Here is a 121,896-nt window from a genome sequence, read left to right on the forward strand (position 1 = left end):
GCAAATGTTCTATGAAGCTTTGATCGATGAGGATTCAGAATTATATTTTAGAAATGTTCAAAAAAGGAATACTAATGACACAATACATTTATATAATGATATCAATGACAAATGACTCATTTAGAAATGTTTTAATCTCAACCAATACTTTTTAATCTCATGACTCTTATTCATTCTCATTATTCTCATATAAAAATACTATTCTCATAGTATATGTTCTCTCTCTCTCTCTCTCTCTATATATATATATATATATATATATATATATATATATATATATATATATATAACAAATTAGAGGTAAACAATAATTTTTTACTTTAATTTCCTTTAATAATAGGGTATGATTACATTCTACAAATATTTTCAGTTTTCATTTTCTGAAAACCGTTTTCATTTTAAATTGATAATAAAAGATAAAAGACTCGGTGAAAAATTGCATAAATATTGAACACTAGTTAGGAAAAATGCATTAAAAAAAAAACAATATTTTGACATTTTTAAAAGTTTATGAAAATAGTAAACCTACTTTCAAAAACATAGAAAACATTTTTATATCCTATTATATTTTATTAGTTGAAATAAAAGTCAACATAGAAAACATGCTTGGTAGGTAAATATACCCTTTCCCTAAAAAAAAGGTAAATATACCCTTAACTTTTTCAACTAACAATTGAATATCGACCATAGGATCCTTAAAAGGAATTTGAATATTGACGGGAGAGAATATAGTGGATGGAGAAATTGTACAAAGTCTCTAAGACCATCTCCTTTAATGAGAGAGTCTTAAACATTTAAGACTTGATATTTATTAGGTATCTTTAATGGGGGAAAAACTTTTTTCGGGTCTTATAAGATCCGGGGTCTTACTTAAGACCCTCAACTTTAAACGGGATCCACACTTTTTTAATATTAAAAAATTGAAATGTAATAATATAAAGTTATTGATAGTTGATTAGTGGATCCCATTTAAGAAATTTGTGTGAGATCTGAGTTAGAGGGATTGAGTGCTTATTAGATGCTACCATTAAAAAATTATAAATAAGTGATGTGTACACGCGTGACCCATTTAAATACCCCAAAATGGGTGTCTCTTTTGTGGATGCTCTAATCACAAAATTAATGTTGTCAAAACCGGGCCGGTTAGTTTAATCGAGAAACAAATAGTCTATCAGTTGGTCCAGTCATAATCCAATTTTAGTCGGTTAAAACTGAATTGAATCGTGGTTAAACGACATTTGGTTCAACCGGGTTTGATTTTTTGTTTACCTTTTCAATTTTGTAAATACTTATTTTATTTATATATTTATTAATCATCGGTTCAACTATAGCTTAATGGAAAAACAATTGAACCAATGATTTGGAGGTTTCATCGTTGTAACGAGTAATCACAATAATTTTTGAATGTATCGAAATTTTAAAATAGTTATTGATTGTGTATTTGGTTAGTCAAAATAGTTTCTCGTTTTAAAAAGTTTTGTCAATTAATATAGTCATACCATTCTCTAAACATACTTACTTACTATCATATTAATCAATATGTGTACTTACTTATTATCATATCAGTTTCTATAGTAAAATAGTTATTGTCAATATTAAAAAACTGTTTTAACTTCAAAAACTATTTTAACTAATGAAACACACAATCAAAAATTATTTTAAAATTTCAATACATTTAAGATCTATTATAACTACTCGTTACACGTTCGGAAACCAAAACGATTATTACACTTTTAAAATGTTGTTCACAACTTACAACATATGTCGACATATATAGTTTACAATAAAAAATTATTTTAAAATTTCAATACATTTAAGATCTATTATAATTACTCGTTACACGTTCGGAAACCAAAACGATTATTACACCTTTTTAAAACGTTGTTCACAACTTACAACATATGTCGACATATATAGTTATAATTAGTTGTTCGTATAGAAATTGAATTCTGGTAAAATTTGTAAGAAGAAAGTAAGAAAATTGATAAAGCTAGACTAGACATATTTCATTTTGTCCTTTGAAGATATGCTTCCATGTGTGTGCTCTGAATAAACATCACTGCCATCACGTGAACAACCTGACCAAAACTTTCCTCCCCACCATTTAGTACTCTTATTCTTTTCTATTTTTCCTAAACTCTTTCCTTACATTTGGGGTGACAAAAATAACTACACTCAAATTAAAATTTGGACCAACAAATTGCAAAAGAGAAAAGGTAACATTATAGTATAGTTTGTTACCTTCAGTACATAAAATTTATTACAATGTTTGACCATTAGAGCTTGTGCTTAATAGTGCAGACAAAAGTGGCATTTATTAGGACTTTGTTTGGTATATCTCCATCTGCATCTCCATGTGCTTGCAAAAGCATTTTGAATATTGTAGCAAACATATCAACCATAGGTCATACCATACCATTTTCATTTTAGCTTATTAAAAAAGTAGCATTTGTTTTAACCTTCGATTCCTAAAGGAATGAGCCTTAATAATTCGAATTTGGCTGGGAGATAAGTAAAATTTGATCAAGAATTGTTTCATTTAGGAATTAAACTAAAGTTTCTATAAACAATTCATATTTTTAGTACTTGGGTTCAATTGTTAGGACTTGGGTTCAATTGTTTGGTTAAAATAACATTTTCATTTTTAATACACCGTGGTCTCTATATGTTTAGTTCCATTTTGGAGGAGGCAAAATTAATTCCAAAAGTATAGAAATGTTGATTTTGACATGTTTTGACGCATTTTATTAAACTTAAATTTATTTTTGAAATTAATTCTAATTTGAAGCTATATTTTGGAGCTTTTGTCTTTGAAATTATTGTGCAACACATTTTTATATGAAAATATCTAAACATAAATCACGGGGTTTCATCCATGAATGTGTAACGAGTAGTCGTAATAATCTCTGAATGTATGAAAATTTTAAAATAATCATGGATTGTACACTACGTTTGTTAAAATAGTCACTGATGTTAAAATGATCTGTTAATACTCTCGTATCAGTCTCTTAATATACTTATTTTTTTGTCATGTCAGCCTATATAAGTATTTACCTACTGTCATATCAATCCTTATAAGAAAAAAAGTTATTGTCGATATTGAGGAACTACTTTAATGTCAAAGACTATTTTAACTAACAAAGTGGACACTTATGAACTCTTTTGAAATTTTGATACATCGAAGGATTATTGTGACCGCTAGTTACACATTCAATGATGAAAGTCTCTATTTACTGCACAAATCACCTTAAATTTAATTAATTTTTAATCAAAAAAATGTGTGCATGTGCAACAAACCAAGACATCACAACTATAGTGACACCCTTTAGTCCTCACATATCAACCGTAAACTTTACATTTAAATCGCTATCTAGAATCAATTTTACATAATCATTTAATTTAAAAATAATTTTTGTCACCCCAAAACCAAACACATACACACGCATGAAGTAATCCATCAATTTTGCTGATAATGAATCTTCATCAAAGAACCTAACCGACTACGGCTCTGTTTGGTAAAAATAGCTTTTAGCTGATAAGCTAGCTGATAGCTTTTAGCTGATAAGCTAGCTGATAGCTTCTAGCTGATAAGCTAGCTGATAGCTTTTAGCTGATAAGCTAGTTGAAGTGTTTGGTAAAATTAGCGGTTCAACTAGCTTATAAACGTAAAATGACATAAAAGGACATTCTTAATAAAATTTATATCAATTAATACTTCAAATACTTTCTTTTTAAGAAATTTTAAGATACTTAAAAATTAGTAATTTAAATAATTAATTTAAAATATTATTTTATATATTATTATTAATAAATTAATTTTTTCCTGCAGAGATTATTATTTATATTTATGTTTATTTTAATTTTATACTTTATAAAAAAAGTTAATAATAATGTTTCTATCTATTCATTTAAATTATAAAACTAATAATAATAAAATTATATATTATACTAACAACGAAAATTATAAGCTCTTTCAAAGCAAAACAAAAAAATTATAAAGGTGTTGTTTACGTAAGAAAGAAAGTATAAGCTATAAAGTGATAAGGGCAAAAATGGAAAAAAAATGAGAAGCTATAAGTTATAAGCTCAAAAGCTACTTGAAGTAGCTTCTGAAAAATAGTTTATAAGCTTCTGAAATAAGCTATAAGCTCGTTGTAAAAAAATGTTACCAAACAGAGCTGTTTTTGTCAAATGAGCTTATAAGCTAGAAGCTAAAAGCTAAAAGCTCTTTTTGGTGGTTTACCAAACAGAGCCTACATGTATTTTGGTTTCACTTTTTTTGTACTACATGTGTGTTTGATTTCACTTCTAGATGATCTAAAAATGATTATAAATATGTATAATTGATTTTAACATGTTTGGTTGTTTTTCAAGATAATTGATTTTGTACCCATGTTTAAAACTAGAAGTTTGAGCTTTTGATTCAAGAATTAATTTTAACATTCAATTTTTTATTCAATTCACTTTTACACAGATATATATAAATATAAATCACTTTATTTTTAACTTATTTTTAAACATAATCACTTCATTCAAAATAAATTTATATCGATACAAATCTAAACATACACTCAATAGAATTTTCTTCTTAACCACATTTTCATCCATAAGATTTGAATCTTAAACCTAATTTAAATGACCCGAGAGTTCTATTTCACTTAAGACCAACACAATGTTGGTAGGCCATACCATAACATATGGGGTATTAGGAGGTAGGTTGTAATGAAAAAACAACAAAAGAACAAATCAATTTCCAGTCTCAAAATATTCAATACATTTTCCTATGTTCTCTCCCCATGCCTACGTGTGGATGACAAAGATTATCAAGAGAGATATAATGAATAAGACCAGAAATCACGAGGTAGGGTTGCATAGACCACAAAACCACATGGATTTGCTTATAGGGTATAAGATCTTCAACTGTGAAGATATAAGGGTTAGGTATGGTAGTTAGAAAGTCCAATATCACTCAATGGGACCATATCATAAAAACAATATGCTATTGCTATTACTAGGGCTTTATTTCTTTTACTTTTTTTATTTTTTTATAGGTCCGGGATAAAAGGGAATAATTAGCAAAAGCAACACTACTTTTGCAACTTCTTCTCAAAACACACTTTTCATTTTCTAGTTCCTTTGATTTAATTACCTCACTCTCCTTATTTTGGAAATTTTTTATTTTAAGCAAAAATATTAGGATAAGCCGTGGGACACTATATGCCAAATATTTCTTTTGTTTGGTAAAATTTTCACGTTACACAAATCACATGGGGATCTTAGAAATTTAGAATCCTCTAAAAGACAATTAGCATGTGGCTCTTATCGAGTTTAACAAATGTCCTAATGTTGTCAACAACAAAAGGCTATCCTAATCAAGGTTTTGTTGGATGGAATATTTTATTGGAAGCTACTTAATGTGGTCAAAAGGAAGTGATATATACAAAGGTACAAATACCATAAAAAAAAAAATACGAGATTCATACATTTGGTGTGAAAATTGAAATACATAAATTTCATGATTTATTTACGAAATTATTACCGAACAATAAAACGAACTAATTTTAAAATCTGCCCATGTGCTATAATCTTTTTCTAACAAACATAGTCAAAAAGTGAAAAGGATATCCAATTTTTTTCCCCCTTATCTCGGATATCCTCGAGTCTTAATTTTGTCATCTATAGGCCTTTCCTCTCAAAATTATTTCTTATGTCGACTAGATATCAATTACTAATTACTATCGAGAAACGATACTTATACAACTATTTTGTGACAATTTTTTAACAATTTTTTCTATCATATTCATATGATGTTCTTATTGTCTCTTTTTATTTTTCTTTCTCTATTATTTTTGATCAATAAGAAGATAGAAAAAATGAGATTTTCATCAAATAGTTGTACAAATATCGTTACTCTTGATGTCTCTTCTCGACTTAAATATAAGCAACCAAAAATTATGTTTGGTGCTCTAAAATATAAGAAAATATCGACTACTTCTATCATATTTAATGTTGTTGTTGTTAAATTTACGCTTCAATTAATTTATATTTCATTTTTTATAACATAATTATCCTTTTTTTTTGTTAGCATTTGTATCCTCATGTAACAGGTTTGTATGAGGTACGATTTAGGAAATACATTTACTTTTTTTTACTACGTTAAGGGTGTTTAAGACTGAATCAATTCAAGCCGAAAACCTCATTTGGTTCAAATGTATTCAAATTATTTTTTGACTCAACCATATGATTCGGTTCAGTTTAAAATTTTTATTTTAGCAATCAAACTAAACCGTAAGATAAGAGAGACAGTAATTAAACTGTCACCCAACCTAATACTAATGGAAATTGAATTAGAAATTTTAAAGAATGACATGTCTTTTCTTTCACTTTGTTTTTTTTTACTAAGACATGTTTTTGCTTTTGTTAAGTTTCTTCTATGTTTTTTATTTTAAAAATATATTTACGTGTTTTGATTTAATTCTATTTGCATTTTTGCATATGTGTTTATGTTAGATATATCTTGAATCATAAAAACTCAATGAAATTTTATAAAGAATGATAAAATCTTAGTCATTTGCATTTCTTACCGAAGAGAATTGCTTTGTGGTCCACATTTTTAATTTGATCTATATTGATGGAAACATTAAAAAAGGGCAACCCGGTGCACTGAAGCTCCCACATACGCAGGGTCCGGGAAGGGGTCCCACCATTTGGTGTATTGTACGCAGCCTTACCCTGTTTTTACACAAGAGGCTGTTTCCAGGACTTGAACCTGTGACCTTACAGTCACATGACAACAACTTTACCAGTTGCGCCAAGGTTACCCCTCATATTGATGGAAACATTGATGGATGAAAATAAAATTTTAATGTTAGATCAAATTTGAGAAGTTGAAAATAAGTTGTCTTTTAACTTGATTTTAATGTTGAAAACAAAAAATTGTTTGGTCTCACAAAAAACTGCAACATTTGAACCAACCCAAACCACATTGATTTGGTTTCGTTTTCATTTTAAAAGTCAACCGAATCAAACTAAACTGCATGCATTTTTATCTTTCAGCTTAAATAACTTTTAAAATCAAAACCAAACCAAACCACAAATAAAATTTATGAATTTCTTAAAGGCTGTAAAATATTTTTGTTTAGAGGGAGTAATAAATATATTGTATTATAATTGAGTTGCTTATATTGTGTTAGTCTTTTTATACTGCATACCCCAATGACCAATGTGTATAAAATATATTTGTACATTCTTTCGTTTAAAGTAACATCTTATAATAAAACTTAATAATCATGCACAAATAGTATACTTAAATTTAAAACTTAATAATTATGCACAAATAGTATACTTAAATTGTACACATAATCATAGTTTATCATATTATCGCGCCATGTATATTGTATATTATCACCTTCACCATGTATATTATCATGGTACGTACTAAATAATCTTCATAATATACCATTATGCTTTTGAATGATTTATATGAATTATTATTCAAATATCACTCTCCATCTTCTTACATAAAAAGATTGACTAACATCAAAGTGAGAAAGTAGTAAAAAGGAATGATGGTGAGATTTGTTTGGAGTGGGTCGTTGTAGGGTTTGGATTTGGTTGCCGGCAGGGTAACGTGCTAGAAAATAAATGAAGAAGGAAAGAAAAAAGAGTAATGATATTTTGACATCCATTTGATGACAACTTTGTTTTTCTCACTTCTTATTGGTCAAAAACAATGGAGAGAGAAAAAGGAAAATAGAGGATAACAACATCATGTGAGTATGAGAGAGAAAGTTGTCCAAAAGTTGTCAAAAAGTGGTTGTCAAAATATCTTTTCTCAAAAGAAAAAAACACGTCAAAGCATGCCATTCATTTTTGAAAATTTCTCAGTAAACACGTGGCACTACGTTGGAATGAAAACTACATCTAATATGCTGTGTTGTATCTGACTAGGCAAACCACCCATCATATCAATATATTTCTTATTCTTTCTTCAAATATATGGGGCTATTCTTCAACTACAATGTACTTTTATTATATTAATTCTATATCTATATATCTGTATAATACTCCCTCCGGTCCTATTTACAAGAAAAAATTGATTTTTTAGATACATTGAATAATGTATGTATCTAGTCAAGAACCTAAACCAAATACATAAATTATTTAATGTATCTAAAAAGTAAATTGTTTCTTGTAAATAGGACCGGAGGGAGTACATCATATCTATAGTCAGTTATTTCACCTAAAACTTTGCCTTTGGATTTGGTCTCATTTCTTTTGATTCTTTGTGCATGCGTATGCAGGTGTTTATTGGTCAAATTTTAGATATAATATAAAAAAGAAATACTTCTCAAAAGGAAGCACTAATATAGGTACTTTATGCGTACGAATTTAAATTACGATATCTAGTATAAGTTTGAAATTAATTAAAGAACATTTTATGGTTGGAACAAAGTGGATAAATCGGAATTAAATTAGTTTTAGTGCAAAATACGTCATAATGTAATTAGAAAAGGTAAGGAAAACTGAAAAGGAATATTTGGTGACCATATTTCTTAGTTACATGTCACAAAAAAGCATCAACTAATAGTTATATAAATCACTATCAAATCGTTTGTTTTCAAAAGTGAGTCTCATGATCACATTGTTGTTGAGGATAACAAATGGATAATTATATTTGACTTCATGTCTTCTTGTGTCAAAATTTTACAGCAATGTCAAACTAATAATTATAAAAAAACAAAAAAGAAAATACTTGGACTATTTTACGAGCAAGGCAGATTATAAAAAGTAAGAATAATTATATTTACACAATTTCTAAGAGAAAAGTTATATGTTTAGTTTTTAAATTTGTGTTTTAAGGATATATGTTAACATTTTTCAATATTATATCATAATTTTTTTAAAACATATGCGAAAAAAGTAACCTTAATATCATTTGTAAGTTTAAGAATAATAACCATTTTTTGTGTACTCCCTTCGTCCTAAAATGTATGCAAAAATGGGTTAACGTAAGTTGATATATGTGGTACAAATTTTGAACCACATACATTAATTTTCGTTAACCAATTTTTACCTACATTTTAGAACGGAGGGAGTAGACCAGAACAATAATTATATAGTATCTCAACTAATACCAAACCAATTTGATTAATGATTTAATTTAATGTCTTGACCGAATTGATCATGGATCCAGATTTTAAAACATTGATACGATGTAAGTGTAGGATGATATATGGGTGGCTTAAAAAAAATAGTATGTAAAAATAGTAAAGAAAGAGAACTGTGGAAGGTCAAAATAAGGAAAAAGGGACCCACATAGGAAAAGAATGGCACATGGATAGCAAACTAACATAACCGACAATAACCGTGACCTTGTCTTTCACTTTCCTTGTATGTTGTTGAGTTCCGTGTTGCTTCCGAGCTCATCACCCTACTCACTCTTTTTTCAATTCAAACAAGCCTATCATGGTTTTTATGGAAATAAAAGGAGATGTTCATTAAGAAAGAGATAAACATTAAATATAAATAATGATTTTTTTTTGGTTAAGTAGTTTAGTGATTAGAATTCATTTATTTTAAGGTGAATAAGTGGGGTGTCCAAGGCTTGTTCAAAAAAGTGGGGTGTTCAAGGTTCGAACCTCGACCCCTGTATATAACAATGCATGTCCCTGTCAACTGAGTTATGCTCACGGGGACTAAGTAAAATAAGTTTTATCATCATTAATTATTTTTAAATTTTATTTGAAAGTTTAAGAGGAACACATTTCAAAATTTTAAAGAAACACAATCAAACCAATCAAATGAGTTCTAATATAGGAACTTGAAAGTCCGGCTTCTTGATGAAGGTGTGATTTGAAGTTTGTTAGCCTACATGCTTCACAAAGAAAGAATGGCTTTTAATTTGGCCTTTTTTGTGTAAATTACATTTTCTATGGTTATTTTTCTATTTCACTAGTACTTTTGATCCTTTCAGCTTTTTTTCCTTTTATTTTAGCTATTTATTTAAATTATAAAAGATAGATATTTTGGCCCCTTAAGTTTTTTTTAATTTCTTTTTGATCTCTTAAGTTATAAAAATTTAACACTTGATCCTTTAACTTATCGAATTAAATAGTTTATTTAGTTCTTTAATTTACAAACGTTAATCACTTCGAAGTCTTAAGTTAAAACATGGGACATTGACAAAATGGATTATAGTGGCTCACATTTATAAGTTAAGCTACCAAAATATCTAATGTTTATATAACTTAAAAGATCAAAAGATATGTAACGGATTAAAATGTCTAATATTTATAACTTAAGAAACTAAGTGCAACAAAAAAACTTACTTAAGGAACACAAATAAAACCAAAAAATGATTTAGAGACTAAAAATATAATTTAGCGTAATTTATACTACACTATATTTTAGCCTAATCTTTACTATATATTACACAACAAGAGTGAAGATGAAATCTTAGAGCGCAAGCAATCACACAACAAGGGTGAAGATAGTAACTTGGAGCGCAAGCAAGAGTTCCATGCAAAGTAGTTAGGGTTTTATTAGATGCTATTATCATAAGTTTACTATGGTGTACCTTAATACATCTATAAATATGCCTGTAAACATCTTATTCAATAATGAGAATTTCAGTTTTATTCATATTTGTTTTACTTCATAATATGGTATCAGTTTCTCTCTTCCAGAGTGAGAGAGTTAGTTACGATCCAGTTCTAACCGTTTTCCGCCATTGAAGCTTGAAGCTCAAGCTTCATCGTTACTCTGTTTTCTTCATCTTTCTTCGCGATTCGTTCTTGATTCGCTTTCTTCTTCTCATTTCTGTTCTCAATTTCTTATTGAGATTCTTCTTTTCTTCTTTTCTCCCGTGATTCGTTCTTCTTGTTTTCTTCACATTTCGTCTTTGTTGCGTTTTCTTGATTAATCATGGTTCGCAATCAACGTGAAGATACTGAATCACCGTTTTACGTTCATCCGAGTGAAGGTCCTCACTCTGTGATAATTTCCCCCAAATTCAATGGTTCCAACTATCTTGCATGGAGTAGATCTATGCAGCGTGCTCTTGGCGCGAAGAACAAGTTACCTTTCATCAATGGTTCTCTCCCTGTTCCAGATGATGATGATCTTAACAGAAATGCTTGGGAAAGATGCAATCACCTTGTGCAATCTTGGTTAATCTCTTCAGTTTCTGACTCCATTGCACAAACCATTGTATTTCATGACACAGCCTTTGATGTTTGGCAAGATCTCAAGGAACGTTTCTCCAAAGTTGATCGTATTAGAATTGCAAATCTACGTTCTTCCATCAATAATCTCAAACAAGGATCCAAATCTGTTTTGGAATACTTCACTGAATTGAAAGCACTTTGGGAAGAACTTCATTCACATCGTCCTCTTCCTACTTGCACTTGTCCAGTTCAATGTAGATGTGTTGCAATGCGTGCTAACAAAGAGTATCGTGTTGAAGACCAGATCATTCAGTTTCTAACTGGTCTCAATGATCAATTTTCAGTTGTGAAAACTCAAGTACTCCTACTTGATCCTTTACCTTCATTGAACAAGGTATTTTCCTTGGTTGTTCAGGAAGAAAGCAACAATGTCTTGGTTCCTTCTCTTCCTTCTCTAGAAGAAGGCTCTGTTCTTGTGAATGCTTCAGAGGCAAGAAGACCTCAAGGGCGTGGTAGAGGCTCTTATAACAAACCTTCTCCTAGATATTGTTCCTTTTGCAACAGATACAATCACACTATTGAGTACTGTTACCTGAAGCATGGTTTCCCCAACAAAAATCATGCTCCACCACAGACTGCTGGTAATTCACAAGCCAATGTTTCTTCAGTTGAACATTCTGATGCTAGCAATGCTTCTAGTGGTGCTATTAATAATTCTGGTGGTATTGGCAACGTTTCTGGTAATATTGGTTTGGCTCAGGATCAACTAGATCAGCTTGTATTCTTGCTTCAACAAGCAAATTTGGTTTCCTCAGTTCCTTCTTCCTCTTCTGGACCTACTACTAACCAAATCACTGTGTCCCCTTTCATTTCTCCTGGCCAATCTGCTACATCTTCTTCTGCAGGTATATATAGTGTTAACTCCTGCTCTTTACCTTCAAATTCACATTGGATTCTTGATTCAGGTGCTAATGAGCACATTTGTAGTCATTTACCATATTTTTCATCTCTTTACTCTATTACACCTGTCACTGTTAATTTACCCAATAACACCACCGTTGTTATTCAACAAGCTGGCAATATCATTTTTACTCCTCAATTTTATCTTACCAATGTTCTCTATTGTCCATATTTCAAGCTAAACCTTATGTCTGTTGCTAAAGTTTGTCAGTCTCTTTCCTGCATATTTCACTTTTCTGACAAACAATGTCTTATACAGGACACCAAGTCATTGAAGATGATTGGTTTGGCTAGTCAACAAGATGGCCTCTATAAATTTTCTAGTTCAAATTTAGTTTCTATCAATTCTGTTTCAAATTCAATAAATGTACCTTGTACTTCTGTTTCTACAGTTGCTTGTAATTCAAGTCATTTCATTCCTGTTAAAGCCTTATGGCATTTCAGATTAGGACATTTATCTCATCAAAGAATGGATAAAATGTCATCTTTGTACTCTTCTATAATCAATGATAATAAAGCTACTTGTGACATCTGCCAATTTGCCAAACAAAAGCATATTCCTTTTACTTCCAGTATTTCTCATGCATCTTCTAAATTTGCATTGCTTCATCTTGACATTTGGGGTCCCTTGTCCATTCCCTCTGTCCATGGTCACAAATATTTTTTAACTATTGTTGATGATCATACTAGATTCTTATGGGTTATCTTACTCAAAACTAAAGCTGAGGTTCCCCATCATGTCAAATCCTTTATCACCATGATCCAAAACCAGTTTCATATCACCCCTCAAACTATTAGGTCTGACAATGGACCTGAATTTATGCTACCTGATTTTTATGCTTCTCTTGGCATTTTACATCAAAAGTCTTGTGTTGAAACTCCTCAACAAAATGCCAGAGTTGAAAGGAAACACCAACACATCCTCAATGTTGGTAGAGCTCTACTTTTTCAATCCAAACTCCCATCTTCTTACTGGTCTTATGCCATTCTCCATGCAGTGTTTCTCATCAATAGAATCACTACCCCCATCCTTAACAATCATTCCCCATTCCAAATTTTATATGACAAACTACCTGACATCTCTTCCTTTAAAGTTTTTGGCTGTTTGTGTTATGCTTCATCATTACAGGCCAATAGAACCAAACTTCATCCCAAAGCTCGAAAGTCCATATTTCTTGGTTATAAATCTGGCTATAAGGGTTTCATTCTTTTAGATATTCAGTCTAGAGCCATCTTCATTTCTAGACATGTCATTTTTCATGAACATATTCTTCCATATCCCCAAAGTTCTGACTCCATCACTTCACAATGGGAATACTTTCCTTCTCATCCCAATACATCTCCTTCCAATCCTCCTGATGTCATTTCTATCCCTCCACCTATTATTGATGACCCTCCTTTCACCAATTCTCCTGATGACATTACTCCTCCTCCTCCTTTACCTGTTTCCACTAGACAGTCCACTAGAGTATCTAATACACCTGCTTATTTGCAAGATTATATCTGTAATAGTGCTCATGTTTCTCTTTATCCCATTACAAATTATGTTTCCCATAATAAACTGTCTAACCAGCATGTTTCTTTTGTTCTCTCTTTACATTCCAACCCTGAACCTAAATCTTTCACTGAGGCAAACAAATTTGATTGCTGGAAGCAAGCAATGCAAGCTGAACTGACTGCTCTTGAGTCAACTGGTACCTGGAAACTTGTTGATCTGCCAGAACACATCAAGCCTATTGGTTGTAAATGGATATACAGGGTCAAGTATCATGCAGATGGCTCTGTTGAGAGATACAAAGCCAGGCTCGTGGCTAAAGGTTACAACCAGATTGAGGGACTTGACTTCTTTGACACCTTTTCACCTGTAGCCAAAATGACCACAGTTAGATTGGTTCTTGCTTTGGCTTCTATCAATCATTGGCATTTACATCAACTTGATGTAAACAATGCTTTCTTACATGGTGATTTACAAGAGGATGTATACATGACTCTCCCACCAGGTGTCTCTTCATCTAAACCTAATCAGGTTTGCAAGTTAATGAAGTCCCTATATGGCTTAAAACAAGCAAGCAGAAAATGGTTTGAGAAATTGACTTCAGTATTATTACAACATCAATACATCCAAGCACCATCTGATCATTCCTTATTCATTAAGGAAAATGATTCCTCCTTCACTATTTTACTGGTGTATGTAGATGATATAATACTAGCTGGCAACTCTTTGACAGAATTTGATCACATTAAATCCATTCTTCACAATTCTTTCAAGATCAAAAACCTTGGCCAGCTCAAATACTTCCTTGGTCTGGAAGTTGCCCATTCTTCACAGGGCATATCTTTATGCCAGAGAAAATATTGTTTGGATCTATTGGCTGATTCAGGCTCTATCAACTCTAAGCCTGTCTCCACACCCTCTGATCCATCCATTAAGCTGCACAATGATTCTTCCATACCTTATGAAGACATTCCTTCTTATAGAAGGTTGATTGGCAGATTATTATATTTGAATACTACCAGACCAGACATCACATTTATCACACAACAACTTAGTCAATTTCTTTCTAAACCTACTCATACTCATCACAATGCTGCTTTGAGAGTCCTCAGATACTTAAAAGGATGTCCTGGTAAAGGACTCTTCTTTCCCAGAAGTTCTTCTCTGCATCTGCAAGGCTTTTCTGATGCTGATTGGGCAGGGTGTATTGAAACTAGGAGATCAATAAGTGGCCAGTGCTTCTTTCTTGGTAATAGCTTAATCTCCTGGAGAACTAAGAAACAAATGACTGTTTCAAGATCCTCTTCTGAAGCAGAGTACAGAGCCTTGGCCTCAGCTGCTTGTGAAATGCAATGGCTTCTCTATTTGCTCAGGGATCTGCATGTTAAGTGTTCAAAACCACCTGTTTTATTTTGTGACAATCAAAGTGCCCTTCATATAGCTGCCAATCCTGTTTTTCATGAAAGGACCAAACATCTAGATATTGATTGTCACATTGTTAGAGAGAAGCTTCTTGCTGGGATTTTCAAACTCTTGCCTGTATCTTCACAAGACCAGTTAGCAGATTTTTTCACAAAACCATTGCTGCCTCAACCTTTTGGTATTCTTTTATCCAAGCTGGGTTTGCTAGACCTCTATCAACCTCCACCTTGTGGGGGGCTATTACACAACAAGAGTGAAGATGAAATCTTAGAGCGCAAGCAATCACACAACAAGGGTGAAGATAGTAACTTGGAGCGCAAGCAAGAGTTCCATGCAAAGTAGTTAGGGTTTTATTAGATGCTATTATCATAAGTTTACTATGGTGTACCTTAATACATAAGTTAATAAACATCCTTTAATATGCCCTGTGAAGAATGGCTTGACACCCGAAAATCTTGGTCTACAAAAATGACACCCGAAAATCTTCATAATACTATATAATTTAGCCAAAATAAAATAAATTTTAACTCTTAATTTTTTTTATACTACAGCCTTTCGTAGAAAGTTGGTATGAAAGCATAACGAACTGTGTGTGTATATAAGTTAATAAACATCCTTTTAAAAAAATTAATAAACATTATTTTCGGGAGAGAGGCTCAATTTCATTTTGTAAATAATTTTGCTGAGTACTTTAATTACTGTTTTTTATATGCTTTTTGCTTAGTACTTTCCCTATCTCTTGTTATAAGGTCAACTTACAAAACTTAGAAGTAATTAAAAAGTTAAGTTATTGCAGTAATCGTTTTGTTAAAAATGTTTGTTATTTTTTTATAATTATAACTGCAATTATTGATATCTTAAAAGAGAAAATAAATTTACATTCTTCAAGTGAAAAGTACTTTTGTAAAACAAAAAATATTAATGTAAAATTTTGAAATGAGTCATATATTAAAGAATAAATGTATCTTTTTTGGAAGGGAAATAATTGAGTCATGACTAGAGTTTGAGTAATCATCATATTGTGTTAAAAGCAATCATATAAGAAGAATTTGACATCACGTATTAATCTAAAATCTTAGGTGTATGGACAATCTAATTTATATGTTGTTCAACATTCATTTTTTATATAATGTGTGACTTAACTTACACTTAATACACATCAATCTCTCCATCGAGTGTGAGTCTGCCCTTCATTCGAGTATTCTCCCCTTCTAACTTACACTTGACACATACCAATCTTTTCCATCAACATACACTTGTGTCATGGTTGTCACACACCATATCAACATGACATGCCGCCTGGCTTGTTGGAACAAAATGTGTTTAACAATGAACCTTTAGAGTTTTGATGAAAACAAGGTATTAAAAAATTGATAATTGGAATTGCTAATATTTGTTCAAGTGTACATGATCATAGACAAAAATTTAAATTATACAAAGGTTCTGAATGAGCTAATAAAGAGCAAAGGAATCAACAAGAAATTTGAAGCTTAGAAGCTCCTGAAGGCAAAGCGCTCCTGAAGACCAGAGTGCTCCTGAAGGCAAAGCGCTCCTGAAGACCAGAGTGCTCTTGAAGGCAAAGTGCTCCTGAAGACGAGTGCTCCTGAAGACTAGAGATCCTGAAGTGCCACGTCATCAGAAGCTGCCTCGTTAGAAGCTGCCTTATCAGAAGCTGTTTCACCAGAAGCTGAAGATCAATTGGATTTGCAATTTTCATGGATTCAAGAGTTGTTTCATGGATCGAAATTCATCTAAAGACAGCAGAAGACTAATGGAACTTTGCAACGGTCATTTCAAAAGTGTTTGAAGGCATTTGCTTGCAAAAGGAACAAAAGCGTTGACATTGTACTTTGTACAAACTGTACAACCACCTTCTCCACTACTCTGTTTTGTGTCTCTGCTACAAGACAAAATAACAGCTTTGAATGTACAACCAAGCTTGCAGAATTGTTCCCTCTCAACTAGAATGGATTTGAAATCGGTTCTTCATAGGACGACAACCAAATCAGGCAAAAGATCATCGGCGAAAGATCAAGCTTCAACAACGACTCTTTTGATGTGCTGGCAATTTCACAACGTCTCTTTCACACCTCTATATAAAGGAGTGAAGACTTAGAGATTTGGTAATGCTGAACAAAAGACTCTCAATATTTTTACAAGTGCCAAACCTCTGCTGAAATTGTTCTGCATTCACTTAGAATTTCTGTTTCTCAAGTCTCATCTTAGAAATTCTTAAGTCTTAGAGTCTGTATCTGATTTGTATTGTGAGTGTAACGCCCGTCTTAATTATTTAATTATTTTAATGAGTTTTAGCATATATTTATATGATTTATATGTGTGATTTATATGATTTATGAATTTAAGTGATTTACATGATTTATAGATGAATTATGTGATTTTAAGATTTATGTGAAGTATATGATTTTTGTGAAGTTATAATGATGGTGTGACTTATTTTATTATTAAATAAAATAAGATATGAAAATAAAATAAAATATTAAGTTGTGGGGTTGTTTTATAAATTTAGAGAGTTTAAAGGTAGAAGGGGGATATAAATAGAAGAGGTTAGGTTTAGAAAAGTTTTACACAGAACGTACGTTTTTGGAGAAAAAGGGAGAAAAGTCAGAAAAGATGAGAACAAGAGAGAGAGCTGCGATTTTCATCAAACAAGGTAAGGGTGAGACTAACTTTCAACATTATTAAGTGTATGATTCTGAAAAATGGATTTAGCATGAATTAGGATGAGTTTTGTGAGAATTAAGGATTAGGGTTTATGACCGATTTTGATGATTGAACCATAAAAACTTGTTAGATTGATGTGGAACTTGTGTACAGGCCTTAGATATTCCATAGGGTGATAATTAGATGCTGTTTGGATGATAAAACCATGAGATTTGATGAAAATTGAGATTCTGAGAAAAAGTGATTTTAAATGTTTTTAAGAAATAAGTGATTCTGGGATAAGCTGTTTTGGAGATTTGAAAATATAATTTTTTTTTCTTCAGTAAAATATAATAGGATTTGTCGAATAGAACGCGTAGGCGAAAACGAAATCGGATTCAGAGTAACGGTTAGGTTTTTACGGACGAAACGGTGAAACCGAAAAAAATGGGACTGCACAGAGCTGCGTCACAGGTGGGCTGCTTCCTTCATACGCCTGGGCGCAGTTTTCCACGCCTGAGCGCAGCGAGGCAGCCCCTCATGGGTGACTGATTGTTGTGCTTTCGTTGCGTGCTGTCAGAACTTCGATTGTTGCGTTCTTGTGTCTTTTTCACCTGTTTTCGTGTTGAATTAGCTCTTGGTGTAAACATGAAAGTTGTAGATAATTGAGTTAGCTTTCTAATGGCTTTGGAGTGGCTAGAAAAATATTTGTAGATTTTGAGTTATGATGAAAATAGTCCAAGTGAGTCTTCAGAAAACTTTAAGAAAACTTAGCATAACTAATTCCAAGTAAGTCCAAAAACTTATGGTTGGTTTCCCAACTTCAACTTAAGTATTAGGGATTTAGTTGAGGTTAGGCATGGCAATGGGGCGGGGTGGGGACGGGTTTTACCTTCCCCATCCCCATACCCTATTCTCATATATTTACCCGTTACCCTACCCATACCCAACGGGGATGAGAAATCGAACCCCATCCCCGTCCCCAACGGGTTCGGGGATCCCATCCCCATCCCCGTACCCGCAGTGAAATATTTTTTAATAAAAAAGATTTTTTTTCCAACCCCAATGGCAATTTTGTAAAGCATTATGTTCCCTTTAACATTTCCTTAACATAATGATTTGGTTGCTCCTTTAAAAATCAAGGGCAATTTTTATAACATGGAAATTATTAAACCAAATAACATAACATGATCTAGGATTGTGTTTCTATTTATATAAAAAGGGGTAAAAAAAATAATTTTTTACATTTGGGACGGGTATGGGTATGGGTTCGGGGTGGGTACATAAAACCCCGTTACCCGTCCCATACCCGTGTTTTGAGATCGGGGAAAACCCAAACCCATACCCAAACCCAGTCAAAGCGGGGAAAACCCGTCAAATCGGGGTGGGTTTGGGCGGGTACCCATGGGGACGGGTATTGTTGCCATGTCTAGTTGAGGTGTTTTATGAGTATTTGGCTTATGTCTCATTGATCAAACTTGAGTTGCTTTTGAAGAATGTTTTGGACTTTGATATGAATGTAATTGATTAATATATATGTGGTTATTGTTGTTGATATGTTGGAATACAGTATGTGAGTATTGTATGATACATAATATTATGATGTTTTATGATGTTAAGTTGATATGATTCATTCCTTCAATGATGATATGTTATTAAAGCACTGTTATATGCTGCATTTGTCGTTGTTTGCTGCTGTTGACCATTTAATGTCACAAAGTCGTATGAGTCGGTCCAAGTTGTAAATATATAAGAAGTGGTCCATGTTAATGGAATTATAAGAGATGTTCATGATGTTGTCTAAGTTGTAGGAAGATTGAGTCCATTGCATACTCATTAAAGATGGGGGCTTGAGGCCCGGCAGCTTAATGCTCAAACTACGTTGGGGGCTTGAGGCCCGACAACTTTTGCTCACTTTGTTGAAGAGCCTATTTACGCTCATATATGTTGGGGGCTTGATGCCCTGAATGGTACCACATGCATTTGCATATCAAGAAGTTTTTACGAAGGTTTAAGATGTTAAGAGTTGCATTGTCAAGTTGAGTCTCATCGTCGAGTCAAGTGTTGAGTTGAATAAGATGTCTGATGATTTTAAGATGATATTTGCTTATGTTTTAAAGATGATATTTGCTTATGAATTAAAGATGATATTTGATTATGATTTGATATGATGCTAAGTGATAAATGTTTGATATGTTAATGATGTTTTGTGTTGTTAAATGCATTTTGATGAATTATATGTTTAATTTGTTGACTGTGACATCTCACCCCTTCTGCTTGAAAATGTTGTCCTTCGTATGGGTAACTTGCAAGTAACCAAGATTAGAGACGTCGTGAGTGGACTCCTCACATGTGTGTCTAGGTGCTCTGATACGTAACGGGATGGGACTTGACTTTACTTCTATTCCTTACGTATTGTTTATGAACTTTTATGAATAAATGACGAAACAAGACTTTATGAGATTTCATGATGAGGCCTGCGTGCCAAGACTTTTTATGTTGAATGAACTAATTCCGCTGCAAAGTTTTGAATCACTTATGTTAAATTATTTTGAAGAATAAATTGTTATTTATTCAGTTTATGAATTTTTAAGAAGTGTAGCATTCCGTTTAAAGTTGAATTACTCTGATTTTTATTAAGAAATTTTTACGTTGGGAAAACGGGGTGTTACAGTGAGCACCTCTGATTGTATATCAAGTGTTCAACCTCAGACAATTTTCTGTGTAATTTTGTTTGTTTAGAAGTCTCTTGCAGTTGCGCTTGAGCATAAAAGTCTCTTGATTGTGTTCTTGAGCATAGGAAGACTCTTGCAAAGTGTGCTTGAGCAAATGAAGTCTCTTGCTGTGTGCTTGAGCAATTGTAATCAGATATTACATTTTAGTGAAATCTCCTTGGAAGTGCAAGGGGGACTGGACTACTTCCGGATTGTGGAAGGAACCAGTATAATTGCTTTGTGTCTTTCTTCTTCTCTCTCTCTGTTTTTTATCCGCTGCGTTCAGACTCTGATTATCACTTCAGAAGTTGTTTCACTTAGCTTCTGACCAGTGTGTTCAGTTTAGGAGAAACGAAGAATTTTTCAAAACACAATTCAACCCCCCTTCTTGTGTTTTTCTCACCTTCATGGCCATCATTGCCATGATACTTCAAGAACAATGTTATGTATGTTAAAGGAGTCTCATAATTAAGTCACACTTAACATTTCAGTACTCGAGCTATTTATTCTAGGTACTTTATTATTCTTATAACAAATATAATAAAGAAATGTCTTATATGTTTATATACATTAACACATGTATATCTAGATCATGATAAAAAAAGAAACAAATTCTTTCTATATATATATATATATTGATTGTTAGAGCTTACTCCAATAATTGTCACGCTAAATAGGGGATAAGTCGGACAAAAGAACCAGATGGTGGTATAGATGAGAGCAGAAGCAAGTTCAGGCTATGTTAGAAGAATGTGTAGTTTTATTATTGTCACAAACTTGGGCACATAAGAGGAATCGTTTTCTGTGGAAAAAGGATTACAAAGGCAAGAACGCTAGGTGAAATCAAAGGGATGAGGATGTTATTGCTCTTACTAGTAATGATCTTGTTATTCTCTCTGACCATGAGTCAAATATAATCTTGTATACGATGAGAACAAATGGATAGTTTATAGTGCTACTACACTGCATGTTACAATGAGAAAGAGTTCTTCATATCTTATACTTATGGTGACTTTAATTTGGTAATTAACGATGGGAAATTATAGTGTGTCTAAGGTAATTGATGTTGGTTATGTTTGCTTGCAATTGTTGCTTAAAGAAGACAAGCATGCTTCAGATACCCATATTAATTTAATCTCTGCACACATGCTTGATGATTATTGTTATGATAATCATTTTGGTTCTAGAGGAGAGAAACTTTCTAAATCGTATTGGACAAAATATTTGGTTGCTAAAGATCGTGTAAATGTGGTTGATATGGAAGCACATTTTTGGCACTAAGGCTTAACCACATCAATGAAATATTGTTAAATATTTTAGTAAAAAATGATGTGCATTTAGGATTGAAGAAAACAATTTTGGAGAAATGTTCTAAAGTCTGCATGATCATTACATTGGGGTAAGATCAACCAATAAGGAGAATTTGACACCATGTTAACTCAAAGAATTTCGCTCTCCACCCAGCACCTTTTGCTCGCACCCTGCAGCGATGCCAAAATTGCCCTTGCGCATGTTAAGTAACGCAGCGTGACTTAACATGCGCACGTTGTAACCTATGCGTGAGTTAAGTCACGCACCAAAGAGCTATGCGCAAGTTAACTTGTGCAACTTGTGTAAAAACTGATTTTTACTTTTTTTATACTTTTGTTGGTTTTTACTTTTTGATACCCTCTTCGGTATATGCCAATAGCTCATGGGGAAAATAGTGATCAGTCCTGTTGGGGAAAACGACATCAAGATGCCCTTTTCCCTACGTCCCCCATAGAAACTAATAAGAAACAAAGAAGAAGAACAAGAAGAAGAGAAAGAGGGGGGGAGAGTGGGATGAGAAAATGTGAGGAAAAGAGGAAGAATGTGAGGGTTTTTATAGGGAGTATTAGGTATATAGCACTTAATGAGTCAAAAAAACGTGGTCAAAACAAGTGGAAAACGTGTAAAAAAACAGTCAAGACCATTGACTACTGTCCAAGAAACGTTTGTGCTTCAGTTTTTAGAACCGGCCAACTTGCGCAAGTTAACTTGCGCAGAGCTTATAACGTGCGTGACTTAAGTCACACACAGCTTATAAGGTGCGTTAGTTAAGTCACGCAACGTGACTTAATTAACGCAATATATTTTTTATAATAAAGTAAAAAAAATAAAATAAAGTCAATAAAATAAATTTGAATAAAATTCGAATAAATATTGCGAGAGCGTGAATTCGAATAAATATTGTGATAACGTGAATTCGAATAAATAATGCGTATCGAATAAGTAAATTATAATAAGTACACAATATTAATTCAAATAAAAATGGCGTATTGAATAAATAAATTCGATAAGTACACAACATTAATTCTTAGACAATTTTATTTAGATATAATTTCATCTACGTTACATTACATTGTGGTATCATTACATTACATTACGTAAAAGATATGTACATCAACTATCATTACATTACATTCGGAAATGTACCTTCCAACTACAACAATTATCTTACCTCTGAATGGGGTCAATTCAAACTAGCTAAAAAGCAGGACTCCGACATTCGTCCAGAAGTGTTATTGTTCCATTCCAAATGTTAAATTCTTGTTGGTCTTGGTCTTAAATGATAGTATCTAAGTGCCAACGGAATGAGGTCCAGACCTTGACACTTCGATACCATCATTTAAACGAAGCCAACAAGAAATTAACATTTAGAATGGAACAAAAACACTCCCGGGCGAATGCCGGTGTCCTGCCATTTAACTAGTTTGAATTACCCCATCCAGAGGAAGACAATTGTTGTAGTTGGAATGTGCATTCCAACTACAACAATTGTCTTACCTCTGAAATGGGACAAATTCAAACTTGCCAAACAACAGGACTCAAGCATTTCGCTCAACGTTCAAGCTTTCCTTTGAAAAGAATAAATTTTTGTTAGGCTTGATTTAGATGAATGTATTCCAGTGCCACCGAAATGAGGTCCATTCCTTGACACTTAATACCTTCATCTAAACCAGCCAAACAAAAATTTAATATTTTCAAAGGAAAAACATGAATGTTGAGCGAAATGCTTGAGTCCTCGCCGTTTGGCAAGTTTGAATGCACCTTACCCTAACTAATGGCGATGTTTTGGTGTGCTCCCAAAACATGGTCGTCACGTTTTCGTCCTTCTTTAACTCCACCCAAGTGAATGATACCCTCCCCTCGTCGAGCGTTGGACGTTTATACCGGACGTGTTCCACCCTCCTTGTGTCTCTGGGGTTGACTCCTTGGTTGAATTCATTCAGTTGATCCTTGAGATCTCTTAACGTTACATCAAGGCACCAAACCTTCAACCTCTGAGGTTCTCCGCCGTTGAATGTTGCATGAACGTCGATCCACCCGACCATTGTTTCAAATCTACACACATAGAAATTAAAAATAATCAATGAAAAACTCATTCAAACATTTCATCAAACACTTGGTGTGCATATTATACATAAACCCTAAAAATGATAACTACAACATAAACATGCAAACATCTAAATAATTAAGCAATATTACTCATTTGCATGTAACATTGTAGCATATCTTGCAAAAATAATCAAAATTTAAACAAACCCTAATTCTAAAAAAATCTCAAAACTACAACATAAACATGCAAACATCTAAACATTTAAGCAACACAAGTCATTTACATCCTAACATTGTATGATTTCTTGCCAAAAACACCAAAATTTAAACAAACTCTACATCTAAAAAAATTCTAATCTAAGAGAAAAAAATCTAACATGTAAAAATAAAAGGTTAATGGTGTTTGATCATGAAAACTTACTTGTTATTAGAGTGTTGTTTGATTTGAACTTGAAGGAATTTTGGATTTGGGTGATTTGAGAGAGATTTTTGAGATTTTTTTGGATTTTAGATGAGAAATGAGGAAATGAGGTGGTCTGCATGCTTAAGACAGCACGCCACGTGTGTTAACTAACGCTGCGCATTTTAACTCACGTAGCGTTAGTAAAGTAGCGCATGATTAACACTTGCGCAAATTAACTTGCGCAAGGGCATTTTTGGTAGGCTTGTAGGGCGCGAGCAAAATGTGCTGGGTGGAGAGCAAAATTCTAACTCAAAACCCTAAAGTTCTCAAAACCTTAAAGTTTTGGATATATGTTTCCCAACATTCACTTTTTTATTCAATCTGAGACTTTTAACTCACACTTGACACACATCAACGACTTACATCGTAAGTATGTATTTATAATTTATACACTCTTTCAGTTTGTTGTTATAATAAGACTCCCCGTAAAATTTACAAAAATCAAGAAAATTAGTTGCAGCAATAAACTTGTAACAAGAATATGGATTATTTTTTACATAATTATCTCAACAATTATAAGTTTAATAATTAATGTTCCCTAGAAAAAGTTTAATAGCCAATGCGTATAAAAATTTGAAATTGACCTTATGCTAAGAACTAGCAAAATAGAACGTAAATCTTATCTTATAATGAAAATAGAGGGAGTCCGAGTACCCGTATATATTTATCTAAAATAATTGAGCCATTTTATTTTTCAATGCAATATTAATGACTTTTTTTTCAATTATAAATCTAATTAATAATACTTTCATCACTCCTGATTTAATATATTATTTTTTGTATTTATGATAATGAAAAATGCACCAATATTTTACAAAACACTTAAAACCACTTTTTTCTCCCTTTTACTTATACATTTTTTCTTAATAAATGTGAAATGAGTAAAAGACTTGGGCTCTGTTTGGTAAAATTAGCTGATAGCTGATAAGCTAGCTGATAGCTTTTAGCTGATAAGCTAGCTGATAGCTTTTAGCTGATAAACTAGTTGAAGTGTTTGGTAAAATTAGCTGATAGCTTTTGCTTTGAATAATAAGGGTAAATATGGAAGAAAAAATGAGAAGCTAAAAGCTATAAGCTCAAAAGCTACTTGAAGTAGCTTCTGAAAAATAGCTTATAAGCTCCTGAAATAAGCTATAAGCTCGTTGTACCAAACAGAGCTAAAGTGTTACCAAACAGAGCTTTTTTTTGTCAAATGAGCTTATAAGCTAAAAGCTAAGAGCTAAAAGCTCTTTTTTTGGGTTTACCAAACAGAGCCTTGGTTATTATTGGATAGAGGGATTAGTTGAGAAAACATAAGTTTATGAATTTACATCAAAGGTTCCTTACAATAATCCTACAGTTTTTGTATGAGACATAGTGGCCCTATAAATAGGGTAGTTGTCCCTGTATGTTGGCTAGTCGTCCCAATGGTTTTTCTAAAAGCTTCTGAAAGACAATATAACAATACATATAACTCATATACACCACAAAAGAACAATCTAAATTCAAAAGGCCAGGGAGCACTTTGCGTGAGTTGATTTCTCGATTGTAACAGGTTTATCCGAAAATACTTTGACGTGACCACGATTATATCACAATCATGAAGTTTTTTTTTTATTCTTTTGGTGCAAATTAAATTATGAGGTTTAATTAATTATTTTAATTTCAAAGAACTTAGGGGTAAAACTCATTAAAACTAACTATATAAAGAAGTGAAGAATTACGAGTTTGAATATATATATATATATATATATATATATATATATATATATATATATATATATATCCGAGCAAATCAATGTATTTAGAGCTTTTAATCTTTTAAGTTGTACATACATCATAATTATATAAAAAAATTGTGATGGTCAGGGTTTAAACTTCAGACCATATGAACCTCAGACCTTGCATATATGCATTGTCCCTACCAAATTATGCATTGTCCCTACCAACCGAACTAAACTTACAAGGATAATTATAAAATTTATTTGTTAGAAGACAATATGGTTGATCATAATTCCATAAAGTCGACCACAATTAATAATGTTTTCACTTATTTTTATGTTAGTATATTTCAGCCTGTATTGATCTTTTTCTTTTTATCACGACATGTTTTGATATCTTGATTTTTAATGAAATATTATATTATGATTTTTATGTAAAAAACTAGTCATGAGTCATGACAATTGGCTTCTTTAGTTTGTAACGAGATGGTAAAAGAGTCAATAACAACAAAAAAAAACAGTTACAAAAGAGTCAAAAGGCATAGCTAAAAAGAGGATAAAAAAATCATATAGTATGATAAAAGTGGTAGATGCTTTGACCTTCTAATTATTTGATGAACAATGATATATCTCTAGAAAAATAACATCAAGAATTCTTCAAGAATAAAGAGCAACCAATCACAATGTACTATTTGCCACAATTTAAGGAGGTGTGGTTGAAAAATAGGAAGTGAACAAATAAATTATGCAATTAAAACTTGCCAATTGTGTCTTGAAAAATTTTTGATGCTATTTTTCTAGATAAATAGCATTTTCCTTATTTGATTAGAGATTTGATTTTTAAATGTTACATATGGAAAAGTATATCTCTAAAATGTTAGCTCTTTAAATCTCTTTAAATAGATCTCAATCATATCTAAAGACTAAATAGATTTTTTTTTCTTAGATGGAGTGGTAATCCATTGAAATTAAACTCACACACAATTGTGAGGCCCCAGGTTCGAACCCGGGTCACGACGTCCAGCCTTTCAATTTCGGCATTGTCATTTGAGCTAGGACTTCTAGACGACTAAATAGATCTTAATCATATCTAAAGACTAATCTTCATATTTGCGCGATGATATCTTAATGAGCATTGCTGTTTATCTAGAGAGTTTTTATCACGAAAACTGAAAAATCATTAACAGAAAAAGGAAAGAAAAAAAACAAGAAGTAAATTAATCCAATAAATTGTTATATGATTATTTATAAAAAAAGTGCTTGTGTAACAAAATAGTTTATGCAAGTATATTAATTTATTTATGAAAACGACTTTTTTTTAGGGATTATTTTTTTCAAAGATTTTTTTAGGGATTATGAAAACGACTTGATAATTTTTAAATTTTTATGATATTAATAGTATAAAAGAGTAACACGAGAAGGACGCGGATAATCTTTAAAATGATTTTTTTGAGAGGTCTTTGAAATGATTTTTATATTTAATTTTTTGTGTGAATGAAATGATTTTTATATGAAACATTTAAAAAATAGAAAAACATGATGTTTCTATACATATTTTATGTTGTAGGCAGTTGGTTGGTCGTTAGGTGGTTTGCTTTCGGTTGAAGGATTCTTTGTTTCGTCGGTTGCTTGACTTAACGATATCTAATCCTAAAGTCCTTTTCTTTTCAAATGTTTTGACCAAACTTTGCACCATTCATTATGCCCAATAGTTTTATTTATTTCACCCTTTTCTTTATTTAAAAATATTTCTATGACTTTTCGAAAAAGAAGCCAAATGAATCACACCTCTTTTTTGTGAATCCATTTGCTTGAACATAGAATATCATTTTCCTCCACACCAGATTTGGCACATAAGAGAGATTCACTTCCTTTTGCCACAATTCTACATTATTTTGTCTCTGTATTTTTGTTTTTTTTTCCATTGTGTGTTTTGTTCAAACCTCTAGACCTAAAGTCATTTTTTTTTTTTTTTTGTTCATTAGCATGCGCTTCTTGATAAAATAAGTATAAAATTAATACTCACTCAGTGTCATATATTGAGTGTGAGATATTAACAAAATAAATAATACAATATTTTTAAACAAGTGTTGTTTTTGACCCAAAAATAAAATAATATAAAATAAGGGTGAATGGTTGTTTCATGTTTGTGTTTAAATTGCACTCATGAAAAAATTAAAATAGAATAAAATTAATTGATGTTGTTTGATGTGATTAAATTATTTTTGTATTAATTTTTTTTATAAAAAAATGTTAATAAGTATCTTTATGGCATGTTTAAGCATTCAAAAATAACATCCTTTTTTTATTTGATGTAAGTGTGCTAAAATATTTTTGAGTCAGAGTTGTGAATATAGAAGTCAACTTGCTCGCAAACTTATCATATAAAACTTTTGACGAATTTACGAGACCTCGTTCTTTTTTGGGTTGTTTATTATTTCATTAGATAATGTTCTTTTTTTTTTTTGTATTCGTGAACATATCTCAGTTGGTATGGACGATGCATAAAATATACTCCCTCCGTCCCAGAATATCTGGTCCAATTTGGTTTTTCACACAGATTAAGAAAAATGTATAAATAAAGGGGAAAGTGAAATATATTGTATTGGAAATGATGAAAGTAGTATTAATTAGAGTTATATTGTATTGGGAATGATGAAAGTTGTATTGAAAATTGAAATGTGTCAGTTATTTTGGAACACTTTTTTTTAGTAAATGGGTCAGATATTCCGGGACGGAGGGAGTACAAGGTTTGGTTTGGGGTTCGAACCCCGGCCACCACCAAAAAAGATAATGTTCTTTTATTTTAGGCAAGATAATGTTTTTTTTCTTCTTTCTATCGAAATATAGATAATGTTCTTTGTTGAATAGTTAAATGTATGTTAGATCGGTCGATGAGAACAAGTTTACATCAAGCTAACTGACATCACCTTAAATATTTTAGAAAATAAGGAAATGATTCCAACCTAGACTAGAGTATCAAAGCACTCTAATCTCACGGGCCTCTAGTTGTCTTACTCTTGATTTCTTTGGTTAGTGCCACTTTTTTTTTTTTTTTTTTGTATAATTACTCTCAACAAGAGTTAGTTATAAACCAATGAGAGCTAGTTATCCAAACTAACGAACTTCTTCTCCTAAAACTACTTTGTAAATCTACATGTCATTAATTTAAAAAAATAAAGCACACCCCTTTGATTTAATTTGTCGCCAATGTATAGATAAAAAAAATAAAAATAAAGCAACAATATAATGATGTTTGAGGATCTTCAACGTGAGTTGCTTACAAAAAATGTTTAAATTTTGAGAAGGGTGTATAACACACTTTTTCGACACTTTTTTTATTTGTTAAAATTCATATAAGTCTCATTAAATCGCGTATGATTCATATAAAATTGTGGGACTCGTGAGATTTGATGAATAAAAAAAAAATTATCTGTCTCAAATTAGGTTTACTTTTTGACTTGCTCAAAAAAAAAGGTTTACTTTTTGACAAGTAATGTTCATTTTAATAATAAAATATGTTTTTGCTCAAAAAAAAAAATATGTTTCATTTACTAAATCATGTTTATTAATTATAGTTATTGGAGTAGTTAGAAAATTGGAATACAATAAATAAAGATGTGTTAGTGGAAAAAATACGTGTATTGATATTATTAAAGAGACAAATCATTCAAGACAAAGAAATACTAGAATAAAGAGCTTGTAAAAAAAATACAATGAGTAATGTGTTGAAAAATGTGTTGTTGACCTTCTTAAGTTTTAAAACTTGTTCTTAAAGGGAATGACTAATAGTTAAAGTCTAATTGGAAAACACATGTAAATTTAAAAACTTCTTCTTTCTATTACGTACAAATGCTCCTTAAAATATCATTTTTCACTTGTTTGATTTGAATCAACATTTACTATTTAAAATTTGATTTGAATCATTCTTCTTCCAAATATCTCTGTTATGCATGATTCGAATAATTTTTTTTGTTAAAAGGAAGATGGATCGAATCAATCCAAATTTTCTCTGGAGTTGATGATTCAAATCAAAATAATGGTTATTTGAATCAATATTTATGTGGGGATCAATGATTCAAATTAGAGTTCATGAGTATCAAATTAATCTTCATCACAACCTAAAACTCAGTTTTGCACTGCATATTCGAATCATTAAAATCATGATTCAAATCAAATGCACATTTTCAGTTTTATTTTAGGCATAACTTGTTCCTATTCCTCTCAATTGTATATACTTGCTTCTACTCACTTTCTCACTACAAAATCATTTTAAAAACACTCTCTCAAAGCTATTCTCTCTCTCTCTCTCTCTCTCTCTCTCTCTCTCTCTCCTCCCTCCCTCCCTCTCTCTCTACAAAACTCTTGATCAAACACTTTTTCAAGGAACACTTGTAGGATTTGACATATAGGTTAATAGGGTGCTATATGATTTTGTAGAGTTGGTTTTTCTCAAGGATCTAAAGCAAAAGTAGGTACTTTTAACCTCCAAAGGTAATTGTAGACGTTGTTTCTCAAGACATCAAGGTTGAAGGAAATTGAATCAAGGTTCATAGCATAGAAGATTTCTTGGACAAGAAGATCAAAGGATTGCATGAAAGCTTGAGATCCTAAGACCTTGAAAGATCCAATTTTAAGAAGCTTCGAAGATATGAGGTTTTGGAGTGATTACTGAGCATATAAGATTTAGGATAGGTTGGATTCGTAAATTGAAGGAATCTTTGTAATTGAATACGTAATTTCAACGACATAATAGGGCAAGACCATATAACTTTTTTTACGACGAGTGAAGATACCCCATAGCGAGGACGATTGGGGAAACCACTAAAAATGCTGGTGTTTTCTTCTCATTTTCTCTTTAATTTTTGCAATTTACAGATTGATATATGATATTTATTGATTAGGTTAATTAGTATACATTTTTTTTTATAAACAGAAGGTGCATCATTTCATTAGATAAAAAAAAGTACAAGAAAGAAAAGGGGGACTATACCAATACCTTTTCAAAAGGTGCTAAATCGAAAGTTGGGCATTCCCAACCTATTCCTAATGTACTCTCCTCTAATGAAATCAGGAATATAATCTGACCAGAACACCTCATAAGAAGACATAGAGAGATCAAGATTTGCTAGGCTGACAGCACAAACATTTCCTTCTCTATACATGTAAGACACCACAAACCTCATACTTCTCAATCTAGCCATGCATTTCTGCCATCTGTTTCTTAATTCCCAAGGAACCACTGTGTTTGATTTGAAAGCCACGACAACTAGTTGGGAGTCTGATTCGAGCCAGAGATTCAGAAAACCTTTGTTGTATGCAATTTCAATTGCAGTCATAGTAGCTACCAGTTCAGCATAGAGAGCATTTTTGGGACCTAAAAGCTGAAAGAAGCATCCTATACAAATACTCTCAGAATTTCGAAAAATGCCTCCTGCAGAAGCTTTGCAAGGGTTCTTTGTTGATGCACCATCCGTGTTTGCTTTGATCCAAGATGTCAAAGGTGGTGACCATATTACTTCCTTTATGGTGGGAGCTCTAGGCAGCCTGATTTTAATTTTACAAGCTTTCAAGAAACTAAACTCATGCATATCCCCTCTGTATGTTGTTTTAGAGTTGTTTCCAACAATAGAAGTTTGTGCAATAATGAGACTAATGGCTGATTTCCAATGAACCTGTTTATCTGGAAATCTTCTATTATTTCTATTCATCCAAATAGTATTGATGATATTTATCATGCAAGCTTTAAGAACCAGATTACATTGTGGTGACCAATTTCTATTCAATAGTAACCAAAAGTCACCTATTGTGCTGAATTGCATTGTTATGTTGATGATTGAGAAAAGCCAATTCCAAAAGCTTCATGGCATATGAGCATTCAAAAAATAAATGAAAAGAAGATTCACCTTTAGAGTTGCAAGCAGAACACATAGTTGGGATCTGAACTCCCCTAGACATGAGATTTTCATCTGTTGGGACTTTGTTGTGCATTAGTCTCCAAACAAGTAGCGACATGGAGGGTGGAATGTCTGGGATCCAAAGAATCTTTACCCAATTAATGTTTTGACCTGTACCATATTTAAACAAAAAAGCTTCTTTGTAAGATAGGTTCCCATTGTTACTCTTCACCCATAGGAGCTTGTCTTCTGATTCATCAATAGGAATGGTGATTTGTTCAGCAATCTGCTTTACATCAAGGAAATATAAAAGCACAGAGAAAGGGAAACTCCATTGACCATTGACAATGAAATCACTAACTGTAGCAGTGAGGTTAGGATGCAAGTGTGAGGGAATATTGAGCTGAGAAGCAATAGGATCTCCACACCATTTATCAAGCCAGAAGTTGATGTTATTACCAGTACCAATTTGCCAGCCACTATTAAATATAATGTTATCAAATTCAGACTTTATGCTGCTCCAAATTGAGGAATATATATGATGAGAAATCACTCTTCTACCTCTAAGCACTTTACTTCTTATCAGAATAGCCCAATCTTCTTGAGAGTTTAAAAGGTCCCAACAAAGCTTCAAATTGGTGGACTCATTGAGAAGGGTTAGAGATCTAATGCCAAGACCTCCTTCAGATAAAGGTTTACAAGTTTTCTTCCAAGAAACAGTTACCAACTTCCTTTTAGATATATCTCCACTCCATATAAAGTTCCTTATCCAAGCTTCTATCTCCTTGATAAGCTTCTTTGGCCAAGAATAAATTGAGATTGAGTGGACCAACATGCCTTGAATTACACTTTTCACCAGAGTAACTCTACCAGCAATGCTAAGTAAAGAAGCTTTCCAGGCTGAGAGTTTTGATTTGATTTTGTCTGCAATAGGCTGGAGATGAGATCTTTTAGGGTTCCCTTTGAAAATAGGGACACCTAAATATGTAAAAGGAAGTGAACCTATCTTGAAACCTATTAGCTCAGTGATGTAATCAATTCTGGCATTTGAAATTAAACCATAGAACACTGTAGATTTAGCCGGATTAATTATTTGACCAGATGCCAAGGCATAAGTTGTGAAGAGTTGCATGAGAGCCTGGATAGAAGATAGCTTACATTTGCAGAATATCATGATGTCATCCGCATAAAGGGAATGTGAGGGAATACTTGTGGACTTGGAGCCTTTGATGAGATCAAGTTTATCTTGCTGAACGAGTTTGGTGATATTTCTACTGAGAACATCCTCGGCTATACAAAAGAGGAGAGGTGAAAGAGGATCACCTTGTCTCACTCCTCTCTTACAATGAAAGTAACCGTTTTGCTTACCATTGACAGAAATAGAGAGAGTTGCAGATTTGAGGATTGTATGAATCCAAGAACAAAACTGAGAATTGAAACCAAACTTAATTAAAATAGATAGCAATAACTTCCATTCAAGAGTATCAAAAGCTTACTTAATTAGTATACATGTTAAGTGATTAAATGTTTTAAACCCGATTTTCTAGGAGTATTTTGTGAACGAATTTGATAATTTAATCACTTCTCATTTGAAACGAAGTTGTCTATAATTTCATCTTAGGTAAGATATTGTGTTTTCTCTGTTAGCATATTATTTGTTTAAGTATGGGTTTGATCTGAGGCTGACTTTGGTTTTGTAATCGTTTTGTGTATTAAGTTTGATTGATCTATGATAATTCAATTGTGAATTTCTCGTTCAACAATAAGTTAGTATATTTTCATAATGTTTACTTAATTTATCCTTATTACAATTGTATCATTTTAAATAGTCAATCGAATACGCTTAAAAGTTTTTCAAACTACGTTTCCGCACAAAGTTTTTTTAGAGGGAATGTATTCACCTCTCCTAGATTTGCATCATTATCGTCATATCGATTAACATTTTTTGCAACCCATATCTTACATTATTTTTAGCATGTTTTTCAGTTTATTATAGTAGGAAATAGAAGCAAAAAGGAGGAGTATTAGAATGATTGCCTATGATTTCGGGACTTTTGTAATGTGTTCTATATTTGAGTCTGTAATTCTAGTTTTCCTAAATATAGCAATTTTAGGGGGGTTTTGAAGTAATTCACGAAGAAATCATGCAAATCTGAAGATCAAGAACAACCGAAGAATTGTGAAGATTCAAGAGACAAGAATAAAGATTCAAGAGGCCTCAGAAGACTTACAAGTGGGAGGAATTCTGTTCCCAAAGTACCGAGGCAAGTTATTTGAAGACGAAGACCTAAAAACGACATAAAATCGGAGATTGAGCCCGAAAGAGAGACAAAATGCGCCTAGGGCATGCAAAAAAATTGCACAATGCGCCCCGTGCATATGCAAGGCGCCGCGTGCATGCAAAAAGTCGGGGCGCAACTGTCTTTTCCTGCTTCCGAAATGGGTAAAGCCCGCACTTTTAGCCCAAACCCATGTAGAAACTCTCACTATAAATACCAGCCTTCCTCATTCAGAATTTCTCGTTCATAACTGGAACAGTTCAAGAGGAAGGCAACTTTGGAGCTTCGGGAGAGTTTCTATCTTCTCCTTGATTTTCTAGGGTATGTTTTTATCTTTAGTAATTTGTTTTAGTTACCATGTGTAACTAAATTTTTTTAGGTTAAAGTTATAAGATGAACCTCTGTATATTTTTGTTGGATATTTATTTAATTTAATTTGTCGTTTATTTATTTTATTTATGCTTTTGACCACTATAGAGTTTTATTAGATTATAGTCTTTATTTCTGTGAGAGGTGCAACCCTAGATTAGGTACTTAGGTTGTGACATTACCTAACATTGCTATCACTAACTAGATGCTTATATCTTGATATTTATATCCATTTACTGATAACTATCTGTTTAGGAAGTAAGTGATTATTAATTAGCCAAAGATACCATAGGAATTGTTGACCCTAGACGTAGGTATCCAGTGGCTAGAGCCCATTGGGTCGTGTGGTGCATTACCAAAGTTAGGAATTAACTGGTTAGTAATTAGGGAAACAAGCACATAGTTGTCTGACTTAAAGTTATAACCTAGTAAGACCATTCTCTTAAAACCCTTAGTAAGGTAGACGTAGATTAGGGCTGCCCGTTTGTAGAACTATTAAGTAAGCTTAGAGAGAGTGTGCTATGAGTGTCCTAAGATTCATAGATGGGCAGACCTAAGGCAACCTTGGCCTTCATTGCCTTGGGAAACACTGGAAAGCCAATATAAAGTTTATGTTTCAATTACCTTTGAATTAGCAAGACCCCACACGTAAGGATCACTGTGAGATCAGCAGGTGCAGTTAGCCATCAAAGGGAAAAGCCTAATTAGGTACCCAATGGCTAAAACCCATTGGGTCAGGTAGTGCCATACCTATTTAGGAAACTCCCAACGACCTTATCACTTCTATAGTCACCAAGAGATAAATAAACGCGACATTTAGATTATGTATTATCCAACAATGAATATACAAAGGGATTCGAAGAAATCCTAACCGCTGCTTACTTTTCTGCAACCGAAAACAGGTAAATTCGCTCTGTTGCAAACAGATAAAAATTGTAACTCACTTTTATACAGTCAAACTTACAAAAATAAGTAACTAGAATTGTTCGGACGAAAGGACAATCCTTGTGGATACGATACTCTACTTACTAACTTTATTACTCGATGAAAACGACTAGTACACTTGCCATTGCACAACTACGCTAATCGAGTAAACACAAAAGTGTTGCCATCATGTACTATTATTGATTAAATAACACAAAAAAGAGTAAAAATGTGCATTTGAACTAAATTAGTGCTCTTTAGTGACAAATATTCATCATGTATTTTTTTTTTTTTTATATTTATGATGACAAATTATGGAACATGTTTTTTTTATGTACCAGTAATAAATATTTGTCATCTGTTTTTTATATACTAGTGCACAACGATATAATTTCAAATCAAGCTCTCTGAGTACACATTAATCATGCATATCGACGATTTTTATCATAGTAAACCTTAATAAAATATCGAACATTCTTTGTAAGAGAGAAAATATGAAGAAGATAATATAGGTTTTTATGTAATAAATAGAGAGATGAACCCCTAAAAAACTTGAGAGAGGAAGAAAAAATATTACTGGAGAAAGAGAAAGTGAGATATTAGATTACATTATAGTAGAGGGATAAGTAGTTTACTCGGTTGAGCTAAAAGATTATAGGAATTAAGAAGTTAAATGTTCGAATCCTGACAATGAAAAAGAAATATCAATGTTACAGCTAACATATTAAAAAAATATTAACATAACAACTAACATATTAATATTTTCCTTAAAAAACATATTAATATTTGTCACTTATAAAAAGAATAAAATCATATTTAAAGAGAGATGAATTAAATTTAAAATGTGAAATTGAACGAGAATCAAGAAGAAAAGTTGAAAGAGAATAAAAAAAAGGTAAATTAATAAAAAAAATGAGAGACAAAGCGAGAGAGAAAAGAAAAAAGAAAAAAAAATTAAAATAACAAATGGCTATGCTAACAAATGATTCAAAAATAAAAATAATTGAAAAAATTTATATAAAAAAGTTATTTTTTGTTGTTTCAATATCTTGAATGTACTGTTTGCCTAAGAGCACTTGTTAATATTTCTCAACAAAAAGTAATGTAGAGAATAAAACTATTGAAGTGAAAGAAAAGTGAAACATGAAGATAACAATAAAAAATAAAAAAAGCAAAATACTAAAATGACTAAATTACCCCTAAAAAGTCTGATTTTAATTGCTTGAGTGAAAAATGAGAGTGTGACCACAAAGGTAATTAATATTTTTAAAACATATTCATCCAAAAATAAATACTTCTAAAAGAAATACTTTTAGACATTAGATTTATAACATTTTTAAAAAAAAACAATGTACGAATAAATTGATGAACCACGTAATAGTTTTTTTTTTTTTTTTTTACTTTTTTACTATTCTATTTTTTACAAATACACTTATTTTAGAGTTAGATATATGTTATAGTATTTTGTTTTTAATCAAACAGAGGAGATACATCATAAAAGATATGGGGGCTGAGATGAGATAAGATGGCTTTAGCAATATTATGAACAACCATATTTATTTCCCTCCTCATAAATGACATTGCATAGTTTAAATTATTCTCTCCGTTTCAAAATGAGTGTCGCTTTAGCCAATTGCACACAAATTAAGGAATGAAATAAAGTAGTCAAATGTCATAGCAATTTTACCAAATTATCCTAATCAACTATTGGTTTGTTTTTCATTAAAGAAAAAATAATACTTTGAAAGTAGTGTAACATAGTATTAATTGAAGGGTACAATTGAAAAGAAAAAGTTATTATTGCATTGAAAACCAAAAGCGACATTCATTTTGAAACAATTTTTTTTGGCTAAAGCGACACTCATTTTGAAACGGAGGGAGTACTAGATAAGAGACTCGTACATTCAAATACTTAGTTTTTCAAATGAGGATGATTTTATATTTTGAAGAAAAATAAACCCTTCAAAACTCTTTATCTTAATGTCATTTATTTCTTCCACTTACTTCTTCCTTTTTTTCTACCATCATCTCTCTTTCCCTCTGAACTCCAAACAAAGCTTTAGAATCCTAATCCAATACAAATAAATAAATACCAATATTAAATTTCTCGTTTAACAATTTGGTTAAAGAAAATATAGAAGGGAATACGACAAGTCCCTAAACTTTGTAGAAATTAGTAATTTGGCCCTACCAACCAAACCTTGCTGGTTTGCTTGCTGCCGCTCCCATGCCAACCGGGTCAGTCAGTTTGTCGGAGGGTTCAAAAGTTCAATTTTCTTTCCTGTTGTTTCTAATTTCCAACACGACGCTGACACGACAATGTGACTCAATGGATCAATTTTCCCCCCTTCAAATAATCACAAGTGGCAAAACTTACACAAACCACGTACACAAAAGTGAAGAATTGAGGTCATCTAATTTGTTTTCAAACATATCAAATGTTGATATAGTTTATTCTGATGTGTATTTACAAGACAAGACACTAATTTTATAAAATCTACAAGTTTGTATACTATAAAAAAATGTACATAATCTTTCCTTAAATAAAATGTACATAATCTACAATGAAAAAAATACATAAACACAACATAATTTTTAAGATAACAAACAGTTGATTGAAGCACAAAATTAGTCGAGGTTTGACTTAATTTTCACAAATACAATTCTCTTTTTTTCAAGCAATTGATATCGAGGGAACAACTCTTTCCATCAATTGTAAATTCTCTAATTTCTTCCGTAGAACGTTTGGTACGATTCTTTTTGCTTTTTAAGTTACACTAAGAGATGCATAAAAAAATGAAAAGATAAACGCGAAACAATAAAAGGATAAAAATGTGAAAATAGTTTGTTTCATTAATTGAATGTGTTAATTACATCGTAGGAACAAAGTATTTGTAGTAAAATTATTATCCCAGCCGCACGACATGACCTGTAGTGTTAAACCTCTGTTTGGCTAATTTCGCGGGTTATGCGTGATAAACCCCTTCCTAATGGTGTCATGATACCCCACGTGCGGCTTCAGTCTCCTTCTTCACGATGTGGTCCGTTAACAAAGTTCTCAGAGAACAAATTCATGATCATTGTGTCGCTTCCTTAATTCCTTAAAGCAGTTAATGTTGCTACAAATATAGAACATGGGTATCTCGCTTCACTGTCCATTTCCACAACATTTCGACTCAATTTTGAAGGTCTTACACCCCCATATATTAAGTTAGTAGCCTTAAGAAAGAATCAATTTTTCTCGCTTGGTTGTTTTAACATCGTCTAACTATCAATCAATTGGGAGGCTTCCTCGCCTAATAGTCTAATTGCCTATTTGTCGAGATATGGTAGCAAGATGATTATTTTTAGGTGCAAATGATTTCCCTTATGTTATATCATTGGTTTCTCATTGAGAAATGAGATGATGTGACACAATTATCAGAGATGCGTGTGAACAATGTCATCATAGCACTGTAAAGACAAAAGTTAGCCGTTAAAATCTTTTATTCGACTTACGATAAGTCATATGTGATTACTTCTTGTTGATTCACTTAATCCAATGATAACCTTAATTCCCTCGACTAATTAAGTGATTTATCTTTCTAATCATTTAGGTCACTGCTTCATTTAAAAGTTTTAATTGGGAAGCTCTCCTTATTTTGTTTAATTTTTCCTAAACCCTTTCTATCTTTCTCGTGTACTTTCTTTCAAATAAAATCTTCATCTTGTACCCAGACAAATGAGGCCTCCAATGTAAATTTCATTGTATATACTAGCCTATACAATCTACGTATTTCATGGCATAGATTAACATATAAATGCACACATTTTTTTTAGGGAATATAAATGCATACATTTTTAAAAATTAATTAGTAATATTAATTGATAATTATACCCAAAAGCATAGTCATTTTTGTTTCAAGTGACTTTTATTTTTTGAAAATTAAAAAATGCGAAATTATAATTGATAACGATGACACTAATAATCATTTTATAACTAATTTCAATTTAAATAAAATTATAACAACATATCTCTTAAAATTACAAACTTACGTACACAAAAGTGACACCTCATTGGCTCACCACCTTCTTCTTCTAGACCAACCAATACCAATATAGTTCCCCTAACGTTGTGTATGGTCATGGTCTATTTATAGCTCCTCTCAACTCTAATATGCTAGACCTTCCACGTCCTTCATGCCACGGAGCCAATTTAAAGATAAATTGATTTGGAGGTCCACTAATTAATATTAAAAGAATTTTGATCTTTACCCAACATATTTCGCTCATTCCCAACTTAAATTTCAAAAATACTATTGTGTAAGTTAACTCACGCTAGTGTTAATTCTGCGTGAGTTAACTCACACTATTGTTAATCTCTGCATATCACGCAGGGACAATTTCATCTTTTTAGTTGGGAGCGCGCAAAAACAATTGGGTGAAGAGCAGAATTCATATTAAAATCCCATGTAATCAGTAAATTCTTAGGCCCATGTATGAACCAGGACCGTATTAACAAGGGTTGCTATAAATATATCTCTTTTAGACTAATCAATTGTTAAAAGAAATTAATATACCCTATTATATTAAGCGGTCAATTTTTTATAAAAATTTGTTCGATCATTTTTATTTGGGTTTCGCTAACCAGTACCCTTAGGGTAATGGTTAAGAAATCTACAAATAGAAATTTTATCTTGGAAATATAAGATGTTACTTTTGATCAAGTAATGATTACACAACTTTTTCATAAAAATTTACTTGTTTTGGATGCTTAACTAACGCTCTTGGGACACCGTTAACATCCTCTTTTTTATTTTCCTTTTTTAAGCACACTCATTTACTTTTGAATAACGGGTGTTTTCACAGCAATATTAATTTACCATAGACATGGATACACACACTTGGGTTTATTTTGTAGTGTTTGGTTTGAGACTTTAAAATATACGTCTTATAAAATTTAGGTTCAATCTTTTTAATGTCAATTTTAATTTGTTAATCCAAATAAATTTTTGCTCTGACTTAAAATTGAACCTCCGCAAGTGAGAGTGGAATTGAACCTATCAAAAATAGTTATGATTTGGTTGCTATAAATACATCTTGTTATAGAATAAATCAAATCACTAAAAGCTTATTGATTTGAAAGTTTATTATCATTAACCAAGCATTTGAGCGCAAATAGTTAATGAACTTCATTAAAAGAAGAATTGTTCAGGAGAACCCTAGTTTGATTTTTAGGTGACATAATTATTGATCAGACTATACACATCCCACAACTAAATTCTAGATTATTAAGACTCATACCACATTGTACACCGAATTACCAAGACCAAGATCCTCTGAAAACTTGAAAGTTAACACTTTTTTTTTTAATTTTTTAATTATCACCAACTAATCTCAAAGACCGTATATATATATATATATATATATATATATATATATATATATATATATATAGCTGCAAACTTTTTTATGGTTGAAAGCAAATTTGTGTACCTTTGTTTTTAGCTTTCATGATTGGTGGCGGCACCCTTTACTTTGTATGAGTGTTGTTACTTAATTTTTTTATCATTTTGGTTTAGCTTTCTGGATGGTGCTTCTCGTGTTAAGGCACCGGTAACTTTGTACAAATTCTTTTGGTAGTTCATTCCTTGCACGTCTTGTGCGGGGTAAATTGCTCTTGTTATTAGTAATATAATTCATTTTAGCTCGTTCAAAAAAATATTATTTAATTACATGGAGAAATTGATGCCTCAGTTACTTGATAATGTTAAATATTTGTTTTTGTGTTGGTTGAAGCATAAGATTGTAAACGTTTCTCTTGAGTTTGATGGTTGGTGGCAGTGTCTCTTTGATTGTTTGAGTGTTGGTTAATTGTATTGTTTTATTTTCTTTTCTAATCAATGCCTATTCTTTAATGTGCGTTGGTTAATTGTTTTTTGTATTTGAACTCGTAGGGTGTGTTTGAATTGAAAGTTTAAGAGAGGAAGATAAAGGAGGGATCATTTTTATTTTCTAAATTATGAATAATGTAAAATGTTTTTTTTTTATTATATGATCATTTTTTTTTGACAAGTTATTATATGATCATTTATCATGTTGTTAATTCAATTTTTTAAAAATCATTTTATAATATCCGTAATTTAAAAAAGAAAAGCATGTCCTCCTCTTCCTTCCCCTTGTTTTCTTCTTGGCACACCTTCTGATTGGAAGGTGGTGTTTAATATATTTCATTTTAACCTGTTAAAAAAAACATTATTTAACTCATTTTTTTTAAAAGGAAATTTCTATAACATGTTTCTTTTTAAGGAAGTCTATAACATTTTTTTTAGAGAAGGTCTATAACATGTTGTGCACAAATATTAAATATTTTTCAATTAGTTATTTTAATGAAAACTGACTAAATGACACGTAATAAATACATATCATAGTATTTAATGATTTTTATTAAATTATTATATTTATAACAAAGTTTACCGGTCAATTTCTCTCTGTATTCTATGAAAATTAGAAGCAGCATGGTGTATATATAAACAACCTATTGCCATCTTCTTCTTCATATTCATATTTCATACTTCATGCTAACTAACTATTCAAAGAGATTCACTGTTCTGCTTTGTTCTGTTTCCTAAGCTACCCTCTTTCTGTTGCTTGTGTCTGTTGCACAAACTCAAAAGTTGTTAACCAAAAAAAAAAAAAAACACTTTTTAGTGTTCCTTTGTGCTCTTTGTGTAAAAGGGTGTTCTTATTCTCATTAACAACAAAGACAAAGACATTGAAAATTTGAAAAAGTTAAGAAATTTTGAAGAAGAAAAAAATGAAGTATGTTCTTGTAACCGGTGGAGTTGTTAGTGGACTTGGTAAAGGAGTTACTGCTAGTAGTATTGGTTTGCTTCTCAAAGCTTGTGGACTTCGTGTCACTGCCATCAAAATTGGTATATCTTATCTTTCTCTCTTCAATTTTCATCACCACCTTTTGCAGCAAAAGAAAAAAAACATGCATTTTGTTTTCTTTCTTTTTTTGCAGTTTTATTCTGTTCTTGTTTTTTCTTGTTCTTTTCTTGTTCATTTGACAAAAATAACCCCTACCCATTATTTATTTTTGTTTAAAGTTTGAATTTTTGAAGGGTTTTATTTATTTTTAGTTCTAATCGTTTGAAGGGTTGTGTTGCATTTTTCTTACTAGTTGGTTATTTTGGCACACTTTTTCAGATCCTTACTTGAACACAGATGCTGGAACAATGTCACCTATTGAACATGGAGAAGTTTATGTGTTAGATGATGGTGGTGAGGTACAAACAAACATTACTTGTTTTTCTGATTTCAAGAACATGCCTAAAAAAGCCAAAAATAAATAATAAAATAACCATAACAAACAAATGAACCTTGTTTCAAGGGAAAAAAATGAAAGAAAAATATTGTACTAACTTTATGCAATTTTTTTCTCTCAGTAATAAATTGTTAAAAAGCTGTGTTTTTGTGTAAGAACAAAAAAAAAAGAAGAATCTTGACTCTTTATTTTGGTTGAAAGGTGGACCTGGATCTTGGAAACTATGAGCGCTTTATGGATGTCAAGTTGACCCGTGATAATAACATAACTACAGGAAAGATTTACCAGGCAAGTTTCCCTTGTCATGTACATGGAATTATGGTCCCTTTTTTTTCCCACCTGTGACAGATTCTCAAGATCATTATTTGGAATTTACAACTAACTCCTTCATATCTTATGGACTCTAACTTTGATTTTTACATAATTTTACAGTCTGTCATTGATAAGGAGAGAAGAGGTGACTATTTAGGAAAAACTGTCCAGGTACTGCCTAATTAATTTAGTGCATGTTTAGATCGGCACGAGTTTGGTAAAATCATGGTGACACTGTAATTTTATTGAAGCTTTTTAGACAAAATTACCTGGCACACACCGTAATTTTGTCAAACTCACCGCTAGTGTAAAGATGTAATAAACATGTTTTCATTTTTTGTTTGTGATGATAAACAAAGATCTTCATGATATATGGTTTTGATGTTATGGTGTTATTTTCTACTTTAGGTTGTCCCTCATATTACTGATGCTATTCAAGATTGGATAGAAAGGGTGGCCCACATACCAGTGGATGGAAAAGAAGGTCCAGCTGATGTATGTGTCATAGAATTGGGTGGAACCATAGGTACAATCTTGAAAACATTCCTCAGGCTTCTTCATGGTTAGAATTAGATTGTTTGTTTCTATTGTTTTATAATTTGAATTTGAATTTAAATTCTTCTGGATGCAGGTGATATTGAGTCCATGCCTTTTATTCAAGCATTAGGACATTTCTCATATAGAGTAGGTAAGAATACTTTATTTATTTACAAAGTTTTCCCTTTGGTTTTAAATTGTTGTAGCCGCAACCGCAACATCGTTTGCACCGGAAGTCTTTTTATTGCGGTAAAATACAGGCAAATGTGATTATTTACTTGCGATGGCGTTGCAGAGACTTCTAAAACTGTTATTGTGGCTGCAATTTTAGTTGTGGACCACAATTTAAAACTTACATGTCCTTTTTATAGTTTTTTTTTTTTTTGGAGAGGCCGTTTTTATAGTTGTTACATGGTATATGTTCATTTGCAGGTGCTAACAACTTTTGCTTGGTTCATGTCAGCCTTGTTCCTGTTTTAAATGTTGTTGGTGAACAAGTAATGTCTTACAACACTAAATGGCCTTTGAGATCTATGTAAAAAATGATTTTTATTTCATCCAACATATAAAATAACCTTTTCATGTTCAGAAAACAAAACCAACACAGCATAGTGTGAGAGGACTTAGAAGCCAAGGACTGACTCCACAAATCTTGGCTTGCCGCAGCACAATGGTTACTCTCTCTCTCTCTCTCTCTCTCTCTCTATATATATATATATATATATATATATATATATATATATATATATTTATTTATCCTACATATCAACAAATGTGCACAAAATAACCACATATACTTCAGATTGAAACATGTTCGTGTGTCCGTTACAACACTGGCACATTTGATTACATTTATTCATTTTATTTTATTTTCTCAAATTATTATCGGTGTATATGTGTCAGTATCATGTCTCTGTCAATGCTTCGTAGCATTATAGTATATGCACAAAAGGAACACAAATGCATGCTGCAATGCAATCATACTACTCTTGACTGGAACTTTTTAGTTTAGGATTCTAAAACTTAGTTGTTTCTCAGGTACTGGATGAGAATGCAAAGGCGAAACTTTCTCAATTTTGCCTGCTTCCGGTATGTTTTCGTAATGATATATATGTACAAGTTCAAATGATTTGTGATTTGCAAGAGTTTTCTCTACTAAAGTTGCGTTATGTTTGCAGGGGGAAAGCATAATTACTCTTTATGATGTTCCTAACATATGGCACATTCCTTTGCTTTTAAGAGTAAGTTTCCCTCCAAAACTGCTGAACTATAAAATCATCTTATCTGTAGGTACAATTTTTTACAAATTATTTTCCTCTGGTCTATAGGATCAGAAGGCTCATGAAGCTATATTTAAAGTGCTGAACCTTCAAGGGTTAGTCTCACTAACTCCCTCAATTTGTTCTATTTCATGGACTCAATGAATATCAACAATTTTTTATCTCTTATTTTTCTGAAAGGCTGGTTTTTATTGCATATACAGTATAACTCAAGAGCCTAATTTAGAGGAATGGACTTGTAGAGCTGAATCTTGTGATTTGCTTCATGAACCAGTGAGTGATCAAAATCCAATTTTAATTTTATTATTATACTTGATTATTGTAAATATTTATATTTTTATTCCTTGAAAATGGCAGGTTCGTATAGCGATAGTCGGGAAATATACATGTCTTTCTGATTCCTACCTCTCAGTTACAAAGGTGAATAGCTTAAACTTTATGGCTGCATAATGCATTAATCTTGTAGCTTCCTGAGATTTTTTAAAGAGTGAAATATTTATTTTTGGCTTTTCTCTGAACCTAACTCCCTAACATGCTTACTTGCATATGTCGGTCTCCTTCATGAAGTACATGTGCTTGTGTTTTTTGTTACTTACATATGTTGATGCATTTAATATTTGATATCAGGCCTTAGTTCATGCTTCTGTTAGTTGCCAAAAGAAACTTACCGTGGATTGGATTTCAGCTACCAACCTCGAAGATGCAACTGCAAAAGAGGTTACATGAATTTTGAATCATTATATAAAAAACAAATTTTGTTAATTATTCTTCACACTAGCAACTTCTTATATATATTTTTATCTAATGTTGCAGAACCCTGATGCTTATAAGGCAGCATGGAAGTTATTAAAGGGTGCTGATGGTGTTCTTGTTCCGGGAGGCTTTGGTGATAGAGGAGTGCAAGGAAAAATTATTGCAGCTAAATATGCACGCGAAAACAGAATTCCATACCTTGGCATTTGTCTTGGAATGCAAATTGCTGTCATAGAGTTTGCACGATCTGTGCTTGGTTTAAAAGATGCTAATAGTACTGAATTTGATCCGAATACTAAAAGTCCATGCGTCATATTCATGCCTGAGGTGTGTACATTGGTTTATTAATTTCATGTGCTAATGCTAAAAATATTGATTAGAAACATGCATCTTTTAATTCTCTATTTTGTAACTTGTTTGAACTGTTTTGTGTAGGGATCAAAAACACATATGGGTGGTACCATGCGTCTTGGATCAAGGAGGACATATTTCCAGACCAAGGAATGCAAATCTGCAAAATTGTGAGTATATTGTTACTTCATTGAGATTTTTTGTAAACACTTTTTTTTGTCCTTGTGCTGATGACTCAATATTTTATGTGGCATGAAAGAGATAAATACGTGCTTTCAATGAATGAGATTTATTAGGTTTCTAACACGTAGACCCTGTCTCTTAGATATGGCTGCAAAAGCTTCATTGATGAGAGACATCGGCATAGATATGAGGTATTGCATTTGCATTGTCATGCATAGAATTATCTTGTATGTTTGTATAGAACAGAGAATGATCTCTAGTATTATGCAGGTGAACCCTGATTTGGTTACTAGCCTTGAAAATTCCGGTCTTTCGTTTACTGGAAAGGATGAAACTGGTCAACGCATGGAGGTACTATAGATATTCTCTTCTCATGTAGCTTTTTCAATTAGTACTAACATATGTAGCTGAGATTTTTGTTGTTTCATTTGACAGATTGTTGAGATACCTAATCATCCTTATTTTATTGGTGTCCAATTCCATCCTGAATTTAAATCAAGACCAGCGAGACCTTCTCCTTTGTTCTTAGGTATACATGTCTACATTCTAATTCCATGTTAACTTTAATTGATCATCTTTGCAATATATGATCTTCAACTTTTGTAGGTTAGATTCTAGCTAGACTTCATTAGGAAATCCATTGCATTTCCTTATTTTTATTTTTCAATGGCAACATATATTGCTCATAGAAATATAATATAATATAATATAATACCATTGGCATATCTTCAATCATAACTTAAGCGTTCCAAAGTATCAAACCTTTGTAAAAATGTGAAGTCTTCTAGTGTTAGTTATCTGTGTATTGAACTACATGCATTTTCAAGGAAACAACACATCTAAAAATGGGGTGGTCGACATTTTCATACCAAAGTATCAAACATGCATTCATCATTTTATGCATGTTTGTATTCACGTGAGTTTGGCAGAATCACTGCGAGTCCCTGGGATTTAAGTTAGTTGCTTGTGATCAATTAGTTAGTAAAACCTTTTTGTTAGTTAGAAAAACAATTTTAGAATTGAGATGTTAACTTTTGGATTGGTTAATGTCAAAACACAACAGGGTTTATTGCAGCAGCATGTGGAAAACTTGATGCTGTCTTACGACACTCTTCAAGAGGAGTAGGAAGTGATATCCCAGCAGTCAAAACATGTCAGAATGGATCAGCAATAAAACCACATGCTTATTGGCCAGAACATGTATATGGCAATGGCAATATCAATGGAAATGGATTTCATTACTAAATGTTATAACTACTACTAGTGTTTACTTGATGTGTTAGAAATTTCAAGGTTAATTGGTTAAATATGGTGTTTGAGGGCTTTCTTAAGAGAAGTTGTTTGTACAGTCAAAAACTGAAAGTTGGTAGGAATAGAGTTTTAAGGATGATACAGACAGAGATGATGAGCATTGATCCCGGCCTTTTTAATGGGGCTAGCTCTTTTAACTAAGTTTTTTTTTAAGTGTTTCTGAGTTTGGAACTCTTCATGTATTGGAACTCTTCATGTTTTAGTGCATTAGCTGCCTTTGTTTTTGCAAAGATCTGATTCTGTCTAGAAATTTTCTCGCAACTTTCTCTACTATTTTTTTTTCTATGTTCATTTTAAAGACCTGATTCTGTCTGCAAGTAAAAGAATAAGATTGTGTTGGTTCACGAATTAAACCGGTTTATAAACATATGCAATGCATCCATTTTCATAAAAGGATATGTAATTTATTAGTAGTAATTGAACTCGGTACTTCTAAGTTCACAACACTCACACTCCGTGCATCAACCACTTTTGATGTACCCTATGATTTAAACTTCAAAAGGATATGTAATGTATAACCTATTCACCTGACATCTAATCAAGTTGTAATCCAAGAATACAACAGATCCCAAGTTGCAAGATATGAACACATGCTTTGGAGTATGGAACACACACAATTAAATTTAGATAATTTCTCAATCCGATCTCCAAAAACGCAGGGGCTTACCAATTCAGTAGTGTATTTTGACATGTAATATACATCCAGAAGTACGTTTTTGTGTTGTGTATTTTGGTAGATTTGAGCATATAGTGAGGCGGATTGAGAAACTGTACAACGAGTTGATCCCATCTATTATAGGTTGACTTGTAATGGACTACTGAAGTTTATTATTGGGGACTAACCTTTCTCGCCCCCTAGCATTTCAGAAAGGAAGTTGCACTATAGGCCCCTAAAAATAAGCCAATCGAAAGTTATGACCCGATAAAAAAAAAACGACGAAGTCGTAATTCTCGATAGATTTATGTGTTCGGAAGTTATGATCCTATAAATCTTAGGGGATTTTAAGCAACTTGAGGGGTTGATAAAACAATTTTCTTTCAGAAGTACATAACTAGAAAAAACATTGATTTTTCTGTCTGGACGAGTATTTTCAAACAAAAATAAGTTTTTTTGTTTTCCATATGAAATGAAAGTGTATTTCCAGAATCATATGATTTTTTTTTTTTTGTTGATAAAGCCAGAGAAAAATTAATAGATGAAAAGAAGTACAAAGAAATATTGGGGGAACAAAAGCCTATACCCAATGAAGAAAAGAAGCAATGAACTAGAAGGAAGAACTACAGGCTAAGAGAGAACATTCTAGCCACTAACAGCAAAACAACAACATCATTTTTTATAGGCTTTGGAAATTCCACTTTTGACGCGGGTGTGAATGCAATCCTCTTTCATCCCTTTAGACTGCTGCAATTTATTATTCTTCTGTCTATTTGAGACAAAAGGAGTAAAAGGCTTACTAGTTTTACCATCATCCTCTTTGTCTATCTGATCCTGATCAGCAGATGAAGTATCCCCTCAGATCGTTTTTAAAATTTCAACACTTCTTAAAGCAGCATCAGTATGGGTAGGAGCAATGCTGGTGTCTTTTGGTACTGTTACCAACATCTCAGCATTCATATCCGTCAAATTACTAGTGTGAACACTTCTATCAGGACACAAATTTAAGATTTGACTATCTAGACAAATAGATGAATTCTCCGCTAGGTGGAAAGTTAGCTCCTTCTCTAAGGTAGTATCAGTTTCTTCATCAGTAAGGTCTCCCCAAGACTTCGGCAGAATGGCAACACTGTTCTGAGCTGCAGCTTCCAATCTAGAATTCACAGGTTTTAAGACAGGAAAAACAGGAAGCTTGGCACATGTCAGAGAGATGTAATTGGTAGTGATAGGCTGAGGCATAGTTTGCTGCAGAGACTCCATAGTTAAATCAGCAATAGAAGTACCTATGACCAGGTTCTCTGAATAGCTAGTTAACTTGCGGCTTACAACCAAAGATTGAATAGCAGCTTTATTCACAATGATGGAGTCAAAGCCACTATTCAGTTCCTCAACCAAAGCCTCCCGATCCGAAGAGTTATTCAAATCATTCAAAAGGTAAAAAAGAGTTTGTCAAAGGTACAGTATTCAAGGGTGCATCTAAGTTATTCTTTGATATTCTCTCAAGGGCTGGATCATTAAGCTGAATAGATTGTTCAGATAACAACTGTTGCTCTGAGTGATGAACTACAACTTCTCCATCAGGAACAACATTAATGAGAGGAGTAGCATGATCTATAGGAGAACCTTCAGTATTCAACAAATCCTCCTGAGGCTTACTATCAAGGATAACTGCAGGTTGCTTGTCAGCCAAGTCAAGTTTAGATGGATTCTTATTGTTGTGTGTAACAGGTTGAGCCTTCTTTGGTGCCTTAGTTAAACCTTCATTCTTGTCAATTGAGCTTAACTTCAAGCAATTTTGAATGCTATGTCCCAATAGCTTGCTATGTTCCAGAATCATATGATGCTTAAGGTATGTGGGTGTGTAAAGTTCTATTATGTCTCATATGTTGATGAGTTTTGCTTCATAGGCCCCTGATTGTTTAAAATTCAGTGAAAACACATATCTGAAGATAGCTTCCGATCTGGTCTATAAGAAAAAAAACGTATCGAAAGATATGTTTCAATAGATTGATTGAACAACTCAAGGGGCGCTAAAACAATATTCTATTTTGATAGCTCAACCAATTTATTATATCTGGTCAACAAGTAGTTCATCGGATCTCTAAAAAAAAAGTAATTAATCGGATTGGACATATTTTAATAACTCTAGTCTGACTTTGGTATAGCAAGAATAATTTGTTTTATACTTAGACTATATTGCTAAGCAAAATACCTAAAACTACCTAAGAAAAACAAACAACAAAGATACAATATAAACAAAAACTTAAATCAATGACGAGTTTTTTTCTATCTGCATTGGTTTAGGTTGACAAATGCACAAACAACCTTTAATAATGATACAACATATGTTTTTACATGCTATGTTTAGTTCTCCTCATGCTACTCAGTTACGATTTTAAGGCATTTACAAAATTACAATATTGATGTATCGTCCATGAGCGTAAACTATGAAGCATGTCTCAAACAGTAAAACATCTTCTGGCTTTATTCAATGTACATGATAATTTTATGCTGACCCTACGCAATATGGCAATGGACACCAACCAGATCGATAGACGAAGCTCTTGCACTTGAATGTCTCAGTTATAGTGATTGTTTTGAAGCATGAATCAGACATGATGCTAACAAAACATTGCATACTGAGGAATCTTGTGTTGAACTTCAAAAAATATCCATATCAATGGAGGTATTGAGAACACCATCATCTTCCCACTTCTTGTTCTTAGCCGTTGGATCTTTCCCTATGAATTGAAGAGGAACATCTAATGGGGGTGGACTCTGCATGAAACAAATAATTACAAGTGGTTATTGCAATAATATCGAGCTTCTAACTTCTCTAAATGATAAAACTACTGTTAAACATCAGTTGAACCAGACCTAAACCATTTGCTATGATGATGATGTTGTTTCTAATCATTAAATTTAAAAGAAATCACAAGGATACTACCATGTTGCGGATTAAAGGCCAATTGATTCCACGGAAAAAAGGATGTTGTTTGATTTCATTGCTTCCTGTTGCGGAACCTAGACGACTGCCTGGGTCTCTTTGCAATAGTGCATTAATCAACTGCCTGGCTGCAAGACTAGCCTGCAAAATATGTCAAATTATATCGGTCGATACATGTTCAAAACAATGACTTTACGAATCTTTTTAGGTGATACATTTACATATCTAGGGGTAAGATCTTTAATATACCGGGATGCTGCTTGGAAAGGTAAGATCCTTGTGTAAGATGTTGGAAAATGTCTTCTGTCTATTCTTTCCTCTAAATGGTGTACGGCCATATAGCATCTCATACAACAAGATACCTATATTCAGGACATCATAAACAAAATTGTGAATATTTTGTATGCAAACAAGCTGGTTTAGTTACATAAGAGGAAAAATGGCATGCTCCATTTTTAGTATGCAAACAAAAAGATGGAAATGCTCACCAAGGGTCCACCAATCTATAGCACTTGTATGCCTCGCTCCGGTTATGATTTCCTGATATCAAGTAACCTAAAATCCTTGAATGATGATAATAATGATAACAAATAAATAATAAAATATTATATGAACATCATGACTTTCACTAGATCACATTAATAAACCTTAGGTTAGATGAAACTGTACAGAGAAACCTTATTTTGAAAAATATAATATGAAATAAATCACCATTTTTTTCCAAACTTGCAAATATCTACTCTATTTTCTCTGTTATTACATCTTTAACACACTACTTCACTTATGAGTCCTTTGTGCATAATGCATGGACTATATGCATAAGCCCAGTTGAAATTATCTAAATTACAAAACGACACGATTTGGTCTACTGTTTTAAATACAATTCACAATAAGCTGCGTGCACGTTAGTATATAGCTGAAATGAAATGCTGTACTACAAGCCGGAATAAAGACCATGCAGTGTAGAGCAAGATAAGAAACAAACAAAAGGGACTAAGGAATTCACCATACCGGGGCAATGTATTCTTCAGTTCCAACAAATGAGTTTGATTGTGTTACTGGCTCGGAAACAAATATAGGTGGTGGCTGACTTCGAGATCTTCTTCTACTACCAGGTAATGACTGCTTAACAACCTGCACCAATAAATATAAAAAGGTGAGAATGCCGGGGAATTTCTTGTGCATCAAGAATATATTTATATGAGCTATTTTTATCTGGAACAAGGGTAAGTACCTGGGGTTTACAGGATGTTATAAATGATAGATCGAAATCAGTTAATACAATATGGCCATCCTTCTGAAGTAAGAGATTTTCAGGCTTTAAGTCACGATAAATTATACCTAGACAGATTCAACAACAATATTCAGATTACATAGTAAAGGACAATGCGATTATTCAAAGCTAAGTGTCAATTACATTATGCTAAAGAAAATATATTATTGTCTTTGTATTTATTGTTTAGGATTATCGTGTAGCATTTCGTATCATATTATGTCAATAGGGAATAATATCTCATATATTTATTTTGTATTTTGTCTTTCGCTTATACCGAACTTCCTAAGGTAATATGAACAAATAAAATGATATAATGAGCAGTGTACCCAAACAATGGAGATATTCCAAACCAATAACAACCTCTGCTGCATAGAACCTGGATACAATAAAAGTTAACAAAAATTATAAGGGCCTGTAATTACAGATGATGGATTCCAATAATAGTAATTAAGTGATGACTTCATGTATACCTTATCAAACATCTAGTATAAAATTGCAGACAGGAGTCATCAATATTATCGAGACAGAAAATTTCAAGCAATCATACGGCCTAAGAAATTTGAGAAAAAATGGAAAACCAAAAATACCTTGCTGAATCTTCTTTTAAAATCTTCATGGGTTGTCTGTCGAGTAATGCAAACAACTCACCCCCAGGGCAGAAGTCAGTAATCAAACATACATGTGTGTCTGTCTGTTAAAACAAAGGAAATATCAGAACAGAGGTTCGCAGCCAATACTCAATAGGCACTGCCATTATTAGTCTTCAAGACTTCCTTGAATCAATGATACAGCTAAGTAATCATAAAAACTGAAATTTTCAGGCATTTTATTTAGTTAAATCAATAATGCTTTGAGTGAACATAATAAGAGAATATAGTCTTAACAAGATAAGAGTAATAATTCACAAGATACTACTAAACAAGTGAGACTTACCTGAAATGAGGTGTATAGTGTTGGAAGAAAAGGATGATCCAGTAATGATATAATCTCTCTTTCAATGCATGCTCGATGAACCTGTAATAAAAAACAGACAAGTAAATTTTAGGTAAATATAATAATGAGATAAAATAACTATGTGTCTCCATCCCAATTGAAAAAGCAATAACTATCTTAGAAATACTCGGACCTTATTACGATTTAGCATTACAGACTTTTCCATTGCCTTCATTGCATATAGTTCGCCGGTACCTTGGAGTTCCACTAAATGAACACTGTAACACAAAACAGAACAACACCATGAAAATAATGCACAACATCCGAAACAGACCAACACCTCGCTTTGTAGTTTCTTTATCCAACTCAACAGTATCTCAATAAACAAAACAAAACAACACTTTCTATCATAAGCAAGTTCTAAGTTAGACACATTTTGATAGGTAGCCCACCATAGTCAGGTACTTGAAAATCGGCTGAAACTCCAACGATGACCGACTTCACCCTCTAAAAATATAACCTCACGATACACTTCGTCATCATGATTGAAACACTGACCTGATCAGTTATGTTCAACAAAAACCATGGAAAGCGTATGTGTGCTTCAAAACTCAACTTATATTTGCTTCCTTGTCGACCAAGTCACCACCTCAGCCATAAGTAGTACCACCGTGAACTTCTACTTATGAGGGAGTGACTTGTATCGTCATTAGGGTTTCAAACGATTTTCAAGTACATCGTAAACTACCTATCGGAGTGTCCCACAGAAGAATCTATCTTCTGTTACTATGTTAAACGTTTGTAATTCAAGATTAAACAAACACGTTGAATGAAAAGGAAAATATTATGAACAAAAATGTGAAGGAAATTTGATTCTGAGTAAAAATATTCAAAGTATGCATGGTTAATTTCTTATACAATTATAAGGGCGAGTTGGTTAATTACCTGCCAGTATCTCCACAACCCAAGGGCCTTATGGGAGAAAAATGATGAAGCCCAATTTTCTCTCCTCTTGCAGTTATCTGAACAATGTCATCAAACAAATTAATTAATTGATTATTACAAAACACAAAACCTGATAATAAAGTCCATAGAAAAAAATCTACTAAAAAAAAAGTGCATAGTCAATTTCTACTGTAGAGTGTGATTGCTCAATTTCTCTTTATTTTCATTTCCATTTTGCAGATGAAGTAAAATTTAATGAGAATTGTAAAACATCTGAAGTTTAGGAAGCTCGAACAAAAAGAAATAGACGCAAATGGTAATATCTTGTTCGAGCTTTTAGACTTCGGAAGTTTCTACGATTCTGGTGGTGCTTTTGGTAATCCGTGTGACTTTTAGTTCATTACCCACTAGGAGGTCAATAATTTTTTTTTCACTGCGGTTCTGTTTAGCAGTGATAGTCTTCGTTGGAAAATTTGTGGACACACAAGGCGGGTTCTCCTTTCCAATCAGATTTTTTTCATACTAAGCGTATTCACATTTAATAGTTAAACACTAGTTTTAAATGTGTTTTTAATATCTTAGTAAAAACAAAATGTTTTGAATATCTGTAAAATTAAAATATTTCATTTTTAATCTGTAAAAAAATATTTCAATTTTTAATCTGTATAAAATCATTATGCAAGAATATGATATTAAGTTGGCTTCAAATTAAATGTTTTTTAAGACTTGTTTAAAACATTGAAAAGAATATGCACATAAAATAAGTTTAAAATTTGATTTATGAGTTCAAATTTTATGAGTTCAAATTTTTGTTACTTTTATCGCAAGTTTTTGACATTTAAAAAATTTATATCTAATTCGTCTCATTTTAAGAGAATTTAGATTTTTGCGGAGGATATTTTAAAAATTTAAAATTAAAAGATAATTAAACATGTTTCATTTATGCAGAAATAAATTTATTTTGCACACAATGTAAAACTTATCTTCAACATAACAATTATGTAAGATTAAAAGTATTTTGCACATTTACTCCACACAATGTTGATGTATACAACTTACTTTTTTTTTGACAAATTGTATGCAACATACATATAAGAAGATTAATTAGAAAATATATATGATTTTTTAAATTGGTACCTTTTGAATAGCTACCCAAGAAGGATTGTCCCTTTTGTGTGGTCTTGGAGAAACTGTTTGAGAATGAATTGCCCACAAATCTTCTGGTCTCTGTAACCAATAAGTACAAAATCAATCATAATCAATTTTTTTTACTTAAATATATGAAACAATACTATTTTATTTATAACCCAAAAGGAATACCTTACCAAATTGGCATCAGGAAGTTCTCTAACAGCTCCATCAACATTTTCTGCAGTGGCTTTCACCTAGTAAGATACAAATAATATGAAGACATTTTAGTAAAAAATTTCTTAATCATTCATTTTGTTGATCATCTAGCAAATTTTTTCACTTAAGTATTTGAGAAATCCTAAATAAAAAAAAGTTTCACATGTAAAAAAAGTTGAATATTTGACCTAGTAAGATACAAATAATATGAACATATGTTAGTAAACAATTCCTTATCATTCATCTTGAAAGCATGTGAATAGTGCCATGATACATTATTGTATTCGAATCTTGTTATAAATTGTTTTCGTAAGTTCTCCCAAGTGTTTATGTTAATTCATAAGTTCAAATAAGTCAATATAGCTAACTCAAGGTGAATTCAAAGAAAAATACTTATAAGAAAGAGATTCCGAATACTTACCAATTTAGCACTTTGTATCTCAGAACCCTCGGACAGGCGGTTTCTTAAAGGTTCTAAATGATCACTTCCATCTAATTGAACACCAATGAAGTATTGAAGTTCACCCTAAGCATAAAATCATTAAAATTAACACTATTCATAAATAGATATTAACTTTTAATGTGCAAATTAATTGTGTTCTAGGAAAATAGTAGAGTATTTTAATCACCTTTTGGTCACGCATAGGTTGCAAGTGAAACAAATTCCAAAATTTCTTTCCTACAAATTTTAAATCAGATTCGATTTAAATATTTTTCCGCCACATTTGACCACAAAATATTTGTCCGCGACCGCGATTTAAAACTTTGGAAGAGAGGATAATTCATCCTCCAATAAGGAAAGAGAGTCAGAATTGTTGATGCTCGATAATTTGACTTATCCTCTTTCAAGGTTTTAAGACGCAGTCGCGAGTGTAGATACTATATAGTTTGACCAATTACTTACCACTTTTTGTATAGTTGATCAACTGAACTGTGATTTCCCTCTGATCTCTGATAGCATCTCTAATCCTATTGACAGTTGCTTGGTCTGTTTCTGGTCCTTGAAGAAACCTATAAATTATGTGAAGTAGATGTCAATCTAAGTGACTAAGAGACAGGACTTTTAGGACATTATATCCTAACCATGAAAAATTTACCATTTGTTACCATAAATAACCGAAAATGCTTAACTTTAAAGACTATCTAATATCTATCCATTGTTCTCAAAGATACAAGCATCATTACTGGTCCTCAAAAGATTCTAGTCATTGCGTTTGTTTCTCAATAATGCAAGTATCATAACTTTGATCCTCCAAAGAATGTCAACATTAATTTTAAAAATGAGAAATACACACTCTTTTGAATATACTCTTTATGATTGCTGATTTTTTTTTGAAAAGGTAACACACTTTTTATAAAGTGGTCAATTTACAAGTCACAAGTGTATATAATCAGAAATTCTACAAGGAAAAAAAAAAGCATGAATATATAGTAGAACTTATACCGACAGTTTCGACCCAAAATTTCTTCTCGTGTATATTCTGTAAGCTCAAGAAAGCTGTCTGATGCAAATATCTGCAAAGAAACCAACAATAATAACTCAAGGTATTATATCATCACACTTGACAAGTTTAATGCTCTATATACATGATAATCATCTTTTATCCATATAAGTTAAACTTAGAAGCTTAATATGTATTAGGTGAAATATAATAAAGTATGCTTCTAAGACAAAGAATTTTCATTTTCAAGGGAAGAAAGCACCAATTGCTCCCAATAAAATAAAAATATCATTAATTAATCTTACAATTGGACAATCTGGAAGTCTAGGATCAGAAATCACAAAATTCTTTTCTATCCTCTCCAATGTGGTTGCTAGATCAATTCCTTGCCTTATATCCCTCTCTCTCAGCTCATATTTGGACCACTCTATTTCCTTTGTCATCAAAACTTCAGGTTCAACAATAGTCTTGTCCTTATCTCTCCCTACAGAACTCATAGATTTCCCTTTAACACTGCAACAAAATAGGAAACATATAAGTATTATTGAAAGTTTCAAAATAATAGTAATCCTTTTTATACAAACTAGAAGTGAATTATGGATCATATTTAAAGAATAAATAATAAACAAAGTACCCTTTCAAAGGAGTAATTCCAGATTTTCTTGATGACTTGTTGTTCCTTTCCTCATAAGAACTAAAGCGCGACATATTATTATTATCGCCATGTAATTTCAATGGAGTTTGTCTACCAGGTGTTGTACCGGCGTTCACAGGTTCAACAGACTTTGGCAAAACAAAATCATGATCGAGATTCTCTGGCTCTTCATGCATGATGGTTGCAGTGTCATCGTTCTTACCGCGAATAATCGATTTTGGATCCTTAACAGTTTGAACAACCTCAGTGATTGAACCCATAGCTTCCTCCTTTTGACGAGCTAGCAAATGAGAAATTACATTATTACATGTGAAGTTGGAATCATCATCACACAATATCTCAAAAAATGGCTCAACTGTTTGCATTACCGTCATAGCGAATTAATGATTTTGGTAATCCATTTGGTCTTAGTTCCTTCTCATTCACACCTTCTGTGTATTTGCTCACCTCAACCTGCATTCTGTAATAATATGCAACAGCTTTGTTAACCACATTCTATTTAACCTATTACTAACTAATAGTATACTAAAATATTTCTCTACATTGATTACATCAATACATAACTAATTGTCTAAGTATATCCCTGTTGTAATTGGATTCTTTGCAGTCACACATTCGCACACTTGCTGATCTCGGCTTATATTCCAAGTTTTAACTTCAAAGCAGATTATGTGAACTCAGAATACGGGTCGTGTGATCTTCATCCAAATGCAGCGAACCCTTGACTGCATGATTCTCTTGATAAAATGTTATAATGCTTAGAGTTCTAAACTTCTAATACACCGTAGACGTAATGTCTTTTCCGCGAGTCACATTATACACAAGATAAGGCAAGAAAAACCAGATAGAAAAAGCAGGACTAACCCAATGAATTTGATAGTATTGCCACGATCATCCTTGATTGGAGTGACAGTGAGAAGATTCCAAAACGGAGTTCCATTTTTCTTGTAGTTTAAAAGCCTGCCACAATAACTTTTCCCATTCTTCGTTGCATCCCGAATTTTTGCTACTTCGTTTTTGTCAGTTTCAGGTCCTTGAAGAAATCGGCTGCAACAAGAAATTGGCTTCTTTCATTAAAAGGTAATCACATTTTCTAGCTATATGTCTACAAAAACTCATGGTTCATTACAATTTTGACTGCATCAGCTGAATTTGTCTGTAAATTTTCACTAAAGGACACTTACCTAACTGCATCCTCGACTGCAATTTAAATCACTACGTTTTCTAGCTACTTATACCTACAAAGACTCACTCTCCTATGCTAGAGCAGCATATATCTTGCTATCAAAGTTAACTGCAATTTCGACCGTATCAGCTGAATTCGTCTATAACTTCTCACAATATATGGACTCCAACTCATTTGCATCTGCGACTGCAATTTAAAAACATTGCTTTCTACGAATGAAAACGAAGGGAAAAAAAAATGCTCACCAATTCCTTCCAATAACCTCCTTAGAAGAGTAACCAGTCATACTAAAAAAACCACTGCTTGCATACAAGATAGGACAATCAGGTTTGGTTGCATCTGAGACAACAAATGTTTGTTGAAGTGTAGACAACGCGTCCTTCAATTCTTGAGAAACTCTTGGAAACAACCCCGACAATTTAGCCTCCGAACCATAATTCGATTCCCCTGAAGTCCTTGCCGAATCAACAAACCTATCTGACATGCCTTTGCTCTTATCACCATCCAATGAAGAATTTGTCTCAACTGCTGCTACGAAATTGCCTGAGTTTACAACTAGTCCCCATTCCGCAGCTCTCTCGGCTATACTTGCTTCGGTTAGAATTTGATCAGTATCACCAGAAGGAGCCTTTGTTGATGTTGAGTTTTCATCTGGTTTGTTAGCAAATGCCATCCATTTGTTCACAGATTCTTTACTGGTTCCAGAATTAGCTGATGATTCCTTTTTCTCCATCTATGAATTATTTGAATATCTATCAACTATGACCTATCAAAAAAATTATATATGAAAATGAAAACTATGTTAAGTGATGAAAATTGAAATGATCATTGAGCATGACAAGTCACAAAAGAGACATAATTAAATGCAAAAGATGAATGTAGATAGTACTACTACTATCATGAGAGGAGGGTGACCAACAAAATAAAATAAAAAATAAAAGCTGTGTGTATATGTATTTAATTTAATTTAATTTAATTATAATTATATTATAATATAAGCCTATGAAAAAAATCACATGTTGGAGAATGGAGAACCAAGTAAAAATAAATAAATAAATGAAGGGAATGGCATGCCATGCAAATTTAATGAAATGAAGAATCAAACTAACAAAAAGTCAATAAAATCTGCAGAAAATGAGAAATCTTTAACTGAAAGTAGAATATCTTACACAATGAAATTAACCAAAATTCATAGAAGTTGAAAACTGAGTTAGACTCATAAGGAATGTAGCAAATGCTGAAAACTTGAAGAGTACTGTGTTTGGTTGCAGTTGGATAGGTAAGCTTTTAGTGATTATGTCTTTTAGCTTTGATTTCAGTGCACAGGCTTTAGACAAAAAGGATAACGTTCAAGGATCACATAAATACAAATACAACAACTCACTGTGTGTAAGTCTATGTACTTTCTTTGACGCTTAATATGGTAAAAATTTACTTCTTACGTACGAGGCAACATGAAATGTTTTCTATCCTTTTATGTAGCAATCATGCTTTTCTCTCTTTTATGTTAAACCGGTAAAAAAAAAAAAAAAAAATCCTTTGCATAACATAAAAGAATAAACTTATATACATTTTCATATGTGTTTTTCACAAGGTTCTTAACTAAACTACTTACGATTACTTCAAATTCACAATTTTCTTGAAGTTTGTTTTAGCCACCAAAAATGATTTTTTAGTTAAAAATCATACGAAAAATGCGTAAGAAAATGCATGTAAGTTTTGCCTAAATTAAGCTAACATAAATGAATAAAGCTATGGATAATGGATGCAGAGCACCATTTTCCTACCAATAACTCTTAAAAATCACATATACTTCTAGACAACAGATTTTGTTTTGACATGAATTCAAGTTTTTCATATGTATGCATTAGAAGTAATATTGGGGTCTTGACAAAAAAGTAAAAAAATTAGGGGGTGTGGAAAGTTGTTTTCTTAAAGTCTAATTTTAGATTTACCAGCAAAAATAATTATATGTTGTTAGTTTTTATATTAGAAGAAAGACCACACACACCAGCATAAAAGACTAAATTATTGTCTCTATTTTTTTGAGGAGAATTTTTTTGTCTCTATTGTATCACTTGTTTAAATCAAGTTCTCATATTTCTTATCAAAGAATTCAGTGCTAATTTTGTTCAATTATTAACAAAATGCGATTAATTAGAAAATACTAAGTACTATTCACGATCCATTTAAAATGTCCACATCTTTCAATAGGAGAAACACTTGTATAGGCACAAGCCTAACACCTGTCTTTGGGCACAGCCAATGAAATTTTGACAACTCATGTTTGCGAGTTTTAAAGTCGGTTAAAAAGTCAACTGATGTTGCTTGTATGGCCTAATAGTAGGGTGACACGTAGCTGTCTTTTTAAATCGGTTAGTTGGAAAAGCGATTTTAAAAAGCTTTTGTTTTTGGAAAAAAGATATTTTTATTTTCTTTTTTATTTTTATTTTCACCATTTATCCCTTAGGATTGTATTACTGGCTCTGATACCAGGTTTGGGGCAGAATCGCTAGCGGAATTTTCTCGAACTTGATTTAACATTTGTTCGATTTTGATTAAACCTTGGAATGGTTTTAAGAGTGTTTTAGCTCTTTCTTTTTGTATATTTGTAAGATTTTCTAAATCTTCGATTTCTCTTAGAAAGTCTTCAATATATTCTATATGATATTGTACGAATTCTTTAGAATGAAAAAGAATTTGTCTTAGAACAATTCTTTGATTGTAATATTCTATATCACAGACTATATTTTCTAGTCTTTCTTTAAAAAGTTTTAATTCTGTTATAAATCTCAATCCAGGCATTATTGGTTCGGTACAGAATTACTAGTGGAATTTTCTTCAGCCTTTTTCAAAAGGTTTTCTAAATAACTTAATTTTTCAGCAGGCCACAATAAGATCTCAGCCTTTTCTTTTTGTTGGGTAGAAATATTTTCTATTTCTTCCAATTCTTCTAATATTTCTTCTATACATGAAATATGTTGAATTATTAAGTCACGGATTCCCCAAAGGGTATTTTTCATTTCTATTCTTAGAAAATTTCCTTCTATTTTATCAACTAAAGTTTTTAATCTTATTTTGAATAAACTTAGTTCGTTCTTTAGTGTTATTCCAGGCATTATAGCTTTTTATTAATGCTTGAAACCTCTGATTTTAATTCTGAAATAACTTTTTTAAGCTCTTCTTTTTCTTCATTTCCAAATGAAGATCTAGGGGCTAAAAAATTTGTCAAAGAATTTTGTCTTGGCCTTAGACTATTACTCCGTAATAAAGGAGTTCTATCAATAGTCATAATTGACTTTGATTTTTCTAATGATTTCTGAATTGGTGATTCCAATTTTAAAAATGATGCAAATAGTTCGTCTATCTGTATCTTTTCCTTTCCACTAAACTCTATGCTATGATGAGAGTTGCTTAGTGCATAATTCATCTTATAACATACAGTAAAAGGATGATTTCCTGATCTCATAAGATCTTGATCTTTAAGTCTATAATGGATTATTATGGATCTATTCAGATCTATATCTTTTAAACTTAAACCTATCTGTAGATTTATGTCAAATTTTAATTTTCCATATTTTAAATTTCCTTCACCTTTTGTTATTAGTGATTTATTCTTATTCATTCTAGCATCTTCTATTAGAAGCTCTAGTTCTGAATCTATTCCTGTCATAAAAGTACTTTTTATGATTATTTGGATAGTTGATATATGAATGTATCCTATCTTTTTCCTTTTTTCCATTGATAGATGTTTTAGTCTTTAATCTATTTGTTCCTTATCTATCATGGTTATAACGACAGATCCATCTGTTGATTCCATCAGTATAGGTATTTCTCCTACCATCATTCTATATTTTAGAATGTTTTCTCTGGATATTTTTTCTTTTATTAAAGAAATAATATTCTTTTGTTTTTCTCTGAAATTTTCTTCAGGTTTTAAGGTAAAATCTACCTTTTCTATATGATCTATTAATACATCAGCTCTAAAACCTGATGCATCTTCTTTAATTACACTAAATTCCATTTTAGTTTGATAATTTTATGGTAAAATTATTTATGTTAACAATAATATGATACTGAATAGTATTTTTATAAGAAATCGTTATTAAATTCATACCTGATTGTTTTGCTTGAACTTCTAAGTTGTTGGTCTTCTTTGAAAACGGTTGATTCTACTTGATTAACCGGAAGGTTTGTTGTTTTTGGTTTTAGCTCAAAGCTTCTGATGTATTTGATTTTTTGATTTGTTTTGGGTATAACCTAAGGTTATATTTTTGAATAATTTGGGGTGTATTTCTAAGAAATACGTGATTCCTCCAGAGCAGTAGCTCAAGAATCAACTAGTTAGAAACTAGGAAGAGTTTAAGAGAACAATTTCATACAAGAAAACTTAGTTCATTTACTCTTATGTTACAATGAGCTGAAAGCTCTTATTTATAGGCGGAAAGGACTCACAAGTGGTTCACATGTCCTTTTCCAAGCCAGCTAAAAAAGAAAGACAACCAAAACACGCAAAGAAAAAGCAAACGCATTATCACATAAGGTGATATGATTCTTATCTCTAAGTGGTCCCCATCTGACTCAGATGATAAGGTACCACTGTACACTTTTATCATTTACATGACACGTTTCAAGTTTTTTCCTCAGCTTTGTCTTCAAGTGCCGACACTTTTGATGAGGCACACCATTTACACATATGCCCTTTGTATTTTTGGAAATACAAACAGCATTCTTTTTGTACTTCTTCAGGAATTCTGTATAAGCCTTGGTCAAATCCTGAGAAGAGATCTTCAAAGTGCAGAACTTGCTTCAAGTGTTCATTTGTCACTTTTTTCTTGGAGTCACAAATCATAAGACATAAGTCTGATGAATATAAGACTTTGAAATTGGTAATGGACGAACCATACCTAATAAGATTATCATAAAAGCGTTTCATTTGATAAATGAATGAATGGGCAGACCATCCAATGCTTTCTAGATTTTGTAACGCCCCATTTTTATTCTATTATTTTTAATAGATGTGTGAATATTTTTATATGACTTTATTTGTTATATATATATATGATTTTATGTGAAATATATATTTCATATGATTTTTGTGTGATAAATGTTATGATGCTATTTTATTATATGATTTATGGAGTTGTATTTTATTTGAATGAATGTTGTTATTATTTGATAGAAATAATATGAGAAATAGAAATATTATAGAAATAGTATTTATTTTTGGTTAATGGGAATTAAGTGGAAATTAATAGAAATTAAGGGAGTTGGGTGAGAAAAGAAAAGAGAGATATTTTTGAAGTAAAAAGAAAGAAACGGGAGAGAAACATTTTTCACGTAAAAACATTAGAAGAAAACTGGTTTTGGAGAGAAAACCTAGAAGAGGCCAAGAGCGAGCTAGGAAGGAATCGATTGCGGTAGCTTATCGTTTGGTGTTGCTGAACTAAGGTAAGGGTGGGATTCCTTTCAATAATCATGGTATATAATTCTGATTTTTGATGATTGTGGTGTTTTGGGCATTAGGGTTAGAAAGTTTTAGGTTAATTGCTTAATATGATGAATTGTGTTGTTGATGCATGTTTCTATGTTATTTGATTGCTATATTGCCTAATTGAGCCTGAAAACTACTGTTGAAACGTATTTTGGGTAATCAAGGATCAAAAATTGGGATTTTGATTGAAACGTCGGTGTCTGAATGTTCTACAGACAAGTGATTATGTGAGGTTGGGAAAACGATTTTTTTTGAGTGGTTTAAACTTGAATTTTCCTGTAGAATATGGTAGAGCTTAGTGTCAGGAGCGCATGAGCGAAAACGGCATCGAAAACGGATTAACGGTTTAGGTTTTACGCACGAAAACGTGAGAGGTAGAAAATCTGATGTTGTCTGTCGAACTATGAACGTGCCACGATGGCATCCCAACGTGCCACGATTTTTCCAGGAACGAAACCATTTTTAGGCTGTCCAAACGTGCCACGATGGTACCTTAACGTGCCACGATGAAGTATTGACTTAGACTATTTTTGACCTATTTCTATGCCTCTAAAGGGGTCCTAAGATGTATAGTAAGACCCCAAATCAATAAACTTAAGTGTTAGGGATTTAGTTGAGGTGTTTTATGGATATTTGACTTATGTTCTATTGATCAAAACTTAATTGCTTTTGGGGGATGTTTTAGACTTTGAGATGAATGTAATTGATTTATAAATATATACTATGTTGTTGATTCCCGTTGTTGACGTTGTTGTAACGTCTAATGTCAAAGTTGGGGAGTGTGTCATAATTGTCGTGGGCACATATGTTGTCGTTGTAGTCGTTGTTGAAGTTGTATGTTGATATACACAAGTCGAGTCCATATGCATACTCATGTTCTGTTGGGGGCTTATGCCCTGGAATGTTTATCATTCAAATTGTTGGGGGCTTATGCCCTGGAATGTTATCATTCCCCTGTTGGGGGCTTATGCCCTGGGATGCTTTAACCATCCAAATCGTTGGGGGCTTATGCCCTGGAATGCTTAGCATTCAACGCGCGTAGATTGGTACCACCTGCATGATGCATTAGTTGTTGTTGTCGTAGCATTGTCGAGTTGTTGTTGTCGTTGTAGCATTGTCGAGTTGTTGTCGTTGTCGCATTGTCGAGTTGTCGTTGTCGTTGTGGATAACATTGTTGTTGTTGTTGTTGTTGCTGTACCTTGTTGCTGAAAATAATTATGTCGTTGCTATGTGTTTATTTATATACATTATTAATGATGTCTGTTGTGATATGCTTGTTTGTTTTCATTAATTTGATGAATTATAAATATTATTATTGGATAAGTTTCTCACCCCTTCTGCGTATATGTTGCCTCGACCGTGGGTAATGTGCAGGTAATGATGGCTTGTAGGTTGATTGGCTCAAGTGTCTAGGGCTCTGATACATATTAGGATGGGGATCGTCGCGAGTGTTTTCTCATTTCTCTTATGTATCACATATTTTGGAAAAGACTTGCTATTAGAATAAAGCTGAATTATGTTGTGGCCTTTGTGCCAAGATTTTTATTGATGTTGAATTTGGTTGAATTTATATTTTAAAGAATTATTCCGCTGCAGTTTGTAAGATAGTTTAAATGTTGGCATTTAAATAAATAGACAATTTTCTATTATGAAATTTTGATTAGCAGTGTGACACTCCGTTGTGTGATTACTCTGATTTTATTTATTAATATTACGTTGTTGGGAGAACGGGGCATTACAGATTTGCTGGTAAATAGGTCTTGTTTGAAATTCCTATTTTTATAATTGTTCTTGGTCCAGTTGCCATGATATTATTTGCTGGATCATACCATGGGTATGTTTGTTCAAATTGGAGGAATATTTCTTTCCCTTTTGCAAAGAGATCATTGAATCTTTTAGCTATATCTCCAATTTCTTTTGGAAGGAGACTAAGTTCTTGGAACCTTCGTCCTACTTCTTCTTCTAGGTAAACTGTTTTTAGTAAACCCATATCATAGAAATCTTTTAAGAGTTCTTTTGAAATACCTGGTACGGTATTTGCTTTTGCACTTAACTTGATGTTTACTGGATAGAAGCACTCTAGAGCGAGTTCTTCTTTGTAACTAGTTAACCATCTCCATTTTCCGATGAAATCGTCAAATGTTTTTTCTTTGTTTTTTAACCTCTCAAGGTTGAGAATTGTGTCTACAGAGACTTTCTTTTTGACCTCCATTGTTGATGGTTGAACCATGTCAATTGAATTTGTAATCTCCTTGTATGCTGAGTTGTAAGCAGCTTTTGCCTTTTCCATAGTTGGATATGCCTTATGACGGACATTTTTTCCATCAATGTGGAGTTTTGCAATTGCCCAGTTACTATAGATCCCTTTCATAGGGCCATCAAAAATAACATAGACATTTTTTCCTAGTTGCTCATCAATAGGATCGACGACAACGTTTGATTCTGCAAAGTCGTTTTTTGACTCTTCTGCTTCTTCATCTATATCACCCCAAGATTTTTTGCTATCTGAGGTTGTTAATTCTGGTTTAGTTGTTGAATTCCAACCACTGGGTTCTATTGACTCAATGGGAATCTTTGATTCTTCTGGAGCTGTGTATTTTACATAGTAGTTGTATTTTCCAGAATCTTGGCCTAACAAGTCCCAATTTTCATTGTTTTTAGGAACTTCATTAGGTTGATCTTCAGCAGGTTCTCCTGTTGTTGCTTTCATGATTTTCAAAAATTCGTCAATCATTTTTATCATCTCCCCCCTCTCGGAAGAAAGAGTTTGAAGCTTCTGACGATAGATTTCTATCTGCTCATCCTTTTGCTTTAAATTGTTTTGAAGCACCTTCAAAGCTTGCTCCATTCTCTTGTGAGTGTATCTGCAAAACAATTATTTTCTGATTTTATTAGTTGAATATAAGGATAGAATTGTTGGATGCGCGTTTGCCATCGAACAAGTCTCCCTTGTTTATGATCAACTTTTAAATTGTAGCGCCAAAATCCGCTAACATAAGTTGAATTCTAAAACTTTTAAACAAGAAAGGGTTTCTTTCTCATTGATATGATATCTTGTTTCAGCATCTTTAAAAGATCCTGAAATATATTTGCACAAGACAAGTTCATTATCCTTAATTCGGATGTTATTGCTTGAATAATCAAGTCTTGTATCAGTCGAGACTGATTTTATATCTGATCGCCCAATAGGGATATCTGATTTTAACTGTGGGGTTGCGCCCACAATGGTATAGGATTGTTGTGGGGTTTCATCCTCAACATATCCACTGAGATTTAATCCCAGTTTTTGTTTACCGTTAGGTAGAGCTCTCATAACTCCAGTCCAAGTAAACTGATCTGCATCAACATTTACAACCAAAAAATCATTTTCTGTTGGGTTGTATAGTTGTGGTAAAACTTTTAGTTTTTCTTTGATTGATTTTACAGCCTCAGTATCTTCCTGTGTCCATTTCCATGGCACTTTCTCAGATATTTTCTTCTGTAAAATTCTTCTGTCATTTGCTAAATTTTTGAAAAATCCTTCATTAGCAATATAATTTAAACATCCCAAAAATCTTTGGATTTGTTTTCTATCCACCAATTGATCAGGAAAAAGTTGAATTTTTTCTTGAACATGTGGTGATAAATCGAGTTTTCCTCCTTCTCTTAAAATAAGACCTAGGAATTCAATTTCTTGTTTCAAAAGTGTTGACTTTTTTCTTGATAAAACAATTCCTCTATCTTTTATCCTGTTTAAAACAGTTATAACATCTTTAACATGTTGTTCTTTACTTCCTTTAGTAAAAATTAAAATGCCATCGATATATACAAAACAGATATGGTCAAGGCCTTTAAGAGTATTGTCCATAAATCTTTGATATATTGATGGTGCTTGTTTTAAACCAAATGGTAAAACATTCCATTCAAAATGTCCTTCTGGGCAACTAAAAGCTGTTAAAGGTTTTGTTTCCTCTGATAACCTTAACTGCCAAAATCCAGACTTTGCATCTAAAGATGAAAACCAATTACATCCTTTTATTTTTTCAAAAATGTAATCTTTTCTTGGTAACTTATAAGAATCACTTATGGTTGAATCATTAAGTTTCTTATAGTTAATTACCATTCGAGCCTTACCTCTTTTTATCTCATTGTGTTTCCTGACATAAAAAGCTGGCGCTGAATGTGGACTGATAGAAGCTCTTATTAGACCTTTTTCTAATAATTCTGCTATCTCTTGTTTGAATTCTTCCTTATCTTCAGGGGAATAAGGAACTTTATATAAAACTTTAACTTCCTTTTTAGGGTCTTTAAGTTTTATAGTGATTAAATCCTGTATCTTGTTGACCACAGAATCTAATGGATTTTCAGAACAAACTTGATCTAAGTGGTGTTCTAAATTTTGTTCGACTGTTAGGTAAAACTTTCTCTTATCCCACATACATCTAAGTATATTAAGATTTTCTGAAATTGCCTTCAAAATTTCATTTTTCGTTATAATATTTGTTGTAACAAATTCACTTTCTTCTGGATTATTGACATCAAACCAATTTAATGTTATAGTGTCAAGTTTTTGAATAAAAGGATTATATAACTTTAAAAAGTTATTTCCTATTATTACATCTATTCCAGAGTCATGTTCATAAATTGATCTTACATAAAAATATTTATGTTCAATTTTTATAAAAACATGTTTTAGAACAAACCAAATTTGATGTTTTACCTTATCAGCAAAGATAATTTCTTTTGGCTTTTGTAATCTAATCCATCCTTCTTTTGATATGGATCTTCTGCCAAAACATAAAGTTGCACCAGTATCGATGTAACCCATAATTTTCTTTTTATTCAGTGTTATCTGAATAAATGTTGCATTAGGATTTCCATTTTTTAAAATTTTTCTACTCATTCTTCAATTTCTTCTTCAGTAGTATATTCAAAAATACTACTTTCGTCAGAATCTATATCTGATTCTATTGGTTCGAAACCTACTTCCCAGATTAATTTCAAGGTTTCTTTTTTAGAATCTTTCTTTTTAGGACATTCATTTGCATAATGTCCTTCTTCATTACACAACCAACATGTGCATGTTTTCTTTCCTTTAGGACATGAATTCTTTTTAGGATATTTTTTATTTCTCCTAAAATATTTTTGTTTATTGAATTTTTTAGGAAATTTCTTTTTTCTTTTATATTCAGAACGATCTATTTTCCTAAAAACTTTTTTCTTTTTCTTTCTTCTAAGTTTATTACAACCGTAGTTTCCTACTTTGTTTTGAATTCTATCACAGCAAACGTTTATTTTTGCTTCTCTTTTAGCAGTTTTTTCCATGCATTTTTCGGATATCCATTTCCTTAATGCAGTTATCCTTGTTCCTAGTGTTCTCTATACGATTACTTCTAGGTGTTCTTGGATTACTTTTTCCATTATTGTTCCTACGGATGATGGAAGTTTATTGTAGAATAATCCTAAAAGATTATATTGTAATCTCTTTTGTGGAGATATTGCATAATAATATTTGCTAAACTCACATATAAATGGTTCAACATAACACATATCACAGATCCTTAGATTAAAGATTCTATGAATGTTTGTATTTTCTAGGTCTGATTCTGCTTCTGGCGCATCAAAACCTACAAATTCTTTTTTCAAGATTGAATAAACATGATTTATAACTTCTTCAGTTGTTGATGGAAGTTCTGAGTCTGATTTTTCAGACATGAAACTCCAAGCATTTCCTATGGTTTTTGTTTTTAAATAGTTGAAAATACTTTTTGGACTTAGTTTCCCAAGTGTAGGGTCTAATTGGATTGTTACCATGTGATCATAATACCAACTTCTTAGTTCTTTTTTAGTATCCTCACTGCAGTCAATGTTTAAAACATTATCTTCTTTGTGACGATTTATAGTAGGTATATATTTAGATGGTATTTGTTTAAATTTTCTATCATCCATTTTGTTTTGAATGATTTGATGATCGATAAATTCTTCTTCACCTTCTCGACGTCCTCTTTTACGTCCTTGTTCTGATGATTCTGGTTGTTCATTAGTTTTTACAAGTCCTACTTGTGGTTCTTCTTCCATACTGAAAGAACTTTCTGATCCAAAGTCGTAGACGAATTTGTTTTCGTCATCAGATTCTTCAGTTATTTGATTTTTTCTATTAATGTCTAAAGAAGCCATTAATGTTTGTAATTCATTTAGCTGGTTTGCTATTTCTTCTTCTGTTTCGTCCATTTTTAGGGCAATGGCGCGAAAAAGTTAATTTCTTTTTCTGATTTTTCAAGATTTTCTGAAATTTCTACCATATCTCCCCCTTCTTTTTTGACAAAAGTTTGTAATTCTTCTAGGGTTAGACATTTATCTCTTATAGGTAAGAGTTTTAATAGATCGATCAAATCATCTATTTTTATACAAAGTTTTTCATCTAACAATTTTTGGTTTTCTTCTAAGTTAGATAATTTTCCATTGAGTTTTTCTTCAAACTCTTTTAGTAGAAATTCTACTATTTTATCTAACTGTTCCTGAAGTACTGTTAGGTTTTCAAAAATATCTTGTATTTTTTCACTTACACCTTTACTAGCCATGTATAAACCTTTGTATTCTAAGGCTTAAAAGATTTGCAAAGTTTTCATACTCCCAATATGTAGAATAATCGTTTTCAATTATTAGAAACCAATATGCTGTTTCTCTTAACCAATTAATTTGGTTTCTCATTCTAATTATATTATTATAATTAGGTTCTAATATGAATGGTTGAGGTATTATTTTTCCAAATGGATTTATAAGACCTTCCATTATCTTGCTAATTTTTTAAGTTTTTCTCTTAAAGAATCAGCTAATTCTATATTTTGTTTAAAAAGAAAATAATCAAAATTTTCTTTTAGATAGTATCTTGATGTTTTTTCATGCCATTTAATTTGTGCTTTTACCAGTGCGATATCCTGATAATTTGGACATAAAACAAATGGTGGTAAAACCAATTTTCCTTTTGGACTTATATTCCAATATTTTATTTTAGACTTTTTAAGCCGGTTTTTGTAAAAACTGGTTTTAAAGGTTTTTGACATTTGTCAAATTTTTACTTGTTGTGTCCAAGAATGACGTGTTGTGTTTGTGTGCAAGGAAGATTTTTCCCTTTCAATAGATATTTCTTTTCTATAAGAACTAATCTTAAAATGGAACCAATAAAATAAAAACTTGAATACAAAAAGTATTGAGACCACCAACATGGTGTTAAAAAGTTGACAATGGTTAAAAGAAGGAAAAAGAATGAAGAGGTAAGGTATTCAAAATTGTGAGGCTAGAAAATATTTGGCGTGTCAAGTAAATAAGAAAGATAAATATCACTATCGAAATTAAATATTATTTGAAAAATGACAAGTGAATTAAATTTGGAGTGACATTATGGTGTGGTGGTTAGAACTCCCACGTTAAAAAAACCGACATTGGGAAATAGCGACCAATGAGAAGGCTGTCAACATGCATTATTATCTTGTGAAACAGAGACCACGTGTGACTCATCCAAACTTTGTGTAATGTTTTGCCTTGATGTTTGGTTTCATCATGAAAACATAACATTTCACTCTCAATGATCCCACACGTGAATGCGAGTACAAAGAATTAGACATGACTAGTTTTACAACCTATTTTTGGACAACACGGTGCTCATGTTAAGGATAAAAAACATCGTTTCTACCCTAATTTTAGCTCAATGTTTGGTGCCAACTAAGGGGGGAAGAATTTTAACCCGTGGAAAAGGGAAAAGAAAGGAGGAGGAACAAATTACTTTTCCATTTTTTTTTATATAAAACTATTATTTTTCATACAAAAAATTATTTTCTTTTTGTAAAAAAAAAAAAAACAACTTTCTTTTTCAAAATAATCAATATTATTATTATTAGTGTTTATGTTGAGAATGGAAAAATCTAACTAGTATTATTTACTAGGGTGACACCCCCAAATTAAAATGATTTGAACACATACACATAAAAATACATATCATTTAATTATTTAATATATATATATCATTTTTTTTACATAAACAAATTTAACTCATTTCATTAATAATAACAGTCTCAATACAAGATGGCATATGATCATGAACATGGGGACTAGCATAAGATAATCACTGACGCCCTTGCTAGCAGATGGGCAACACTATTTGTTTGTCTCCTAATAAAACTAGATAAGTTTTGGTAGATTCTAAGTGAAACTTTGCAGATATCAAGAATAGCGTCAAACATGGAGTTGGTGTTGAGTCCCCTAGCTATGCCGTCAACCACTTGCTTGCAATCAAGTTCGATAGACACCTTAGATAGACCCATACTTCCAAGCCATTTTATCGCCTCTTTTAGTCCCCTAGCCTTTGCTTCGTGTGGTTGTGGTACTCCTAAAAACCAAGCCGTTTTTGCCTTTATGAACTCGCCGAATCTTCCTCTGATACACATTCCTATTCCATAGCAGCCATGTTCCTTGAAGATTGTTGCATCGATATTGCACTTGACCTCTCCCGCGTTCGGCTTGCTCCACCGGTCAAGGTTATGGATTGCTGCTCCGTTGGAGTTGCTCGCTCCTGCTTCTCTGCAGGTTGCGTGTTCACGAACTTGCTACCATTCCAACAAAGTTTCACGCGCCATATGCACAGACATGCGAGGATTCGTATCTATGTCACCACAAAGTCATTATATATATATATATATATATATATATATATATATATATATATATATATATATATACAGTAGAAACTCTTTAAATTAATATTCGGTAAATTAATAAACTCTCTAAAATAATAAATTTGTCCGGTCCCGACTTGGGCCAATGTAAAAAATTGAAAAACTCGATAAAATAATAAGATAATAATTTTTCGGGAAATCCCTTTATAATTTTCGGTCCTAAGAAAATCATAAATTAATAATTCATAGAAACTAAAAAAAATATATTACACTCTATTGAACACATTTGTTCCTCTTGTTTACATTTACTGTACTTCAAAAGTCATTATTGATTTCCAATGTATATGAACACAGTAGTTACTAATTTACGTTGAGTCTCAAGGTTCGCTGCAACGTAATTCTAAGAGGCATAGACTAATTTGCCTTTTTGTTTGGTATGTACAATATAATTACTTAAAAACTCTTTAAATTAATAACTATTAATTTATCGATAAATTAATAACTCTCTAAATTAATAAATTTCTCCGGTCCTAACATTATTAATTTATAGAGTTTCTACTGTATATTGTTTTATTCATTCTTCTTTTACCTTTTTTTTTTACGTATATCTATGTGCTCAAACCGAATTTTTATTTTAATTTAAATTATATGTCATATAAACATCTCATTTTTGTATCAATTCATTGGTTATTTTCAATTCAATTGTATCACTGGAGTTTTCATCTGAAATCTTTAGATACTCATTTCAAATATTTGAGGATTTATTATAAATTTTGGATGTATAAAATATTTTTAAAAACTATAAAATTAAATTAAGTAAATATTTAATATAATTGGAAAAATTGTAGAATATGAGATTAGAGTGTGAAAAGGGAACAGTCTATTTTTTTTTATTGAAATTAGATATTTTGGTTAATGATTTTGAGTGAAATAATACTTAAAATGAATTAATGGATTAAATTTGTACATATTTTTTTGATGAGAAAATGTAAGAATGACTCAGCCCAATCAATGTCCCACTTTATTGTGCCGATTTTGAAACTTTCTTGCATGTTTTGAGGGATTGCAAGATGGCAAAAGTAGCTTCTAACAACTAGTCTTGGGGAAGTAAGTGTCTCCTTGGAGTTTTTCAACTAGAAGTAGCTAGGAATGACAATTGAGAAGAGAAGATGTGTGTAAGTAACTAACTTGTTCACATGAATCCATCTCCTTTTGTATTTATAGATAGAAACATTCGAGGATAGCATATATCTATGAATATCTATAGACATTTAGAATTTAACATAGAAAAGTAATATTATAATATATAATATAAAACTATATTTATTTTTTATTGTATGCACAACATTATATCATATTAATTCTCTAAAAAAAAACATTATATCATATTAATATTTTATAATATACTGTATATAGACATAGTTAAAAAAAACTATTATTGTGAGTTTATCAACTTAAAAATATGAAATAATGAAGAAAAAAGTTCATTTCATTTTAAAGTAAAAGAAATTTCATATTATATTTTATATATTCAATAAAAAGTTACTACTAGAATCTGTACCCTCGTTCAACAGATATTCATTCAATCAGCAATAGACAGGTGCCTGATTACGGTTAGAAGGGTCCAGCTCTTGTTTGTTGACATTCAGAATATAATAAATGAACTGATATGCCTCATGTTGGGTCTTCCCTCCTCCTGGTGAAACTAAATTGTGATGGAACCATGTCTGGCCATGCTCATGTGCTACATGAAGAAGTGTATTAAAGGACCATAATGGATCCTTTCTGTGGGGTTTTTCAATTAATCTAAGATGTGATTGACATGTTTAAGCACATACCACATATATACAATACTAAAACTCAACAAAACAGATTCCAACAAATGTGGCAAGAATAGCAGATTCCTCAACAAACAAACAGTGCAGCACTTCATCCTAAACCATACTGTGAAGACATGGTTAACAAATAGTCATTAATGTCATTTAGTTGCATAAAATGTGAATTCTGAGTCAATTATCATCATCCATCAATGAGTTGATCTTCTTCATCCTTTCTCTGGAACACGTTTGGTTTCATGGAATTATAGCTACCACAAACTCAATCAGTTTCTTTAGTTTCATATGTTTCATGACGAGCTTCAACTCTACCGACTGTTTCATGTGTTTAGATCGAGGATAAGCTATGATTATTTGAATTATTATCATACCATTATAGAATTCTTAGGTGTTCTTTTTCAAGTCATTGTTTTGCTCTTCGTTTTGTTGGTGTAAGACAAGAAGAGAAAACTTGTAGTTAGTCTTTAAACTGTCTAAAATAACTAATGTGATTCAGAATTTTAAATTTTGAAGTATTACATTGAAATTGCTGCTAGTTTTGAAAAACATTGTGGTTATCACTCGTTTTCTACGAGCATCTCTGCCTTTTCACACAGCAACCTTCGTCGCCAGTGGTTCCACAGTTGAAGTATAACCACTGTGGTGACTCCTTGCCATTGGCCATAATCACAGCACCACTGATCATATTCACCCAAACCTTGAGACAAACTCACCCAAATTTGCTTCCTTTAGTTTCTCCATCAATCTTTTCTTAGTTTTTTTATATTCTCAGTTGGACGTACATAACCAATAACCAATAATACACATTACTGAGTCGGTATGTATTTCTGATAATACATCAGCTTGTGGATTTAGTCTTAAACTGTACTAACACATTATTAACATGGTACAATACTTACATTACAGATTATCTGTCTCCTTTTCATTCTATACAAACTGGATGCCTATAAGGCTTTTTATCAGCAATTGCATAAAGTATTTAAAGCATTTGTTACTAAAGGACTAGTATTAAGCAGAATTGCTGTTATAGAATAATTATTTCATCAAGAACAGAATATTTGCTCAAATCACCATATTCGGTTGAGTTTAGACTTCTGGCGGAATTGCTTCTTTGTTATGCACCAGGGGGCAGGAAAGGTACTCAACTGAACATAATTCACAAACAATCAGCTCTACAGAGGTGCAAATTATTTATCATGTCACCATAAATAAGCTGGACACAAAAGTCGTTAATGCAAATCGAGTCAAATCGTTTTATACAAAGGTTTAATATGTTTGAACTCGATCAACATAAAAGTGAAGTCCTATGAAGCAAGGAAAATGTGAATGTTTAAGAGTTAAGTGGATAGCTCACACTGCCAATAAGCTTTGCACCAAACCATGCAGTATCTGCACCGTGTGGAGGAGGGATGACTCTGATTCCATTTGACATATAAGGTGGAAGTAATGAATGAAGTTCCTTCTCTAACCTCTCTGAAGTATATGAACCCAAGAGTCGAGTTAAAAATCTTAATGATATATGGGTAGTCTGTGTCATGGTTCCACTTTATATGCTCAGATGCAAAGACGAAAAGTGTCAAAATAAAATGGGAAGTTTACCTGCTAACCCTGGTAAACATGCAGACCCTCCCGATAAGACAACAGTCTTAAACCAATCACTGCCACTTGCTAATTCTGCAGAATGACAATGGTCCATACAGAGAGCTATGGCATGGTGCAAACTCATTGCTCGCCTATAACAAAATGTGATAAATATGGTTAAGCTAGGAAAATATAAACAAATAAGATGGAATGGGGTCAGAATCAATTACTAATTGTACGATTTAGACGATTATCATATATCACCATATCATATAAATACTGTATGGTTTAGGTTTATTAGTTTTCCAATTAGTTAAATGCCTCCAGAAGAATATTACAAAAGTTGTAGAGTTTAAAATTGGTATTATCACCTTATTCCAACAATATAAAAAATGCCACTAATTATTGAAAATGGTTTGAAATCAGAAAGAACGGAAGTGAAAAGGTAACAGGTGCAGTCAGTTATCAAGCAAAGCTGCTAAAGAGTGGCAGACATGAATATAATCTCTGAAGCAAATCTGTAATACTAAATGTTGTTTGAAAGAAGTACAAAAACTTACACCCCAGCAAGACGTGGCTGGAATAAAATCTCTCCTGTTTGAAACCGCTCCTTTGAGAGTGTAAACTTCCCTTCAACGGCTTCAAATGATGCATGTGTATCTTTCAATAGCTCAGCTTCATAGTCATAGGCAACATAGCATAGCTTCTGTTTTCATGTAACCAACAAGGTATCAGGCAACCACATTCAACTTAACACAGCTTAGAAAAAAGCAAATATTGGGACTGGATTAAGTGATGCATCAGCTAGACTTAAATAAATAAGCAATGTAGGGGTCCACTTTTGTCCTCCCAAGTACCTTTGTGGCATCAAAAATATAAGTAAAAAAATTCATCTTTAAGAAACAGAAATACCTCTTTCAGTGTGCGAACGGTGTACAGAGATTCAAAATATAAATTGTTTTGTTGCATTTTCTCTCTAAGAAATCCTGTAAGTTTTAGTGCTCCAAGCCCAACAACCTCCACACCCACCTTTCGCATCACTTTACCATTTAAAACTGTAAATCAACAATGCATATATGCTCAATAAGGGGAGGAAACAGAAGAAATCAACAATAAACTCATTGATTCGTTTAGATTATAACACAAGGGCGGTGTTTTAGTGTTGACGACTTCTGAACCCGATGCAGAATGTTAATGATAGGGTATTTCTAGGAGTCTAAGACAAAGTAGAAAGAGTAAACAATTATTTTAGTCCCTAAACATGTGATGAGATGTCACTAGTCCCTAAACGAATCAAAATTACAAAATCATTCTTGAGTGTGTTTTTCATTTGTTATTTTTAAAAAGACCAAACTAACAAATGAAAGACCAAACCAACTAACAAAAGACACATTTGATGACCAAACTGACAAACAAAATACACATTTGAGGATTTTTTGTAATTTTGATATATTAAGAGACTATCACAACATCACCTCACACTTTCAAGGAACAAAAGGGTTGTTTGCTCAAAAGAGAAATTAGTTCAGGACAGTTAGAGTAGTTAGCTTGTTAGTTAGGCGAAATTAGTTACAAGATAAATAGGAGGGTTCAAGGGTAGAGGGGGGTCATTAAGATTTGTAAACATTTGATTTGATGATTTGAGTGACCAGAGCGATGGCTCTGAGCTTTCGTGGAGAGATCTCTCTCCTAATATCAGTATTCAACAGAACTGTTTTCTTCTTTCAATACTTTATATCAATTGTCCTTTTCAATGTTTTCACATTCCTAACAATTGGTGTATTTCATGCAAGAGATATATTGTTAAGCAGGAATTTGAATGTGACAGCAAAATCATAAAACATACTTGGAACTACAGATGTAACTTGAAAGCCTATATTAACAGCTATTCCAGAAGTTTGATTTGCAGCATACAGAGCCAAAGTTGCCTACATTACAAAATTTCACAAAATCGAAAACAAATAAGTTAAGGTACATATAGTCAAAACAAGTTCAGCACAAAACTAAATAAAAGAATAGAATTTGATATGTACTCGTCGATTTACAACATTTTTCATCTACAACTACCTTTCTAAATTTGCTATTTTCTGTTTACTGTTGAACTATGAGATTCTTCCTAAATTATACGCTCACTAATCTTTGCAGAGTGATTTGAACTAAATAATTTTAGGAGAATACGGAACTGTGTTGAGGATCAAGATCAGGGAATACTCCTTAAAGAGGTACAAGGACCTAAATCCATTTATGTCTTTTCTAATTATCTAAATTAAAGAACAAAGAGAATGGACCCTCCAAATCCAACACTCAGATCCAAATCTTATTTATCATAGGTTAAAAGTTAAGGGGAAGCATTATCTTAGTTCCCACTAAAATATGCTACCTGGTTGAGAGCACAAACAGCAGGAACATTCATGTCAAACAGAGCAGCACAGATTGCTTCTTTAAGCTGCTGTCTTGATGCTTTGGCTGATTCGGTGTCTGCAAGAAGGAAAGGGATCTCTAAATGGATAGAAATAACATAGATACACACACGCAAAGTCATGATTCATTGACACCATGTGTCAAAACTCAAAATCGGCTGCAGCACCTTCAAATACTTTTTGTAGAAGGAAGATTTAACCACCACTGAATCATATTAAACTGTCTACTGTCCTGATGATCATGTATGCAAAACTTTAGAGTCTAGACAATGGATATAATTTAATATTAAATATTTACTAATATTTTAAGTATCATATTACACGTTCCAAAAAAAATTGTGAGTTAAAATATCAAATAGCTCATGAATTGTATTAAATTTTGTAGACTTGATCTACCTAATACAAACTTTAAATTCAACAATGTATATGTATGTGCCACATACGTAGGCGCACAGCATATATAATCATTAATATTTCTTTTACTTGAAGAAGAAAACTGCATGGAAACATGTAATTTGCACATCAATATGTGGTTTCTTGGTGTACCAAACAACACAAATAATCATATTGCATACAGATATAGATTGATAAGTTTCAACTATAAGCCAGGGACTGCATGGTACATTTTCAATTTTACTGTTATGAAGGTAGACAGACCAAGCATTTTCATTTATCAACTGGGATATTTATTAACATTGGTTAAGGTTTGCCACATGGAAATGTATCCAAAAAAATTACTCAGATTTCATAAATTGTATCCAAATTAGTTCTTAAGAGTTAAGAAGAAGGCCATCAATGGGCTTCACTAAAATCTTGACTGAGTAAACCCCTAAATTGGTCTTTCAAAATAGTGTCACCGCATTATTTCTCCAAAGAATTTGTCACCAAATTAGTCCCTAAAGATCTAATTTCTCAAGTGTACCATGTATGTCCTTATGTAGGACTGAAGGGTTTAACTCAGTATTGATATGCAACTAACGCAAGTAATTGTGATTTTCAAATATGGAGGGAAAAACATTAACTAACCATCATAGTGGCATAATGGCAAAGAAACAACAACCGCTTGAGAACTTGGTTTCACCTTCATCCTGCAGAAACAACAATCACTCATCCTTTCCATTAGACATAGAATTTGCTCAAGATATACGCAAACGTATCATCAGTAGAAAAGAAAGACCCTTTCCACAACTCAATTGCTACTGTATAGTAATGAGTGTCTCTTCATATTTGCACAAATCATCGGAAAACAAAAAATTGTTTCATCAACAAGAAGGAAAAACCAAGAATGACTCGCACCTGCCATAGACAGTTGCGAAAAAATGTCGAAGCCTAGTATATATTGGCGTTTCCACATTACCAAATTCCTGCAAACCAAATTCCCCAGAAAACACATAACTAAAAGGGAACCATTAAAGCAAAATAAATAACAGTTGTTTGAAAAAAGATAGTAAACATGAATTATTTTGAAGTCATAGTCATTATTCAACTCCACAAGTTACTGATTTTATCATAAATAAATGATTTTAGAATTAATTAAAATTAAGAAGTTAGACAAAGGAAGCAATTAATCTTACCAAAAAGGTAGCAATTCGTCCCAATGGACGATCCTCTTTGCTCCATCCAAACTTGCAATATCCAGAACCACCTACACAATAACAAACAAACAAACTAAGTAACCAACTGCAGTTAAAAACAACATCATCCTATGAAGCACAAACATTGTCGCACGAAATAGGCTAAAAGTATCTAAATTACCACTATGGCACGTGGTAATTTTGTCAAACTCAGAGTCAATCCAAACATAAACTAAGTAAGTAAAGTAACTAACTAACCGTCGATGATAACAGTGGGAGGAAGTCGCTCCCGGTGACCAAAAACATGCTTAAACGACACGTGTGGCGTTGTCGTATGAGTATCAAAGATTCTGAAATGAAATGAAATTATTAGTTCCAATTAAACAACACAAGTTAATTAGTTACTGTAACTTTATGATTACTTACGGAAGAGGGTAACCAGAAGTTAAATTAGTTTCTGAGAAGAGAATAGAGTGAAAGTGTATAGGCTGGTGTGTCTGAAGAAAATGAGCCCAGAGTTCGTTATCTGAGACAAGAGATCGCCATGACTTGCAAACGAGGCAGAGCTTGGCAGCATGTTTAGGGTCTAATAGTCGTGTGATTTTAAGGAGTATATCAGGAGGGAGTGAGTCAAATAAACCCAAAGGAGTCGGTGCATGATGATGATGATGGTGTGATCGTGACGATGATGATGATGATGAAGAGTTGGAGGAGGAGTTTGTGTTGGTGGTGGTAGATCGTTTAATCGATGATGATGCTGAATCGCATAGTTTTCTTAATAGCATCGCCATAATCAACTCAACTCAACTCAACTCAACTCAAGATAGAGTTACCAAGATTTTAATTAGGAAACAAAATGTTAAAGTCTTCCATTGACCCACTACCCGCCACCGCCACTATTTGTCCCAATACAATTGGAAATATATTATGAAATGATGACAATTTCACAATACTAGTTTAGAGACCCGGCGTTGCCCGGGTTAGATATTAAATAAGTTTTATAAGTTTGTGTACACGAATACACGTGTCAGTATATTAGATTGAATTTATTTAAATTTACAATTATAATAATATCAAAAAAATAAATATTTCAAAAAAAATTAAAAATAAATATAAATGATGAGATGAATGTCCAACGCAAGAATAAAAAGTGTAACAAAATCAATAATGAATTAGTCCAAGTGATAATAGTTTTGGGTCCTTTAAACATGGACTATTACTTTCCCACCCTATTGCCTTCTCCCGCGCCCTGTAAAATTTCTAAAAATGCCCTTGTGCATTCCGGATTTTAAAATTTGGATTCATGTTTACTATTTCGGATTTTATAATACGGACAATTCTTATGTATAATCAGCCATCAGACTCTCTCACATTTCAATAGTTTTGAGTTTTCCTTTTAAAAACAACAAAAACTAAGTAAAAAATGCTAAAAACCTGTCAAATAAAATCATAAAAATATAAAAAATAGTACCAAAAAATTCTAAAAATCAAATAAAACTAATGGAAATTTTTTCGGATTTTTCTGAGAATATGAAAAATTAATAAAGATGAAAAATGGGTCTAAACGATGGAATTTTAGATTTTGAGGGGCGGAGTCCCGTAAGAAGTCCCTTCTATGGGACTCGACGACTTAACAACTCTTATCATCTTAACGTCTTAACATCTTTATATAACACATCTTTAAATCACACATCTTTATGTAATACATCTTTAAATCACACATCTTCAAATAATACATTAATTACACTTAGTCAAATAATTTATCAATTGCACGTCGTTAAATTACTCATCATTATTATTAATTTAAAGAGAAATAGTTTACACGACTTAAAAGAAGATAGGTACATGATACTAGTACTAGTAACAATAGTTACTTTTCTTAGTGCTTATATCTCAATCAAATATTAATCTCTATCAAATATTTGACTACGTTGACAATCATATCTCAATTAAAAACAATAACTAATAGTGCTATTTTCATGGCAATTAAAATTGACAAAACAAAACAAGTTATGTGTACATCTCAATTGGAATTGAACATTGTATCAGCAAGTTCACATGAACGACAATAGCAATATATTGGAACTTAATAATATAGCAGCAGCAAGTAAACGAAAATAATATGAAATGGAATCGAAAAGGAATTGGAACAAGTAGCATCACGTCACCATTCATTTAGCTTCATAACTAAAGGTATTGTAATTAAAATCATTTAATTATTAGCTGCACCTAAACTAAGGATTTCACAATTTAAAGCCGCATGTGTGTCTATATATACAAAACATAGTCTCTAGTACCGAAACGGAGCTGGCAAGTATAATCATATAAATAGTGCTCATACAGTAAATCGAAGGATATAAACAAAGAACAAGGGCATATACATGGAACTAGTGCGAAAGACATATACACAGAAATTCAATTCATGATTTTTACGCATTTTATTATAAAAACTCAAAACCTAAATTAACAGCAATTAAATCATGAATTTAACATCATCAAAGCATGAGTTATTCATTAAAGATAAGAAAACAAGGAAAAGAACATAGACCCATCACTAGCCATATGTACATACAACCCTTATAGTAAATAAAACTCCCTCCTTACATCAATTCAATGGTTTTCCATCATCTAATCATCAATTCTCCACTTAAACCCTAATTCTTAAAATCTCACAAATTCATCCTAAATCATGTTAGATGCAATCTAATGAATCACAGACTTAATATTAGTGAAAGATAGTCTCACCCTTACCTTAGATTGTTTTTCTGAAATCAAAAGCAGCGTTCTTCGTTCCTAGGGTTCTCTCTCTCTGAGTTCTCCTCTTTCTTCTCTTTCTCCAAAAAGCGGTTTAACGTAAAAACTCTTTCTAACCTAAGCTTCCTTATATATAATACTAATCACTCTTCCTAAATCTATTTAGGCCCAATAACTTATTCTTATTTCTATTCTAACCTCCAATTCTACTTACACTAATAATTCTCATATTCTAATAAATAATAGAATAATGCCACATAATAAAATACTAACATCTCATATATATAAATAAATCACATAAATAGATTCTAACTTAATAAAAATAATTAAATAAAAGGAGGGCGTTACAACTCTCCCCAACTTAAAAGAATTTCGTCCTCGAAATTCAAAGCACAAGAGAAAAAAAATTTAGTTATTGCTTCATCAAACAAAACACAAAACTACATCATAGTTAGTCAGTTAAACATGATCACATAATAAAACATAACTACTAACTAGAAAACATGACGACACGACACAACGACTCATCTATTTGGCCGGATGGACCGACCTGCTCTGATACCAATTATAACACCCCGTTTTCCCAACGTAAAAATTTCATAATAAATTATCAGAGTAATTCACATAAACGGAATGCTACATCTCTTTATCATAAAATCTTAACAAAATAGATAATAATTTATCCTTCAAAAATTCATCAACATAACATTTAAAAACTTCGCAGCGGATTTAGTTTAACAATAGAAATAGTCTTGGCACGCAGGCCTCATCAAAATCTCATAAGGTTGGTTCAATACTTATTCATAAAAAGTTCATAAAATGACACGTAAGGAATAGAAGTAAAAGCAATCCCCATCCCATTACGTATCAGAGCACCTAGACACAATGTGAGGAGTCTACTCACGAACACAGCTAGTCTTTATTACCTGCACATTACCCACGGTCGAGGCAACATATACGCAGAAGGGGTGAGATTTCTCAAACAATAATATTAAGCTCATAAATCATAAATTACATTTAACAACATAGACATCTTATAATTTAACAACTATAATTAAACACATAAACATCATCATTTATCTGAGCAAAATATCATCATATAGCAGTCACAGTCATTGTCACATATCATCATACTAAAAGACATCACAAAGTAATTCGTTAAAACATCACAACTTAACAACTTGACTTGACAATGCATCTAAACTCGACTACGCAACTCTTAACGTCTTAAACCATCTTGAATCATCATGAAATGCAAATGCATGTGGTACCATTTTAGGGCATAAGCCCTCATCGTCGTGGTTGAGCAAAAGCTCCATCGTCGTGGTTGAGCAAAAGCTCCATCGTCGTGGTTGAGCAAAAGCTCCAGGGCATGAGCCCTCATCTTTAAATGAGTATGCATGGACTCAACATCTTACGTCTTAGACACTTCATGAACATCTATGACATCTTAACAACTTGACGACTTCATAACGACTCGACGACTCGACGACTTAACAACTCTTATCATCTTAACGTCTTAACATCTTTATATAACACATCTTTAAATCACACATCTTTATGTAATACATCTTTAAATCACACATCTTCAAATAATACATTAATTACACTTAGTCAAATAATTTATCAATTGCACGTCGTTAAATTACTCATCATTATTATTAATTTAAAGAGAAATAGTTTACACGACTTAAAAGAAGATAGGTACATGATACTAGTACTAGTAACAATAGTTACTTTTCTTAGTGCTTATATCTCAATCAAATATTAATCTCTATCAAATATTTGACTACGTTGACAATCATATCTCAATTAAAAACAATAACTAATAGTGCTATTTTCATGGCAATTAAAATTGACAAAACAAAACAAGTTATGTGTACATCTCAATTGGAATTGAACATTGTATCAGCAAGTTCACATGAACGACAATAGCAATATATTGGAACTTAATAATATAGCAGCAGCAAGTAAACGAAAATAATATGAAATGGAATCGAAAAGGAATTGGAACAAGTAGCATCACGTCACCATTCATTTAGCTTCATAACTAAAGGTATTGTAATTAAAATCATTTAATTATTAGCTGCACCTAAACTAAGGATTTCACAATTTAAAGCCGCATGTGTGTCTATATATACAAAACATAGTCTCTAGTACCGAAACGGAGCTGGCAAGTATAATCATATAAATAGTGCTCATACAGTAAATCGAAGGATATAAACAAAGAACAAGGGCATATACATGGAACTAGTGCGAAAGACATATACACAGAAATTCAATTCATGATTTTTACGCATTTTATTATAAAAACTCAAAACCTAAATTAACAGCAATTAAATCATGAATTTAACATCATCAAAGCATGAGTTATTCATTAAAGATAAGAAAACAAGGAAAAGAACATAGACCCATCACTAGCCATATGTACATACAACCCTTATACTAAATAAAACTCCCTCCTTACATCAATTCAATGGTTTTCCATCATCTAATCATCAATTCTCCACTTAAACCCTAATTCTTAAAATCTCACAAATTCATCCTAAATCATGTTAGATGCAATCTAATGAATCACAGACTTAATATTAGTGAAAGATAGTCTCACCCTTACCTTAGATTGTTTTTCTGAAATCAAAAGCAGCGTTCTTCGTTCCTAGGGTTCTCTCTCTCTGAGTTCTCCTCTTTCTTCTCTTTCTCCAAAAAGCGGTTTAACGTAAAAACTCTTTCTAACCTAAGCTTCCTTATATATAATACTAATCACTCTTCCTAAATCTATTTAGGCCCAATAACTTATTCTTATTTCTATTCTAACCTCCAATTCTACTTACACTAATAATTCTCATATTCTAATAAATAATAGAATAATGCCACATAATAAAATACTAACATCTCATATATATAAATAAATCACATAAATAGATTCTAACTTAATAAAAATAATTAAATAAAAGGAGGGCGTTACATGTGGCATAAAAAACCTTACTTTATATATATACTATTGTTTGATTGATTGATTGATTGATGTGTAGTTTGTTGAGATAAAAAATACTGAGTGCATAAGATCAAAAGTTTGTTGAGATATTTATGTTAAATAAAATAGAAAAAATAATAAAAATATTGAGAATGAATGTGGAAGTGACATGTGACATAAAAAACCTTACTTTATATATATACTATTGATTGATTGATTGATTGATGTGTAGTTTGTTGAGATAAAAAATACTGAGTGCATAAGATCAAAAGTTTGTTGAGATATTTATGTTAAATAAAATAGAAAAAATAATAAAAATATTGAGAATGAATGTGGAAGTGACATGTGGCATAAAAAACCTTACTTTATATATATACTATTGATTTAACATTTATTTATTTTTTTGCAACAAAAAAACAAATTAATATTTTTTTTTAGTGAATAAATTGTTGAGTGTTTGACACTTTTGTCCTTCTTTTTGTTCCTTATGTTAAAATTGATGAGGTGGAGTCTTGGTGATGACGTGGCAAGTCCAATTGAAATCTTATTGACTCCACATTAAAAAGGGTTTTGCCATAATTTTTCTACAGGGAGGGTTTTGCTAGAATTTTTCTACATACTGATTGCTGGAAACATAAAAAACATTAAATAAAAGACAAGAAAGTAAAGAAATGTAAATAAAGAATAAAAGCTTAAGAAAAATGCAGGAACTTGATTTTAATGTTGGAGTAAGATTACAAGTATGAAGTGATGTCTTTTGCATCAGAAATGAGGTCTATTTCTGGCCTAGAATCATAGACAAGACATTAAATTTGAGCTACAGGCTATAAACCAGATAATTGCAAAGGTTTGTAAGAGTCATTTTGGTTCTTCACAAGTCACACGGGTCGTGTGCCTCAACGCACAAATCATACTTGCTGATGAGCTTTGAAATTCTGCTTCGTATGATGGTGCACAAACCAGGTCCCAGGGTGCATGGGTTGTGCGCTACTTTTTGCCTATGTCGAGCCAAAATTGTCGTCTACACACGGATCGTGTGCTACTTTCTGTCAAAAATTTACTTATGCACACGGATCGTGCTTCCCCATGCACACACCTTGTTTTTGCTCTTCTATCCTTGCACTTTTGATCATTGCTCTTAATTCTACTAGATTCTTCCTTTTTCATTATTTGATCCTCAAAATAAAAACTAACACTTTGTAGTAAAACAGCTCCAAAGTAAAACTAAAATTCCACCAATTTTATTTGATTCAAATGCTAAATACATACTAAATTAATACATATCAAACTTCACGTGTATAGTTTTTTTTTCCTTACAATCAGTTACCATTTTTATTTCAAGAACATCAAACTTCTTCTTCTTCTTCATTCAACATGTGATGTTCATCTCTTTCGTTCCAGAATCGAATCCTACTTGTCATTAAGGGGTAAATTACCCACAATTCATCAAGGAGTAATGTAGGTCTCACCCTTCATAGTTTATAAAAAATATTATCTAATGATTTTATCATTATTTGATATATATTATAAAAATATTTTTGTTATGTTTCTTTTATATTTTGAAGGAAAAATGAAATAATTTTGTTTGTGTGTGTATTTATACACCTCTAAAAGAAAAACAAATATAAAATATACAAGCAATTGATAAAATCTTTAAATAATATGATTTTCAAAGGATTTTAACTTTTTTCATTGATAATGTAAAAAGTTTTATCCTATTTATACATCACAACTAATTGTGTGTTTAACTTCATAAGTGATTTGGATAAAAATTAAACATTTCTAGTGGTCTAACGGCTATGATTGATTGACAATGTGAAAACTTTTTATCCTAACAGCTTGTATGAATGAAATCCATATTGTGGAATTAAGAGTTTTCAACCTCCAATGTTGTAATTTTTTCATAGGCCGGTGTTGTCAACCAAAAAACGTAAAAGAAGGCACAAACATATTTTTCTAAGTGAAGATAGGTTGGTGTTGCAAGCTAAAAGACGAAAAGAATTAGAAAACATATTTTCTAGGTCAAGGTGGTCACAAATTAGAGCCGTCTATCTTTGAATCATTTACATTTAATAATTTTGTTTATATTCATCTCTTAATCAATCACTATCATGCACTTAAATAATTTATTTTAATCATTCATATCTTACGTGGTGAGATATGTCAAAGTTATATATATCTAATTATAATATTCATCCTTTAGTTGGTCACATAAGTGGGAGAGTTGGATAGTTCAACTAACTAGAGTTGAGGGTTAAAGAAGTTGTAGAACCTAAATTGAAACTTGAACAAAAGAATAAATATAAATATTAATATAATAACTTTCTTCAAAAGAAAATATTAATATAATAATTAACCACTAACATTTTTCACTAAAAATAATTTGGTCACATATGTCAAAGTTTAATATCTATTATTATCAAAAAAGAATTAAGAAATGTCTGATCAGTTTTTTTGGTAAACTTTTTTTTTTTGATATAGTGACCTTACATAGAGTATATCTTTGAAAACATATGGCCATTATCTCTTTTACGATTTGTAAACTTTTTCCTTTCTCAAATTAAGTTGGATTTTTCTTTTGACTCAATTAAGATGGAATTTGAAACATATATACCAATTATCTTTTCTACGGTTACATCTACTCCATCAAAATTTAAGGGAAAAAATAGTAAGTTATGGATTAGTTTAAAACATATGAGACGCTACTATCTTAATCTCCAAACTTTAAGATAAGTTTTGTTAGGAGGCAAGCAAATTTTGTCGTCCATAGCTTAGCAAAGGTGTCACGAATGCATGCTCGTCACTAAGTGTTTGATTTGATTCCATCTTGTATTGACTCTATCATGAGAAATAAAATAATATGAGTTTTTGTTTGTAAAAAAAAACATATGAGACGTTACTCATATGTTTATTATATTCTCTCACAAAGAATCTCTCTAGATCCTTCTAGAAAACATGACTCATCGCCTAAATATCTAATTTAACTTGGGTTTATTATATTCTATTGAACCTATCTTAATTCATTACACTCCACCATCGTTGATATTAAAATACTATTGGAACAAAAGTCAATCAAAAGAATTTAAATAGTAAGCACATATTGTAAAAAGTTTTATCCTTACATTAAATGCATGTCATAGTCAAATATGTTATTTTTTTTTTTGTCTTAACTCTTTGATTTTTAAGAGAAAGGATCTTGATAATCCGAAGTTTAGAGAAAGATATACAAAACATAATTAACCAAATATAGACTTACTATAACTTTTTTTTTGAAAGTATTATAAAATAGCCAAATAGGTAAAGAATTTGGAGAATTTTTCTAAGGCCTCCAAAGTCATCCCTCGATTTAATTTTGGAGTTATCCCAAATTGGAGGATTTGAATCTAAGAAAACTAAACCTTCATACATGTAGAGTGGTGAATATTATCCTCATTTTCCCTTTAAAACCCTATCCTCCTAACTCCTAAAAAACACCTAAATGTTAGGGAGGGTACGTTCAAATAAAAAAGGAGAGCCTATATGAAACACTTTTCGTCCATGCCTAAAGCTTGTTGGCGCTCTCAAAAGGTAACTACGCGTACATAAAAAATTATAGGGTCACAAACATAACACTAACAAAAAACCTAGGGACAAATAACATATTCAACTCTTCCTTTTGTTTATTTTTTTATGCAAAAGGTAACTCATTTCATCCAAGATAATAGTATCAATCATAAGAGGAGAATAAAAGGTAGTGGAGTTAGACCGAAATACATAAGCTCTACAAGACTACAACCATCATCCATTGCTTGGACTCTCCAAGATAAAGTATTCGGGGGTTCAGGAAGTCCTTCAAGAGCACGGTTATACCATATAATAGTCACGGAAGGTGTCCAAAGCAATGTTGCAAGTGGCAGAAACATTGATTTGCTTTTGGTCCCAAAGATAAGCATCGCAGCTATACCAGATCATGCATATGCTCTATAGGATGGCTGAAAAGCAAAGTTTAGTACATTATCGAGACCTAAAAATATAGAGAAAATGATAGCAGAAAAATTGTTTTCTGCAGGTATGTGATGCTCGATTGTACTCCAGAAGTTCAATTTCTTCCAACAATTAATGGAGTGTGGACACTCAAGAAAGGTGTGTGTCTAATCATCAATGGCTCTGCTACGCATATCACATTCAGTTTGGCAAGGAATACCACGTTTCTGCGAGGTAATTCTGGTGAGGAGGCAACCACGTAATTGCCACTAGTTTGGGAGTTATCTTCATGAATAGTAAGATTCAAACACAAGTCCTATAAGAATACTTAACAATATATAGAAGCCATTAACGAGGCCACTAGCTCCAAGTATTTTATATCGGGTCAAAGTTGTGACGGATTAGGATTGGGTGACTTTGGAGCGAAAGTCATCACCCTAAATGACACTATAGTATGTAGTTGCACATATGTTAAGAAACATAATATCATTATTTACTACTTTTTTTAATTTAAATATGTAACATTTTTGTTTTTAAATATGACATAAGATATCTACATCTCAACATACTAATTTTGCAGGATAGTTAGATTGTTATATAATGCTTTTATTTAATTGAGATTTTTTTTTTACAAATAATTGAGATTGTTATGTAGTACTACATTGTTATGCATTTTTTTTTTTTTTTTGCATGTTTGTTCCTAGCTGTTCTTTCTGTGTATTTCCATAGTAACGGTTAATTGAACAGACAAAACATCATCTGGAAGAATCTATAATTTGGCATCTTATAACAACCATATGGAAGTAGGAGCACAACATAACAGAAGAGGATTTAACCTTAAAATCAACATGTAAGCAAAAAAATCCAATGTTACAAAAAGCAAATAAACCACTTACATGCTACAATTATAATATAAGAAAGACTATAAATTATTACAGTAATTTTATATGAATAAACTACATATATTGTAATATTTACTTTAAAAAATGGATTGGTAAAGAACAAAGTAAAAGGGCAAAATAAATTTTTCTAAGTGAAGATAGGTTGGTGTTGCAAGCTAAAAGACGAAAAGAATTAGAAAACATAATTTCTAGGTCAAGGTGGTCACAAATTAGAGCCGTCTATCTTTGAATCATTTACATTTAATAATTTTGTTTATATTCATCTCTTAATCAATCACTATCATGCACTTAAATAATTTATTTTAATCATTCATATCTTACGTGGTGAGATATGTCAAAGTTATATATATCTAATTATAATATTCATCCTTTAGTTGGTCACATAAGTGGGAGAGTTGGATAGTTCAACTAACTAGAGTTGAGGGTTAAAGAAGTTGTAGAACCTAAATTGAAACTTGAACAAAAGAATAAATATAAATATTAATATAATAACTTTCTTCAAAAAAAAATATTAATATAATAATTAACCACTAACATTTTTCACTAAAAATAATTTGGTCACATATGTCAAAGTTTAATATCTATTATTATCAAAAAAGAATTAAGAAATGTCTGATCAGTTTTTTTGGTAAACTTTTTTTTTTTTGATATAGTGACCTTACATAGAGTATATCTTTGAAAACATATGGCCATTATCTCTTTTACGATTTGTAAACTTTTTCCTTTCTCAAATTAAGTTGGATTTTTCTTTTGACTCAATTAAGATGGAATTTGAAACATATATACCAATTATCTTTTCTACGGTTACATCTACTCCATCAAAATTTAAGGGAAAAAATAGTAAGTTATGGATTAGTTTAAAACATATGAGACGCTACTATCTTAATCTCCAAACTTTAAGATAAGTTTTGTTAGGAGGCAAGCAAATTTTGTCGTCCATAGCTTAGCAAAGGTGTCACGAATGCATGCTCGTCACTAAGTGTTTGATTTGATTCCATCTTGTATTGACTCTATCATGAGAAATAAAATAATATGAGTTTTTGTTTGTAAAAAAAAACATATGAGAATATCTGACAATGTGTTAGTGGGATAATCTTCATTTTACAAACCGAATTTTACAAGGTTATATTAAGCTCAACCGAAGTTTCTAAAATGAGAATTATCTTTTCTACAATTGCATCTATCTTTACTTATTCAAAATTTATGAAGATCTGAAATAGATCCTTATGAATGAAAATGATTTTTTTTAATTAAGAAACATATTAGATGCGCATAAATAGAGAATAAAGAGTATACGTGGTGGGAGCAGCGCAAACATAGTCTGACAGAGATCAAGACCCAAACATAGTTGATTGATTAACACTAAACTAAACATCACTTTTCCTTTCTTCCAAAACTAAAACACCATCATCACATCACCACCTCCTAATTACTACGATGATATCTTCAACACTCACAAATAACTTTTGAGTTCTACCTTCTTTCGATCTCCACTCTTCACTAATTTCTCTCCTACCAACTTTAGGTACTCTCTTTATTTTCTTTCTTCCATTTCATTTTTATTTATTTATTTATTTAATTATATTATTCATTCTTTGCTCAACGGATTTTACATGTTCTTTTTGTTAAAACCATTTCTTGTAATCTTTCGTGGAATTAGATTCTCAATCATTAGTGTGTTGAATTTATTTTTATTGAATATAATTAACATTATAATTTGATTTATTTATTTATTTGCATGTAATTCTGACATAAAGTAGGTCTTGTGTATATTTGGATTGTCCTTGAATTTGGCAGAAATTGCGCTGTACCATCCTCATTTTGCCAAAAGCTACACTTAGTGCATGTTTGGATAGACTCTGAGTTTCAGAAAATTACACTGGCAGTGGATTTTGTTGAACCTCACAAGTGTAGCTTTTGTCGAAATCTGATTCTGTCAAACTCACCGTCAATCCAAGATAGATCATAGGTCTTATGTAATTAGCAAAATATTTGAAAATCAATTGTTGCTTACGAGGTACTAGGATAACGTTTCTAAGACGCACTTTGCTTGATTGATTGGCGATGGGAGGTGCAATGGGAAAGGGTGAATCACCCAAAAAGTTTTGGGTAGCAGAAACCAAGCTTGAGGCTAAAATGGTTGAAGCAATGCAACGGAGGGAATGTCAAGGATGTTCCATGAAATCATTCAACACTATAATCCTAAAATTCCCAAAAATTGACGAGAGCTTCAGAAAATGCAGGGCCATCTTTGAGCAGTTTGGTAGGTTTCTACTTCAAATTGGTACTTTGTTTTAATATATCTTCTAACATAAGTCTGATATAAATATAGTTTATTGGCCTGAATTTATACACTAGGCTAGGGTCGTGCCAAAGTAAAAGCAAGAAGTGGCTGAATTTAGCCATGTTTGAGTAAACAACTTAATTAAGCGTTTATAGCATAAACACTTACCATGTGATGTAAGTGCTTATATATAAGCTATTTCTTTAACAGAAGGTAAAATAAAGTCAAACTATTTTCGCAAAAGCTATAAGTTGTTTTCATAAGCTATCCTAGAGAGTTTATGGAAATAAACTGAAAACCAGCTTTTGGACATGTCGTAAGTTGTTTCCATAAGCTCTCTCAATCAATGTCCCAAACAAGTGCTTATGTCAGTAAATAAGCTAAATTAAGTCATTTTTATTATGCCTAGATCATGAAACACTGCGGCTATTCGGAGTTGAAATATATATTAGAATTCAATTTGATTTTATTCCATTTTTTTTTTATGTGATTGTAACTGCAATTATCAAGCTCATTCAAAGGCTTCAACAGTGGAAAAAAATCATTAACCTATGTTTGTCACCGGCACATGCATGGCCAAATTGTCGTATATATGTTTATTGTAATTGGTAAGAGATGTATTTTTATTTCTTTTGCCGCAGATGAAGATTCTAATGGGGCAATAGATCATGAAGAGTTGAAGAAGTGTTTCAGTAAGCTGGAAATTTCTTTTTCTGAGGAAGAGATCAATGATCTTTTTGAAGCATGTGATTTTAATGATGATTTGGGAATGAAGTTCAATGAGTTCATTGTACTTCTTTGTCTTGTCTACCTTCTCAAAGATGACCCTGCAGCACTTCATGCAGTATCCTATAAGTTGTTTTCAAAAGCATATCATGTCTTGTGCATTCTGACCTCTGGTTGATGTTTGAATTATTTCGGGTTATTATACATTTAACTTCAGAGAATGGAATATTATTTGAGTTTAATGGGCCTAAAATGTCGGTGTAAATTAGTTTTACACTGACAGCCAATGAGAGTCCTCCATTTTTTCATGTCATACCATTAATTTAAAAATGCAGTTATAAAAGTGGGATGATGTGGGAAAATAGTGGATTTTTATTGATGTCAGTGTAAATTATTTTGCGATGACAATGCATATCCTTTAAATCCATACTATTTTTGTCCTTTTGCATTTTATTTAGAAAATTACATATTTAATTCAGGAGATGTTTGGACATTATGAGCATTGCAGTTTTATTTGTTAAGAAGTTTTTCTGTTATGGCTTTACTTTTCTAATCATGCATTTTTTTAGTAAAACCTATAATTTTGAAATTTTAAGCTGTCATGCAAGCTTTGAAGTTTGAACTCTGAAGCAATGCAATGTAGTAGGAAGGAAAACATATCTCATACATGTCTTCCTGTTTTCGTTGATAATTTATAAGCCATTTTCTCTATCCTTTCAAATTGTTCTCTATGACTTGTCTAGAAATCACGAATTGGCATGCCAAATCTGGAGGCCACATTTGAGACATTGGTTGATACATTTGTATTCTTAGACAAGAATAAGGACGGGTATGTCAGCAAAAATGAAATGGTCCAAGCTATAAATGAAACTACATCCGGGGAACGTTCTTCTGGAAGAATAGCCATGAAAAGATTTGGTCAGTTGTCTCTCCCTTGTTTAAATTCCACACATATGCACTCAAGTGCCATTCAAGCTTGCTTGAACACACACATGCTCATCTTAGGAGTGTGCATTATCATATACTAATGTTTTAAAAATATGCTTTGATATGTTTTCACAAGAACATTGGGTGCCTCTAAATTGAATAACAAACAAAGAGCAACTGTTACATTTTTCGTAACATTAGTATAAGCAACATTTAAGGAACTCAGAACATAGTAGGGTGAGTATTGTGTATTCCTCATATTGTGTGTAGGTTGTCAAATTATCTGTTATATTCTTCTGTTGCTGAAATATGTTAACGAGCATCAGTTGAAATTAACCAAGTGATTGGACTAAAGTGGTTTATGAGCTTCAATTATTGACAAATAGAACAGGAGTACCCGGGTTTAAACCCTGACTGGAACAATCCTTGGTCAGAATTTACTAACCACCCGGCCGAACTCCGGATTATGAAAGCCCATTTACTCTAAGAACCGAAGGGTGAAGACAAAATAAACATGTTACTATTGTGCATGCTCATGCAATAAACATAGACCTATCCATTAAAAAAGGTCAATAATATAGATATTGGGACCCAAGTTTTATTGTTTTTTTTATTTACATAGTTTAAAGTAGGAATAACCAACCTTCATCATACTCATCCTAAAACTCCATTGAAAGTTGAAACTAGTACATAGTAACTACTCAGACATAATCTTGTCTTTATTTTTTCTTGGGTTAATTATGTTTTTGGTCCCCACAAAATTGCGACCTTGTAAGTTTAGTCCTTACTTAATTTTAATAGCATTTTTAATCCCTACAAAAAATTTCTATACTCAATATTAGTCCTTACTCAATCCAAATTTGTTTAATTTATGCTTAAACTCTTAAGTTTTTCAACAATTTTTTACAGTCGTGTTAAAAACGTTATTAAAAGGTCCTCCGAAAAAAATTTCGCAAAAATTTGATTTCTACGTCCATATTTTTGTTACTTATATCTTAAACTTTTGTCGTTTTAAAAAATTCATATTTAATTTATTTCATGTTAAAAAATTATAGATTTTAGTAAATGAACCTTTCATAGTGTTCTAAACTTGTATAAAAAGAATCGTTAAAAAATTTAAGAGTTTAAGGATAATTAAACAAAATTTATTTTAGCAGGGACTAAAATTATAAGTCAATTTTTTTTTGTAGGGATTAAAAATGCTATTAAAATTAAGTAAGGACTAAACTTAGAAGGTCGCCATTTTATTTATTTTAGCAGGGACTAAAATTATAAGTCAATTTTTTTTGTAGGGATTAAAAAAGCTATTAAAATTAAGTAAGGACTAAACTTAGAAGGTCGCCATTTTATAGAGACCAAAAACATATTTAACCCTTTTTTCTTCCCAAGTTTGTATATATTCATTAACAACTATTTTATATCCTTTGCCAAAATGCAGAAGAAATGGATTGGGATAAAAATGGAATGGTGAACTTTAAGGAGTTTCTTTTCGCATTTACACGGTGGGTTGGAATTGATGAATTTGAGGACGAGGAAAATGCATAGGCCTGAATGATGTCATCTTAATGTCTTTGGCTGTATCTTCTGCTAATAGAGACGGTAGCATTGTGCTTCAGCCAAAGCAAGAAGGCTATTCCAGTTTTCACTTGTAATAAAGGACAAGTTGCTTCACGTTGAATTCTATTTATATGAAATATTATCATTCGTGATGTAAATAGCAAATGCTGAAGTGAAGATACAGTCAAACTCACCTGTTAAATGCCACCTTATATCTGTATTGGTTTCTTTATTGTTCTCTCCTCTCTCCCTCTAGTTCCCATAAGCTTATCTATATTTCTTATATCTAACTATAAAGCTATAAGCTTGTTTGGAATATAGGTTATATATGATATTCTTATATCCAATTCTTTGTCTGTTATAGAGTTAATTGTGAATGCCCCTCATGCCCCTATCGTTGAGGCATTGACTGTATTTGCAAGTTGTTGGCTAAACCAGTGAACCTTGGTCTATTGTTCATCAACACTACACTGTGGGAAAGAAAAAATTTAAGGCTTAATTACTCTTTTGGTCCCTTAAGTTATTTGTTGGTTACATTTTGGTCCCATAAGTTATTAACGTTACAATTTGGTCCCTTAAGTTACTTTTTGGTTTCGTTTTGGTCCCTTAACTATTAAAAGTTTCGTTTTGGTCCCTTAACTTATTTTTTGGTTTCGTTTTGGTCCCTTAACTTATTTTTTTGGTTTCGTTTTGGTCCCTTAACTTATTTTTTGGTTTTGTTTTGGTCTCTTAACTCTAATACATTCATTCTAACGTAAAGGACCAAAGTGGTTGACGGAGGAAGAGTTAAGGGACCAAAACGAAACCAAAAAATAAGTTAAGGGACCAAAACGAAATCAAAAAATAAGTTAAGGGACCAAAACGAAACTTTTAATAGTTAAGGGACCAAAACGAAACCAAAAAGTAAGTTAAGGGACCAAATTGTAACGTTAATAACTTATGGGACCAAAATGTAACCAACAAATAACTTAAGGGACCAAATCATTAATTAAGCCAAAATTTAAACTGTGGCTCGTTGAAACAGGTTCTATCAACAAATGCAATTTTGGCACATTTGTCCTGCAGATATGTGGCACTTAAATTTAACATATGTTTTGGACATTGCTTATGTTAGGCCTCAAGGTTTTGTCAATTTATTTTTATTTCTTTTACATAAAAAAATCGCTATCGGATTAAAATATAGTTTTTTCTTGGCAAAATTTTTCCCGTGGTTTTTTTATTTGAGTTTGACCATTATTTCGGTTTGGTATTTAAGTTTTTTATTTAACATATGTTTTGGACATTGCTTATGTTAGGCCTCAAGGTTTTGTCAATTTATTTTTATTTCTTTTACATAAAAAAATCGCTATCGGATTAAAATATAGTTTTTTCTTGGCAAAATTTTTCCCGTGGTTTTTTTATTTGAGTTTGACCATTATTTCGGTTTGGTATTTAAGTTTTTTTCTTCTTAAATTGGTCATTTATATTACATTTTGTTTGCACAGTTAGCATTTAAGTTATGTTTCTCTTGCCCTGTTGTTTTTTATGTTATATTTCATGATCTTGCATACCACAATTTGTGTTCAACAACTTCAGACGAACGATGCTCATGTGCCCATTCATCACACTTCACCTTAGAGATGAAACACTCGCAATTTTGGGTTCAAGGATTCGAATCATTGCTCATGAATGAAGATATTTATGTGAAAATTTAGGTACTCGGGTTCTAGAGTTTTTGGATTTGAAAAATTAAAATTTAAAGAAGTGAATGGAAAATTTAAATTTAAAGTGAATGGAGAAAGAAAAGTAGGGATGGCAATGGGTAGGGTACTATAGTACCCTTCCCCATACCTGCGTTTGAAAAAAATGCCCGTACCCGAGCCCATACCCTCATGGGCAACAACTTTAGTGCCCTTCCCCATACCCTATGGGCACCTAAGTGCCCATACCCGTACCCATTACCCGCACTTTATTTATAAAAAGACAATAAAAAACATCACAATTGAAATAAAACTATGATCCAAATTTTTTTAAACCAACTCGTAAAATAGTAGAAATCATAGTATTTAGCGAAATAAAAAAACATCCAAAATATTCCTCGAAAATTAAAATAAAAACATTCAAAATACATATAAAAAAGTGCATGCTAAAATAAACATCAAATTGATTTAAATCATAAATTTATAGCTCGTGAGCTTATGAAGGTAAGGATGAAACGATTAACGTATTAGTTTTTAGGTTTAGGTTTATGCTTAAATAGCTGAATAAATTAAATAATTGTATACCAAAAATAAATAAAATATTTATTATATTAAATAAATATGCATATGTGGGTAGCGGGGCTGGGTAGTATGGTGCCCTTACCCGCACCCATACCCATATAAATTTGCGGGTAATTACCCGGACCCAAGCCCATACCCATAAAAGCGGGGTTTTACCCTACCCATTGTGGGTATTTTTTGCGGGTACCCATCGGGCCTGGGTCCTATTGCCATCCCTAAAGAAAAGGGCCAAGTTTGACATGTCTATGGTTGTGATTTGTTGACATGAGATTTTAATGCCTAATAAGTTGTGATTTGTAAAATGTAATTTTTTTTTTCTTTTTGATTTGTACAAAGAAAAGAACAATTTTTGTTTAAAAAAGTCTTGAAAATTTTAAAAGATTTCGCATGGTTTTAATAACTTTCATGATTTAAAAAAGACTGTAAATTTACATCATAAGATTTTAAAGGATTTGAAATTATTTTATAGATTTTATAAGATTTCATAAGATTTTATGAATTTTTAGGACTCATTGAAAATAAATGATTATAAAACACTATCTTTTACAATATTCTCATCTCTCAATACATACTCTTTTCACAATATTCTCATGTTTTCATGAAAAACTTTTACATACTCTTTTCACAATATTCTCATGTTTTCATGAAAAACTTGTTCATGTTAAAATTTCACTATAAAATCCTACAAAATCCAATAGACACTCTTTGCACTATAAAATTTTACTATAAATTTCAGTCTTTTCACAATATTCTCAATAGAGACTCTTTTATTTATTTTTTATTTATTGAGGGGGAGAGTAGAGATAGTAAAATCTTAAAATAAAAAACAATCCTAAGAAAACTCATGTTTTCATGTTAAAAATTCATTATAAAATCCCACAAAATCCATCAAAATTTAATTTATTACACAATCCTTTAAAATTTGAATGATTTTGAATACCACAAAACTTTCTTTTAAGTGATAAAGAGTCTTGATTGAATACCACAAGACTTTTTTTAAGTTGTCAAGAATCTTGGTTGAATACTAGAAATTTTTTCATAATAAAAAAAACTTTTAAAATCCCTCATAATCCTTTTTAGCTCAATTGATATGAACAATGCATAATATATGCAAGATCCGGGGTTCAAACCCCGGTCATAGAAAAAATCCAATACACCCTCTAAAGTACTTGTATTATATATTTTTTTATGCAAAAATCGAAAGAATTTATATGTACTCAATTCATAATTTATTTATTTTTTTGACAAAAGTAAACAATATTCATTCATTCAAATTGATAGAGTACATCGATACAATACAAATCCAAATTCGCTAAAAACAAAAAGATGAATTTGTGAACAAACTCACAGCATCCATGTTAATAGCATAAAACGACAAAGTATATATGCCTACAAATATGACTAATATGACTATATTCAAGTCTCCGGAATACTCATGTCTCCGGATCTGCAACGTTGACGACGCCAAAGTCATTGTCATTGATCGGATTTGCACTTCCTCAAAGCTAATCTTTCAACCTGAATCAAAAACACACCGCACAAAGACGGGAAATCAAAACAAACAGAGTCGTCACAAAAACAAACGAAAAAAATAGAAAATATGTGAAATCACTTATTCAATTAGGATAGAAGGAAAAACAAACTCGGAGGGGTGATTTTTGGGTCAAAATTGACCCTAAATCACCCTCTGACAGGAAGAAGAATAAAGAGGTGACGGCCAGGGTTTGAGAAGGAGAGGAGAGAGAGAGAAAAGAAACCATTTTTTCCTTGTAGATCAGAAAAGCTTTTGGAGTAAAATATAAAAATGTCTACTCATTTCATAATTTTAAAGCTCTCAAAAATAAATTTACATTTTTTGTTTATATATATATATATATATATATATATAAATAACACATTTAAGCTCTTTTGGCTGATTTTTTCTCTTTCAAAAAATGCCATCAATTTTCAATACAATTAACATATGTAACAAATAGATAAAAATAAATTTAAATTTTAAAAAAATGTAACAAACACGATATGAATATATATATATATATATATATATATATATATATATATATCTCTTATTTTTTCCTTTATCATTTAAAAAGTTTAACAAACTAGATGAGTATATCTATATTTATTTTTTCATTATCTCAATTATACTCTTAAATAATTTTTTCTATAATAACAACTAATGTCGGTGTCATTAAAAAATTAAGAATTTAGATTATATTTTTTAGTTATATTGTTGGTGTCATTGAAATAGATAATCACAGTAAGTTTGATTTGTTATAATTTGAAAGCAAAAAACATTAATATTTTTACTTTCAAACCTTAAAGCAATAACGTGCATGTCTTTTTACGTGTCCGTCATTTCGCTAATAAGTAATAACAGATATACAAACATTTTGCATAAATTATACCAATTGTGAGTGACACATATAGATACTTCCACTAACATCAATTATGACTTAAGTTTACGAAAATTTCTGCAATTCTAGTGGAATTGTGATTATATGTTATATGGTGTGTATATGTATTACCAATGTCATGAAGTATTTTAGATTTTCTGCTACAAAATTATCCTAGTATCAAGTAAATTTGTGTACTGTTATTAGCTATTGAATGAAATGCAATGCAACAATGATGTTGTAACGAATAGCACCCTTGGTTCACCCTTGGTTTTGGTTCTTGTGGAGACAGATAACATTGCAACAATGTCTGGTTGTTTTGAGGTTAACCTTGGAGTTTTCCATTGCAGAGTTAACGGGAGTTATGCCTGCAATTGAGATTACTTTAAGAAAGAAGTTAGCATAAGACGAGGTTGGAGTGTGATATTTAACTAGTAATTGTAGCCTTAAAAAATAGCGATGTTGTTCATTTAAATTTCAAAATAAGAGGTGCAACGGTTTACAAGTGATTGTTTTATATCTTTTGTATTACCATTTTAATGTGAAGCAAACTATTTTGGTTATTTTGGTGATAATTTTGCAGCTCAACATGATTTTTATCCCTGTTCTATTTCGTGATACAATATCAATATCTTTGAGAGGATTTTAAACTAAATGGATTGAATCTTCAAGTTCCGGATATAAATTTAATCATACTTATTTCTAATATGAATAACATTGCTAACAAATTGTGCCAACCCTAATTCTAATGGTTTTGGCTCCAAACTGTTATGGCCGTTAGATGCATCTGTGTTGATCTCCACACAATCCATCTATTTCCAATAAAAGTTGTCTTTCAATTTTAAATCACAATTGCATTGGAAACATACACACGTTTAATTAATTCTAAGTTTCCAAGGCACCCACTTACTTATCTAAAAAAGAATTATCTCTCTTCTTCCCCCATCACTCTCTCTCTCTCTCTCTCTCTCTCTCTCTCTCTCTCTCTCTCTCTCTCTCTCTCTACTGAACCTCTCTCATTTGCTTCTACAATGATTTTTCAGCAAATGAACAACACGTCGTTTCCTCCCCAATTAGTTATTGATACTTTCAAGTTTAAACACACCTTATTCCATTTTATTTGTTTCTCATTCTCCTTTCTCCTCTCCCAATCGCTGCTATTCTCCTCTCTCAGTTTCTCTTCTTCATATTCCTCATTGAACGACAATCAATTCATCCTCATCGAGTCAGATTTGGGCAACCTCACCGTAAACCACCGCGAGAGCTGTGAGATTGAGAGTGAACGGTTCCGGAAGAGAATATCATTTCAAATCCAGATCTCCAGGTACTCAATCAATCACCACCTGTTGTATACTATTTAGTTGATTTCAAAATAAACAATTGTGTTTGTTTCTGATTCATTAAATTAACGTTAAATCATTTAAATTTTTCTATTTTTTGGTTTTATTTGGTAAACAAGTGTTGTTAAGAATGATAAATGGTAAAATGAGTGGGGGATTCTCTTTAATCAAAAACAATTGCTAAAGGATGTTGAATTTATCAATAAAGCTATGTTTTTTTGACGGAAACACTTCCAGGAATTCAATTTCTGGTTCAAATTCACGGAAGAACGATTCTGGCTATGGTCAGCAACCGACAAACGTTGTAGAGGTAACAAACAGCGAGTGTCAGGCTTGAACACATTTACAAGACTTTCTTCCTTTTATATGGTAATCCACATATCTAACATTTTCTCTTATATAAATTTTGATAATGAAAATCAGCATGTACTTTGATGGTTATAACTATTTGTGTAACTAATACTTTCAATTTAGTACGATTCAAATAAATTCAATTCGATTTAGTAATTTTTTTAGCAAATCAATTCAATTTAGTATTTTAACATCATAAAAAGTGTGGATGTTACCTCAGACAAAGCATGTGCTTGACAAAACTTATGTTTATTAGCTTTGAATCATCAACATTCAAAATACTATTTCTCTATGCATTGTATGTATAATCAGCACCAAGTTAATTGTTGGTGAAAACTAAGGGAGTAGACATGTCCACCACAACCTATGTAATCCTAATATTTGTAATTGGCAATTGCTATGTCTTCAACATCATGTGGTAAGTTATTTTTTTTCTGTTTTAATGGATGATGTTACCTTAAATTTTCAACTGATGATATTATTACTGAGTTTATAGAACTAAAAGTTTCAAGAGCCTTTACAATGAGATAAGAGTATGGACACACTTTAAAATTTTATTTATTTTGTCATTAGCCAATTTTTTATCATGAAAAAACTTATAAATTGGACATTTTTCTTATGAATTTGATTTTAATGATTAATATTGTGGTATGAATGTGGTTTAGTTTGAAGTTTATTGCAGCAGTTCTCTACTCAAAATCTTAGATCATGGAGGGTCTAAATCATTGAGCAAATGTAGTAAGTTGTGTGGAGTTTATACTGCAGTAGTCCCACAAGCAACCAATAAAAAAAGAAAATAATCTTCCATGCATATTGGTGGCAGTGGCAAACATTTAGCAGGATTTATATTTTGTTGGTATTAAAGTGCCTTCAAGTTCATTCAAGTTAGTCAATGCATTCTATAATTTGTTATTATGGATAAATATATATCTACCAATAATACGAAGTAAGAAGTTGAATTTGTTTTTTGGTGTATATTACATGTGGAAATTACCTTTCTTTTTAGATCTCAAATCCCTCTAAATTGATTGCAGAACTGATGGTTATTTACACATATAGTATTCTTCTTATTATTTTTATGTTGAAGCTTGAGATAATGTGTTGTTGATAACAATTTTTTTTTGCTCATAATTGAATCACATTGAGGTGTAATCGTGTGTTCCATTAGACCAACATCTGATGCTGGTTAATACAAAATTTCAATTTAAGAAATTATTGTAATCCTATTTAACTTTATGAAGATATTTGCATAAGAAGTCTAAGCTCAACGAAGAAAAAAAAATGCTCATTGTTGGTGTCTGCTGTTACTTTGCTTTTGTAACCCACAATGAGATGAAAATCCTTTTTGTAATATTTATTTTAAGCATTCTTTAGAACTTCTATTCCCAAAAAGATACGATAAAGAGTGCCCTTTGAGTATGGTTCGGTGTATTAGAACATGGAATGTAGAGTAATTTTGTTAAAAGGGGCCTGAGAAAGTTTATTATTGCTTATGTAATTAAGATTTTTTTTTTATGGCAGAGAACTTGAGAAAGATGCGGAAACTGTGATTAAGGTTCTGCAGCCTGGACCATTAGGAATTGTATAGCATAAGTTTTCTGCCGAAGAGATTAGTAGGGCTAATGCTACAGGTGCTAAAGCAGTAGCTAATTGGCGAAGAAATGCAACGCTTGAGGACAATAATAATCATATGGTTTAACCCTTCAGGATAGTTGGTTTTGGTTTGTTTTCTTTGGGGTGGCTTCTTTTGTTTCTTAGTCTAATTTTCTTTTGTTTCCTTTACTGCATTTGCAAAACAAGAACTATTGTAATTTCCTCATAAATTTATGATTTAAGGTTGTTACATTCTTTACATACCTTACCTTCTTAAGAGGTACATTGTATATTCATACATTGACCACACCTGTGTTCTAACAGTTCTATTGTTGCAATATTGCATATATCCAATCTTGCTTAAAGTGTCTTCTATATTGTTGAGTTGACGAGTTTTCACTCCTAAATTTTGTTCAGCTGAGTTTATTTTAAAGTTTTAGTGTTTCTAACTTCTCTAAATATATGATAGGTAATCAAGCTTAACTTAATTTTTTATGTTTATTTGCTTTCTTTTTCTAGCCAAGGTATGATTCGGTATATTAGAATGTGGAGTAATTTTGTTGAAAGGGTCTGAGAAAGTTTATTATTGCTCATGCAATTAAGATTTTTTTTTTTTTTATGACAGAGAGCTTGAGAAAGATGTCGAAACTGTGATTAAGGTGCTGCAGCCTGGACCATTAGGAATCATAGAGCCTAAGTTTTCTGCGGAAGAGATTAGTGAGGCTGATGCTACAGTTGCTAAAGCGGTAGCTAATTGGCAAAGAAATGCGACGCTTGAGGACAATAATAATCATATTTTGAAAGACTATATTCACAAGTGAAGGTTGTAAGTTAGAATATTTTGACAAACCATTTTGATGAAACTACTTAGCTCTACCCCCAAGTTTTGTGATGAGATGATGTGCCTATTTGTTTAGTTGTGTTATCATTTAGATGCTTGATGTTGCAAATATCGGTTAATAACCATGTTTACTATAGCGACAATTGTTGTCCACGGTGATGTGATTGGAAGTAATTGTAGAGTTTTCTCTCAATTATAACTTCACATTTTTATTAAATTGAATTAGTGAACATTTCAGACTCTTCAAATTATCTTTTCTCTTTACATGAGCTTTCATGGTTAAGTTCACAAATTTTAAACTAAAATATCATGATTTATTCTTAACATTCTTTTGCACTATAACTCTCAATTCTTCAATTTTTGGGTTTTTCCGTCTAAATTTGGCAACTTTCTAAAGCAAAATCTCTATGACATTTTATCATGTTGCAGTGCAAATGGATACATCAAAGATTTTGAGGTCCTTCTTTGGATCAATGATAAATATACTTCTCTTATAGGACATAATCAGGATCTTTTTTTTTGTCAATATAATCACTTTCAACTAGGAATCCATCGCTTCAAGTTTAGCAAAAATAACCCTCACATTGTATGTCATGTATATCAGTTGTCAACCTTTGCATCTATCTCTAATCCCCTTATTACTCAAGGGAAAAGTATATTGAAATCAAGAATCACTTTATTAGAGATTATGTTATGAAAATCTAACAATGATCTTCTCAACGAGTTAAAGATATTGTTAACTGACGAGGAATGTGAGGGTACAAATGTTACACCTATTGTAGTTTAAAATATAGTGTTCTAGAATGTGATGTTGTAATGAAGTTTCAATTATATCATATTTTATGTGTTTTTGACATTTTCACTTCGAGTTACTTCCCTTCCAGGATGGGATGATTTATATGATTTTGGTATATAAAAAAAGAAGATAAACATTGACTAATAAATTCACATCTCTTTGATTACTCCCTTTGTCCCTTCTCACATGAGTGGTCCTTTGATAATTTCATAAATAAAAAAAATTGTTCAAATGAATGAGAGAGTGATAATTTGACAAAAAAACCATTTTTCATGAGTGATAATTTTTTCTTGCCTAAAAAAATGATAATAAGATTTTTCTTTTGACTTATTTAATAACATTAAAAATATGTAGTTTTATATTTATCAACATGTACATATATTATGTGTTATATTATACTATATTTTAATCCACACTATAAATGCCCGTGCGTCAGCACGGGTAGAGGATCTAGTTAACTTTTGTATGAGTTGGTTTGACAGCCATGCCTTTTTGTTTCCATTATTTATTTAAATAATTGTCGTGTGTCTTTAAAAGATCGATTATATTTATGATGCAAAAATTGTTGAAATATTTGTATTCATAACAATGTCGCATGTATAAAGTATTTATCGTCATTTAACGGTGATTAATCTTTGTTGTTATCTATTGAACCCATAAGATAAACCCTCCGATTTTAACCGAATTTTTTTCATGTGAACAGTTAGAGATCAAATTGTGACCACTTAGTTAAATTAGATAATTTTCTTCCTACTAGGACCAACCATGATTGATATATAATAGTCTTTCTCTCCCATATTATTTGAGCTATTTGTAAAAAAAAAAAAAAATCATATAATTATTGATCCATTCAATTTTCAATGATATATTATTAACTATATTTTTTTAATTGTACACTCTAATTAATATTACATACATCACTCTCAATTCAATATCTTTTCCTTTTTATTTATGATAATGATAAATACACCAATGTCATTCTTACTTTTGTTTAAATATCTTTTTTTTTTTTTGTGTTTGTGTAAAATGGTATAGTGTCATGTATTATGAGACAAACACATGTCATTTTTTATAATAAAATAATTTAGGCTAAAAAGATGGTGCTTCAACTCAAGGTAGTACATATCTAAAATCTTAATATATAAAGAAAATATGACGTTATGTCTGGCTATTTTAATTTTAATTTGACCCTTTGTATAAACTATTTTATTTACAATTTATTTTTTCTTTATTTAATTAAATAACTGAATTTTTATAAATCTATACTTACTATATAAAAGGAATATAATTTTTGGTGTGGTTTTCTCTATTTCAATTTTACCCTTTCTATAAATTGCTCATTCACAATTTAATTTTTCATTGTTTAATTAAATAACCAGTTTTTTTAAAGAAAAATAACCATATTTTTTAAATAACTAAACTTTTTATATAAAAAGACACTAAGTTTTAGTCTAATAATTTTCATTTCAATTTAATCCTTTGCATAAACTTTTCTTTTACTACTTTATCTTTCCGTACAAGCTTAGTTTCTTTTTAAATAGTCAATTTTTAACTTCCATTCTTTTATGGATAAAAATATAAAGACAACAAATCAATGTCTAATTTTATTTTATTTTTTTAGGAAAGGCCAATGTCCCTCTTGATACTGGTATATATAAAATGATAGTTTTTTTTTTTTTTTTAAAAATGAAATATATTAATACTAAATGAAAGTCATCTTTGACATAAGATCTGCCAAAGAAGACCTCAAAGTTTACCACGGAAACAAGTTACCAAAAGGAGCGAAACAAAAACGACTTAGCCGATACCCAAACAAACAAACGGGTTCGACTATCAAACATGAAAGCTTAAATCTATATCAACATGAGTAGCTTTTATCCACCAAAAAGAATGCAACTTGACTTTATCTAATAACTTGTGAATGAAACCTTCCTTGTTCTTGAATAATCTATTATTTCTCTCAAAAATATTCAGAATTTTGTTTTTAATCTCTACAAAATAAAATCACACTTTTTAGTCTTCGTAAAATTTCCCGTCAAGATTTTTAGTTCTTCTAAAAAATTTAATCAGCATTTCAATCGTTGTTAAAATTTTTACATCAACAATTTTGGTCCCTAAAAACAAAATTTAACATATTTATAAAGATCATTTATTTAATTAACACTAAAATTATTAACATTTAGCTAAACTAGGTAAAACTTTTGCATGTAGAATTTTAGTTTTGATATTCGAGTTTAATTTATATACATCATCAGTGTAACAAAGTTTTATATTATATTTGATCTGTTTGACACATCATTTAATAAATTAAAAATACATAATTTATTATATTTTATTAATTAATTGATGTGACAACATATATTTTTTTAAAGAATGACAACATATATCATTGTAGATAGTATAATTTTTTTTTTTTTGTGGTGGCCGAGGTTTGAACCCCGGATCTTATACATTTTATGCATTGTTCATAGCAACTGAGTTAAGCTCACGGGGACGGAGATAATATAAATTAAATTGATAGTAATATTGTTTGTGAAAAATAAAAATAGAAATAGTAAAGTGATGTGGTAAACAATACTGTCAAATGTAGAAACCCTGTTTTTGTTTTGTTTTCGTAAGAAAAAAAAAAAAGAAAAAGTAGAAGAAATACCCTCTCCTTCTTCCTGCCCTTGATTGAAACTAAACTAGAACTGGAACAACCAACTGCGCATCCCATCTTTCCGACGACGAGGAGACTTTTTCTGTTCCGTTCCGTTCCGTTCGACTAACGAACTACTCAATTTAGAGGTTACCTTCCCTCTTTCTTTCATATTCACTAATTAAACCCTTAATACAGGTTTCGATTTTCGTTAATTACTTAATCACGATTATTATACTAATTATATGATTTTTTTTTAATTTTATTTTTGATTTCAGACAAGTATTATTCATTGCACAATCGCATTCAAGCTACTCCACTCTTCGGGGGAGACAGGTTTGGATTTCCTTTCTTACTTCTCATTAGATTCTTGTGCCTTTCACTCTTTCGGTTTATTTGAGATTCAGAATGTCCACAATGCATTTCAATGATTTTTTTTGCTTAGTGTGTGTTTGGTTCAGCAATCACAACAATTGATCTTGAGTGAATTCATTCCGCCCAAAAGTTAGTTCTAACAATAAAGTTGTGTAAAAATCCATTTTTGAGGCAAAACCAATTCTACTTGAGACCAGCCAAACATGTCAGAATCGCTCAACACTTGTTCAATGTCTATTTTTTGTGTTGTTTCGAGGGTGTTTTTAAGTATTCGATTCAGCAGGGGTTACATTGATGACGTGGTTCCGCGCGATCCTGTTGTGCTAGATGAATTCATTGTATTGTGGAGTGAGTGGAGTTTGTAGTTGTTAAATTGAAATTTAGAGATTGTTTTAACCAATGAGAATTGACGACGTGTCAAATTCGGGGGGACATTAGGACAGGCGTAATTCATTAATGCGTTCCTACTGACTTCTATATTTGCATAAATGTATTTTTTTTATTATTATAATTAATTATTATTATCATATTAAGGACATTTTTTTGTTCCCTTCATTTTAGTACACATTGCGCAATTGCATTCATCGTTCACTCCTTGTAGTCTTACCTGCTCCTCTCCTCATTCACTCACTTTTTGAGGAGGTTTGGATTTCCTTTCTTACTTTTGTTCTTCATTTTTTTCTGTCTCAGTGCTATTAGATTGCTATAACCATGGCTATGTTGGCGTAGATTTTGTGTTCATTGATTCTTTTCAAATCTTGGGTTTTTTTTAGTTTTTTATTGGATTTACTTTATAAGATTAGGTTACATGGATAATCTATTAGGTAAGGTTGATGTTTGTTTTTGTGGCTCACTTGAGATTGAGAATGGGGACACCGCGTTTTAGGGATTTTCTGACATTTGTCGAATGTTTTTTTTATTGTCTTTGTTTCTTCTGATGCTTTGAGAATGGGTTTAAATATTAGATACGGTAGAGTTCACATTGATGACAAGGTTATTCCTTGACCCTGTTGTGCTAGAAACTATGTTGTTGATAACGGTGGCACATAGCCGCCCTCACACACGGCGGCGCATCATCGAGTCGTAGCCATGGGTAGCGTATACAATCTTCGATAGCCTAGAAAGTATAATTTTCGAGTACTGGAATTTGTAGATGGTGTAAAATTGAAGATATAGTTTGTTTCAAAGATTGAGAAGTGATGTGAAATTAGGGGACATTTTGAAAGGTGTAATTTCTTGGAAATTTTCTGATTTTAGGCCGAGCGATATGTTAAGTATTGTTTATTTGTGGCAGGCTTTCTTTGCTAATGCAAAGATGAGTTCGTTCTCCATTACGAGGAAAAAGACGCCATTTCAGAAGCATAGAGAAGAGGAGGAGGCAAAGAAAAAGGTATAGGGTTGATGTATCCGATTTATTTGGTTCTTGTTAGAATTTTGAAAAGACATATACTGGTTATCATGATTGAGTTGTTTCCTGCAGAGAGCGGAAGATGAGACTGCTCGCCTGTATGCTGAATTTGTAGAGTCATTTCAAGGGGATAATGCTCCCGGGTCAAAGACTTTTGTTCGAGGAGGAACAATTAATCCCAATGATAAATTGAAAGACGATTCTGAGGGTTAGTATGAGTGTGATGAATTATATATTTCTCGGCCCTTATTTTAATATTGTTTCTGCCTCATCTCTTGGAGGTTTTGATTACATATGCTTTTCATGTTGTGGATAAATACATAGTTTTTGCTATTATTTTTTATAATAAGTTTAATAAGAGTATGGGCCTTTTTTATTCATTCGCGGATGACAGGTGAAAAGTCCAAAGAGGGGGTATCTGGTCCAAAGAAGGGAAGTAGGTAAATAAATGCTTTTGATTGACCATGTTTATGTTCTCTTTAAATCAGGCATCATAAGTAGAAAAATCACATGCCTTTCAGGTATAGCTTTATTTTAGTAGGTTTGTACTTCAACCTTAATAAATTGAATTTTCATGAATTATGTTACATTTAATGGTAATTTTTTCTATAAGAATATTTAATGCTGTGGTGTGATTAACCTCTTTGAAAAAATATTTGTGTAATTGTGCAACTGGGATTTTTTCAGAGATAAGCTATAGTTTCTCAACTCCTCAATATGTAGCACGTTCTGTTTATTTAGAGGAAGTCCTTGGTTTAGAGCGATCATTTGAAATTCCTTCTGTTGAAGATCATCTCATTTTTTTAAATCCAAAACAAAAAGCTTATTCTGGATGGTTGTCTGATGATGTTAATACTTAAAAAAGTTTTAATTTTATTGTCAGAACTGTGAAGTATAGATGATCTTTTGACTTTTGCTGTACAGACATTTTCAATTTCTCGAGTAAATCTTCAAATAGTTTAGGCATATGTATTTGTAATCATTGAAGGTATACCTTATCTAGGTATAACAAATCAATATTCTTGCATTGCATCTTGTTGGGGACATCTGATGAAATTGGTTTGATAGAAAAACAATTATACCTGATAACTATAAAAGTGACTTTCCAGTAGTTTATATCATTTTCTTTTGTGGTGCCGTCATAGTTGTGATTCGTCTACCCCACGGTGATGCTTTTGTACTCCATTGCTTGATAAAAAAGTACTCTTTTATAGTTTTGCTGTTATTATTAGCTAACACATATGTTACATACATATCAACTTCATATTAACATATATTCAGAGTGTGTTTGATTGGAGAAAATGTTTTCGATTTTATACTATGTTATTGGGTTTCTTTCAGTGAGCTACTCAGTTTTCTCGCTAACAATAATATTCCTAATCCTATCTTGTGTGTGATCTCTGGTCCTATTGAATAATGTAAATTTCTGTTCTATTATACCATACCATAAAAAAAATAGTATTTTCATAAATCTTCTTCCAGTTGTAAGAATAACTCATATCGTTGGAATAAGGTGTGGCAGTTTTTTGCCGAGTTAGAAGGGGATAGTTCCTTGTCTGAAGGTTCTACGAATGTCCTTCTGTATTGTGTTGGGCTCCCTCAAAAGCTTATTCCTGTGAATTATATATATGTTCAGTGTCAGTACTAAGTAATGTGAATTTGTAAAGTAGTTAAGTTTTATAGACTGATTATTAGCTGAGACTGGAATCTTGTCAAGCAGTTTTCTGGGATTATCCAGTAGTGATTCCTAAAGTTACATATTAGCTATAAAGAACAAACGTCAAGGGATTGCTTTGGAAATGCTACAGATAACTCTTGTACTTTAGTTAGTCAAATGTATTTTAGTAAATTGGTATGGAAGTTCATCATTTATGTTTATTTGCAGATATGTACCATCTTTTATACCGCCTCCATTGGCAACCAAGGGGAAAGAATCTGAAAAGAAAGTCAGTATCATAATTGAGGCTATGATCTCTGTTTTTATTTTCAATGTTGAGATGTATCTAGATCTAATGTTTGTGCGTTGTACATTTCAGAAAGAGGAAGAAAAGCCAAAGGAAAAAGAGAAAGGAAAGGCAAGGAACATTGATCATTTTATGGAGGAGCTCAAGCAAGAGCAAGAGATGAGGGAGAGACGAAATCAAGACCGTGAACAATGGCGTGATGGGCGTATTGGAGAGCATTCTATTGTTAGTGATACCTTTTCTTACTTGTTTGCATGCTGCTTATAGGTGGCTTGGTTTTGGAGTTTGGTCCTTCTATCTTTAAATGCACAAAACTTGTTTATTGCTTGTACGTTTCTCTTTTAGTTAATTTAGAGTGCTGTTGGATAAGACTAAACTTTATTATGTGGTAAATGTATCATAGAATTTCATTTTTATTTGCTCTCTTTTGCCTGTTTTGATTTTGTGCATTACAAATATGACTTGGCATACTTTATAATCTACATAGCAAAAATAATTACTGGTATATGTCTATTCTTGATTTTGTTTTATTCTTTTGTATTCAATAAATTTACGAAGCAGTTCTGCTGATAGTTTTCCCTCTTATCAACAGTCCAGTCGTTTTGATGAACTACCTGACGATTTTGATCCAAGTGGAAAGCTTCCAGGATCATTTGATGACGGTGATCCACAAACTACAAATCTTTACGTTGGAAATCTCTCACCCCAGGTTTGACGGTCTTCTCAATGAATGAGATTTGTTGTTCTTTGAGAATTAAGGCGTGTAATCTCATGTTGCCATCATCACAATTTTAGGTTGATGAAAACTTTCTTCTGCGCACTTTTGGAAGATTTGGACCTATTGCTAGTGTGAAGATAATGTGGCCTCGAACAGAGGAGGAGCGAAGGCGGCAAAGAAACTGTGGTTTTGTTGCATTCATGAACAGAGCTGATGGACAGGCTGCAAAAGACGAAATGCAAGGTCTGTTTTCTTTTATATCTTAAACCAGAAATATGCTATGCTTAACTTTTTCAAACTTTAATTTTAAATGAATATTACTTTTACCCTCAAATGATATCAGTTTAGATCTTATATATCAAGTTGATCCCTCAGATGAAGTATAAGATGAAATGATTCTGAATATGCTGAAGTGATTGATCACTCAGATGTCATATTTTATATATCAAGTTTACAAGGCCAATAAATTCTAGATAAAATTACAATGTGCTAACTCTATTCCTTTAGGTGCATTAATCCAATCTATTTGTATACAAAGAATCTAAGCCAAGTGGGACATGAATCTGAGTTTATGAGTTTATGCTTTTTGCAGGAGTCGTGGTTTATGAGTACGAATTGAAAATTGGATGGGGAAAGTCAGTTGCCCTCCCATCACAAGCATTACCTGCACCTCCACCAGGGCATATGGCCATCAGGAGTAAGGAGGTATTGTTTTTTATTATTATTATTATTATTATTATTATTATTATTATTATTATTATTATTATTATTATTATTATTATTATTATTATTATTATTATTATTATTATTATTATTATTATTATTATTATTATTATTATTATTATTATTATTATTATTATTATTATTATTATTATTATTATTATTATTATTATTATTATTATTATTATTATTATTATTATTATTATTATTATTATTATTATTATTATTATTATTATTATTATTATTATTATTATTATTATTATTATTATTATTATTATTATTATTATTATTATTATTATTATTATTATTATTATTATTAATTTTTATTTTTTTTTAAAAAAGAGTTGATCCAAACAACTTATGAGCATTATAATTACAATTTGGGAACAATTACCCTTCAGTAGTTATTTTTCCCTCATCATAATAATTCATATTCTGAAACAACAATAACCCCCCTCCAAAGAAAAAAACACAGGAAAAAAAATTGTTCATCGTATCTACCGAATTTCCCCCCAAGTATGAGGGTTACTAGAAATGATTTCCATGTTGTATTTTTCAACATATTAAATATAAAGGCGACCTTGCAAAACAGGATGTTCGACTCTTCCTTAGACCTATGCATAATAAGAGCTTTATGTCATCAACCTACCTTTCTGATTTACATATAAAAATGTTTTACTCACTCTATTTGCAGGGTAACACTGTTATCTTGTCTGGCCCATCCGGTCCACCAGTAACATCAGTGCCTAGTCAGAACTCTGAACTGGTAAGTTATTTGCTTTTGCTTCTCGTAATTTGTTTAAATCAATACCTACTTGTATCATCATATCGTGATCAGAAATCATTAAACTGGTAAATTTATGTGAAACACAAATTTAATATGTATCAATGCACTTAGTTTTTTTTGGAAATACTTAAATTTACATCTATTTATCTTTCATATAAACTTTCGGCTTTTGCAATGTTGTTTGTTTATGGATGACTATCCTCTAAATTCCTAATGGCAGATTTTTTTATAAGTATAAAAAAATTACATAAAATACCAGAGGGTGAAAATACGTGAAGCTTATACTTACTCTCATTCCTGATATAGTGGTTCTTACCCTTAATCTATCGGCTGTAACTTTTGCTAGGTTCTTACTCCTAATGTTCCTGATATAATGGTTACACCTCCTGAGGATGAACATCTAAAGCATGTAATTGATACAATGGCTCTGTATGTCTTGGACGGAGGATGTGCTTTTGAACAAGCTATTATGGAGAGGGGTCGTGGCAACCCTCTTTTCAATTTCTTGTTTGTTCTTGGCTCGAAGGAGCATACCTATTATGTTTGGAGACTCTATTCATTTGCTCAGGTACATCAATTTTATGAAAATGCTATTTACTTTCTAGGAATATATTGATTACAACAGATTGTGCAAGTACTGTGGGTATTTAGTAACATCTTTTGAAATTATAAGGTTAGTCTTTTTAAGCGGAGCAGAAAAGGAATAGTCAGAATAAAATTATATTCATATTGATGTGAATATCTTTTAGTTAAAATAATGTTGGATGATCTTAGGACCAAAGTCAAAGAACCGATCCTTATTCATACTAATACTGGAGACTCGTGATCTTAATTATATATACTATTTGTGATTTATGGGGCAAGATCATATTAGGAACTGTCGACACTACCTTATTGAATAGTGTTATGGCCCTGATTATAAGTGTGGGGAAAGTGGAAACCATCTCCACATGAGCCAACTTTTGGGATTGAGTTTTGGCCAAAACCCAAATTCTAATCTGTTGGGCCGCCTGCAGATGTCTAGTAGTCCTACAAGTTTCATGCCCCATACTTCCAATCTTTTGTGCGTGTGACTGTTGAGGTGATATATTCAATAGTGATATGACCTAAATAGCGATTAGAAATTTAGAAGTGTAGGCACTAGGTAACCCTCACCACATGTGCTAGCTTTGGGGTTCAGTTAGTCCAAAACCCAAATTCTAAACGAAGCGGGAGATGGGGATACAGATTGCATTTGGAGCAGAAGTTGGGGCCCAACTACATTTGGACAAACTACAGCTACGACAAAACCTGGAGCAATTTTGCTTTTGTGAGATAGCTAGGCCTACATCACTTCTGACTTCTGAGAAGCCAAGGTGAGACTGCTTGAAAAGGTTACTGGGACTACTAAAAATTGGAGGCAGCAGTGTGAAGCTAAGTAGCTAATTGGTCTAAGGATACGAGCCCGACACAGGCTTTGGAAGTGGCAAGAAGTAGAACTCACTAACTGTGAGTTAAATTGAGAGAGAGAAGAGGTGATCAGAATATGCACGACCAATAAGAAGAAAATCATTATAAAAATATTAACATTTTGACAATAGCTTTCCAAATTTTAGGGAACTTGATATTGGAATGATGAGAACAGTTTATGGAGGATGATACTGCTCTGATACAATGTTGAAGTTATAAGGTCTTTCTATGTATAGACAGAAAAAGAAATAGAATAAATTATGTTGATATTGGTATGAATAATTTGTCGAGTGATCTTATTTCACAAGACTAGGCACTAATCCTTATTTATAACAATGCTTGACTCATAATTTGATTAAATAAGGAAACACATCAAGATATATAAAGAAGTATGCATTCTAATACTAATAGATTATCTATGATAATCTAAATTAGAGAAGTTACTATCAATACTTGTCCATTTTGAAGAAATTACACATACCAAGGAATCAAATAAATGTTGTCATTTTTTATGAAATTCTGTGTTTTTTCTCTAATACCCTTACTCATTTATTATTTCATTCTATTATTTCTCTCTCTACAATAAATAGGTAAGGGTATTATTGAAAACCAATAATTAATGTTGCATTGAAACTTGAAAGTGGACAAGTGAAACAAAATTATTCTCGAAAATGGACAAGTATTGTGAAACGAAGGGAGTATATTATAAGATATTTGTATATATTTTAAGAATACTAAAGTATCCAAGAAAGAAAATATCTAAAATTTTGATGTAATGGTGTGACAAATATTTGTAACTTGTTGATTGAAAATGTTATACTTTTCTTGCTATGCAGGGTGATACTCTTCAAAGATGGCGAACTGAACCTTTTATCATGATAACGGGTAGTGGAAGGTACTCTAATTGTCCTTTCAGTGAGTATTTGAGTTGTTAATTAATGCTTATAGCCAAAAGTTATAATAGAAAAGGGGAAGAAAAAGAGTATTGGTAGAGTTTTTTTATGCTGTCTCTGGATAAGTCTGTTGCAATAAGTATGTACTAAACAGTTTTTTTTATTTTCACAGATGGATTCCTCCTGCATTACCGATAGCGAAAAGTCCAGAACATGACAAAGAATCTGGCTCCACACATGCTGCTGGAAGGAGCAGGGTACTTTCTATTGTTTTTTTAATCAGGATGTATTCAACTTCAATAATGTCTCTTGACCAACACAATTTTTTAATTTTCCTTGTTTTGATTGAGTATTGCAGCGTGCAGAACCTGAAAGAACCCTGACTGATGCACAGAGGGATGAGTTTGAGGATATGCTGCGTGCTTTAACATTAGAGAGGAGTCAGATAAAGGGGGTTATGGGGTTTTCTTTAGATAACGCCGATGCAGCTGGCGAGGTAGTACTCTCACTCTGCTCATCCATTACTGCAATTCCCCTCAGTAGTCAGTATAGTTAAAACTTATCGTAAGCTTGATTATCCATTTAAGCCCATCTGTTTACTCTGTTCATGCTTAATTGGTCCATGGCTCCATCCAGTAAGCCTAGGCCGTCTTACCTTTGGGTTGAATCGTTAATCGGCTTTTTGTAACTGAAATCCAAGCATTGAACTTGACAACCTTATGGCAATATCTGGCCATAACCTGATCCCTGTCATTTCCAAATAATCAATCCATGGACACAACTCTGTACCAGAACAAAAGTAAATGAGTGGATGATGAATTTATCTGCTCAAATTGTATATGAAAATACTTTTCTGTTGTGAATATTATGTTGCCGTCTCTCAATATACTGGACAATAAACAGGAAATAAGTAGGAAATAACAGCCGATAACCTCTTTAATTCAGAGAGAAGATATTAGAATAAATAGGAAAGTACTGCTTATTTCCCTATCAAACATGTTATTAGCAAGTTCGGCTATAACATGCTATTTTATATAGAAATTTTGAAATCATGGACACTGAGATAGTTGAGTTTTCTGGCACAGATTTTCTAGATAAGAGATTGACTTAGGGGAGCATAGAAGTAAGGGTTACCCTATACACTCTTATTCTATATATATGTTGTTTACTAAAAGGACAAGTACTATACACAGCTGTTGTACAATGTACATACAAGCTTTAGCTTATATACCAAAATAACTATATACCATTATTATCACTTCGGAAGGCTATGTATGCATTGTTAACCCTACAAGTTATGCAAACCTCTTGAACATAAAATAGGTTATCTTCAGAAATATAAAGAAAGGACAATAGTCTGGTGTTGATGTTACTTACATGCTATCATTTTTTTTAAATGACAAATGTTAGTTGTTAGCTGTTATTTTTGTTAGTGTTGGGAGTTGAATCCATGACTTCGTTATCGCTCCAACCCCGATGTTCCTCTCCTAAACCACCTACCGCTCCTCTCTTGTGCTATCATTTAATTGGTCTTCCGGAATCGTCTTTTATTGTGTTTTGGGAGGAGGCTTTCTTAATTATACACCATCTTTTCTTAACTGCAGATAGTTGAAGTGTTGACGGAATCCTTGACACTTAAAGAAACCCCTATTCCTACTAAAATTGCAAGGCTTATGCTTGTCTCTGATATTCTTCATAATAGTAGTGCTCCTGTAAGAAATGCATCGGCTTATCGCACCAAGTTTGAAGCAACATTACCTGATGTAATGGAGAGTTTTAATGACTTGTATCGTAGCGTAATGGGGCGTATTACTGCTGAAGCCCTTAAGGTAGGCTGAAAACCAATAGACTGCCTTGCTATAATTTCTTATTATTCTTATTCTGTTTACAATCTTTATCTGAAATGTTGCAGGAACGAGTACTGAAAGTTTTGCAAGTATGGGCCGATTGGTTTCTCTTTTCAGATGCTTATGTTAATGGCTTAAGAGCCACTTTCCTTAGACCTGGGAACTCTGGTGTAATACCATTCCACTCCATATGTGGTGACGCACCTGATATTGAGCAGAAGATCACTTCTGATGATGCTATTGTTGGTGGCAAGACCGACCAAGATGCTGCATTGGCAATGGGTCGAGGGGCTGCAACGAAAGAGCTAATGAGTCTTCCTCTTGCTGAGCTGGAAAGGCGGTGCCGACACAATGGATTGTCACTTGTTGGTGGTAGAGAAATGATGGTTGCACGGTTGCTAAGCCTTGAAGAGGCAGAAAAGCAAAGAGGTTATGAACTAGATGATGGATTGAAATATCCCGGCAACCAAACAAGTTCAGGGAAAAATTCAAGTAGTCAGCGAGAAACAAGTGCAGATCCTGAACCAATGGGATTGTCTGGATTGAATCATTACGGGGATGAAGATTTGCAGTTGCAAGGCAAAGGTTATGCACCTTTAGCGCCAACCCTTCCTATTCCACAGCCTGAACTTAAAGCCTTCGCAAAAAAAGAGAAGAATGATCTGGTTCTGCCAGCCTCTAAATGGGCTCGGGAGGATGATGAGAGTGATGATGAGCAAGGTAAAGGTGGGAAAAATCTTGGGTTAAGCTACTCATCCTCTGGTAGTGAGAATGTGGGTGATGGCCTTATTAAAGCTGATGAATCAGAGGCTGCTGCTGATTCAAGTTTTCCAGCTCATGCTGACAGTGGAATGAATGAAGAGCAGAGGTTGCATTATATTTCCTTTCTTGATTGCTGTCCCTTTTGTTCTAGATAATAGTATTCAGTATTTTTAACTTTCTTTCCACAAAAGCAATTCAAATGCAAATGGAAATTCTTTCTTTGTCTTTTTGGTTATACCAAACAAAAAGATTTTATTTATATTGTATCCGTTGTCTTATACTTAGAGTTTTGCATCAACTGTTATACAGACAAAAGTTGAGACGCTTGGAGGTTGCTTTAATTGAATATCGCGAGTCTCTTGAAGAAAGGGGGGTTAAAAATTTGGAAGAAATCGAGAAGAAAGTTCTGATGCACCGGAAACGGCTGCAAGTGGAGTACGGGTTATCAGATTCTAATGAAGATGGTCAAGGCAGTAGTAAGTTATTTCACCTGTCTTTCTCTCTTGAAAGTCATTCAGAGCCATTTTTTAAATTGACATTAGGATGGCGATTATGAAAGCTCTAGTGGCCTGCACATATTGGTTTATATTTTATATTGCTTTTTAATTTTTTCAAACAGATGTTAACAGTCATATATCTCAAGCTGCACATCATATTCTGCAATCCTGTTAGAAACTTAAAAAACAAATTTACAATTCCAAGGTTGGTTTTTACTTAATAGTGTCTATTTGACTTCGATGACTTCCCGCAATTGCGTGTGATGTCATTTTGAGTAACAAAAATTGAGATGATATTTGCACTTGAAATATGATTTGATGGTGATTATTTCATTGCATGGTGCCTGCAATATTCTTTTTCTTGTGCACCATGGTGGTTTCCTTGGTTCGAAAGGTATATGTTACTGGAACCGGATAATAAAATATGCAATAGTGGTTTTTCTTCGGCCACCATATTCTTTGGTCTATTCACTCTCACTTTGTTTTGCTATGTAATTTTGTGGCAAATTTACCTTGTGTGATTCTAATCTTATTTGCATCTTAACTGAGGATGACCTGCCTATTCTTGAAAATGTGTTCGGTAGGAGTAAAACTGGAAGGAATTGAGAGACATGTGGTGAAAATCCAAAATGTATCTAAGGATAAGTCATGGCATATGATGCAAGCTTTCTTACATTTCCTAGCACTTAATTTCTTGCAAAAATACCATTAAAATGTGAACATCTCTGTTAGTGTTGATGACTTGGTACAACTTATTATTCTTGATCAAACTTTCAAATGATTTTGGTTATTTGACAATTGTAGGGAAAACATCTTCAGAGAGGAGGGATAGGCATGATGTCTCAAGGAAACGGCACCGCAGCCATAGTCCAAGTCGTAGTCCTCAACAGAAACAGTCAAGCAAAGACAGAGATAGAGAACGAGACAGAAAAAGAGATAAAAGTTATGATTTTGACAGTGATAGAGGAAGAGACAGGCTCAGGGAGAAGAGTGGAAGCAGGGAGAGGGATGATCATGATAGGGATAGAGGCAGGGACAGAGACAGAGACAGGAGAAGACGCGCCAAATAGCATTTCACATGCACACCAGAGATCTGTAACCTTAACCGTTTGCAGATGGGTTTGTAAGAGTTCGAACAGTTGGCTTTTTGTCATCATAGGGGGGAATCTTGGTAAAAGATAGAAATGAAATGTCTGCCAGGAAATTGTGTTGCTAAAGACAATCTTTGAAAATGTTGAAGAGAATCTGGCCCTTGATACCCCTATAAGTTTAACTTCATGTAATTTTAAGATAAAATCTTGTTAATTTTGTGAAGTAGTGAATGATGCTGCACAATCCCTTTTGTAATCAAGAAGGTTCTGAGATATTGGGCTGACATTTTTTTCAAAAATATTTTTTACCGGCTGTTAATTCAGTTATGTAGGTTAAAGTAGAATTTTCAAGTTAAAGGGTAAATGTCTTGTAGTTTAAACTTTTAGGGATCGATCTGAGTGATTATTTATTGATTAAATGATATTTATACTGTGGACGTATTTTATCGGAGTAGTTTGATAGCATTACATCTTTTTTTGGGTGAATATCAGCATTACATCTGTCTCCAGAAAGAAAAAAATTTTACTTGATATGAATCGAGTAACGTGGCTTCAGGGAATATCACTATCATGTGGAAATTGTGAGATGGAATCCTAGAGTGATCTATAAACTAGTACTATTATGTTGAGGCCATGTTATTATTCTTTTATTGCAAATAAAGTTGAAGAGTGATAATGCAAATGATGGCTGCC

General features: G+C 32.0%; 5 protein-coding genes and 1 long non-coding RNA gene across 9 annotated transcripts; 4 read left to right on the plus strand and 2 right to left on the minus strand.

Annotated features, from left to right (window-relative positions):
- Nucleotides 1-41,949: 41,949 nt before the first annotated feature.
- LOC146900393 (CTP synthase family protein) lies at nt 41,950-47,678 on the plus strand. Its single transcript, XM_085733340.1, has 20 exons — nt 41,950-42,326; nt 42,604-42,683; nt 42,923-43,009; nt 43,154-43,204; nt 43,442-43,559; nt 43,665-43,721; nt 44,003-44,067; nt 44,160-44,243; nt 44,609-44,659; nt 44,749-44,811; nt 44,899-44,945; nt 45,054-45,123; nt 45,208-45,270; nt 45,478-45,567; nt 45,664-45,930; nt 46,039-46,124; nt 46,280-46,328; nt 46,408-46,488; nt 46,573-46,666; nt 47,201-47,678. The coding sequence occupies exons 1-20, from the start codon at nt 42,209-42,211 to the stop codon at nt 47,380-47,382; spliced, it is 1,803 nt and encodes a 600-aa protein (XP_085589466.1). The 5' UTR covers nt 41,950-42,208; the 3' UTR covers nt 47,383-47,678.
- A 2,688-nt stretch (nt 47,679-50,366) lies between these two features.
- Nucleotides 50,367-60,169, minus strand: PHOT2 (phototropin 2). Of its 2 annotated transcripts, none has more exons than XR_015021728.1 (23): nt 60,004-60,169; nt 59,080-59,600; nt 58,513-58,695; nt 58,017-58,108; nt 57,628-57,928; nt 57,299-57,506; nt 56,996-57,066; nt 56,456-56,562; nt 56,181-56,230; nt 55,973-56,077; nt 55,530-55,589; nt 55,342-55,431; nt 54,205-54,281; nt 53,453-53,537; nt 53,260-53,340; nt 52,914-53,017; nt 52,653-52,702; nt 52,285-52,391; nt 52,062-52,184; nt 51,539-51,605; nt 51,300-51,412; nt 51,051-51,191; nt 50,367-50,881 (listed from the first exon to the last, which is right to left on the minus strand). XR_015021728.1 is itself a non-coding variant. In XM_085733342.1 (23 exons), the coding sequence occupies exons 2-23, from the start codon at nt 59,565-59,567 to the stop codon at nt 50,765-50,767; spliced, it is 2,805 nt and encodes a 934-aa protein (XP_085589468.1). In that variant the 5' UTR covers nt 59,568-59,600; nt 60,004-60,169; the 3' UTR covers nt 50,367-50,764. The 2 variants fall into 2 exon arrangements, 1 of the variants encoding a protein (XP_085589468.1); XM_085733342.1 differs by having other exon boundaries at nt 51,539-51,590.
- A 15,495-nt stretch (nt 60,170-75,664) lies between these two features.
- Nucleotides 75,665-81,194, minus strand: LOC146900395 (actin-related protein 8-like). The gene is made up of 12 exons (XM_085733343.1): nt 80,816-81,194; nt 80,648-80,739; nt 80,390-80,460; nt 80,112-80,179; nt 79,842-79,903; nt 78,776-78,873; nt 78,242-78,323; nt 77,308-77,450; nt 76,956-77,101; nt 76,414-76,547; nt 76,169-76,287; nt 75,665-75,959 (listed from the first exon to the last, which is right to left on the minus strand). Exons 1-12 carry the CDS (start codon nt 81,178-81,180, stop codon nt 75,882-75,884), a joined length of 1,458 nt encoding a protein of 485 aa, XP_085589469.1. The 5' UTR covers nt 81,181-81,194; the 3' UTR covers nt 75,665-75,881.
- An 11,092-nt stretch (nt 81,195-92,286) lies between these two features.
- Nucleotides 92,287-96,708, plus strand: LOC146900396 (Calcium-binding EF-hand family protein). The gene is made up of 5 exons (XM_085733344.1): nt 92,287-92,507; nt 93,007-93,245; nt 93,908-94,110; nt 94,736-94,910; nt 96,358-96,708. The coding sequence occupies exons 2-5, from the start codon at nt 93,047-93,049 to the stop codon at nt 96,462-96,464; spliced, it is 684 nt and encodes a 227-aa protein (XP_085589470.1). The 5' UTR covers nt 92,287-92,507; nt 93,007-93,046; the 3' UTR covers nt 96,465-96,708.
- A 5,334-nt stretch (nt 96,709-102,042) lies between these two features.
- Nucleotides 102,043-105,312, plus strand: LOC146900397 (uncharacterized). The gene is made up of 2 exons (XR_015021729.1): nt 102,043-102,457; nt 102,711-105,312. It is a non-coding gene; the product is annotated as an uncharacterized LOC146900397 (long non-coding RNA).
- Nucleotides 105,313-108,669: 3,357 nt separating this feature from the next.
- Nucleotides 108,670-121,502, plus strand: RRC1 (RNA recognition motif (RRM)-containing protein). 3 transcript variants are annotated; one of them, XM_085733345.1, is made up of 19 exons: nt 108,670-108,841; nt 108,971-109,028; nt 110,362-110,457; nt 110,548-110,683; nt 110,870-110,915; nt 112,361-112,421; nt 112,512-112,664; nt 113,032-113,148; nt 113,235-113,400; nt 113,750-113,862; nt 114,572-114,643; nt 115,011-115,232; nt 116,950-117,008; nt 117,179-117,263; nt 117,365-117,502; nt 118,611-118,835; nt 118,919-119,721; nt 119,925-120,091; nt 120,917-121,502. In XM_085733345.1, exons 3-19 carry the CDS (start codon nt 110,383-110,385, stop codon nt 121,180-121,182), a joined length of 2,904 nt encoding a protein of 967 aa, XP_085589471.1. In that variant the 5' UTR covers nt 108,670-108,841; nt 108,971-109,028; nt 110,362-110,382; the 3' UTR covers nt 121,183-121,502. The 3 variants fall into 3 exon arrangements, with proteins under 3 accessions (XP_085589471.1, XP_085589473.1, XP_085589472.1); XM_085733347.1 differs by lacking the exon at nt 110,870-110,915; XM_085733346.1 differs by lacking the exons at nt 108,670-108,841; nt 108,971-109,028 and adding an exon at nt 109,634-109,709.
- Nucleotides 121,503-121,896: the final 394 nt, after the last annotated feature.

Source organism: Medicago sativa, chromosome 8, assembly GCF_051527215.1.
Source record: "Medicago sativa cultivar Bolivia chromosome 8, Bolivia_mono, whole genome shotgun sequence".
Taxonomy (NCBI): domain Eukaryota; kingdom Viridiplantae; phylum Streptophyta; class Magnoliopsida; order Fabales; family Fabaceae; genus Medicago; species Medicago sativa.

Excerpts from the sequence above, each read along its gene's own strand:
- LOC146900393 (XM_085733340.1), top strand. The coding sequence starts at position 42,209 with ATGAAGTATGTTCTTGTAACCGGTGGAGTTGTTAGTGGACTTGGTAAA. Across the intron at positions 45,124-45,207 it reads GTGATTTGCTTCATGAACCA|GTTCGTATAGCGATAGTCGG; the intron begins GTGAGTGATCAA and ends TGAAAATGGCAG. Across the intron at positions 46,329-46,407 it reads GACATCGGCATAGATATGAG|GTGAACCCTGATTTGGTTAC; the intron begins GTATTGCATTTG and ends AGTATTATGCAG.
- PHOT2 (XM_085733342.1), bottom strand. The coding sequence starts at position 59,567 with ATGGAGAAAAAGGAATCATCAGCTAATTCTGGAACCAGTAAAGAATCT. Across the intron at positions 57,067-57,298 it reads GACTTCCAGATTGTCCAATT|ATATTTGCATCAGACAGCTT; the intron begins GTAAGATTAATT and ends GTTTCTTTGCAG. Across the intron at positions 52,392-52,652 it reads GGAATATCTCCATTGTTTGG|GTATAATTTATCGTGACTTA; the intron begins GTACACTGCTCA and ends GAATCTGTCTAG.
- LOC146900395 (XM_085733343.1), bottom strand. The coding sequence starts at position 81,180 with ATGGCGATGCTATTAAGAAAACTATGCGATTCAGCATCATCATCGATT. Across the intron at positions 78,874-79,841 it reads GCCATTATGCCACTATGATG|ACACCGAATCAGCCAAAGCA; the intron begins GTTAGTTAATGT and ends TCCTTCTTGCAG. Across the intron at positions 78,324-78,775 it reads CTGTTTGTGCTCTCAACCAG|GCAACTTTGGCTCTGTATGC; the intron begins GTAGCATATTTT and ends TTTGTAATGTAG.
- LOC146900396 (XM_085733344.1), top strand. The coding sequence starts at position 93,047 with ATGGGAGGTGCAATGGGAAAGGGTGAATCACCCAAAAAGTTTTGGGTA. Across the intron at positions 94,111-94,735 it reads ACCCTGCAGCACTTCATGCA|AAATCACGAATTGGCATGCC; the intron begins GTATCCTATAAG and ends TGACTTGTCTAG. Across the intron at positions 94,911-96,357 it reads AATAGCCATGAAAAGATTTG|AAGAAATGGATTGGGATAAA; the intron begins GTCAGTTGTCTC and ends GCCAAAATGCAG.
- RRC1 (XM_085733345.1), top strand. The coding sequence starts at position 110,383 with ATGAGTTCGTTCTCCATTACGAGGAAAAAGACGCCATTTCAGAAGCAT. Across the intron at positions 112,422-112,511 it reads GGAAAGAATCTGAAAAGAAA|AAAGAGGAAGAAAAGCCAAA; the intron begins GTCAGTATCATA and ends TGTACATTTCAG. Across the intron at positions 119,722-119,924 it reads GGAATGAATGAAGAGCAGAG|ACAAAAGTTGAGACGCTTGG; the intron begins GTTGCATTATAT and ends ACTGTTATACAG.